This window comes from Chinchilla lanigera, unplaced genomic scaffold (assembly GCF_000276665.1).
Source record: "Chinchilla lanigera isolate Chin_1 unplaced genomic scaffold, ChiLan1.0 scaffold00089, whole genome shotgun sequence".
NCBI classification, from domain to species: domain Eukaryota; kingdom Metazoa; phylum Chordata; class Mammalia; order Rodentia; family Chinchillidae; genus Chinchilla; species Chinchilla lanigera.
Genome location: NW_004955490.1, coordinates 8855448 through 8988943, shown reverse-complemented (window position 1 = coordinate 8988943; position 133496 = coordinate 8855448). Strand labels below are relative to the sequence as shown.

The following is a 133496-nucleotide window of genomic DNA, read 5'->3' as shown; positions in this document are numbered from 1 at the left end:
CTGGCAAGTGCAAGGTCGTGAGTTCGGTTCCCGGTACCAGAGAAAAACAAAAAAAAAAAAAAAAAAAAAAAAAAAAAAAAAAAAAAAAAAAAAAAAGCTTTTGCACAACACAAGAAATCACCAATGATGTGAAAAGACAATCCACATGGTGGGAAAAAATTTTTCCAGCTGTTCTTCTAACAAAAGACTAATATCTAGAACATATAAAGAACAGAAAAGTGGCAGACACTCCAAATTCAAAGACACAGTCCAAAACTGTGCATCTGATATGAATACACACTTCTCAGATGAAGAAATACATATGGTCAATAAATATATGAAAAAATATTCAATAGCATTGGTCATTCAAGATATGCAAATTAAAACAACACTGAGATTTTATCTCACCCCAGAAAGAATGGCTATCATCAAGAAGTCAACAAATAACAGATGCTGGCAAGGCTTTGGGGAAAAAGGAACTCTTTTCTACTGCTAGTGGGAATGTAGACTGGTACAACCACTATGGAAATCAGTGTGGAGATTCCTCAAAAAACTAGGATTACAGGTCCCATTTGACCCAGCTATTCCCCTTCTGGGTATCTTCCCAGAAGAACTGAAAGCATCATACCACATTAATGTATGTGCACCCATGTTTTCAGTAGCACAGTTTGTAGTAGCTAAATCTTGGAGGTAACCCAATTGCCTATAAACCAATGAAAGGATAAAAAAAGATTTTTTAATATATAATGGAGTATTATTCAGCCATAAAGAAGGATAAAATTGAGGCATTTGTATTTAAATGAATGGACCTTGAGACCATAATCATAAGTGAAATAAATCAGACACACATGTGTAAATATCACATTATCTCTCTGGTCTGAGAAACTAAAAATATAAATAAGAACAAAAATATGTAATAGATATTCTGAAACAGGAAGAATCTGTTCAACATCAAAAGGGAAATGGGAAGAGTGGAGGTGGAAAGGAAAAGAGGGAAAGAAAAAGTAAGAAAAGAAGGATAAAATGAAAACAAAGGTTTTTGAAAGGGAAGGGAAAGGAGGTTCGAAGGGAGAGGATGGGATTGGGGAAGGAATCAAGACATACCACGTACAGTTACAACTTTCCTATAATGACTGTGATCATTATATGTACCTAAAATGTATCAATAAACTTAAACAAACAAAAGATATCTGCAGCCAGGTGTGGTGGTATACGCCTGTAATCCCAGCACTTGGGAGGCTGAGGCAGGCGGACTGCTGCGAGTTCAAGGCTAGTCTGGGCTACATAGTTACTTCAAGGCCAGCCTGTACATATTGAGCCCATATCAGAAAAAGGCCAAAAAAAGAGATACATGTGTAAACCAATAAGTATATGTTGATGAGAATACAAATCATGATTTGTATGACAGTAATGGAACAAAAGTGAGGGAAAGAAATGGAGGAATAGAAGAGAAAGGTTTGTGTGAACTATAGAAATCAAACTGGTATTGATCCAAACAAGATTGTTTTAAATTTAAAATGTTATTTTCATTTAGCAAGACCAGGGACATTATTACTAAAATGGAAAGAAACCAAAGAATAGGAAAAATGTTTGGAAAACCATATGTCTGATTAAAATTTAGTATTCAGAATATATAAAGAATTTTTGCACTTTTGCTCTTGTTGTGTTTGGCGTCTTCCACTGCCATGAATGATCACGCGACCATGTCTTGGAACCAGCCAATTATGGACTGAAACTTCTACAAACTATGCTTAGACAAACTGGAGCACCCTGCAGTGTAACAGTATGAGGCAGAGACAAAACCACCCATTTAAGAAGGAATGAGCCTCAGTGGACTAGGTCTAACTTCCACCGTTTGTCATAGACATCTTGTCTATGGAAGGGACAAATAAGTTGGGAGCCTCAGTGAGCCATGGGAGAGGGGAGAAACCCTGCCCACCACCCCTCCACCATCCAGGGAATCTCAATCTGGAGGAACCCTGGTGGCTGGCCCATACTCGTACACTGTAGATCAGGCAACCAGAGTGGGAAGTGCCTGGGGCATGGCAACTGGCTCATCTGGAGGAACCCAGGGTAAATCAATTCTAATGAGGAGAAATACTTTGCATACAAACTCCTAATTTATGATCAGTTTTCTTATATAACTATAGACTTTGTTCCTATGGTCTAAAGTATAAAATCCAGTTACCACAGTTTGTCAGTTTCTAAATTGTGCTTCTTGCTAATTGTACTACTGTAGCTGGATGTCATATCTGTTGTAATCAGGTGTTCTCCCTTGTGTAACAATATTGGGAAGCTCTAGGGTAACAAACTTACCACAGCCCTACACAAAAAGACTAGCCTGAGCCAAACAGAAACAAACATGCCACTCTTAATTAATTGGGAAGGTAGGATCTTGGGACAGACACAAACCAAGAATCTCATACACACAGAAGATAACCCTAAAGTACAGACTATTCCTGGAGAGGCCTTGATACTAGTGATATAGCTACCTGCTACAAAAATCATCACAAAAAAGACCAAAATAAAAATATTTTTGAAATAGAAAATGTCAAAATGAAGGAGCAAAATGCAATCTCAGACCTCTAGCCCACTCAGAACAAGGCCAGGAGACATTGACATAGAAGGGCTTGGAAGTCACACACCTGAAATTTCAGAAATGACAGCAAATCAAGTAAATAAACAACTCCATCAAGCTATAGAGGAAATAAGATCAGAAATAATCTTGCAAGTAAAAAAAAAAATGACAACCATAATGAAAGACTTGCTCAGCATATCTAAAGAAGTCATAGATAAAAACATAGAGGTCCATAGAAAAATGTTGGAAACCTTGAATGAACAATAAAGGAAAGAATTAGAATGCATGAAACAGATTCAAAGACATAGCCAGGAAATTAAAAATTCCATTGAAAGCTGGCAAAACTGCTTGAATGAAACTGAAGATAGACTTTCAGACATTGCATTGATGGTTATAACTGATATGTATTGGCTTATCTTTTTCATGTTATTTTCCTGATGTTGATTTCCTGTCTTTCCCCTCATTTTAATTGCTTGCCCTGCCTGGTGGCTTCTTTCTAATGGTGTTTTTATGCTTGTGCTCTTCATTTTCTCTTTCTAATATATTCTTCAGGGCATTCTGAAGAACTGGTTTGGTGGTCATGAACTTCTTCAGTTGTTCTTCATCATGGAAGTATCTTATTTCTTCACTGATTTTGAAAGATAGTTTTGTGGAGTACATCAACTGGGTCGGAGGTTGTTTTCTTTTAGGGACTGGTAATTCCTTACTCCAACTTCTTGAATTGAAGGTCTGTGTTGAGAAGTCTGCTGTGATTCTGATGGGCCTTCCTTTATAGGTGATTTGTATCTTTTCTCTAGCCACTTTTAACATTCTGTTCCTGTGCCAAATTTCTATAATCTTGATTATTATATCCCTTGATGTAGATTTATTTTTGTCATGGCTAGTTGGAGTTCTCTATGCTTCATTTATTTGTATGTCAAATTCTTTATCTACACTTGGGAAGTTTCCTGCCATTATTTCTGGGAAAGTGTTTTTCTATGACTTTTGTGCTGTCTCCTACTTTCTCATTCACCCCAATTAATCTCACGTTACTGAATTGATTTTTCATAGTCTGTTGGCATTTTTAAGACATTTTCCTTTCCATGGTTGCTAGGTGCAATCCTGCCGTCTAGATCTGATATTCTATCCTCACTTTCATTCAATCTGTTACATATACTTTCAGTGGAGTTTTTAATCTCTTGGATTTCTGTTTAGATCTGTTTCTTGGATTCCATTTCTTTCCTATGTTGAACATTCATGGTTTCCATCATTTTCCTGAGCTCTACTATTTTTTGTTCTATGTCTGATTTAATGTTTTTTTTTATTTTGATGATCATTTCTTTTTGCACCTTAGAGATTATTTTTTCCAAAGCCTCTTCTGTTTGCTTTTTTTTTTTACTTCAGTTGTTAATATTCTAGAAAGTTCCTGTGGGTGGTTGTTTCCATCAGGGTTTTACTAAAGAAACAGATATAACATAAGATATGTAAATGTGTAAAAAATTATAAGATTGGCTTATGATGGTCAGCCACAAAGTTGGATGAGGAAGCGTGCAGAGGGTGTCTGCACAATGGAGACTGAAGGATTCAGTGCAAGGCCTGGAGTTCACAGCAGTGTTCCATGCAAGTCTGTTTCAGGAGGCTATTGGGTCTGCAATGGAAGGCTGATGAGTCTACACCAGAAGGCTGAAGGATCCAAGGCAGAAGCCAAAGCATCTGCACTAGAAGCCAAGAGACAATGTCCAAGCTGAAGGCAAAGACTGGAGCTCCTCTGAATAATGGAAGCTCCTCTGTCCTTCCTCATTTCCCTTTTATATTATCTAGTTGATGAGTCACCCTAGGAGGGGTCCTCTACACCCAAGGTATAGAATTGCTGAACTGATTTAGTTAAGCTTCCAAGTTGGTCCAAAAGTTGTGGGTTACTGTTAAATTGATTTAGTTAAGCTTCTAAACTTCTCAAGATGACATAATAAATCATTCACTACAGTGGCTTTGATTTCCTCTATCTTATTGTGTTCTGGACTTATACTGCATGGGCTGGGGGTCTAGGATTGCATTTTGCTTCTGTGTCTTGTCATTTTTTGTTTTCTATTGTTTATTTTTTTCTGTATTGATGCTTGTAGATTTTTCCTGGCAGATAGCTTTATCCCTAGCATCAAGGCTTCCCTAGGAAATGTCTGTTCCTCAGGGATGTCTTATAGATGTAAGTAGTTCTTGATCTTTGTGACTGTGCCATAAGCTTATCTTCCCAATTTATTAAGGATGAGAACTTGCTATTTGGTCCAGCACCCAGTCCTTTGTTACTGTACTATGGTGATGGTTATGATCCCCTGCAATGGCAGTGTTGCCATATGGGGGAGATAAATTGATTATAACAGGTATGACCTCCTGGCTAAACTAGTACAGTTAGCAATAACAAGTCTCAAGCACAGCCTGGCTACCGACAAACTGTGGTAACTAATAATCTGATACCTTTAACCATAGAAGCAAATTCTGCAGTTATATAACAGATTCCAACATATACCAGGAATTTGCATGCAGTGATTTTCCATTTAATGGAGTGATTTTAACCTGTTGCAAAGAGGGGAGGTGGTTAAGAGGGATAGGGCAGAAGATAGACGAGGAATGATGTCAAAAATAGTAGGAGACAGGCTGGAGGGCAAAGATGATCAGCCAAGTTTTGGGAAACTGGAGGACATAGGAGGGAAAGAATGGAAGACAGGAAAGGAGTATTGAAGTGAACCAGAAAGAGAAGAGACTGTGTTTACTTCCATGTAAGTATCATAAAATCAAGTGAGATAGTTGATGATAGTAAGAAGATGAGTAGAAGAAATCAAGAGGAATGTTGATAAATATAAGCCATGAAAGAAAAGAGAAAAAAAAAGAGAGAGAAAGCAAAACTCAAAAATAATCATAAAAAATAGAACAAGACCAGACCAAAAAACCCAACTGGACAGAAAAAGGAAAACAAATCAAACAGAGAAAAATAAAAGAAGTAAAATTCCTCTGGTGTCTACGTTTCTATGGTAGGTCCAATTGCATCCCAGAAATGTCTTGTGTAATCCAGCAAAGTGTACACTGGGATTTGTGCTGGGCATGGGGCTGATCTCAGCCTCCAGTTGTGGAGGCTGAGCCTGGTCTTCTGTTGCTGGAGTTCTCCCTAAGCTGTTTGATAAAATATAGTGGCCCCAGCACCCCACTTCTGTTGCACCTGTCCATGTACCAAAGCATAAAGTTTTGTTCACCTAGGTTACCAACTGCTGGCTCATATTCTCACTGGTGCTTCAGTGTTTTCCTGTCCACTGGTCCCACCTGCCCATCATGTTCACCCCTGAGAGGGCCTTGCTGGGTCACTACCTTGGTTGTTGTGGTGTGGGCACCTCTGCCAGGGCCTTGATGGGTCACTGGGATGAACAGAATGGTGTTTGAAGGTAGGATTCCTCTGCTATTGATTTTCTTAATTTGGAGATTATTTATTGGTTTAATGAGATTTTTTTTCAAATTGACAAGGATAGGACAATTAACCTTAATTGTGTCAATTTGATTGGCTTAAGAAATGCCTAGAGGATTAATAAAGCAAATATTCTGAGTTGGTCTGCTTTGGTTATGAAGGCATGACCTTTGATACTATATCAGGTCCACGGATCCTTACTCTCTGGCACTATTCCCCTTCTCCGTTCCTGGCTTTCATGAACTAAGCATCTTTGCTTTGTCATGTCCTTCTGACATGATGTTTCTGCCTTGGAGACAGTCAACCATAGACCAAATCCCTTGAAACCATGAGCCAAATTAAGCTTCTCCTCCTTTAAGTTGCAGGTGCTGAGTACTGTGTCTCAGCAATGGGAAAGCTGACTAACACAGGAGAGTAGAAATTAGGTTGTTTATGTAGTGGTCTGTGCAAGATTTGATGGTGTATTAGTCTGTGGTGGTTGGATGAGTGAAGATGGAGAGCAAATTGCTAATCCTTGGTATAGTTTTGGAGATTATAAGTAATGTCAAGAGTTGCTCATGGCTATTTGTGGGAACTGAGAGAATAACAGGAATGAAGAACATAATTTAAACCCTGGATGGAAGTGGCACTTAATAAAGTAGGAAATAATAGAAAAATAATGGGCTGGAGATGGATATTCAACTTGTATTTTTTACTTGTTAAATTTGAGATGCGTTTAGACATTTGAGTGGTCCTTTAAATGCCTGAGCTGGAAATAATGTCTTGGTAGTAATAAGGTCCTAGTAATATAAAGTCATGGGACTAGCTGAGAGATTTTAGAGTAAGAATGAAGTTCTGTGAAGAAGGCAGAGTGGTGAGCAGCAGAGGAAGAGCCTCTCTGAGATTTAGTGTCCATATACTGGAATATAGCAATGTGAGGAAGAGAAGGAGGGAGGTGGGTTACTGGGACCCAAGAAGGATCTGAAATGAGAATGGAAGCCCACAGGGAGAGAGAAAAGAGAGAGTTGAATGACGAAGTGGGAGGTGGCAGGTGGTGCTTTCTCCCTGAACCTGAACTCACTGTGTGGGAGGGGTGGCTCAAATCTGCAGACACATGGGACTACTGGAGAACCCAGAGGCCTCCATGGAGAAATGCACTAGTGGAATGGAGCAGTGGATGCAGCAGACTGCAGTGGCTGGTGAGTTATACAAGTTCAGATGGCCTCCAAGGAGGGCAATTGGCCTAGAGCCATTTTGAAGAGAGGCCAACTGAGCTCTGAACTCAGAGCAGTTGCAAGCTCCATCTAGTGGTTTCCAGTGTTGGGTTAAAGGAGCCAGGTTCAAGTCAGCAGGAAGTCAGGGAGCCAAATTCAAGAAGACAGGGAGCCCAATTCAAGCCAGAGAGGGCACACGGACTGCCCTAGTTAGGAAAATTCTATGAAACCACTGATCGGTACTCTTCAAAGACAGACCAAGAACTGTCACAAATAGAAACAAATGGAGACATAACAAACCGCAATGTGGGAGTCTGGATTTGATGAGAAAAGGATGTTAGTGAGATAACTCGTACAATTCTAGTAAGTTTTTTATTAGTTAACTGTGCTAATCAATACTAGTTTTTTGGTTTTGATAACTGTATGATAGTAAGATGTTAACAGAAAGCTGAGTGAAGGATATACAGGAATTCTTAACATTTTTGCAAATTTTGTATAAATCTGTTCTTTAGATAAAATCTCCTGTTGGGTACAGTGATGCCTGTAATCCTAGCTATTTGGGAGGCTATGGCAGGAGAATCCCAAATTCAAGGCCAGCCTGGATAACTTAATATCTTGTCTCAAAATTTAAAAAATGAAAAGAGATGGGGACATAGCTTATTGGTAGAACACCGGAGTTTGATCCCCAGTAACACACACACACACAGATTTCCCTCATTTGCATTATTGATCTCAATACTTGTGAGTCACTTGTATTTTTTTATATTTTACATACTTCCAAATTTTTCTTTTGATTTTGTAAACAATAGTTCTCTCTTATCTGTGGTTTTACTTTCCACAGTTCGTTACCCATAGTCAATCATGGTTTGAAGATATTAAATGGAAAATCCCAGAAATAAATAATTCATATATACTTTCCCCAATGCTGGGGATTGAACCCAGGACCTTGTAAATGCTAGGCAATTGTGCTACCATGGAACTACATCCCCAGATCAATAATTCATACATTTTAAATTATACACTCTTCTGAGTAATGTGATGAAACTTCACATCACTCTATTCTGTGCTGTGAATGATCCCTTTGCCAAGATATCCATGCTGTATGTTACCTGCCAGTTATTTGCTTAGTACCTCTCTCAGCGATCAGATTGACTTCCACAGTATCACAACACTTATGTTCAAGTAACCCTTATTTTATTTTATTATAGCCCCAAAGGGCAAAAGGAGGCACAAGACCATTAAACGCAAGACAGATTGACTCTAGTATTACGTGGCAATGCTACTGGATACAAGAAAAAACACAGAATATATATAGGGTTTGGTACTACTCATAGTTTCAAGCATCCACTATAGGCCTTGGAATATATCCCCGCAGATAAAGGGCAAGAATTGCACTAAAAAATTTATACATTCTGTAAATTAGCTTCTTGTGACAACAAATGTGTTTTCAGTTTTTATTTTTTATGGTGAGTTTGTGTGTGTATATTGCATAATTTTTAAACTAATAATTTATGCTCACCTTTGGGCAGAAAATAAGGAATAGTAGCAAAGTGGCTTTAACTTTTCAACAGTAATCAAAGACCACAGAATACATGCACTAATTAAAGTAAATGGCTCTCCAAATTTTTCTTTCCTTCATTAAAAAAAATTTATTTAAAAATTTACACAGTGAAATTCATCCTTTTGGTTTATAATTCTGAGTTTTAACAAATATACACACTTAGGTAATTATAACCAATATACAGAAAATTTCCATTACTAAAATGAACTCCTTGTGTTACCACTTTTTAGTCAAGGAGTATGCCAGCTGACAGCATGCCCCTGATAGCCACTGTTTTTCCTCCATCTTTGATTTGATTTTCCAGCAAATATACAAATGAAATGAAACAGTAAGTATCCTTTTAAGTTCTTCTATTTAGCAAAATGCATTTAAGATTCATTGAAGTTGATGCATATATGGTTCATTCATTTTTATTGCTGAATAGAATTTTATTGTCTGGATGTATCACAGTTTCTGTATCTATGCACCAGTTGGAAAGGTATTCTCCATAGAACTGCCCTCTATTTTCTGTGGCATGTAGGTCTAGTAAAAGGCAGAGGTGAGTTTTCCCACGTAACAGGAAACAGTTTCTTCTGGAAAGCCCAGCTGAGATGTATGTTCTTGGGTAACATGTGCAAAAAGCTATACCAGATAATTTACTTTTTATCCCTTAAACTATATTGAAGCTGGGTAGTTAATCCTAACTGAGCAGTATATGAAAGATGTAGGAGTTTGTCCTGAGTATAGTCAGAAGGTATTCTCAAAGTGCATCTGAAAAATATTCTGAAAGCCAAGTCACTGCAAAACTATTTACATAATTTTAAAATTTTAAAAATATTGGAAAAAAGTAAAATTCACTGAATCATATCATCTTACTTTTACAAAGTGAAAGTTCTTTTCAGTCTATCCAATTCTACCTTCAAAATTTACAATTTGGTATATATATTCATCTTTTTCCTAATTTTATTTTGAAGTATCTATATACAAATATTCCATATACTTATACTATACATATATAATACCATATAATCCTAATTTTTAATTTAGTACAAAATCTTGGATATGAGTACAGGTCAGAATATATTCATAGATATAGTCCACTATTTTAATGGCTGCATAGTATTTCACTAAGTGGATGTGCCAGAAGTCATTTATGACTGGGCATTTGAATACCCAACTTTACATTTTTCTGACAGTAATATTGAGATGTAATCCATATATCATACAATTCACTCACTTAAATTATATAACTTATGAGTTTTTAGTATATTCATAATGTTACACAATCAACACTATAACTTTTACAGCATTTTCACCAACTTCTAAGTAACCCCATACACTTCGGCTCTTACCCTCAGTCTTTTCCATTACTTTGCTTCCCACTCCAACCTATAGCAACCGCTAATCCTCTGTCCCTGTATACTTGCCAATTCTGGACATTTCATGTAAGTGGGATCACATTATATGTAGTCATATGTGATGGGTTTCTTTCCCTGAGCACACTCTTAGGGTTTATTCCATGTGATAGTATGTGCCATAAGTGATTCCTGCTCTGCAACATTTTGAAGAATTTGTATTAATTTTTCTTTAAATGTTTGATTCATTTAAGAAGTCATTTGAGCCTAGGCTTTTCATTGTGGGTAGTGTTCACTTAATGTATTTACTCATTATTAGGTCTATTTAGGTTTTCTTTTTGAGTGAGTTATGGTAGTCTGTCGTTCTAGAAATTTGTGCATATTATCTAAGTTAATTCACGGACATACAATTGTTCATATTATTTCTTCCTATCCTCTTTATTTCTACAAGGTCAGTAGTGAGAGTTCCTCCATTTCTGATTCTAATAATTTGAGTCTCCTTTTGTTCCTGGTAATTCTAGCACAAGGACTGTCGGTTTTGTAGATCTTTTTTTATAGAACCAACTTGGGCTGGATTTCACTGGTTTTTCTCTACTGTTTCCTGTTCTGTAAGTCATTTTTTAAAATCTAATTTTTAAATTTCCATCCTTCTCCTTGTTCTAGGTTTACTTTGTTATTCTTTTTCCAGGGAAAAGGGAGTAAAGGGAGGTGTAAAGGGAGGTTATTATTGTGTGCTCTTTCTTCCTTTTTTAAAATTAGTATGTTTGTGATATATAACAATTACATTCATTTTGGGGACTTGGTACATATACATATCACATCTTGATCATTTTACTCTATTTTCCTACGCCGCAGATCTCCTTCCTTTGGGTAGGCTTTTATCTAGGAATTTCCCTGTAAGCATTGCTTTAGTTTCACCCCATCAGTTTTGGTATGCTTTTATTTTCATTCATCTCAAAGGACCTTCTACTTTCCCTTGTAATTTCTTCAACTTAGCAGTCATTTAAAAGTGTGCCCAATTTCTACATATTTGTGAGTTCCCCAATTTTCTGTTACTGATTTTAACTTTATTCCATGCAGTCAGAGAACATACCTTATATGATTTCAGTCTACTTATAAAGGCTTGTTTTATAGCTTAGTTTATGATCTGTTCTGGAGATGTTTAGTGTGCATTTGAGAAGAATACATATTCTAATGCTGTTGGGTGGAATGTTCAACAGACGTCTTTTACATCTATGTGGCTTAGAGTGTTGCTCAAGTCTTCTATTTCCTTGTTTATCATTTGCCCAGTTCTCCTATTATTCAAAATGGAGCATTGAATATTCCGACTGTTTCTGTAGACTTGCCTATTTCTACGTTCATTTACTTTGTTTTTTGCTTCATGTATTCTGGGACTGTTTTGATTATAACTGTTACATTTTCCTGAAAGACTGAACTTTATCATTATAAAATGATTTTTTACCTCTGGTAATATTTTTTGTTTTAAAGTCTATTTTGTTGATATTAAAATAATCACTTCACTTTCTTATGGTTATTGTTTGCATGATACATTTTTCTCCATTCTTTTACCTTCAATCTATTTGTACTTTTTAATCTAAAGTGTGTTTCTGACAAAAAGAATAGTGTTGAATCTTGTTTTCTTTGTTTAGTCTGACAATCTTTGCCTTTCGATTAGTTTAATCCATTCACATTTGTTTTTATTATTGATATGGGTGGACTTAACTGCCATTTTACTTCTTGTTTTCTATTTGAAGTTTTTTTTGCATTAAGTATTTTCTAATGTAACATTTAAACTTTTAAAAATAATATCTTCATTTCAAAAAAGTTATTTCCTTTGTATTTGCTCTATGGCTTACCATACACATCTTAGCTCAGTTGAACTGGCTAAAGGTATACACTAAATCCTAGTGATATGCAGAAATCTTACTCCTACGTAAACACACACCTTTCTCCACATTTTGTAGTATGATAATTACATATATTACTTCTACATATGTTATAAACCCAATATTTCATTATAATTATTAATATAATTCTATGCCTGTCAAAGAAGCTGAGAGAAAAAAGAACAATTATTTATTAACAGCTTTAAAAAATTAACCTTTTTATTTGTCCTGTTTTGTCTTCTTTGTTTGTTCCTATGGATTTGAGCTAACATCTAGAGTCACTGCTTTAGTAAAACACAGCATTATTTCCACCTACCTTCTTTCTTCTATTATTGGCAAATATATTACACTATTATATGTTAAAGGCAAAGCAATGCAACTATATATGTATAGTTTTATAAAATTGTTTTTTAAATTAGTTAATGAAGGAAAAATGAATTTAGATTATCTTTTAGAATTTTATAATTATCTGTCTGTTGTTTTTGTGTGTAGATTCAAATTATTGTCAGAGGTCATTTGCTTTCCACTTGAAGAACTTCCTTTTGTATTTCCTGTGAGGTCTGCTAACAAGAAGTTCTCTCAGCTTCTTATGTGGGAATGTTTTATTTCACTTGAAAAACAGTTTTAGTGTACATAGGACTCTTTTTTTTTTTTTTTTTTGGATTTTCTCCGGTACCGGGAACCGAACTCACGGCCTTGCACGTGCAAGGCAGGCGCTTTTGCCGCTGAGCTAAATCCCCAGCCCTGTACATAGGACTCTTGTCTGACAGTTATTTTATTTGAGCATTTTCAATGTTATCTCACAGCATCATCATAGTTCTGATGAGAAGTGAGTTGTTAATCTTGCTGTAGTTCACTAATAAGTGACAGTTCATTTTTTTTGTCTTGCTGTAAAGATTTTCTGTCTTTGGGTTCCAGTATTTTTATTATGATAGGTCTGTTTGCAGGTTTTTTTTCTTTTCCTACTTGGGATTTGTTGAACTTCTTTAATGTGTAGAGTATTGCTTCTATCAAATTTTAAGCATTCAGTGTGCCTTCCTTCCTCCCTTCCTTTGCTTCCTTCCTTGCTTCTTTCCTCCCTCGCTTGCTTGCTTCCTTCCTTCCTTCCTTCCTTCCTTCCTTCCTTCCTTCCTCCCTTTCTTCTTTCTTTTCTGGGTTGTGACACGGTTTTGCTATGTAGTTCAGGTTGGCCTTGAACTCACTATGTAGCCCAGGCTGGCTTCAAACTTGCAGTAATCCTTGTGCCTCAGGCTCTCAAGTGCTGGGATTACAGGTGTGCACTACCACAACTGGTTCAGACATTATTCCTTGGAATGTTTTTCTGCTCTTTTCTCTTGTCTTTCTTTTGGATTCTCATTACATATACACAAGAACACTTAATAATATCTTACAAATCCTTAATATCTAATTTTATTCATTTTCTTTTCTTTGTTTCTCAACCTGGATAATATCTCATTTAATCCTCCCAACCTAATGAGGTAAGAAGTATTATCCTTATTTTATTGATGAATAAATTGAGGACCAGATTAAATGACTTGTCAAGTTCAGAATGGTTAAGTATGGCTGTGAGGTTCTAAAGTTTGATTCCAAAGATTGTAGCACTTCCTATATACCATATTGTTCTTCTACTTTTTTCAGCAACCAGAAACAAACAACTAGGGAATTTGAGACAGGCTATCTCTCTTCTAGAGAACTCTTTCCTTCTACATCCCTTTGGTATTCTTGTTAATATGTTCTTCTTCTAAAATCCATATAGTTAACATATTATATACCCAATGTTTATTGCTTTGAATTCAATAATTGCTCAATGGCATTTAGCTTATTAAATGGCCATGCAAACACCAATATTTTGATCTAAAAGATTTCATTATAAAAATACACAGATTTTTGAAGACTCTTAAGTTAGTGTTGAAGTATTCATCAAATAGGTTGGCTGACTCATGAAACTACCTCCTGTTACTAGCTTTGACATAACAGCATTTGTTGAGGCTTAGGCCTAGGGGCCTGCTCTTTTACGTACTGGGTATATAAACTTAGGGACAAGTAAGCTCCAGTAAAGAAATATTTCAACATGTAATTAGTTTTAAAGTTTTGTGTACAGGAGACAGGCCTGAAAAGAATCATTTCAAGGGGTAAATTTTATTTTTTTTCTCTTTTTGAGACAGGGTCTCGCTATGCAGTTCAGGCTAGACTTGAGTTCATTTTGTAGCCCAGGCTGCTCTTGAACTTGCAATGATCCTCCTGTCTCAGCCTCCTGAGTGATGAGATTATAGGGATTACAGGCGTGTGCTACCATGCCTGGCCTTCTAGGGGTAAATATTGAAGACACCAGAAATGATAAAAATTTTACAAAATTCTCAAGAATAATCTTATGTAATTTACCTTGAGAAAATAATACTCTTTGTATATTACCTTTAATACTCAGGATATTTTCTGTCCTATAGTGTTTGGTTGTAGAAAAGATGTTCTAATTATGTCCAATAACTGAAAGGCATTGTCCTAATTATTTTTTTCCTCTCTCAGTTAATTTCTGCTCTTTAAACAAATTTATATACAAATCCTAGCTCTGCGATTCGAATATAATACTGATCATCTAGGACTGTGTACATTCATTCTAGCTATCACTGACATCAAGACTACTATTTGTAATAGACGATAGGAGAGAAGCAGCCTGGAGGTCCGACCGTTGGCTTTTGTTTTTTCCAAACTCTATCACCAATATTTTCCCATGCAGTTTATATCCATTTACTAGATGCAAGGCTTCCCATGCTATCTCCTTATCTAGAAAAAGAAAAAGAAAAAAATCAATTTACATAGAGGTTAATAATTCAATTTAATTCCAAGTCTAGTTTAGGTTGTAGTGCATCAGAATTAAATGCAAACAACAAAGTAATACTGTTATTTGATTTTACCATCTTTTCTATAATCTCTAATTTGTACAACTTAGCAAGGTTAAATTAATGGCTAGCAATAATAACAATAAAAACTCGAAATGGATGTTTGAGGATATCTTCTAATTCAAAGATATAGGTAAAGAAATAAGGTCAGGTGCTAAAGAAATCTAAGTTGTATCTAATTATACATGAGCCTCTTAGACACATTATAGGAGAACCAAATCTTTCTCAAAATGGCAACACAAACAAAAGAAATTATCATATTATTGGGGACACTTTGCTTTTATTTTCTTTCAGTGGAAGGGTAGTTGTGGGAATCCTTGTAGGTATAAATAAGTTTAACAATCCTTGTACAAAATCCTTGTAAAAGTGTCAGGCATGAGAATATATATACTGTCACCAAGAATATTCAATTTATGGATCTCAGAGCCTGAATGAAAGAAATTAGGAAAGGGTGAATTATGGGAAAAGTCTGAGGAATCATAAGTAGACAATGTCATTAGACTGAACACATTTTTGTCTCAGAAATGTGCAAATTTTAAAATGTGCAATATAGCTATTGTTATGATTAGCAAAATGGCTATACATTTAAAATACTTAGCTTATAAGACCTTTTTATAGTGTACTTTTCAATTTGTGGATCACATCATGTGGGGATCCTTTTAAATTTAAAAGGAGTGCTCACACTTGAAAACACTGAAAACCATTAGTACAGCGGATTTATAAACCTTCAATGGGATATGAAAGATGACACAAGACCAGCTGGCTTATCACAGAAATCAAGATTCCTATATTATTCCTATACTTCAATTAGAACACTTGAAGCCATATATTAACATCCAAGTGACATTTAGAAGAATGTATCATTATCCATTAATCATAAATTAGTAATGAATTAGTATATTAACTTGCAGTCAGTCATAAAACAAGAACATGTATTCTGATCAGAATACCAACATTTTAGTTAGTGAATAATGTAATTATAACTTGGACTAGAAATACTATTGTTAGCAAAACGAAAAGAAATTTTGGTAGGGTAAGCAGAAAATGCCCACACTGGGGAAACTGAGGACACTGGGGTAACCTTGTCATACATTGTCAACAGAAGGGAGGAAACACCGAAAGGGGACTAAAGGAACACTGAAAACATGTTTTCCTTATTTCACCTCCCTTTTCATGTCAAAGGGCTATATCCGAATCACAGAGGTATAGGTAGTCTCTAGGGAACTGAGGTTACAATTATTATCTACTTGAAGCTACTTACTGGGAAAGGTGATGAAAGCCTGTCCTCTCATTCGTCCAGTCATCATTTGGAACTGAATTGGAGACCCTTTCTTCTCTTGGAATCGAGCGAACAATGACACAAGATCTCTTTCAGTCACCCGAGGGCTAAGGTTCTTCAGGTATAGCACCTAATGTAAGTTGAGGAGTAACAGAAATAACACATGAGGAAAGTAAGACAACTCTTTTATTGATGGTTAGAATGAGGTGATTTCAGGTAAAGATAGTGGATTAAACACATTTAATTTTACACTCTCCAGAGAACTCTCTAAAATTGTAGAGACTAAAAAAAATACCGATCCAAACCAAGAAGGTCAAGAAGGACATGAAAATAATATTCTGGAAGCTGGAAAATGAGTAGAAACAACTCAGCACACTAAGAAAGCTGGAGATTAAACCACCAGTGGGGAAAGCCAAGCATCTACCCAATCTCTACTTTAGAATCCTTAAACAGTTCAGGAATTGATAGCTTCAGGTATCTTTGGAAACGGATGTGAAAGGATGGCTTTAAAATAAGGTTGTTAGGGTGAAGGCTGTTTAAAAACTAGAACTTCAAATAATCTCACAATATGCTACTGGTGAGGGCAGCTCAATGATTCTGGTAGAATACTGGAGAATCATTGTTGGAAGAAGGGTAATGCCACATAATCTTGAGGATCTGAATATCCTTTCTGAAAGCAAGGAGGCTAAGAAAAAGAATGCCTACTAAATGCTGGGCCCTCCAGGGCCTTTTTTATCACTAGGCTCCTAGAAAGCTTATAGTACTCTCTCAAAAAAGCATTTAGAACACTCCTCTGGGGACATTGATGAGCCTAAAGAAGAAAGATGTGAAAATACTGACTTGGGATGGGGAATTTCTCCAACAAAAGGCCGGACCAGATCACCTTAAAGTGAAGTTCAAAGTCCACATGGTCCATTCATGTTCTTAAAACTTCCAAATAGCTTTTTAGTTTATGTTTATTCATAAATATAAACAGGCATCTGAGGAAAACCCCTAATGTGTAAAAAACAGAGAACAGAACATATCAAACAGAAAGTAAATAGGAGAAAACAGAGACCAAGAAGGGAGAAAAATCTGTAACTTATATCTTCAGCAAAATAAGAGAAAGTATTCTATCAATTAGGAATGGGATGCTATTAAAAATTTTAAGAGAAGAAAAAGAGCTCTTGATGTGATTGAACTTAAATTGCTACCAGTTTAAAACAGATTGTTATGTCTATGGTAGCCTCAAATAAAATACCTATAGAAGATACACAGAGGAAATGAGAAAGAAATCAAAGCATATCACTACAAAACCAAACCAAACCAAACCAAAAACAAACAAATGAACAATGAAGGCAGATAACTGAGATGGAAAGACTGACAAAAGAGATAAAAGACAACCAGAAAACAACAAACTGAAATTTGTAAATCCTCCCTTACCAATAATTACTTCAACTATAAATGGATTAAACTCACCACAAGATAGAATAGCTGAATGGATAAAATAAAAATAACCCAATTATATGCTGATTAGACAGAATCATTTTAGATTTCAGGACACATAGACTAAAAGTAAAAATACTGAGACATTCCATGCAATAGTAACAAAAAGAGAACAGGACTGGCCATACTTATGCCAGACAGAATAGACAGTACATCAAAAAACTGTCCCTAACCCAAAGAAGAACATTATATAATGATAAAAATGTCAATTCATGAGGAAGGATGCACTTAAGACCAGACAAACTAAATATATGAAGCAAAGAATGACCAAACTGAAAGGAAAAGTAGCATCGCAATAATAGATCTCAAAACTCACTTTCACTAATGAATAGAATATCCAGATATAAGATAAAGAAAACCATGGGCTGGAGTGTAAACTTGGTGGTAGAGTGCCTAGCATGTGCAAGGCCCTGGGTTTAATTCTCAACATCAACAACAACACACATACAATAAAGAAAAAGAGAACTTGAGCAATACTATAGATCAAATGATCCTAATAGGTACATATGGAACATCTGACAAAACCACAACAGAATATAGATTCTTCAGTGCACATGAAAGATTCTCCTGGATAGGTCACATGTTAGGTCACAAAACAAGCCATGACAAATTTAAAAAGACTGCAATAAAACTGTCTTTTCAGACCACATTGGAATGAAACTAAAAATTGATGGAAAAAAATACTGGAAAATTACAAATATGTGGAAATTAAACAACACACTTAGGTAGATGTGGCCAAAAACATCTGCAGCCCCAGTTACATGGGAGGCTCAGACAAGAGAATCAGTTGAACCCATGAGTTCAAAACTAGTCTGTAAACACAGTGAGATCCCATCTAAAAATAAACTAACAAGTTAAACATACTCTTGAACAACCCATGGTTCAAAGAAATGAAAAAGCGATATTAGGAAGTATCTTGAGACAAATTAAAATGATAAAACAATATACTAAAAGTTATGAGATTCCTCAAAAGCCACACTAAGAGATAATTTTACAGCAAAACACCTACATTTAAAAAAAGGAAAGATATGAAGTAAAGAACCTAATTTTATACCTCAAGGAAGTAGGAAAAAAAAAACTACTAAGACCAAGGTTTCCAGGACAGAAATAATAAAGGTTACACCAGAAATAAATGAAATAGAGAATAAAGAAAAATAAAACAGTTTTGTTTTTGAAAAGATGAACAAAACAGAAAGACTTTTAGCTAGACTAAGAAAAACAGAAGATTCAAATAAAAATCAGAAATGAAAGAGGAGATATTGCAAATAATATTATAGAAATAAAAATATTTACAGGAAACTACTATGAAAAATTATACATCAACAAATTGGACAGCACAGAAGAAAAAGATAAATTCTTAGAAACTTACGACTTAAGAATGAATCATGATGAAACAGAAAATTGGAATATAGCAGTAACAAGTAATGATATTAAATCAGTCATGAAAAACATCCTAACAAAGAAAAGCCCAAGATCAGATGGTTACATTGGTGAATTTTATCAAATACATAAAGAACTAATGCAAATATTTCTTAAAATCTTCAAAAAAAAATGAAGAGAAAGAATATTTCCAAATTCACTTTATGAGGCCAGGATTACCCTTATGCCAATCTAGAAAATAGCAGGATAATAAAAGTATAGGCCAACATCTTTGATATAGGTGCAAAAGTCCTCGACAAAATACCACCAGATTCAAGAGTATATTAAAAAGATCATACACCATTATCAAGTGGGATATATCCTTGGGATGCAAGAACAATGACACAGAAAAAGTGTCAATGTGATACAACACATTAATGGAACAAAAGATTTTTAAAAATTACATGATTGTCTCAATAGATGTAGGCATACCATTTGACAAAATTCAATACCATTTCACAATAAAACACTCAACAAACTAGTAATAGAAGGAAATTACCTCAATAAAAGTGAAAGTCATAAAAAAATTAAAGTCATATGTGAAAACCCCATGACTAACCTCATATTCAACAGTGAGAAGGAAAACACTTTTCCTATAAGAAAAGGAAACTCACCACTTCTATTCAACATAGTACTGGATGTTATAACCAGAGCAACTAGGCAAGACAAATAAATAAATGTATCCAAATCAGAGAGGAAGAAGTAAAATTATCTCTATTTGCAGATGGAATGATCATACACGTAAAAAGACTAAAGGCCCTTTAAAAGAGAATAAACAATTCAATAAAGTTGCAGGATACAAATTAACAGACAAATCAGTTGTGTTTCCTATATACTAAAAATGAACAATAAGATGAAATTAAGAAAACAATCCCATTTACAACCGTATCAAAAAGAATAAAGTACTTAGGAATAAACTTAACAAAGGAGGTGAAAGATTTACACACTGAAAAAGAAATGCTATGGACAGAAATTGCATAAGACACAAATAAATGTAAAGACGTCCTGTGTTCATGGATTGGAAGGCAATATTGTTAAGCTATCCATATTTCCCACCATGATCCACAGTTCCATGCAGTTTCGATCAGTCTCAATGGCATTTTAAAAAGAAATAGAAAAGTTCTTAAGACTCATATAGAATCACTAATGATTCCAAACAGCCAAAAAAGAAAAACGCCTTGAAAATAAAGCTAAAGATTTTATACTTCCTTATTTCAAGACATTACAAAACAACAGTAATTAAAATAGTGTGGTACTAGCATTAACAGACACATAGATCAATGGAACAGAACGGAGAGCCTAGAAATACACCCATTCATCCATCATCTATAGTAAACTTATCTTCTACAAGTGTGTCAAGAACACAAAATAAGGAAAAGATATTTCTTCAAAAAATGTTGAGAAAACTAGATAGTCACATGCAAAATAAAATTAGATCCTTATTTTAAACCATGTATGCACATCAAATCAAAATTGATTAAAGACTTCAGCATAAGATCTGAAATTATAAAATTCCTAGAAGGAAACAAACAGAAAAGCTTCTTGATGTTGGTCTTGGCAATGACTTTGATATCCTAACAAAAGCACATGTAAAAAAATAGGTAGGAGACTACATCAAACTAAAAAGCTCTGCACAACAAAGGAAATAACTGACAGAATGAAAAGACAACCTACGGAACAGGAAAAAAGTATTTGTAAACTACTTATCTGATAAGGAGTTAATATATAAATATGGAACTCATATAACTCAGTAGCAAAAAACAAAACACCAAGTAAGCCAATTAAAATAAGGGCAAAGAACTTGAACAGACATTTCTCCAAACAATGCATACATAGCCGATGCACATATATAAAGATGCGCAATACTACTAATCATCTACAGAATATAAATCAAAACCATAATGAGGTATAACCTTATACCAATTAGGATGACCATTATAAAAAACAACAACAGAAAATAACAAGTGCTGGCAAGAATACAGAGAAATTGCATCCCATGCATACTGCTGGTGGGAATGTAAAAGTGTAGCTGCTGTGGAGGATGGTATGGAAGTTTCCCCTCAAATTAAAAGTACGTCTACTATATAAACCAACCATCCCACTTCTTGGTATATACTCAAAAGAGATGAAATAAATAAAGATCTTGAACAGATATATGTACTTCTACATTCACTGCTGCACTGTTCATAATAACCAAGTGGCAGGAACATGCTAAATGTCTGTTGACAAATGAAAAGATTAAGAAAAGTGTTTATATATATATATATATATATATATATGCTTCAGCCTTAAAAAAGAGAATCCTGTTTGGATGAACCTTGTAGATTATATGCAAAGTGAAATAAGCCACTTATTGAAGGATGACTATTAAAAGATTCTATTTATATGAAATGTCTAAAGTAGTCACCCTCACTGAAACAAAGAATTGCGATTGGCAGGGGTTGAAAATGGGGAAATGGAAAGTTTCTGTTCAATGGGTATAAAGCTTCAGTCATGCAAGATGAAAAAGTTCTATAAATGTGTTGTACAACATTGTATGTATAGTTACAATACTGTATAGAACTTCTATAGAGTTGTCAAGAGGGCAGATTGAAATGTGTTCTTTAAACACAATACAAAAAAGATGGAAGAGAAGAAATAACTTAGACATTAGCTAGCACTATATACTTTTTAAGCTTAAGGGACCAAGGAAAAAATTCCGATGGGAATACCTAAAGTAAACAGCTTAAAATCGAGCCCACTTAAATGACATAATGACTGAAATGTATAAATTAATATTTTAAACACTGTTAATAAGGAGTAGACTCTTTGTCTCAAAAAATTAAAAACCTGGATGTTCATATACTTAGCATTTATGCATGTTTGTATCTTAAAGGCAAGGGCATAGAATATTTGACTTTTGATTCATTTTAGTAATATCAAGTGATCTTGAGTCTAAATTTTCATATATTAATCATGAAAAGCTTCATCCAATTAAATAACTACAGAAAAGAATATGTGAAAACAGACTCAGTTTCTTATTAATTAGGAAAAACCCATACTAAAACTGTTCCCTTGGATGTGCACATTTTGAAAAATGAAAAGAATCTCTAGTAAATGCAACTCAGTTTTTCCTTGGGTGTAAGCTCTCTGCTACAAAAATATATATACACACATACCATTTATAGTTATGCATGCATGTGTGTATCCACAACACATATGCATTTAAATAGATATACACAAAGATACTACTAGGCTCAAAAATAAGATGAACATACATGTGAAACAGAAAAACAACTTTCAAGTGATCATAGAGGATGAAGCAGTTCTAGTATGCCTATGTAATACAATATAGTACAAAGCACTGTTTAGCATGTTTTGAAGTTTATATAAACGATTATACTGAATGTATTCTTGGGGAGTTACCATTTCAAAAACTTAAAATTGACTTTAATTTTTACAGCAGTTTTAGATTTACACACAAATTGTGTAACAGAGAACTTCCATACTCTCTGCTCAGCTTCCCCTTTATTAATATATCAGTATGTTGCATTATAATTAATGAAATAATACTAATAAGTTATTCACAAAACATTATTTAGGTTTCCTTAGTTTTATACCCTTTTCTAGCCTATGATCTCCTCCGGTTATTACATGACATTCCATTGTCATGCATCTTAAAGCTCTTCTTGGCTATGGCAGTTTTTCATATATTCCTTATTTTTAATCATCTTGACAGTTTTAAGTACTGCCAGGTATTCTGTAGGATGCCCCAGCATTAGAATTTTCCTGTTGCCTTTCACATGGTTACACTGCAGTAAGTCTATAGAGAAAAAGTAGTTTTAACCCCATTATCATAAGCATACACTATCAATATTATTATAACTATTATTGTTGGTCTTCATCACCTGGCTGTGGTAGTGTTTATCAGATTTCCCCACTGTAAAGTTACTCTTCTCTTCTGCCTTTCCTTCTTGTACCCTTTGAAAAAAAGTAATTCTAAGCAGCCAAAACTAAGCAGTGCCATTTTATTCTCCCTCTCTGATGGAAAGTATCTACATAAATATGTCACTTTTTTATTGGAGATTTATCTCTTCTCCATTTATTTATTTACTCAATGTGTTTTTATCACTTAGACTCATTGATATTTATTCTGTACTTTGGATTATTGTCTAACATTTTTTATTTAGTTTGTGCCCAAATATTTCTAGCTTTAGTCACTGAAAGGTCTTTCAGCAGATTCCTGTGTTCCTTTGACTTACTCCCAGCAATGCTGGAGCCATTTCTGTTAAGGATCCCTGGCTCCTTTTATTGCAGAATGGTATTAGAAACCAGTATCAATTCTGGGCAAGCTTGTTCCTACTGAGGCATCCTTTCATTTGGGCCTGCCTGGCTCACAGAGCAAAAAATATGTGTTTGTACTAATTTGTGTATATACATTCAAATATTTCTGTGTGCAACCATTTGTATCTACATTAAGTTAAACATAAGTTCAAACAATGTCCTCAACTCTATTACCACATGGATCATTCCAGCTTCCCCCTTTTACTTACATGTGAATTCCAATAGTGAGAAACCTGGCATCTACCATCTACCACCCATTTACTTAATTGTTCCATTCCATTATGCATGTATAGCAGTATTAGCATTGTTAACCTGGACTCCCATGGGACACAACCTTATCAATTAGGGTACAGGGCATAAATGTAGTTCCATTTGCCTTTAGTCTTCCAGATACTAAACATTTCCAAAGATACTTAGGTCAGGACCTCTTCCCCAATTCTTTCAAGAAGGCTGTTTTACATATTTGTAATGTAGTTAGATTCTATTCTCACAGTCTTTCTTTCCTGGAATCCCTTAACCCCCTAAATAATTTTAAATATTTGTAAGTAATAGTCATTCTTCATGCTGCATAATTATATGCACTTTGGCAAATATATGGTTTACCTCCACCTAATGCACAATAATTTTATTCCCCTAAAAATCCCATGACCAATCCATTCCCTTCTGTTTCCCCCTCAAACTCCTGGCAACCAGTTATCATTTTGACATCTCTATGGGTTTACATTTTCCAGAATGTCATATAGTACATTCACATAATATGTATTTTCTGTACTAGCGTCCTTCACTTATTAACACGGATCTAAATTTCCTCTATAACATTATATGACTTGTTATTTTACTTTTTACTGCTGAGTTATATTCCATTGTACAGACCTATCATACGTGAATGCTCATTCACCTATTAGAGGATATCTTGATTGCTTTCGGTTTTAGCAATTATAAATAAAGATGCTATGAACATTCACATGTCAGGTTTTCTGTGAGATAGGTTTTTTTTTCTTAATCAATTGGGTAAATAAGAGTAAAACTGCCAAATTGTATGGTAAAACAAAAATTTCATTTGAAAGAGACTTCCAAATTGTCTTCCGAAGAGTGAACTATCTTTTGCCCACTTGTAAATTGAGTTGCTCATTTTACTACTGTTGAGTTTTAGAATTTCTTTGCTTAGTTCAGATACAAGTCTTTTAACTAAACATGTATTTTGAAAATATTTTCTTCCACTCTGTGTTAGGCCTTTTAATTCTCTTTAAAGTATCTTTCACATAGCAGAAGTCTATAATTTGAATAAAGTATAATTATCAAATTTTTTCTTAAATAAATTGTGCTTTGGATATAACATCTTAAAAATATATTACCAAACACAAGGTTACTTAGATTTGCTCCTGTTTTCCTCCAGAAATGTTATGTTTTGATTTAAGTATATAACCCATTTTGAGTTAATTTTTATGAAGGATGAAATGTTTCTATCTAGATTTTTTTTACATGCAGATATCCAGTTATTACAGCCCCATTTGCTGAAAAGACTATCGTTTCACCATTGTACTATCTTTTGTCAAAGATCAGTTCACTATATTGGGTGGGCCTAATTCTAAGTTCTCTATTCTACTCCAATGATCTATCTTTTCTTTTCCCTCCAATGTCATACCGTAGCACTTGATTTAATTAGTCTTGAAGTTTGGTAGTATTAGTCCTCCAACCTTGTTCTTCTTTAGCATTATGTTGGATGTTCTGTATCTTTTTTTTTTTCTTTCCATATAAACTTAGAATTAGTTGTTAGTATCCACAAAATAGCTTTCAAAGATTTGGGGGGTACTGTCTGCAATCTGCAGATCAATTTGGCAGGAACTGATAACAATATTAGTGAATGTAAAGTATCTCTGTACTTACTTAATTTTCCTTAAGCTGTTCATTAGAGTTTTACATTTTTCTGCATACAGATTAAAAATATATCATGTGAAATATATATTATACTATATTAAATATAATATGTATATTAAACAATGTTGTTTTTAAATTTCAAATTCCTATTGTTCATTTCTGGTATACAGAAAGCAATTTTTTCTCTTTTTTTTTTTTTTTCTGGTACAGGAGATCAAACTCACGACCTTGCGCTTGCCAGGCAGGCACTGTGCCACTGAACTAAATCCCCAGCCCCTACAGAAAGCAATTTACTTTTGCATATTCAATCTTATATCCTCTACTCTATACTTAATTTACTAATCCCAATTTGGTTTTAGTTTGAAATCATAAAATAGTTCTTAGATAATTTTCTATTTTTTTTCTAGTCTTTTTTTTCTCTTTGTATTTCAGTTTATGGAGTTTCTGTTGCCCTATCTACAAGCTTACTGATTCTTTCCTTGCTCCTTTGCAACCTAAGGGCATTCTTTAATTTTATTATAGTTATTATTAAATAGTTATTAAATTATTAAAATAATTATAGTATTATTTTAATTTCTAGCATCCCTTTCTGGTTCATTTATAAAGTTTCTATTTCTCTATAGTAATCATTTGCTCTTGTATGCCATCTACTTTTACTAGTAGACTTCTTAGTACACTGACAGTTTTCCTAAATTCCTATATACATCTGGTAATTCCAAAATTTTCATATCAGTTTGGATCTCAGGTTTGTTTTTTCCTCTTCAAGACTTTTTTAGATTTTTCTTTTAGCATACCTTGTAACTTTTTTTTGGTGAAATCCAGATATGATTTACCAAGTACTGAGCTAAGCAGGTCATTAAGGTAAGGTTGTGTTAATCTGGCCAGGACTTGGACTATAGGGTTCCTTGACTATAGGTTCCATGAAAATGTGGGAGTCATCTAAGTTTTTAGCTGCTATAGGTTTGTCACTCCCATATTAATCTATATCCCACCTCCAGTAATTCATCAAAGTTGCTACTTAAGTGTTCCTAACATTTTATGGTTCCCATGCCTTCTATTCTTATAAGCAGAACTAGGATATATTTCTGTAATTGTGTGTTTCCCTGGATTTACAGGCTAAAGTCTACCCTGTGACTTCAGCTTTCTAATGGGTCCAAGAAAGTCATCCAATTTTAGTTTGTTCAACTGTTTTGTTTCTGCAAGATGGGAGTGACATCTTCTAAGCATGTGACATGCTGGAGCTGAAAACAGAAGTCTGAAACAAGCTCTTGTTCAAAATTATTTCTGAATTTCATACATGTTGATAGCTATAATGTTTTGGCCATTGTCTTTATAGTATGCTATTTTATGAATATACCATGCTTTGTCCACTCTCCTGTTGAACATGTATGAACTCTCATGAAATCTCTGCATGTACTCTCATGAAATGTCCTAGTATGCATGTGTAAGATTTTCTCTAGATCAGCAGAAATAAGACTGCTGACTTATAGTATATGAACACCTTCAATTTAACTAGATATTGCCATGATGTCCTTGCAAATGGTTGTACTCACTTATATCACCTCAACAGTGTATTAGAGTTCTCATTCCATATATTCACCAATATATTTGGTCTTTAAATATATGTCAATATCCTGGGCATTATATAGTATATACCAGTGTGATTTTATTTTACATTTTCTTGATTACTCATTAGGTTTCTTAAGTTTATTGGCCATTCACACTTTTGATTCTGTGAATTGCCTATTTATATCTTCTGCCCATTCATATCAGGTTGTTTGTATTTTCTTATTAATTTGTGGGAAAGATTTCCTTAACATCATGTAGAAAAGTACAAACCACCAAAAATACTGACAATTTGACAACAATGAAATGAAGGTTATCTACTCAATAAAAGACATCAGAAAAAATGTTAAAAAGATGAGCCATTCATCAGAAGATACTATATTCATTAAAAAACAGTATAGATTTGAATCCAGAATATAAAAATAATTTCTATAAGTAAATACAGAAAAACAATCAAATGATGGACAAAAGAATGGAAAAGCTAACCCAAAGCAAATAATACGAAAGACAAATCTTCAGGAAAATGGATAAAATGAATTTATGGTATAATTCTACAATACAATGCTAAATAGTTCTTTGTATCAGAAATAAACTTCAAAAACTTTTAGCATATTGAGTGAAAAATTCAAGCCAGAGAAAGAATATAATATCATCTATATAATTTTAAAATATATAAAACTATATTATTTATGAATACAGATGACTCTTGACTTATGATGGGGTTATATCCCAACAAAACCATTGTAAGTTGAAAATATCCTAAGTTGAAAATGCATTTAATGCCAAGCGTGGTGGCACATGCCTGTAATCCCAGCACTCAGGAGGCTGAGGCTGGAGGAGCACCTTGAGTTTGAGGCCGGCCTGGGCTACACGAGCGAGTTCAAGGCCAGCCTGCACTATATAGCACAACTCTGTCTAAAAAAAAAAAAAAAAAAAAAAGAAAGAAAGAAAAAGAAAACGCACTTAATATACCTAAGCTATGGAAAAGCATAGCGTAGCAACATAGTACACTGTAGGGTATCAGTTGATTCCCCTTGTGATCATATGGCTGACTGGGAATGACAGCTAGCTGTGGCTACTCAGTATCACAAGAGGGTACCATACTACATATCATTATCTTGAGAAAAAAATCAAAATTCAAAGTAAGGTTTCTACTGAAAGCTTACTGCTTTCACACAATCAAAATTAAAAACATGTAACTTTAGCCATTGTAAGTTAGGGACTATCTGTACATAAAGACAAAATGTAAAAGAAAATTAAAATAGCAAATGGTCACATATGGAAAGGAGAAATGGGATTGGTGAAGAATACATGGATGTCTTTAGGTATATCTACAATGATTTATTCTTTTTTACTTAAGCAAGTATAGAGATTATTATGATGATAAATATGGCTGGCTTGGTACACAGGTGATTGCTATATTATTTTCTAAATTTTGGCATACTAGTAATATTTCATAACATAAAGTAAATACAAAAAATCAAGCTATCCTTGATCAAATAGCAAGAACATATCAGAAATTCAACCACTCAAAGGAAAGTGCTTTAATATCCCTTACCCACAACAGCTTTTAAAAAATACACTGATAGAAACTGGCAATACTGTTTTGTTTTTGTTTTTAATTAGATACAATAAATTAACACTCTAGGGCAGTGGTGGCAAACCTATGACACATCTGCTGCAGTGGGGTGTTTGTATCCCTGAAAGCTCTAAAAGGTTTGCCATCACTGCTTTAAGGAGTTGTATTATCTCTTTGGGTAACATGGTAATGAAGCATATCCCATTCTAGATGTAACATATAGCTTGGATGTGAAATAATGAATTGATCAATAAAACAATGACTATATACCATGTTATTTGGTTACAGATTTGCCAATTCTGCAAAGCTTAGAGGACCTATATTTTCACTTTACTGCTTTACAATCAGCCATTTAAGTCATATGTCAAAGCCAGGTGGAGTACTCTGAAGAGCAAACTCACACAGTAACAATTAACCCTACTCAAAGCCAGGTGGTCAATTATTTATTGACTAATTCCACAGGCACCATGGCTACCTGCTATGATGTTTCTATGCATACAACTTGATTACTACCAGACTAGGAAACTGAAGGCTACTTTTCCTTTAATTCAGAAATTGTAATAGGTATGGATTGAGTCTGATCAAGATTTCTTTAAAATTCTAAGAGCAGATTAGGACCTAAGAATAGCACAAAGAGCATCATAAGAAATATGCTACTAATATACCAGTAGTATGCAGAGACTGAATAGTCAAGATCAAGGATAAACACAATCACTATGCTTATATCATGATCTTTGATAAAATCAAAGCTAATTTCAAAGTATTACTGCAGGTAGAGGTAAATAAAAATGGACATATCTCATGTTGTTTTTCTTGGTTTGGCCTATACCTTGTTTGGTTCCCCTGGATTATATGAAGAAAACACAGGAATTTTTCGGATCTCTTCCTCTGACAAACGATTTCTTTGGATCTCATCTTCTGGGACAAATTCTATTGGCTGCGTCAGCTTCTTAGGCTCCGTCCAACACTGCTCAGGTGAAAAATCATTAAATTTTGCCAAATGTAGACTGGGACCTTTACCCTGTGCTGCCTGTTTTCCCTTGTCCTGGAGTAATGATGGTTTCTCAGCTGTGCCACTATCACCCACTGATGTAGCTGAGACCAGTGAGTGGGAAGCAAAGCGTTCACTTCTCATAACTTGGAACTCTTCAAGACGTTTTTTCATTATCATCTCTTGGTAAAAACTTTCCAGGTTGTTCATGGGATCACCTTTGTTCTTCTTTTGGGGTTCATCTGGATCAAGACAAAGAGATAGGAAAGTTCTACAAAGACTGCTAGTTCAAGCTTTGACAAATAAAAATTAAATCCTAGATCTCAGATATCAAAACTCTGCAAGGAAAGATATTTACAACCTGTGACAAATGACAGTCTATAGCTATCTTATTTCAGTGCATCAAGCAAGGCCAGAATGATGGTGAGCAAGTGAGGCACCTAGGAATCTCAGGATCATGCAAGACTGTATGTACTTCTAACTGATAAGGACACTTGAAACATATAACCAATATGGTATTATTACAAATCATGAAAGTAATAATTTGTCATTATCACCAATTTCATATTTAAATTGCCTTATCTCAAAGATATTTTTCACACTTGGTTATTCAGAATCTAAATCAGTCTTTGCCTATTAACGTATCTTAAATCCCTTTTATTCTGAAACAATGCCCTTTTCTTCCTAGCCATCCAGGGTTTTTTTCCTCACCCAATTATTGATTTATTTGCTATACAAACAAATGAATTTGATGGATTATTTCTTGATGGTATTAAATTGTTCTCAGTCCTCTCTATTCCTTTGCAGTTGGAATTATGCTATTTAATATAGCAGTCATTAGCCATATGTGTCTATTTAAATTTTTTGCTTTTTTTTTTTTTTTTTTTTTCCCGGTACCCGGAATGGAACTCATGACCTCACGCTTGCCAGGCAGGCACTGTGCCGCTGAGCTAAATCCCCAGCCCCCTGTCTATTTAAATTTTAATGTCACTTTCTCAGTCAAATAGTACATTTCAAATGTTCAGTATAGCCACATGTGACTAGTGGATGCCATATTGGACAGAACAGATAAAAACCACTTATATAACTGCAGAAAGTTGTATTTATCAGTGCTGATCTAAAGTTCTGATTAGATTCATGTTCAACATTTTTAGGCAAGAATCCTTCATAGATACATGTATACTTCCTGTGTAACATACTGTTATGGTTTAGATCTAAAATGTTCCCCAAAAGACTCATACTTGGAAGTAGGCACTGGTTGAAGGGGATGGATCACTAGGGACTGACACTGAAGGGTGTATTCTTGTCCCCTGCTCCTTGTATCTCTGCTTTGTGGCTGCCATGGGGTGAGCAGCTTTCTTTTGTCATGCCCTATCACAATGCTCTTTTGCCTTGGAACCAGCCAATCATGGACTGAACCCACTGGAAACTGTAAACCAAAATAAATCTCTATTCTTTTAATTTTAGGTTTTGGGTATTTTGTCCTAGGGAAAGGAAACTCACTAATACAGAAAATTGGTAGCAGAGAAGAGTAGCTGTTGCTGTGAATATACCTTACCATGTGATTCAGAAGCCTTTGGAACTGGTTTGCAGGAGTTTGGGGAGGTGTGGAGATACCAGCTAAGGAAGCCTTAGAGTACTATAAACAGAGATTGATGGGAGATCCTGGTGGGAGCAAAGAGGACCAGAATGCTCATAGAAGCAAGGACAGTAATGGCCTCGATCATGATGTTTCAAATGGGAAAGAAGATTCTGTCAGAAACTGTACTTGAAGGCATGCATATCACAGTCTAGGAAAAAACTTTTCTTCTTATAATGCCAAGTGAAATAAATCAGACAAAGAAAATTAAATATCACAAGGCAACCCAAAGGATAAATAAAGAACAAAATAACTGACAGCTTATAAGAAATAGGGAAGTAGATCTTTTGTAGATGGGAAAGGGCCTTGGGATGGAGGGAGAGTGGAAAGTGGAGGGGAAGGGGAAGTAAAAAAGATTAAGATGTGATATGTACCAACTCCCCATTATGAATGTACTAATTATGCATTGCAAATATGTATTAATAAAAAATAAGAATTTGCCTTAATTTGGCCCATTTTCTAAGGCTTTGAGTGAGGCTGAATTTAAAGGTAGTGTACTAATTAATGTGGTGGAGGAAATTTCATGGCAGACCGATGTTCAGGATGTGGCATGTGTACTGCTGGCTGTTTTTATCCAGATCTATAATGAGAGGAGGAAAAAGTAGAGCTAAGGATATGAAAAGTTTACAGTTTTTCTAGAAAGGAAATACCTGCAAAATTGGGGCAAAGGAGATTATGGTTGCTGAAAAGATTAGCACTAAAAAGAAGCCAAGTACTTTATATCAAGCAATAGGAAAGATACCTTGAGGGCATCTCAGGAAATGGCCAGTCCCCACTCCTTGCAAACTTAAGCGTGTAAAGGGTCAACTCTTCAGAAAGACTACTTTTAGAAGACACTCAGGGTGCTCTGCTCATTCGGGGCTACCTAGGGAAGTTTATGCATGAGTTCAGCCACCCAGACACTAAGAGGCCTCTGCAGTTGTGGGCCAAGGGGACTAAGCTACTGCTCAAGGTGGTGGCAGACCTTGGTATCATTCAAGTGGTGCTGGTTTCTCAGTATGTAGAATGCAATAGTTGTGACATCATGAAAGATATTACTCAGACTTCAAAGAAAGCCCTGAAAGGCCAGGCAACATGCCCCTAAGCGGGTGATGCATAAAGCTGTGAGAGTAAAGCCAAAGGTGCAGAAGAGACCCAAAAAGTTGGAGATGTCAGGAAAATGGAATGTCTACTGAGGAAAACAACACATAGTGAGCAGAACTGGCTCAAGATGGAACTGATGTGGGCTACAACCAACAATGCTATAGGGGTAGGGCTGCCCAAGCCCTTTGGAACTTACAGTTCACCACTACCTACCTTGGGTGCTGGACATGGAGCTACAGGATTTAATGTTTGCACTGCCGGGTTTCTGTGTTGCTTTTGTCTGATTCCTTTCCATCCCCTATTACTTTCTTTTGGAATGAAAATGTTTGCCTTGTGCTAGTGTATGTTGGAAGTATTTAACTTTGTTTTTTATTTTTATAAGAGCTCACGGCTAAAAGTTTGCCTTGAGTCTCAAAGACGATATTGGATTTGGACTTTTCAGTAATGCAGGAAATGTTAAACCTTTCACAATCCTTAGAGATTGACTAAATGCATTTTGCATAATGAGAGAGACATGATCCTTTTGGGGGTCAGGGTTGGAATGCTATATTTTAGATCTAAAATGTCCCCCCTATTCTCCTATTCTACAGGGGGCCTGGCCAGAAGAGGTAGGTTACTAGGAGCATGACATGGGGGAATGTATTCTTGTCCCCAGTTCCTCCCTCTCTCTCTGCTTCCTGGCTGCCATGGGATAAACACTATTCTCTGTGATGTCCTTTACCATGCTGTTTCTGCCTTGGAGCCATGCAGCCACAGACTAAACCCACTGGAGGCTATGAGCCCAAAATAAACTCCCTCACCTTTAATTTGCAGGTATCAGGTACTTTGTCCCTGTGATAGGAAATGACTAATGTACATGCCATAAAGCACATTCTGTTTTGTGATCTCATTTTTAGTGACACTGGAATTAATCAGGTTCAGGTAATGGTAGTTTTTATCCCTCCATTATAATGTTTTCCCATTCACTTTTCAACTATGAGTTTCACATCCATTGACGATCATTACCTATATTTATTAATTTATTGAGTTGCAAAATGGGGCTTTCCTAATGTTGTTATTTCAGTTGTATTTATTATCTGGATTTCTACAATGAACTTATCACCATCAACTATTTGGTTTCCCTAAATACCACTTGTTTAGCAAGGGCAAGGTAAATGCTTAATTCTCTCACACTCTTTATTAATCATAAGAGTAATTTCCTAATCCAAACCCAGAAAACTTCTCCAAGGACCCCTGTTTTCTCTTTCTGGAGTAGTAGTATTTAGAAACCACAGTGTTGATAGGTATGTTCACTACTGTTTAGTTGTTCACTCTAGAATTTACAGTGAAAAAAGTTAAGACAGTTTTTAAAAACAGATCGTGAGTTTACAATAATATTTCTAATTCAAATTTAAGACTACAAAGTTTTTACTTAAACTCCTAGTGGAATCTTGATTTTTCATTTGCGTTTTCTTTATGCTTAAAATATTGGATCTAATATTATCAAAATGATTTATGGGCTTCTTCCTACAATATATGTACAGTATAGAACTTTTAAATTTCAAAAACAGTATTATTATTATCAAATTTAGAGCTAGTGAATACAATTTTATATTTTTTTGCAGTTACTTTTCCTTAGAATATACCTTATTAGGAATATATAGTTATTACTTTAAAGGCAGTATAAGTAATTGCCTTCTTTGTGTGGTTAAACTACCAACTTTATCATTAGGTTTATTCATTTCAGGTTGCTTTGCATTTTATGAATTTTCCCTCTTTTTATGATACTGGAGATTAAATTCCGGGTCTTGTACATGCTAAGCAGGCATTCTATGCTACATCCCCCAACATTTTCCCCTTTTGACCATTCAATTATGCAAAACACATGGATCTAAAGTGAAAACTGTTATATGGTACCTTCACAGAAGGTACTTCCATTTTTGTACCCTTCATCTCATTCACTTCCTTCCCCATAAATATTTTTATTGTTTGCCTTGTTTTACTGTTTAATTTTTGAAAATAAAGGCAAATAGGCACAGAGATACATATATACAAATACGTTAGTTATATCCCTCTCCTACATAAAGATAACTTACTATAAACTCTTCTGTAACTTATTTTTTACACTTAATATACCTTAGTGATAATTCCTTATTACTGTAAAGCACTTTTTTCTCCTTATATTTGCATAATACTCAACTGTGTAGATGTACAAGAGTTTATTCTGTGGATGTACAATAGTTGACATTCACCTTATTATATCCAGTCTTATGCTGTTATGAATAATGCCTTGAAAAGTGGCCTTGCATATATAAGGTTTGATATTTTTCCAGAATGTTTTTCAAATAGAGTCTAAGAAGTAAAACTGCTGAGACAAAGGGTAATTTGGTATGTAACCTTTCTACATAGTATTCTTTCATTCTGTAGGGGTTGTAGTATTCTGTATTTCCACCAGCAAGGCACAAGAAAATTTATGGAAATATTTCTTAAAACATGAAAAGCACTAACCATTAATGAAAAGGTTGGTAAGTTAAACTACAATAAAAATAGGGACTTCTCTTCATCAAAAATATCATAAATAAAATGGAAAAGTAAAGTCACAGAGTAAGAAAAGATACTATGCAAATAACAATTACAGGACTTACATCTAGAATATATAAATAGGTGTTACAAACCAGTAAAAAAAAAGATGGAAATCCTTAGGAAAATGAGCAAAAGATTGAAAAGATATCCCACAAAAGAAGAAATACACATCGCTAATAAGTATATGCAAAAGTGCTCAACCACATTAGAATTCAGAGAAATGCAAGTTAAGAGTAGATTCAGATACATACAAAAATTGGCATGCTGGGAAAAATGAAAAAGAATGCCAATGTTAGTAAGGCTGGACAGCAAGTAGAACTGGATGAATATGAGGTATAATCTAAAACTACAGTGAGTATTTACATTTTAAAAACATTTATGACATAAACTGCCATTAATTACCCTCAAAACACTCCCCCTCACTACAAATTTATCTCATCATCCTTGTCTCTTCTGAAGCAGGTCAGGAAGCCCTCTTTTGTGAGTACACTTAACTGCATTGTTGTGGCTGCCTCAATGTCTCAAATCAATCCAAAACGTTTACCTTTTATCATCATGTTTACTTTGGGGAATACCCAGAAGTCCCATGGTTCCAGATTCCAGTGGACAAGGTGGATGAGGGCACACTATAATGTTTTTTTTTAATAAGCTTGCCTTTTGACTGCATGGTACTCAGTAGCAGTGTTCATCATATTTTTTATCACACCTCATAAAGACATGAAAGAGGACTTCAGAACTGTTTCAGAAAGGGGCCAGAATTGCTGGACAAGTGTGTTTGAAATGAGGGGGAGTATTTTGAGGGGGAATAATGGCAATGTGTTTCTTCCCATAATAATTTTTTAATTTAAACATTCATTAGATATTTTGACCATATAATAATGTACATACTCAGATATACTTCTTCAATAACCATTATAAGCTGGGCACCATTCTGGGTTCTTGGTATATATCAATAAAGATCTTGGGAACTAATGAGCAAGATGGTGGCTAAGATATTCTGGTGATGTCTTCCTATGGATACTCCAAGTAGAACAGCTATTTACCTACTAACCCATTAGCACACAAGCTAAGGAAATCAAGTGAGAGAGCCTATGAAAAAACACATTGAGGAGGACATAGAGGAAGGAGTTTCCCTGTCACCCTCACCCTTCTCCAATTCCAAGTAGCCCAACATGGAAAGGTACGCCTTTCACGTGTGTGTGGGGGGGAGAGATAGAGAGAAAGAGAGACAGAGACAGAGACAGAGACAGAGAGAGAGAGAGAGAGAATGAATTAAAATCAGGCCACTGACTTTAAATCTAGTACCAGGCCCATCACATTGATACCCAATACTGAGCAAAGTTCCATGACTCTACCCTGCATGCCAATACCTGCAGACAAGGCTGTGGGAATTGCCATTAGGCTAAACAGTAAAGAGACTGCCTCCATAAACCCTCTTTGAACCTCCAGCAGCAGCACTCTATCCTTTGGGGAGCAGGGCAGGAGAGCTAGTACAGGGGTCTGTCCCATAGCCCACTGCCAGTCCTGCTACAGTGAGACCCCAACACCTGGTAGAAACTGAAGGCCTCTATGGCATAGGCCAGAGCTGAGAGACAACAAGCCCTACCATCAGGAAGAAAGCTTTACAACAGTGGGAGAGACTCAAGTTTCTGCTGCCTCAGTTCTGTCCTTCAAGTCAGCCTGCAATCCAATCCTTCTCTTCCCGTGACCATACTGGTCCCTGTGTCTATGAGACTCAGGCATGACCTAGCATAGGACCAGCCATAGTAGCCAAGGGACTGTCTCTACTACATATCACTCAACCTTGGGCAGCACAGCTATCACCAAGCCAGTGCTCACAGATGGGGCTCTAGAACTGTCCTAACACCTGGGAAAAGCCAGTGTGCAATGGGACAGAATCACTGTTTCAGCCTACACGATCACTGGCTATGGTGTGAGTCTTGGACAGTGTACAAGTCCTTGTAGCTGTAAGACTCATGCATGAGACAGTTTAGCATCAGTTCAGATAGCCAAAGCTGTGCCTTCACCAACACTACCCCATTCTTGGATAACACAGTGTGGTATAAGACTCCACTGACTGGGGTAGGACAGGACAGTACTAAGTGCTGGGCTGATGAAACATAAAACTGGGCAGATCCTAAAGGTCCCACATCTTACTTGCCTATGAGTGGAGCTTCTGGAGCAATTCTGGTGTATGAGAAGACACACAGCCTCAGCTGATTGGATTTCTCTTCTAGTAAGCATCAGCTGTGAGTGGTTGCAGTGGTTTGGGTCCTGAGTCTACCTCAACAGTAGGCAGTCCATAGAAATGTGGGCCTTGGTCATAACTCAGTGTTGTACTGGTCTTGGTGGTCTGTGGGCTCAGGGTATGACAGAACTTGGTCGCTTTTGTGGCCACAGGCATGACAGAAGCCTGGGGCTGGTCAATCTATGGTGACTGCCCACAACCAGGTAGAATCCTCCAGTGCCTGACCATAGGCCAGTAACAGTGGATGGGGCATTAAGGGAAAAGCTCGTGGGGACAGACTACATTCTTTAGGTATTCTTCTGTTTTTTTTTCTGAATGATACACCCACAGAGTATTTGGGACAAACCTGGGTTTGCATTGCCCTCTAGCACTAAAAAAGTTAACACACCAACAGCAGACTCCTAGCAAATCTGGATCTGGGCACCATCTAGTGCTGAAATAGAGGAAATGACTATAGATAGGCTCAGAGAAAATAAGCAACCTGCTTAAGAGTATTTAGAAATACAGGAACAAACAAAGCAAGATTAGGAAGATTGGAATAAATATATGATCCTTTAATGTCCAGACAATATCACACACTAACAAGCATCAAGAGCTTTTAGAAAACCATGACTTTACCTAGTAGTACTCAATATAAGGTACTAGCAATTGACTAGGTGGTAATCTGTATCCAAAAATGCTCAGAGTATTCAAAACAGCTGTTTTTTCTTTTTTGTATTTTAAAGAAAAGAAAAACAAACAATAAAAACAATGGTGTGAAATTTCAAAACAAGAACCAGCTGGACCAGAGTAATGCAGTGCCTGACCTATCTCCCCTGTACTGTGGGAGGGGAAGCCAGTGCAGTAAGCAACCAGGGCTTGGCAACCAGTTTAGCCAGAGAAACCCAGGGCCTGACCCATCCCTGTACACTGTGGGAAGGTCAGCCAGCATGGGAAGTGCCTGGGGCCTGGCACCTGGCTGGGCCAGAGAAACACAGTGCCTGACCCATCTCACCTGCACCGTGGGAAGGGCAGCCAGCATGGTAAGCACCTGGGGCTTGGCCAACAATTTGGCCAGAGGGACCAGGGCCTGACCCATTCCGCTGCACCGCGGGAAGGGTATCTAGTGTGGGAAGTGCCTGGGACTTAGGAAGTACTGTGGCCACAGGAACACAGTGCATGACCCATTCCTCAACACTGCAGGAAGGGCAGCCAGAGGGGAAAGTGCCTGGGAAGTGGCAACCTGCTCCACCAGAGGAACCCAGAAAATGCCAAGACAAAGGAGCAAAATGCAATTCTCAGACTTCTAGCCCATCAAGAACAAGTCGAGGAGACTCCAACGTAGAAGAAATTGGAGAGGCTAGGGATATAGCTCAGTGGTGCAAGCACCTGCCTGGCAAGCACAAGGTTATGAGTTCAATTGCTGGTACCAAAAAAAAAAAAAAAAAAAAAAAAAAAAAAAAGGAAGAAGAAGAAATTGGAAGTCTCACACTTGAAATTTCTGAAATGATAGAAACTGAAGTAAAAAAAAACAACTCCAGGAGGTTATAGAGGAAAGCAGATCAAAAATAATCTCTCAGATAAGAAAGAAATGTCAACCATAATGAAAGAAGTGTTCAGCATATCTAAAGAAGACATAGATAAAAAAATAGAGGAGTATAGAAAGATGATGGAAATCTTGAATGAACAATATAGGAAAAAATTTGAATGCATGAATCATTCAAAGACATAGACAGGAAATTAAAAATTCCATTGAAAGTTGGCAAAACCACTCGAACAAAACTGAAGAGACTGTCAGCCTTGAAGATATTATTGCAGCAGGCCACCATGAAAAGAAAGATCTCTTAAAAATAACAAGGAACCAGGAAATAGCAATTCAACAGCTGCAAGAGGATGCAAAGGAGAACAATATAAGACTGATGGGTGTCAATGAAAAAAACAAGTCAACATAAATGATGCAAAAACACTATTTTCAGAAGTAATAGCAGAAAATTTCCCATGCATGGGAAAAGAATGAGATAAAGAAGGTCACTACGTATTTGTTATGGGAAAGCTTCAAGAGAAAGAGATAATAATCATAAATATATGTGCATCAAATATGTGACCATCCAAGTATATAAGACAAATTTTAGTAGATATGAAAAATCAAATAATCAATAACACAATTGCAACAGGGGACTTTAACAACCGATTGACACAAAGAGATAGATCAACTAGACAAACAATCAGCAAAGAAATAAGAGAACTGAACCAAACTTGTGAACAAATGGACTTAGTAGATATTTACAGAGTGTTCCACACAACAACATCAGAATACACATTCTTCTCAGCTGCACATGGGACATTCTCTAAAGTAGACCACATACTAGCCCACAGAACATGCTGAAGGAAGTGCAAAGGAATTGAAATTAGCCTATGCACATTATCTTACCATTGTGTGATGAAATTGGAAATTAATGATGAAAGGAACCAAAAACACTCCATAAAAACATGGAAATTAAATAACACCCTCTTAAACAATCAATGATTCACAGATGAAATTAAGGAAGAAATTAAACAATATCTACAATCAAATGAAAATGCAAATACAACTTACCAGAATCTGTGCTACGCAATGAAAGCAATCCTCAGAGGGAAATTTATAGCAGTGAAAACACACATCAGGAAAACAGAACAAAAACAAAGAAACAGCCTAATGTTGCACATCAAAGTTCTAGAAAAAGAAGAGCAAGTCAAGTCCAAAGCCCAAAGAAGGGAAGAAATTATAAGGATAAACCAGAAATTAACACAATTGAAATGAAGAAAACAATACAAGAATTAATGAATCAAAGAATTGGTTCTTTGAAAGAATAAAATTGATAAACCCCTAGCCAACCTTATTAAAAAAAGGAAAGAAAAAACTCAAATTCATGGAATAAGGAATGAAAAGGGTGAAATCACTACAGATCCTGTGGAAATTCAGAAGATTATCAATACCTACTTTGAAAATCTTTACTCTCATAGGATGGAAAATACAGAAGAAATGGACAGATTCCTAGATATGTATGAATTACCAAAACTGAATGAAAAAGATATAAAAATCCTAAATAACCCAATATCAGTTAATGAAATTGAAAATGTGATTAAAAACTTACAAGAAAGAAAAGCCCAGGTCCTGATGGATCCACAGCTGAATTTTACAAGAAATTTAGAGAAGACTTAATGTCAATGCTCCTCAAACTCTTCAATGAAATTGAAAGGGAAGCAATTCTCCCTAAGTCATTTCTGGAGGCAAGTATTACCCTGATACCAAATCCAGAGAGAGACCCAACCAAAAAAGAGAATGGCAGGCCAATCTCCCTAATGAATATAGATGCAAAAACAATAAAATACTAGCAAACTATGCAGCAAATCATCAAGAAGATTATATAACATGACCAAGTGGGATTCATCCCAGCAATGCAGGGATGGTTCAATCTATGCAAATCAATAAATGTAATACACCATATCAATAGAGTCAAAGACAAAAACCACATGATCATCTCAACTGATGCAGAAAGAGCTTTTGACAAAGTCCAACACTCATTCATGATAAAAACCCTACAGAAAATCAGAATAGATGGTCTTTATCTCTATCTGATTAAGGTCATCTATGAAAAATCAACAGCCAACATCATACTAAATGGACAAAAACTGAAAGCTTTCACTCTAAAATCAGGAACAAGACAAGGACGTCGACTATCACCACTCTTACTCATAGTCCTGGAAACACAAGCCAGAGCAATTAGACAAGATAGAGAAATAAAAGGAATAGGAAAGGAAGAAGTTATATTATCATCATTTGCAAGTGATATGATATGCTACATGGAAGACCCCCAAAACTCCACCAAAACACTTGTGGAATTAATAAATAAATTCAGTAGCATAGCAGGATACAAAGTGAACACTCAAAAATCAATAGCATTCTACAGGAAAGAACAAATTCACTGAGAGAGAAATTAGGGAAAGCACACCCTTCACAATAGCATCCAAAAAATGAAGTACTTGGAATCAATCTAGTAAGGAAGTAAAAGACCTATGCACTGAAAATTACAATATTCTGAAAAAAGAGATCAAAGAGGATCTCAGAAAATGGAAAAATATTCCTTGCTCATGGATAGGAAGAAACAATATTGTGAAAATGGCCATACTCCCAAAACTGCTATATAAATTTAATGCAATCCTGATCAAAATACCATTAGCATACCTTATACATCTAGAGAAAACATTTCTACAATTCATATGGAACCAGAAAAGACCTAGAATAACAAAGGCAATCCTGGCCAACAAAGTAAGGTAGGAGGAATCACAATCTCTGACTTAAAATTATACTACAAAGCTACTGTGATAAAATCAGCATGGTGCTGGTTAAAAAAAAAACCCAAAACTCAGACCTGAGGACCAGTGGAACAGATTAGAAGATGCAGACACAATTACAAACACACTCAGCCACCCTACCTTTGACAAAGGGGCCAAACATATTCACTGGAAGAAAGATACCCTCTTCAATAAGTGGTGCTGGAAATATTGGCTTTCCACATGCTGGAGACTAAAACTAGACCCGTATCTATCACAGTGCACTAAACTAAAGTCAAACTGGATTAATGATCTTAGATGTTAATACAGAAACACTAAATCTACTGGAAGGGAAAGTAAGTAGAAACCTTGAAGACATAGGCATATGCAGAGCGTTCATGAATGGAAACCAAACTGCACAAGAAATATATCAAAGAATCAATAACTGGATCTCATCCTATTAACAAGATTTTGCACATCAAAAGAAATCACCAACAGAGTGAAAAGAAAACCCACAAATTGGGAATAAATTTTAGCCAACTGTCCCTCAGACAAAGGACTTCTATCTAGAACATATGAAGAATTTTAAAAAGTCACATCCCCCAAATTAAAAACTCCAATAAAAAAATGGGTATCTGAGATGAATACACAGGTGTCAGATGAAGACATACAAATAGAAAATAAATATGTGAAAAAAATGTTCAATATCCTTGGTTATTTGAGAAATGTAAATTAAAAGAACAATAAGATTCCATCTCATACCTGAAAGAATGGCTATCACGAGGAAATCAATGAATAACAAATGCTGGAAGCATTGTGGGTAAAGAGGAATACTTCTCTACTGCTATTGGGTGGTACAACCACTGTGGAAATCAGTGTGGAGATTCCTCAAAAAAGTTGGATAGAAGTCCCATTCAACCCAGCTCTTCCCCTTCTGGGTGTTTTTCCAGAAGAACTGAAAATATCACCACAGCGATACTGTACACCCATGTTTAGAGCAGCACAATTTGTCATAGCTAAACCTTGGAAACACCCCAAATGCCCATCCCTTGAGGAATGGATAAAAAAGATGTGGTATTTTTATACAACGGAGTATTACTCAGGTATAAAGAAAGATAAACTTGAGGCTTTTATAGGTAAATGGATGCAACTTGAGACCATACTCATAAATGAAATAAATCAGACCCACGTGTAAACGTTGTATTGTTTCACTAGTGTGAAAAAATGAGCAAGTAAATAAGATCCAAAGTGTAAAGTAGATATTGCACATAGGGAAGAAATTGTTCAAAAGAAAAGACAAACTGTGATTGGGAAGGGGAAATGAAGAAAGAAATAAAGGAAAAAATATATGTACATACAAGCTAGTCAAGATTGTTATACAGGAAATTTCTCTTAGTTCATGAAAAAAAAAGTCTTGTGCTAATATTTTACAGACAAGATAATATATATATACATATATCTTCTAGTTTGAATAGCTACTAGGAAGATGACAATACACAATGTATCAACTATTGTAACTGTCCTAATAACTTGTTTTGAAACTTAGTTTCATTGTTATATTTATCTTTTTTAAAAGGAAAGAACAACTGGGCTGGGGAAAGAAGGAAGGGAAATATATACACACACAAGACAGCTAATATCACTGTACCACTAATTTCTAGTGATTTACTGAAAGGAACAGTTAATTTTTAATTGTTTGATCAATGTTGCTTTCTTATATCTGCTAATCTGAGCATCTCTGTTGAAGATAACAATATATAACAATTGTTAATTTCCTATCATCTTATTTTCAAATTCTGTATCATTTTTTTTGTTTTTGTGTTGTTTTTGTCTTTGTTGTTGTTATTTTTTCTTTTTTTCTCTCTTTAACATAAAAAATTTCAAAAGAAGATTGTAGGAGAGTAACAATGGTTAGTACATTGTATATTGTTATTTTCAAAGTAGTTGCTCAATAAGGAATGAGCTTGAAGGAAACAGAGACAAGCATTTCAGTACTCTAACAGAGAAACTTTACAAAGAGATGGAAGGAATTAAAAACATTAAACAGAAATTCCTGCATAAGTACCACGTGCTAACCAATTGCACAACTGGAGCTCCCAGAAATTCCTGATCTGAAAAATATTCTCAGTGAAATTTAAAAAGTGATACAAGACATCAACAGCAGGATAGATCAAACAGAAGAAAGAATTAATGAGCTCAAAAACTGGTTATTTGAAAATACCTAGTTGCAGGGCTGGGGATTTAGCTCAGCGGCAAAGCGCCTGCCTGGCAAGCGCAAGGTCGTGAGTTCGGTTCCCGGTACCGGAGAAAAACCAAAAAAAAAATAAAAAAAAAAAAAAGAAAATACCTAGTTGAAAGAGAAAACAAAAAGAATGAAGGGAAATGAAGAAAGTTTATAGGAACTTTGAGAGAGTATTAAAAGAGTAAATATTTGGTTTATTGAGTATTAAGAAGGACTTGTGAATACCGAAGTGGTAGAAAGCTTACTCACACAAATTACAGAAAACTTCTCAAACCCTAGAAAAGGACAGATAGCCAGGCATAGGAAGGTCAAAGGTCACCAGTCAAATCTAACTCTACCAACTGTACTCCAAGACATTTCAGACTGAAGCTTTCATGGGTTAAAGATAAAGAGAAGATTCTCAAGGCAGTAAGAGAAAACAAACAAAGAACACATAGGAGTGTCCCAATCTGACAGTAGAAACCTTACAGGCCAGGAGAGAGTAAGATGAGATTTTCACAGTACTGAGGGGAAAAAAAAGACGTCAACAAGAATACTGGGCTCAGCCAAGCTACCCTTTAGAAATTAAAGAGGGATACAGACTTTCTCAGTCAAACAAAAGCTGAGAGAATATAACTCCACCAGACCAGACCTCTTCTACAGAATATTAAAGAAAGTTCTTCAGATTGAAAGAGACACTAGTGGTTAAGAAGAAAATATAGGAAGGCATAAAACTTACTGGTATATTATACAAATAAATTCAGAATGATCTAAAATTGTAAGCATACTGATAAAACATTTATATCTTTAGTATGAAGACTAAAAATCAAAACAAAAATACTAACTACATTAAAATGTTAAGAGAGAGGTAATATAGAAAGATGTAAAATGGGGTATCAAAGAGTCAAAATGTGGGGAGGAATGAAAAACAACTGGAGTTTTACTATGAGTTTATCTTCTCTTTGTCCTTTGTTTTACTGTTATGATCATGTAAAGTTGCTATCATTCAAAATGGCTTGTTATAAATCAAAAGGCATTTTGTAAGCCTCATGGTAAGTAGAAGATAAAAATCTGTAATAGACAAAACAAAAGTAATAGGCAAGGAATCAAAACACATTACTACAGTAATTCACTTAGCCACCAAAGAAGACTGTAAGAGAGGGAAAAAGAACTGAAAACATCGTATCACAGCGATATATGTGCACCCATGTTCACAGCAGCACAATTTGTAATTGCTAAATTGTGGAAGCAACCCAAATGCCCATCCACTGAGGACTGGATAAAAAAATTGTGGTACTTCTATATAATGGAATATTACTCAGCTATAAAGAAAGAGAAACTCGAGGCTTTTATAGGTAAATGGTCACAACTAGAGATCATACTTATAAATGAAATAAATCAGACCTGCATGTGTAAGCAATGTATTGTCTCACTAGTGTAAGAACCTGAAAGAGTGAATAAAAATTAGGAGGTATGATAAACATTTTGAAATGAAAGGAAAATGCTCAAAAGTAAAGGGCAACTGGGGTATGGGAAAAGAGAAGGGAAAGAAGGGGAAATTATGTATGTATGTATATAGAGGACAGCTAACATAGTTGTACTACTGTCTTTTATTGCTTTATTGACAAGAACAGTTAATGAGTACTTGTTTGATCCATCTTGCATGTCTCTATTTATTTTCCTGAGAAACCACTTTGAAGACATCAATACATCATACAACAACCATTGTTAATGTCCCACAACTTTGTCTGTAACTCTGTATTATTTGTATTGTTCTTATGCTATTTTGTAAATGGATGTCTGTTTCTTAATGTTTTCCTTCCTTTATTTTTAAAATAAATTTAAAAAAAGAAAGGAACTATGAGAAAACTAGAAAATAAATTGCATAATGTTGTAGTATGAGCTTATTTACCAATAATTACCTTGAATGTAAATTAAATTCTCCAATGAAAAGACACAGAGAGACTGAATACATAAAACTAGAAGACCCAACTATATGTTCCTTTGAAGAGACTGACATCTCTAAGGACACATATATTCTGAAAGTAATAGATGGAATGAGATACTTCATGCAAATAGAAGCCAAAAGAAAGGAGGAGGTAGACATACTAATATCAGATAAAATAGATTTTAAATCAAAAGCAGTAAAAGGACAAGGTAATTATATAATAAAGTGATAAATTCAGCAGGAGGCAATAACAATGCTAATTATATATATGCACCTAATATCAGATGACACAAATATATAAAGCAAGTATTATTGACCCAAAAGGAGAGATAGATTTCAATACAATAATAGTTGTGGACTTTAGTACCCTACTTTCAGTGATGGACAGATCATCCAGACAGAAAATCAACAAAGAAACATCAGAGTTAAATTGGGCCCTAAACCAAAGAGACCTAATGGATAGCTAGAGATACTGCAGAAAAGTCCAGTACCAAATGGCTTCCCTACTGAATTCTACCAAATATTTAAAAAACTAATACCAATTCTCCTTAAGTTTTCCAAAAAATAGAAGAGGAAGGGATTCTTCCAAACAAAATCTATGAGACCAGCATTATTCTGATACCTAAACCAGATAAACACACAATAAAATGCAAACTATAAGCCAATATTCTTCATGAACATACACACAAAAGTCCTCAAGATATTTGCAAATTTAATACAACAGCACATTAAAAAGATCATGGTAAACCATGATCAAATGGAATTCATATCAGGGATGCAAAGATGCATACCAATAAACACAATACACCATTATTAACAGAATGGAGGACAAAAAGCATATGGTTGTCTTATTGATGCAGAAAAGGCATTCAATAGGACTCAATATCTCCTCATGATAAAAATGTTGAACAATGTAGGCATATAAGGAATGTACTTCAACATAATAAAGGTTATTTATAATAAGTCAATAATGAAACTTCTTTTCTAAGCTCTGTAAGACAAGGATGTTCACTTACACCACTTTTATTCACCATAATTATGGAAGTCCTATCCAGAGCAGTTAGGCAAAAAAAGGCATCCAAATTAGAAAAGAAAGAGTAAAACTGTCACTGTTTCCAGATGACATGATCTTATATATAGAAAAACCCCAAAAGTCCTCTAAAAAAAATAGAACAAAAAATTCACAAAAGTTGCAGGGTAGAAGAATTGACATGCAAAAATCAGTAGCACTATTATATGCCAACAGCAAATTATCTTAAGTAGAAATCATGAAAGAAATCCCATTTACAGTAGGTACAAAAAAAAAAAAAAAAACACCTAGGAATAAATTTAAAGAAGTAAAAGATCTCCACAGTGAAAATTATAATGTTATGGGGAGATTCAACAGGACAGGCACTCATAAGAGACCAAAAATGCAGGACTGAACAAAGCTTTATTGAAGAGCCAGCTGATGGATAGTCTCCGACAAGGAGGCAGAGAAGATGTCTGTGCCGATCTGGGGTCTGCCTCCAGTTTAAATACCTTTTGGGTTTCCATAGTTACCATACAACCACATTAGCTTATTTTTGGGAATTTAGTAAGAATATCACAGAATTGTCATAAAGTTTACATTTTACAGAAGTGGCTAATCATGTGTTGGTCAAGCAGACCATTGTCTATTGTGGTTTAACATTTAGCCCACTCCTCAATTTGTTTTGTTTGTTCAGTTCCTATTTTATAGCTCTGTTTTCTTCACTGGGTTTTATGACTAACCAAGGGGGAGGGAGTGAGGAGTGAGTTCATCTACAGTTTAAGTGAACATAAGTGACTTCTTGTAAAAATAGATTTACAGAAAAGAAAAATGGAGTCTCTCTTGCCCTACAAATAAAGCCCTGATGAAAGAAATTAGACAGGGCACAAGAAAGTGGAAAGACATCCTGTGTTTGTAGATTAGAAGAATCTATATTAATAAAATGTCCATGCTATCCAAAACAATTTACAGATTCATTACACTTCTATCAAAATACCAATGACAGCACTCCTAGAACTAGAAAAAATAATTTTAAAATTAATATAGAGCCATAAAATCCCCAAATAGTCAAAGCCATTTTGAGCAAAAAGAACAAAGGAGGCATTATAGTGCCTGATATTAAAACATGTTACATAGCTGTAGAAAACAAATTGGTATTTTTTTAAAAAAGATATATAGACCAACGGAACAGAATAAATAGCCTAGGAAGTAAAATGATGCATATATAGCCAACCCATTTTCAACAATGATGGCAAGATCAGGCACTGGAAAAAGATCACTTTTTTTGATAAATGGTGACAGAAAAAATGGAAACTCACATACTGAAGAATCCCAGATCCTTAAAGATTAACTCTAAATAGACTAAAGACTTAAATGTAGGATTTCAAACTATAAAATTACTAGAAGAAAACTTAAGGGAAATGCCACAGGACATTGGAATGGATGAGGATTTTTTGGACAAGACTCCAAAAGCACTGGAAACAAAAACAAAAATAGATACATTTGATTACATAAAGCTAAAAAGCTTCTGCACAGCAAAGGAAACACTTAATGAAGCAAAGAGACTACCTACATAATGGGGAATAATATGCGTAAGGTATATATCTGACAAGTCATTAGGAAGCAGAATATATGAAGAGCCCCCAAAACTTAATACAAAAAAAGGAAAATTGTGACCATTAATTATGATTGTCAACTTTACTGAGCTAAGAGAAGCCTAGCAGGTTAGCAAAGCACACTTGTGGGTATGTCTGGGTGGGTTACGGAGGCATGACCTTGCAAAGTATATCTGGTTCCTAGTTCTTTCCTCTCTGGTGCCGTTCTCCCACTCTGTTTCCCTGTGGCCATGAGTTAAAGAACCTTGCTCTACCACGCACTTATGCCAGGGTATTCCTGCCACGGAGACAGCCAGCTATGACCTTAGCCCTCTGAAACCATGAGACAAATAAATCTCACTTCTTAAGTTGTAGGTGTCAGGTATTTTTCACAACAATAGGGAGACTAATATAGAAAACTTTTATCAAAGGAATATGGTTATTATTGTGAATATAACTGACCATGTTGTTAGAAGCCTTTGGAACCTGTTTGCAGGAGTTTGGAAAGACATGGAGATTCGGGCTAGAGAAAGCCTAGAATGCTGTATTCAGAGCCTGACAGCTGATTTTGGTTAGAAATCAGAACACCAGAATGGTGACATGAATGAAAACAGTAAATGTCAGGCTAATGATGTTTCAACTGGGAATGAGGATTTTATTGGGATTTAGACTAGAGGCCATACATGTTATACTCTGGCAAATAATGTGTCTACAATTTGCCCTTGTCCTGAGACTTTGTAGGAGGCTGAGTTTAAGGGCTGAAGACTAATTTATCTGGTGGAAATTTTAAGGCAGCTTAGTGTTCCAACTGTGGCAAGAATACTGCTGGCTTTTCATCAGATTAATAGAGACTTGGGAGCAAAAAAGCAGGGTAAAATGATTAGAAAAACTTAAATTCTGGCCCAAAAAGAACCATGTATAAAGTTGGGGTCAATGGAGCCATGGGCACTAAAGAAATTAATATCATTAAAAAGAAACCAAAACCAGGCATGGTGGAGCAGGCTTGCAATCCCAGCACTTGGAAGGCTGAGCCACAAGTTTGAGACCACCCTCAGTTACACAGTGAGTTCAAGGCCAGCCTGGACTACACAGCAAGACCCTGTCTCAAAAAATCACTTAAAGTAAATAAAAAGAAGTAAATTCTAGCACTGGACATAGAAAATTATTCATGGGAGGAAACATCATACCAAAAATCTCCTTTTAATCCACAAACTTGCTTCACTTCTCTAGTCCTTAACCTGCAGTAACCCCTCAAAAAAGGAAGGAGACAAGAAGAGGGATACACAGATCTATAGAGAGATATATAGATATATATAGATATGTAGATGATAGATGACAGACAGACAGATAGATATGGGGAAACAAGAAAACAGACAACTTCCAAACTCATCCCCAATTCTCTCAAGGATGAGCAAGGGGTTACAAAGGGAGGAGAAAACAAATTCCAGGTAACAGGTATCTATGAAAAGTTCTTTAAAAGGATGAAGAAAATAGATGAGTTCAAAGAGAAAATGTGTGGAGAAAGACATTCTATAGTTCACCTTTCAATGTGTCACCTATATGGGACTTTCAGCCTGATCAAGCCATATGATTTTTTGATTCTGGAGGAAGTCTAGCAAAAGCATTAGTGTAAAGGAAATGATAGCAGGACCTTAGTCCCTGTGGAAAGCCACTGGGACAACACCAGATGCTTTGCTGAGATATGCCCGAAGGAATGATAACATGATTTGGCTAAGTCAAAGTCTCATTCCTGTGATAATTAAGTTGTACTGTCCTCGCTAATCCTGTTAATGATTCTTTCCATTTGCCCTGTTGCTGCTTTTTGTTTGTATCCTAATAAAAGGCTAAGGAAGATGGTAACTGAGGCTTCAGTGCTAGAGGCTCCAGGTCCCTCATCCCATAACTTTGTTTCTCTTGTTTTTCTTTTCATCTATGGCACCTCATTCTCAGGACCCAGACAGAAATTGACCATACACCAACAGAAATAAACTAAAAGTTCGCAGCAATTACACTTAATATCCCAATGGTGAATATTGGGGAAATAGGTTAAGAAACTAGACATGCTAAGCAAAACAGTTCAAAATTTAAGTAAGAGATTCAACATGTACATGGAATCCTTTAAATGATTTCAGACTGAAATATATGAAATAAAAAACAGCAGATAATTCATATGTTGCAGAAATGACCAGTGTAAAGACAAAATGTCTGATATTGAGGACAAAACAGTGAATTATGATAAAGAACTCAAAGAAGCCAAAAACAAAATAAGAAAACAAGAGAGGACGATCCAGCAGCTACTACATGCCAACAAGACAAATCTAACATTAATCAGAGTAACTAGAAGATAGCACAGTTTGCTTCATTAACATGCTTACAGAAATTATAAAAGTTTCCCAGATAGAGATTAAAATACAATTAAGCAATGAATATAGAATACCAAGCAATTATGATGACAGGAGAAGTTCACCAAGGAATATACTTAGTCAATTCACAGACATCCAGCAAAAAGGAAGGAAGGAAGGAAGGGAGGGAGGGAGGAAGGAAGGAAGGAAGGAAGGAAGGAAGGAAGGAAGGAAGGAAGGAAGGAAGAAAGAAAGAAAGAAAAAGGAAGAAAAAGAAAGAAAGAAAGAAAGAAAGAAAGAAAGAAAGAAAGAAAGAAAGAAAACACAACTAAAAATCAGAACTTTAAAGGCAGCAAGAGAAAAACAAAAAATCACAGCAGAATCACAGCAGACTTCTCAGCACAAACCCTGAAAGCCAGAAGAGTTTAGAGGGAAGTATTTCAAACCCTAAGAGCAAATAACTTCCAGCCCAGATTAACTTACCCAGCAAAGTTATCCTTCAAAATAACTGCAAAAATAAGATATCTCAGCCAGGGATATAGCTCAGTGGTACAAGCGCCTGCCTGGCAAGCACAAGCTCCTGAGTTCGATTCCTGGTACAAAAACAGGTATGTCCATAAAAAAAAAAAGCTCAGATGATGTATGAGTGCTAAGCCAGCTCTAGAGAAAATACTCAAAATACTCTTGACAGAAACAATGAATTGGACACAGCTAAAAACAGAGGAAACTAGGGTGGTCAATGGATAAACAGTAACAAAAAAAATCGGGAAAAAAAAAAAAAGATACACCAACAGATAAAGAAGGCAATGATAGCAAATAACCAACATATTTCAGTAATATCTGTCAATGTAAACAGGTTCAACTCCTCAATCAAAAGACACAGACTGGCAGACTAGATAAAAAAATAAAATTCAATAATGTGTTGCATTCGAAAAACTCATTTGATCCAAAAAGATATTCATACAATAAAAATTAAAAGCTGGAAAACAACTTTCATGCACCAGTACTGCAAAAACAAGCAGGAATAGCAACTCTAATATTAGACATGGTAAACTTCAAGTTAAAACTGATTAGAAGCGTCACAGAAGGTCATTACATTCTAATTAAGGGAACAATCCAATAAGAAGAAATAACATTGATAACCATATGTGCACCAAATATTGGACCCCCTATCTGCATAAAACAAAAACCATTGTAATTAAAAGATCAAATAAACATTAACACAATCACTGTAAAGAACTTTAACAACCTACTTTTGCAATGAGATAGATCATACATCATGATCAAGTAGGTTTTATCCCAAAAATGTAAGGATGGTTCAATATACATAAGTCAATAACTGTAATAAATAACAGCAAGGTCAAAACCACGTGATCATATCAATAGACACAGAAAAAGCTTTCAATCAAATTGAACACCTTTCATGATAAAAGCCCTGAAAAAAAAGATATAGAAGGAGCATACTTGAATATAATAAAGGCTATGTTCAACAAATAGCTAGCATCATACTAAATGGGAAAAACTAAGAGTATTCCCCCTTAAGGAACAAGACAAGGATGTTCACTATAACCTCTTCTCAATATATTACCTGAAACATTAGCCAAAGTAATTAGACAAAAGAAATATAAGAGATATATATAAGAAAGGAAAAACTCAAACCATCATTATTTGCCCATGATACTCTACATAGAAGACCCAAAGAATTCCACCAAAAACTCTCAGAATAACCAACTTAAGCAAGGTCCTGGATACAAGACCAACACATAAAAATCATTAGGATTTTATACACTAACAATGAATGGGATGAAAAGGAAATCAAGAATATAAATCCCTTTCCAGTAGCCTCAAGAAAAATGAGACACCTAGTAAGTAACCTAACCTGGGAAGTGAAAAACCTCTAAAAGTGAAACTATAGAACTCTGAAGAAGGAGATTGAAAAGTACATCAGAAAATGGACGTCCCCTGCTCCTGGATAGGCAGAACCAATATTATCAAAATGGACATATTCCCATAACTGGTATATGGATTCAATGCATTCCTAATCAAAATAACAACAGCATACTTTACATATCTAGTGAAAATAATCCTTAAACTCCTATGGAGGAATAGCAATAGACCCAGAATAGCAAAAGTAATTTTGGGCAAAAAGAGCAAAGTAGGCAGTTTAGCAATACCTGACCTATTTTTATAGTGATAAAAATAGCATGGTACTGGAACAAAAACAGACATGTAGATCACTGGAACATAACAGAGAATATGGAAACTTCCCCAGACATATTCAACCATTTGATCTCTGATAAAGGAGGCATACAGCATATGTTGCAGGAAAGACAGCCTCTTCAAAAGGCTCTCTTTGGAAAATGTTTGGAAAATTGTTTGGTTATCTGCTTGCAGAAAAAATGAAACTGGACCCTTATCTCTCACCATACCCCAAATTAAAATCAAAATGGATCAAAGGTCTAAACATTAAAACAGAAGTATTAAACCTTCTGAAGATAAAATAGGTAAAACACTTAAAAGATAGGTATAGACAGGATTTTCTAAAGGGAAACTCAATCACACAACAAATAGCAGGAATCAACAAATGAGATTATATCAGACTAAAAGGCAAAATAAAAAGAAAAAAAATCAGTGAGTAGAGTGAAGAGATAGCCTACAGAATGGGAAAAATGTTTTGAAAAATCAAAGAAACAAAGTTTTGTCAGTTACTCCTCAGACAGAGGACTAATATCTAGAATATACAAAGAACTCAGAAAATTAAATCACCTAAAATTAAAGACCCAGTCAAGAAATGGGCAAGAGAAATGAACAGATGCTTCACATGGGAAGAGAAATAAGAAATGGTCAACAAATATATGAAAAAATGCTCCACATCTCTGGCCATTAGAGAAATGCAAATTAAAACAAAGCTAAGAGTCCATCTTACTCTGGAAAGACTGGCATTCATTAACAAATTAAATAATAGCAAATGTTATAATGAAAAAGCGGCCCTCCTGCATTGTTGGTGGGAATGTGAATGAGTACAACCAATATGGAAATCATTCTGGAGATTTCTCAAATAACTAAAACCAGAAATTCTATACAACTCAGCTATCTCCCTCCTAGGAATCTTCCCCAAAGAGCTTAAGTCATCATTTTACAGGGATACATGCACACCAATATTTATAGCAGCACAATTTGTAATAGCTAAATCCTGAAAGCAGCCTGGATACCCATCAGCAGATGAATGGGTAAAGAAAACGTGGCCTCTGTACATAATGAAGTACTACTTGGCTACAACGAATGACAACAGATTTGAGACATATGTAAGAAAATGGATGCACCTAGAAAATATAATGTTGAGTGAAATAAATGAGATGCACAAACTTAAATATCATATGATATTTCTCATTTGCGTGAGGCAAAAATGCGAACAAAGAAAATGATAAAGGATAGATAGAAAGGGGTAAAGGCACAGATCTCTTACAATAGGAAAGTGGCCCATGGAAATAAGGGTGACGAGTGAGGAGGAGGGGAAGGAGAAATGAGACAAATAAAAATGTCCCATATACAGGAACCTAATAACCCCTATTTATGTAAACATTATATGCCATAACATGAGTTAAGACAAATATCAACAAGCATGGAAAAGGTGATGGAGGAACTGAGGAGGAAGGAGGAGAGTAAGGGAAGCTGAAGGGGATTAAAGCAAAAAAGAAACAAGTTGTAATATATACATGTAACTACTCCTCAAGATAATTGTAAACTGAATGAAATGTAAGCCTATACTAATGAAATTTTAAAATATAACAAAAAGAAAAATAAATTATGATAGCTTCATATAAAGGAATACTATGATGAAAATCAATGACTCATAGCAATATGAAGCTCACAAATATAATAAGTAGAAAAGGAGGACCCAGTAGAATATATATAGTACAATTTGTTGATATAATGTTTATACACAGGCAAAACTAAACGTGGCCTAGTGCTGAATATATACGTTATAAACAGATAAAGAAAAGCAAGGAAATGATTAACATGAGCCAGGAGAATGATTATACCTATCAGGAGAGTGTTGTGATTTATGAGATATAATAAAAATGTGATAAATGTTTAGACTTTTTTTATATTTATTACAGTAAAAGACATACTGCCATTAGTGTCCCTCAATGGAGACTCCTCCTGATTTCAAATACACTTATCCCATCCTACTTGCCACTCTTTAAGGGATTTCTGGCAGTCCTTTTGTAAGTGTCTTTTAGTTGTTCTGTCATGGCTGCCTCAGTGTGTTGAATGGATTCAAAATGTTTACCTTTCATGATCATTTCGACTTGGAGGAAGAGCCAGAAGTCACATGGTGCCAGACTCTGTGAATAAGGTGAATGAGGACACACAATGTTTTTATTTGACAGAAATCAATATACCAGAAACAATGTGTAACATGGGTGTTGTCATGATGGAGGATGAAACTGTATGCCCACTTCTCAGGCCATTTTATACACACATTGTTTCTTAAATGCTCTGATAAGCCCATATAATATTTACAGTTCGCCATAATGTTCCTGGGTATAAACTGTCTACACCATTTCTTCACGGTCAAAAAGCACAATCAACATCACCTTGATGTTAGGTCTTGATTGATGTGCTTTTTTGCAAGAGGAAAACTCTGAAACTTGGTCTCAGGATCATAATCATAGATCCAAGTTTCACCTCCCATGATGATATTTCTTTAAAAGCTGGGATCTAAAGCAGCATAATTGTACAACTCCAATAAAACTGACAAAATTTCATGTTAATGTGTCTCACACGATCAATGATTGACATTTTAAAACATCCCTGGAAACAAGGCACATTTTAAAACACCCCTTCTCTCAACTGTAGCTAACAATCAACTGACTGCACTGAACAAGCTGCAAATTGTCATACCCTGTTACTAAGATTCGACATGCAACTTCTCATATTGAAGATCTGTGCTGTCCACTCAAAGGCATGCAGCAGAAGTACTAGCCATACTTTTTTTTTTTAACCACAATCTTTGTGAGCCAGATGTAAGGGTTTTATTTATTTTTTGTTTCTATTTTTTATTTTAAAGAGAGTAGTACATGAGAAACAAACAAACAAAGAAACAGAACAGTAGCAGCATACCAGAATCACAAACATAAACAAATCAAAGCAAGAACATTCAAAGTGATACAGGGTCTCAAAACAAAATAATACAATCAACAGTGGTTGTTACATTACATATCTCTATCCTCAACTACATTGCTCAGATTACCAGATGTAATGACAGATTGCTCAAACCATTAAAGAGAATAAGAAAATAATTCTTCGATAAAACATTAGAGATAATACAGAGTTTCACTAGACGAGATGGTAGGAGTTCACCATTGTAATTCCACTGCATGTTGTTACCTTCAGATGTAGGGGTTTTAGAGCATCAGCAATATTCTCTTTCTTATCTAACTGAACCTATATGTTTTAAGCATTCTTCAGTATTACCGATCTTGTTTTTCATTTTCTTTTTTTTTTTTTCTAAGACAGAGTCTCACTACATAGTTCAGGCTAGCTTTGAACTCACGGTGTAGCCCAAGCTGGCCTTGAACTCGCAGCGATCCTCCTGCCTCAGCCTCCCCTGCATGCTAGGCACTGATCTCATTTTTCATAAAATATGGTTTCAAAAACTATGAATGAAAGGTGAGGAACTGGCAAGAAGTAAATGTCCTGGGTTGAGTAATATTCCCCCAACACTCATCTCTGCCTGGAGCCTCAAAATTTGACCTTATAGTCATACCTTGCTACTCAACTGTTTTAACACTCATCAAATTTGGTATTTATTGCTTTTTGATGGAGAAATTTTGTCCTGGTACTCATTGTTTGGTATTTGACATGCAAGCTAAGACATATTGGTGTCATTGCCTGGTGACTTGCTACCTTTTCCAGCCAAAACAATTTGTTATTAATCATTTTTGTAATTTGCTGCAATCTCCAGCAATCAATTAATGATGAGTACTGAGGTTTTGCAGATATCATTGGTTAAGTTATAATTGACTGGAATGGGCTCAAAGTACAATGGTTGACATTCTTATAAGAAAGTCATGAGAAGGCACAGAGACACATTGACACAGAAAAAATGGTATGTGATGGGAATGATGCAATATAAGCCAGGCATTGCCAGAAAAGATCAGAAGATACGAAAGAGGCCTGAAACATTCTCTTTCAGAGCCTCCAGAAAGACCCAACCCTGCCAACTTTTTGGTTTTGTACTTGCAGCCTACATAACTGTGAGAAAATATATTACTGGGTTTTAAGCCACCCAGTTTGTGGTGTTTTGTTATGGCAGCCATAGTAAGCTAATACAGATTTTGGTATGGAGAGGTCGGATGCTGCTGCAACAAACACCTAAATATATGGAAATGACTTTGAATTGAGTAATGAGTAGAGGCTTGAAGAATTCTGAGGTTCTTGATAATAAAAGCTCACATTTTCTTGAGGAGACCATTGGGAGACATATGTATAACTAAAGGCAATTCTGGTTAGAGCTCAGAAGGAAATGGACAGGATAGTAGAAAGAGTTTCTATCACCAAATTAATAACTATTTCCCATCCAGGTACTAACCAGGTTCCTATCACCTTGTCTGAAATTCTGTATTGTTTTATGTTGTTTTGTTTATGTCTGTTAATATGTGTTTGTTAATATGTTTTGGTTCTTTTATCTTTAAAATAAAAAAGCACAACTATATCGAGAGACAGAGAGGGAGAGAGAGAGGGAGAGAGAGAGACAGTGATGCAACTGGTGAGGCTTTAGAAGGAAATCATGAACATACTACTACTGGAAACTAGAGGAAAGACAGTCCTTGTTAAACAGTGGCACAAACTTGGCTGAATTTTCTTTCTGATGTTGGGTAAAAAGTCTAACTTGTAAATGATAAACTTGGATATTTCAGCTGAGAGATTTCCAAGCAAAGTGTGGAAGATGTAGACTAGCTTCTTTTGTATGCTTATAATACAATGAGAGAGGAAAGAGATATATTACAAAAGGAAGTATTAAGAAATAAAAACCCAACATTTGATGATCTGGAAAATCCTAAGCCTATTCAGACAGCATACTTTGGAAAAGAGGTAAGGTTGTGATTGGACAAACTTTTGCTGAAGAGATTAGGGATATGATTCACGGCTCCAAACAACTATTTAGCAGAAGCCAGAAACAGAGATGGAGTCATCTACAAAGGGTCTGTAGAGAACTCTCATGTCTAACGGTATGGAACTTCTTTTTTTGTTTTGAGACAGGGTCCCGCTGTGTAGATCAGGCTGTTCTTGAACTTGAGTGATCCTTCTGCCTCAGCCTCCCAAGTGCTGGGATTATAGTTCTGTACCACCATGCCCGGCCATATGGAACTCTTGACACATGTGAGATTTGACCAGAGTTTTGATAAATTTTTATCAGTATTACTAGTGCCAGCCTGGTGTGAAATAGACATAGTACAAAATAAAGAAAGGATAAGTCTAATAGTAAAGCCACAGACAGAGGCCAGAGAGACTGGGACTGTAGCTACCATGGTGGGCTGAGAGGGTGGGCCCAAAAGCCAAAGCACAGAGCTTAGAGCCCTACTCTTTGGTCTCTGGAATTTTCCCTGCTAGGCCAGGATCTAGGGGATTAGGAGCTAGTAAAGGGATTACTCCTTTACTCCTTCCTTCTTACCTTTTCAGAATGGGAATGTCTATCCTATACCTGTCTTACCATTATAAATTCAAAATGATAACTTATTTCCTAGTTTCACTGGTCTCTGTGTAATAGGGAATTTTATTCCAGGATGGATCATCTTTAGAATCACCCCTACATGATTTAGATAGTGAGACTTGGGACTTTTTGAGTTGATATTTAGGAGCTGAGATTTGGGACTTAAGACTTGATGTCGCAATGGTTTTAAGACTTCTGGAGATATTGTGATGTGGTGAATGTATTTTACATGTGTTGAAAAGATGTGAATTTTTGGAGGCCAGAGGGAAGATTTTACGGGGTTAAACAGTATACCTCCAAAATTGATGTATACCTGGAGAATGAGTGTGACCTTACTTGGAAATAGGTTCTTCACAAATGTAGTTAAGATGAGGTAATACTGGATTACAGTAAGCTCTAAATATAATGACTGTTATAACAGTATGTGAAAGATCTGGGTGTGATGGCCCATACTGGTAATCCCTACACGGCAGAAGCTGAGGCAGGAGGAATAGGCAGACCAGCCTGGTCTACAAAGTGACACTTTGTGTCAAAAAAAAAAAAAAGGCAATGTGAAGACACAGAGACACACGGGGGGAGTGCCACAGGCAGAAATGGGAACAATTATACATATCAAAAGAAAGATGGAAGGGAAAAATATATATGCATATACACATGATAGCTGGGATAATTATACTGCTGATTTCTACTGGTCTATTGAAAGGAACAGTTAATGCTTAAATTTTTTTCTTCTTTTTAATTTTTTGACCAATTTTGCATGCTTATATCTGGTAATATGAACAACTAATTTGAAGACAACAATATGCAATATAACAACCATTGTTGAATTCCTATCATTTTGTTTAGTGAAATTCTGTATGGTTTTTAATGGTTTCTTTTCTTCTCTTTATTCTCTTTAAAAAAAAAAAAAAAAAAAAAAAGAACACCACACATTGCTGGTAGGTACCAGAATCTACAAGATACACTCCCAGAGCCTGCATCAAGGCAACTGCCCTGCTGACTCCCTGATTGCAGACTTCTAGCCTCTAGAACTGTGGAGGAGGTAAATTTCTGTCATTCTAAGCCATCAGATTTGTGTTAATTTATTATAGCAGCCCTGGGAAGCTAATACTGTTATTATAGAAAACTTTCAAGAATTATATTGTTATAAAGAACAAACTACTGATATATACAATATGTATGAATCTCAAAAATGTTATATTGAATTAAAGAAGCATTATACAAAGAATATACACTATATGGTTTCAGTTGTAAGAAATTCTAGGACAGATAAAACTAATCTATACCGGAAAAAAATCAAAACATTAGCTGCCTCTAAGAGGGTAAAATGGGAGCTACTAGAAAGAAATATGATGGAACATTCAGGGACGACAACAACCTTCTGTGTTGATAGGGGTTAGGTTACACACATTCCATGGTATGCTAGGGATGGTCTGATGACTATGCGCAGCTATACTCACCTCCATGTTTAGAAATGACACGTGGTGTTATGGTTTGTGTCTGGATGTCCCCCCAAAGCCTCATGCAGTCATGGGGTGGGCTTCTAGAGTTTATGATTGATCCATGGTCCAATGCTGGGATTATGGGTGTGAGTGCTACACTTGCCCTGCAGTGAGTAGCTTGCATACAATATAAGGGAGGGAAAGAGGCTTGCTCTCTGCCCCTCCTCCCTTTTTGCTCTTGCTGCTTTCGATGTTTTCTGCAGCCATGAACTGTAGCCCTCTGCCATGTGCCATTGTGCCTTGGAGTTAGCCGAGTATGGACTGAAACCTCCACAGACTGTGAGCTAAATAAACCTTTCCTTTCTTAATTCTAGGTGTCAGGTATTTTGTCTCAGCAATGAGAGAAAAGTAATCAAGACACCTGGGTAGCATGAAACTGCTCATGGTAGAAATATGTACACCACAGGAACTAACAAATATACAAATAAGGGCCTTTTATATTTCTGGAGAGCTGCTTATTACACATTTACCAATACATCACCACATAGGTATATTCATAGATCAAAAGTCAGCAAATAGATTTGTGCATTTAGCTGTATGTAAAATTTTACAGCACAAGAAAAAAATGTATGTAAATATTTAAATCTAGCCAAGAATATGTATGGGCAAGTATATGCAAGCATATATTTATATCAGTAATTTTGAGAAAATACATTAATAAAGTAAAAGATATGTAATAAAGTAAAATAATATGAATAGTAAGATCTAGATGTCAATATGTGGGGTTGTGTGATAAAATTCTTTGAAATTTTCTGCATGTTTACAAATTTTCATTGAAAATAAAGAATGGAAATTTTTTCCCACTTGGGTATCAAAAATATTAACATGTATTTAATCCTATATTTTTAGAACTTCAATTTTTATGTTTCATTTTCAAAATTAACTGCCTATTATGGCATATAGTGAAAGGAGAGAATTTAAGTGTGCTCTCTGCTCAAGTAGCTAAACAACTAAAAGACATTCTTCTTTTTCATCATATTCTTAGACAGTTTGTGGTAGGAGTATGTACATCATGATAACAGGGAAATGATACAAAGATCATGTTAAAGTCCCGGAAGGAAAGAAGCAGCACTGACTAACACTAAGATAAGATCCGCTTGAAGTGGTAAGAACTTCTGGAGCTCTGAGTCAACGGGAAGTAAGTGAGAGTTAGGATCCAGAAGTTAGCAGACAGTGACAGAGCATAAATATAAATTCTTGCTTCTTTGAAATTGAACAGAAAGCTATCCATTAAAAATAATGAAATAGCTGAAAATAACGGATACCTAAAATAGTATTGATAAAGAATGAAACAGAGAACTCACTAGGAACTAGAAGTCAGACTGCCAAACAAGAAAAATGGCTCTAGACAATGCCTGAAGTGAAGAACTTATACAGCCATGAATGACCAAAGTTATGCGATTTTACTTCTAGTAGTGCTCACAAGCCATGATGCAGCAATAGGGAAGGCAATTAAGTGACTGATTCAGGGCTGAAGTTTTTCTCGCTGGGTATGACACACAAAGCAGCAAGGAAAATGATTTATTGGCAACAATGTGGTTAAATAATGGATGAAGGAGTCTAAGTGAGAAGCAAAAGGATACAGGCAGGGACTGATAAACTGGAAGAAAGTAAAGTCAAGAAACTGAAGATTTCAACAGCATTGAAAAGATGGTAGAATGGGTATAAGAGAGTTACAAGACCCAGAATGATAAGATAAGATTATGGTCAAAGAATACCATAACCAAGTATTCTTCTGAATACCTTATTTCAGAAGAAGTGTATTTCTAGAAATAATGTGTCTTGTGTTTCTACTAATTTAAGTTAAAAATGGGATATGCAGAATTCCAAAAAATTGGCTCAAGACAGTAAAATCACACTTAAACCAATAAATCTTTTCAAAAATACACATACCAGTGCTGTGGTCAAGGCACAGACTTTTGTATAGGGTCATGGATTTGTGATCCAGGGTGGTCACTCAATAACTATGATTTTGAGGAAGTTACTTGTCCTCCTCTGAAACTCAATTTTGTTATTTATAAAATGGGTATAATACTGACACTATCTCATAGAACTGCAATAAGGTTTAAATGAATTAATTTGCAAAAACGCTTACACAAAGATTAGTACCAAAAAGCCCTCAAAAACTATTAGCTATGAAGACTTCTGTTTTGTGTAAGATAAAATAAACACACTTTATACTGTCTCTTTCACTAAATAGAGTGATAAAACTCAGAGAGAATGTATGGTACATTTAAGGACTGTGAAAAGTAAATGGTAGCAGGTAGAACGGGTAAGAAGCCTAGAAACTGAAATAAAGAACACATTCATGTTCAGACATGGCATAATCAGACTGCTGAAAATAACATTTAAACTTCATTTATGGTAAACTGATTTTCCACAAAAGAGTCACAATAATTCAGTGGGAAAGAATAATCATTTTATACAAAGTGCCAGGGCAATTGTATTTTGTATATGTAAAAAGATGACTACAACCCTAAACCTACATCATATGCAAAAAAAAATTTGAAATGCTTAACAGACCTAAATGTGTGAGTTAAAACTATAATCTTTTATAACACTATGAGAAAATCTGTATAAGATTTAGAAGGAAAATTGGTTTAGAAGGAAATCATTATAGAACCAAAAGAAGTTACAAAAATCAGGTAGATTTCATCAAAATCACAAACTTTAGAACTTCAAAAGATGGCATTAAGAGATATATGAGTGAAAATAGTGGAATATGGATCTCTGAAAAGTCTACTCCTCAAAATAGCAATATAGTAGAAAAAATGTCAGAACCAACTTTCATAACTCTGGAAAAATGAAAGGTTCGAGGCTATTTGGGTGGAGGGTACCTCTTTAGGAAAAACAGAGAAATGAGTTTGTCTGTTTAGACTTGCCCTATTCCCATCCATTTTCCCCCTAGGTCTACAACAACCTTGAAAACCTACGATATGTAGTCAAAGAAAAAGACCAAGAGCATGGCAGCCACTAGAAGGTTGGAGTCTCTTAGCAGCACCATTTTCAGGGAATACTCATGATTTAACTTATCTGGTGGTCTCTGGTGAAATCCCACAAACAATATTCTATTTGACAAGACTCAAAATTCATATGTGTACACACAGTAAGTTAATTAAAATAGCATACTGGAAAAACCAACTTACATAAAAGAAGGAATAAATAGAAGAATATTAAGAAAAAACATATATAAGACATACAGAAAACAAATAGCAAAATGACAGATATAAATCCTAATCTTACCAACAGATTCCAGTTACGTATATTAAAATACATGAACTAAACACTCCATTCAGAAAAGTAGAGTATTGGATGAACACGTTGAAAAAAGAAAACATAATCCATCTATTTGCTATCTGTAAGAAACAAATTTTAGATTAAAAAACACAAATAGGTTGAAAATAAAAGGACAGAAAAAGATGTCCCATGCAAATAGAAAAAAAGAGTAAAGTAGAACTGAGTTTTTATTTTAGCGTTTTAATATTTTATTTTATTTTATTTTAGAGTCAGGGCTTCATTATATAACTAGGCTAAACTTGAACTTGCAATCCTCCTGTCCTAGCCTCCCAAGTGCCTGAATTAAAGGCACACACCACCAAGCCTACTAGAGCTGGGGTTTAGAAATTCAAATTTTCTCTCTGTAAATTGGTTAGTCTAGCTAAAGAATTGTGAATTTTGTTGTTTTTTTAAAAAAGAAATAGTTTTAAATTGTATTGATTTTCTCTATTTTTCTTTGCTCATTTATTTTTATTCTAATCTTTGTTATTTAATTTCTTCAGCTTGATTTAAGTTTAGTTTGCTTTTCTCTTTGTAGTTTCTTACAGTGAAGTTTCACTTATTAATCTGAGACCTTTTTCTTTTTTAATAGAGGCATTTACAACTATAAATATGCCCCCAAACACTATTTTTACTGTATCCCCTAAGTATTGGTGTGTTGTATTTTAATTTCATTCATCTCAAAGTATTTTCTAATGCCACTGTGACTTCCTTTTGATCTACCAATTATTCACTAGAGTTGTTTAATTTCCACATATTAATAAATGTCCTATCTAACCTCAGAATTATTTCATTTCATTTCACTATAAATAGAAGTGGCAACAGTGTCATCTTTGACTTACTTACCCTCTTGGAAAACTTTTAATCTTTTACCACTAATAATGATGATAAATAGCAACACAAATATGGCCACTTAACTACTGACAAGAAATAGAGGAAGGAAACTCTGTAACAGTTGTATACTCCTTAACAGGCAGGAAAAGTTGAATCTTAATCTAGTTCTTATCTCTTATAAAAATATCAAGTCAAAATGAGAAATAGATCTAAATGTGAAATGTACAGCTATGAAACTGTTAGATGACAGGACAGGACAAGATTTTTATGAACAAATATTAGGCAGATTTCTTTCTATACATATACACTACACAGCATGACCAATGAAATAAATTGGTAAGCTACATTTTATAAGAGTTCAAAACTTTTTCTCTGAGGTGGAAGACTTATACAAAATTTTGCTAAAGGAAATAAAACACAATAATAATAGAGACAGCCCATGTTCATGGATTAGAAGACAATACTAGTTAAGACACCCACACTAACTGAAGTATTTATAGATTCAGTGCAATCCATACCAAAATCTCAATGTCATTTTTTGAAGAAACAAAAAAATCTACCCTAAAATTCATATAAAATCTCAAGAGACTCCCAGGTAGCCAAAACAATGCTGAAAAATAAAAGAGAAGTTAGAGGTCTCACACTTCATAATTTTAAAAAAATACTACAAAGCCATAGCAATTAAAACAGTATGGTACTGGCATAAAGACAGACATATATAGCAATGGCATAGAATAGAGAGTATATAAATAAAACCCCTTGAGGGCCAGGTACTCACCAGCTGAACCACAGGACTGAGCCATGCCTTTTGCAAGGGCAATGGAATAGAATAGAAAGCCTAGAAGTAAACTCATGAATCCACAACCAAATCATTTTGGACTAAGATGCTAAGAACAGCATTAGAGAAAAGACAACTGTTTTTCTTGGAAAAATAGATATTCACATAAAGAAGGAAATTAGACCCCTATCTGTCACTAGCTATGAAGATAAACTCAAAATTGATTAAAGACTTAAATGTATGACCTAAAACTAGAAAACTACAAAAAGAAATCAGAGGAAATGCTTCAGGATGTTGAAATGGACAAGGAAATGTTTTGGAAATGCTTCTAAACTCAAAAATAGAGAAAACGAAAGCAAAAATAGATAAATGAAATTACATCAACCTAAAATCTTCATAGAAAAGGAAACAAGGGGCTGGGGATTTAGCTCAGCGGCAAAGAGCCTGCCTGGCAAGCACAAGGTCATGAGTTCGGTTCCCGGTACTGGAGAAAAACAAAAACAAAAACAAAAAAAAAAAAAAGAAAAGGAAACAAGCAGAGTGAGAAGACAATGTACAGTATAGGAGAAGAATTTACAAACTATACATCGCACAAGAGGCTTATACCCTGAATAAATAAGAAATTTCAAAAGTACAATGGCAAAAAAATTTGATAAAAAAACAAGCAATAGATTTAAACTGACATTTCTCAAAGAAAACATATGCATGACCAACAGGTCATGAAAAAATGCTCAGGTTTACAAATCATGAGGGAAATGAAGAACAAAAGCATGAGATATTACCTTACCACACTAGGAATGGGTTACCAAGAAGATGAAGGATTGCAAGTTCCAGCCATGTGAAGATGAAGAAAAGGAAATGCTTTCACACAATGCATGGGAATGTAAATTAATATATTCATTATGGGAAACCATATAGAAGTACCTCAAAAGTAAAAAAATATACTACCATAGGATCCAGCAGAATCCCTACTGAGTATATATGTAAAGGAAATAAAATCAGTATTCCAAAAGTTACTTGCACTCCCATGTCCATTGCAGCACTATTCACAATAGCCAAAAAGGGAAACATAAGTGTCTATCGAGTGAAGAATGGATAAAGAAAGTGCAGAACAACTGAATATTATTGTCATGAAAAAATAACGAAACCCTGTCATTAGTAACAATAGGTGGAATTGGAAGCTGTAATGTGAAGTAAACCCGCCACAAAAAGACAAGTATTACGATCTCACTCATATATGAAATATAAAATAAAAATGATCTCATAACACTTGAGAGCACAATGATGGTTATGAGAGGCTGTACGTATTAGGAAAAAGGAAGGAACAGGGATATATCAATCAATGAATTCTGAATTACATTTGTATAGGAGCAAGAAATCATAGTGTGCTGTTGCATAGTAGGGTAAATGTAGATAACAAATGTCCTGTACATTTCAAAAAGCTATAAGAAATGATTTTGAAAGTTTTCAACATATAAAAGTAATAAATTTTTGAAGAGATAAACATTCTTACTGTTTTAAACACGCAGCACTATATACATATATTGAAACATAACACAGTACCCATATGTACAGTTTTTGTGTGTTTATATATCTTTAAATTTCTAATTAAAAATAAGTAAATTAAATAGAAAAGGAAATGAAAGATAAAAAAAGAATCTAAAAATAAACACTCACACTCACATGATCAAATGAATTTTTAAAAAGGCACCAAGATCATCCAGGATAAAAAGGACAGTCTTTTCAACAAATGTTACTGGGAAAACTGGGTATCACAGGCAAAAAATGAAGTTGGGTCCTTAGCTTATACCATAAATAAAAATTAAGTCAAAGTAGATCAAAGACATAAAGGAAAGAAGAAAACCATAAAAGCTTAGAAGGTAACATGGGGGAAAGCTTCAGAATATTGGCTTTGGCTATGATTTTTTGCATAGGATGGCAAAAGCACAGACAATGGAATGAAAACCAGACAAACTGGACTTCATTAAAATTAGAAACTGTGTGCGCCATAGGATACTATCACATAATGAAAAGGCAACACATGGAACAGGAGAGAAAATATTTATAAATCACATATCTGATAAAGGATTAATACCTGGAATATAGAACCCTTACCATTTAACAAAAATAAACAATTCATTTTAAAAACAAGAGACTTGAACAGACACTGTTCAAGAAGATACAAAAATGTCCAAACGTACATGGAAAAATGCTCTCAGCACTAAGTATTAGGAAAATGCAAATCAAAACCACAATGAAATACTGCTTCATGCACATTAAAGTGGCTATTATCAAAGAAACAATCCCAGAAAACTAAGGGTGCAGAGAAATTGGAACTCTTGTGCATTGCTGGCTGGAATATAAAATGGCATAGTCTCCATGGCAAATAATACCGTACTTCCTCAAAAATTAAATGTACAATCACCACATGATTTCACCATTTCACTTCCGGGTATATACAGAAAGAATTGAAAGCAGATACTCAAATTTGTTTGTACACTCAAGTTCAAAGCAGCATTATTCACAATAGCTAAAACATGGAAATAACCTAAGTGTCTACTGATGAGTGAATGGATTAAAAATGTGTACAAATGTACAATGGAAAATTATTCAGTCTTAAAAAGGAAGGAAATTCTGACATATGCTACAATATGAATAAATCTTGAAGACATTATGCTAGTAAAATAACGCAGGCACAAAAGGACAAATACTGCATGATTATACTTATATGACATACATAAAGTAGCCAAATTCATAGACAGAAAGTGTAATGGAGGTTGTTAGAAGTTGGAGGAGAAAGAAAAGAGAAGGTGATGCTTAATGGGTATAGGGTTAAAAAGTTCTGCAGATGGATAGTGGTGATAGTTGCAGAACAACATGAATATACTTAATGCCACAAAACTATATACTTAAAAATGGTTAAATGGTTAACTTTATGTTACATACATTTTACCATAAGAAAAACAAAAGTTAGTGCTATAAAAGACACTGTTAAGTGAAAGAAAAGATAAGCTACAGACTGGCAGACATTATTTGTAAATCACTTATCCAATGGAAAAGTGTGTTTAGAATATATAAAGACTCAAAAGTCATCAGGAAGAAAAAAACCCAATGATAAAATGGAAGAAGATCTTAACAGACACTTTACCAAACAGGATATAAGGATGGCAAATAAGCACATGAAAAGACGTTCAACACCACTAGCCATTAATGAAATGCAAATTAAAACAATCAGGTATCATTTCACACCTATCAGAACAACCAAAATAAGTACTGAATACCAACTGCTGACAAAGATGTAGAGCAACTGGAACTCTTACACACTGTTCATGGGAGTGCAAAATGATACAACCACTCTGAAAAAGGTTTGGCAGTTTCATATAAAGTTAAATGTACACTTACCACATGACCCAGAAATCCCACTTCTAGATATTTACCTTAGAAAAATAAAAACTTATGTTCACACAGAAACCTGTATAAGAATGTTCATATCAGTATTATTTATAACTACCATAAACTGGAAGCAATTCAAAATCACTTAAATGGGTGAATGGACAAACAAACTTTGGAACATCTGTACAACAAACTATGATTTATTCTGCAAAATGAATGAAATACTGATACACACAATTTGGATGAGTCTCAAAGGCATTATGCTGAATAAAAGAAGCCAGTCTCACAAGGTTACACATTGTATGATTCCATTTATATGACAGTCTCTACAAGAGAAATCTATACTGAAGAAGAACAGGTCAGTGATTGCCAGGGATTATGGATAGGAGTTGGGAATGACTATAAAGGGACTGCATGATGGAGCTGTTCTCTCTCCTGATTGTGATGGTGGTTACATGAATTTATATGATTTACAGTTCATAGAATTCTACACTCAAAAAAGCCCCATGCAATTTTACTATAAGTTCATTTTGAAAAAGAAAATATTAGCTATTATATTATCACTGTCATCATCATCAATAGTTATACCTTACTAATAAAATATTCATAATTATTTGTGAAATGGGATCTAAAAATCAGCAAGGTCAATTGATGCCAGTAACTTAAAGGTACAGAGAGAAAAAACAATGCTAACAATAAAGCTTTACAACTTCTACTAACTCCTCTGATATTTTATATCAGGATAATATGTTGTATCTGGATCATTTCCTATAAACATTATCATATACTGAATATGGAATTAAATAAGTGTTCAACTTAGAAGTCTGGAATCCTGGTTTACATTCCTAAATCTAACACTATAAGAAAACTCTCGACTTGCCTTTTGTGCCTAATTTTATCTTCCTCTTCATTGAGGTCATGTACTTGTCTGCACTTGTCTTTTTGTGGTATGCTGTGAAGGTTTAAAGCAAGGAGTTTCAAAGATAGGAAACAGAACAGATTCACACACACCCCCACCCCCACCCAAATATCAGGTATTGCTCTAAGTGATTTACATGTATTACCTCATTTAATCCTCCTATAACCCTATAACATATCTACCATTAATATTTCAATTTTACAAATGAAGAAATTATGCATACAGAGGTAATTTGCCCAGCATCTAATAGCTAGTAAGTGGGGGAGCCAGGATTAATCTAACAGCTAGTAAATGGGGGAGCTAGTAAGTGGGGGAGCCAAGAGGCAAACTACTCAAGCAGTTTGCCTCCAGAGCCCATATTTAAAATCAGTACGCCATAATGTCTCTCCACAAAAGGCTGTTCATTTGTTCATTCATCCCTCCTTCACTACTGCTCTGCCATGTGTATGGTCTGTTTCTAACAAATTATTCATTCTCATGACTTTAACATATCATCTAATTCTAAGCAGAGATGATTTCCAGTTCTATATACTCAGGTTTGACCTGTCTCCTGAGCTTTAGTGCTTTATTTCTAACTGTATCATCAATATCTGCATGTGATGATCCTGCCATTCTCTCAAACTCAACATGTTTAAAATCAAATTCATCAACCTTCTTCAAAATTTTCCCATGAAATCTTTCTTAATTTTGCCATTGGTTATGTCACACAGCCTTGAAACATATGGGTTATCTTTGACCCATTCTTCTTCATTGATTCTCCTTTCATTCTTACTCAACAAGTTTTACCAATTCTTTTTTAATGTCTCTAGTAACCAAACCTAGCTCTGTCCAATTCTACTGTCACCACTCTAGTCCAGATCTTCACGTTTAAATGACTATAAAACTTCCTGATCATTCTCTCTACATCCAGTTCTTCTTCTAATTCTATTTGTTGGTCATCACATTAATCATTTTCAAATATGTTTCTATCATGTTATTCTTGGTTCAAAAATTTATTAACTTTATTCAACGAAAGAAATAAAATCCAAAATTCTTAGCTACATTTCCAACACTGTTTTTTACAACTTGTCCAGTCAGTAGTACTCATACCAACTACTGCAAGTGACATGCCATTCCCTCTCCTTTCTAAATAGGCAATATTAAAAGAATATTTAAATTTTACCTCCACTGAGAGGCCTTCTTCGACTGATAAACTCTAAAACTCACCAATAAAACTCTAAATTCCATAGCACTTATCAATGGTATTTAGCATTTTTGCTAAATGTTATATACTTATATCTCGAACCAGACTGTATTTGGCCCAAAGTCAGGAACCATTTCTTAAACTTTTGTGGACCTTCCACAGTGCCTAATAAACTGAAGTGTTTAATTCTTTCTGGTTAAAACATACTATTTATGTATATGTTTTGTGCTATTATATAGTTGAGTTTAAAGATCCTTTACAGTCTGGCATCACCTCCCTTTCCTATGTCATCATCACCTGTCATTCCCTGCCATATGTTGTAGCCCTACCACATGGAACTTCTTATTGTTCCTGAGTCACACCAGGTCTTTTCACAGTCCTGCTCCTATTCAAATAACTCACTATCTGTAATGCCCTTTTCCCTTCATCTAGCAAATGGGTGGTGATGCGTTAAGACAGTTTAAATGTTAACTTCTGACTCCCCCAACTAGACTTAGATGCTCTATGTTTTGTGTTCCCTCAGCATTTAATTCACATCTCTATAATAACAATTTCTATGTTGTCATGCAATTAACTATGCATATATATTTCTCTCTCATGGGACTATACATTTCTCAAGAGAAGTAACAATTTCTTTCCCCTGCTCCCTTCACTAATTCTTCATATCTAATGCTCTGATGTTAAGTCTTTCTCTCAGTGAAAAAACACAATAAAGTCAGTGAGGATCACATACCTTGGTAATAAAGAGCCTTAAGGAAGGAGTGACGGTCAGCTCCCTGAAATAAAGACTTTTCTATTTCCATTTCTCGCCGCGTCAGCTGTTTGCTCTTTGAAAATCTCTGTGGCAAGCAAAGGATGCGCTGACGCTCTGAGATTCTTTCTTCAATATCTTGGAGACGATTCTGTATTGCTTCAGGAGTTGCCCTCAGCTTTGTCCTCTGCAATCAGGGAAATAAAACAGCACATATCACAGAAGACACATGCTAAAAGTGATGATCTGTTTTTTTTTTGGTTTTTGTTTTTTCTTCCGGTACCAGGAATCGAACTCACAACCTCACGCTTGCCAGGCAGGCGCTGTGCCGCTGAGCTAAATCCCCAGCCCCAAAAAGTGATGATCTGATGCCTCAGGCAAGAAGGATGATTAGGGCTCAGAAACTGTAAGTGTTTATGGAAAGTGTTAGTTAGGAAGTTAACAGCTTATCTTCTCCCAATGTTCCTGTCCTACAAAACCAAAGAGGATTCATACCCAAAGCTCAGTTCTGTGAGAGCTAAAAATGAAAAGCTTCTCAATGTCAAAATGAAGAGATCCTGCACTTTATTCTCCAGGAAAAAACAAAACAAAACAAAACACTGCCCCACTCACCTTTTCACCTGAAATATGGCTCTTCCAGATCATGATTTCTGTTTCACTGAGTCCTAGTTCCCTGAGAGAAGCAGTCTCTTGGTCCTTTTCATGCAGTGTTTGGAACTGGGACAAAGTCATAGTCCCAGCTGCTTCTTTCCCAAAGGGCTTGTACATAGTACCAGGGGCAAAACTTTCTTTCTTGGAGATACATCTATAAAACAAGAAGATGGGACTAAGAACATCTTGAGGTTACCAAAATGCAAAGGAATGAGAGCTTACCATCATAAGAAGCACAATGAAACTAACTGACAATTTTTCTCTCACATTCGATTTCCAGGCTGAAGCATCACTGCAACAAAATGGAACTCCAAGAGTGTCCCCTCATCCACGACTAACAAACAGCTAAATCAACAAATATTTACTAAATATCTACTATGTATAAGATGGTGTTCTATGTACGGAGGAATGAATATATATACGGAAGAACAGAAAGAGGCAAATTGGCAACGATAATACTGAGTGATAACTGTTATACTAGGGGAAAACAGGGCACTAAAGAAGGACTTAGGAAAGGTAATTGGGGGCTGGGGATATAGCTCAGTGGCACAAGCACCTGCCTGGCAAGCGCAAGGTCCTGAGTTCAATTCCCGGTACCCCTTCTCCCCAAAAAAAAGAAAAAATGGGAAGGTAATTGGTCTAGACTTCATGGGATATGGGAAGCTTCTTAGAGGAAGAAACACAGAAGCAAATCCCTGACTAACACATAGAAGTCTGCCAAAAAAAGTTGAAAAGTGAAAAAGGAGTGTTCTCTTCAGGTTTTAAGAGAGGTCCATCACCTGGAGTTGAGGGTCTATGAGTCTATGATACGCTACCTGTTTACAAAATCAATACCTACTCCTCAATGGTGACAGAAGTATCAAGTTGATGCTGAAGGAGGCTTTTTAGCTGCCTCTCCCCTTCTGTTTCCAGCTCTTCCAGGACATGCTCATCACTCTTCACACAGCTATTAATCCTAGAGTGGATACAGGAAAAGACACAAAAAGTAGTGGATACAGGAAAAGACCTAAAGAGTCTGACACCCAAAGTTAAAGGATGAAAGGTTTATTTAGCTCACAGTTTGTAGAGGTTTCCGTCCATCGCTGGCTACCTCCAAGGCAGGGCAGCCTGGCAGACGGCCATCAGAGAGGAGAACAGTTCATGGTGGCCCACAAGATACCAAAAGCAACAAGAGACCTTAGCAGCACCTTTCTGCCACTTTTATGTTACCTAGTCTACTGAGATTAGGGCAGTGCTAAACCACTCAGTGGACTGATTTAGTAATCACACACCCTTAATCCCACCATTGCACCAGCATTGCACCGTGAATCAATCAAACACTCTAGATCCGGCACCTCTGAAAAAGCCCACCTATGACCACATGAAGCTTTGGGGGAGACAGTTAAACACAAGCTATAACAGTCTGAGAACATATTCCTTATCAATACTACCTGTCCTTAATGATGTTTATTCAAAGACACTTCTTTAATGATCCATTGCCCTTTATCATTCATTCCACCAACACTTACTCAGTATCTCCTAACACAGAAGGCATTATGTTAGGTAATGATCGCAGTGAAAGACACTGAAGACACAGGTTCTATCCTCAAGAAACTTGTAACCTATGTATAGAGAAATGGGTTTGTGATGGGTGGATGTGCCTGGGGAAGAGAGAATGTAAAGAGTAATGATACAGAGAAGTTTATGCCAAATTAGTAAGAGCTCAGGAAAGGGATTTTTTTTTTTTTTTTGGTGGTACTAGGAATTGAACCTACTAATTCCTTTGCACTCAGCTACATCCCCAGCCATCTTTTATTTATTTCAGAGAGAAGGTCTTGGTAAACTACTAAGTTTCCCAGGCTGGGCTTGAATTTACAATCCTTCCTCGGACTCCAAGAGTGCTGAGATCAGGAAGGTATTCTTAAACTGGAATCGAAGGATTGGGTGTGAAAAAGAAAAGGAAAATTGGGAAAGCAGGTATAAAGAGACAAAACTACATACTGGAAGAGAATGGGAAGTTCTGTTTAGGTTCAGACTGTGAACAGCTTTAAATACACTAAAGGGACTGAACTTAAACATACAGGTATAAGAAAGTAGCTTACTAGACAACGTGGTGATACAGTGCTAAATGATGGTTTAAGAAGATGAATATGCCGGTGATATAGCTCAGCAGCACAGAGCCTGCCTGATAAGTGAAAGGTCCTGAGTTCAATTTCCAGTCCCCCAAAAAAGAGAAAAAGATGAATATGTTTACAATGTGCCATATGGATTAGAAATAAAACCAGAAGAACAAGTTATGAAACTATTGAAGTATAAGATGATAAAGTAAGACTGGAGTGACAATAGTGGAAATCGAAAGAGTTAGAAAAGAGAAAGTTTTTGAAGGGACAGAGGACGTAAGCAAGTAATAGATAACACTCAAATTTCAAACTGTAACAAGAGAATGACGGTACCAATAAAGGAAAGGAGAAACTCCAGATAGGATAAATTGTTTGGGAAAGGGAAAATCAGTGTTGTTACAGCCACATTAAGTCAACTACATATTATGATAGAGACACCAGCATACAGTATCAGGAATACTTGAAAGACACTGAGTCTGAGGCAACAAGAAGTGATTGTTAAAATGGAAGTGACAGATGAGAGAACTGTTACAATGAGAAGACTCTGAGACTGAAACAAGGAAATCTCCAGACCTTGTGGGGTCAAGATCTAGAGCTACGAGAGAGGAGGAGATATCTAAAAGGGAGAGAAAGAAAGAAATATGAAGAGTCATAACATTTTATAGCCTAGCCACCACTGTGTAGAAAAATCTAAGTAATGGTTACCATGAACCAGCTAAAATAATGGAAAATTCTTATTAGAGTATGAAGAAATAACAGGACCATTTACACATGCAGTGATAGATTATGAAAAGCAAATACAAAATAAACCAGCTAAGTCTATGAGGAAATATTAAATATCTAATAGCCTCCTTATAAAACAGCCCTTAACCAGTAGGATTGTGACATGGTCTAAAAAAAAAAATCCTGTAAATTTTTATTTATTTATTTAGTCTTTTTGAGACAGGGTTTTGCTATGCATTCAGAGCAGCCCTGAATTCACTTTGTAGCCCAGGCTGGTCTTGAGCTCACCTTGTAGCCCAGACTGGCCTCAAACTTGGAGTGAGTCTCCTGCCTCAGCCTCTAGTGCGTATGCCACCACACCCCTCAAAAAAAAAAAAAAAAAGACCTTTACAAATATAAGCAGAATTCATATGCTCTAGAAAGAGTTGGCCCTATAAGGGGAAATTCTAAAGTATCTTTACATTCTTTTAAGTATCTCAATTTTTATTATTTAGAATTACACAAGTTCTTGCTAAGTTTAAGGGTTATTTTTATTTTTTGTCTTTTTGACACAGGGTTTCTTTTTTTTTTTTTTGGTTTTTGGTTTTTCTCCGGTACCGGGAACCAAACTCACGACCTTGCGCTTGCCAGGCAGGCGCTTTGCTGCTGAGCTAAATCCCCAGCCCAAGAGACAGGGTTTCACTATGCAGTTAAAGCTGGCCTTGAGCTCACTTTGTAGTCCAGGCTGGTCTCAGTGATCCTCCTGCCTCAGCCTCCCCAGTGCTGGTGTTACAGGCCTGAGCTACCAAGACTGGCTTTAAGGGTTACTTTTAAAGTGAATATCCCATAGCCAAATACATCAACACATGTGACTCTCAAAAAGATATGCTGAGTTTTTAAAAAGTCAGAACAATTCATACAATTATGTGTCCACTTGTATAAAGTTGCAAATGGGTAAAAGTAGAAACATTTTCTTCAGGAATAAATTGGTATATGGAAAAATATTTTTAGAAGAAAAAAAGGCAAGGAATAATGCAAAATTCTGGAAAGTGGGAGAAAAGGGAGGGGGAGCAGCAACCAGTGAGAGGACACAAAGGATTTCCAAGGTGCTACAATGTCCCATTTCTTAAGATTGTAATGGATATAAGCCGTTATGACTATTTTTCAACCACATATATTATCCACATTATTTTGCATGTATGAAATACATCGTTAAAAATTTTAAAGGTTCTTTTCAGGCACGAAAATCAGAAACGGTTTTTTTTTTTTTTTTTTTTAAAGATGCAAGGAGCTGAAAGCGCAAAAGAAAATATCAGCAAGTATTTTAAATTCACTGGACTATTCCAGAGTGGTGATTCTCTTGTAGAGTAAATACAAAACTAATTTAAGGAGGACCCTTAAAAGGCTTTCTGTTCTGCCCCTACTTTTTAGGCTCTGGTTCTCAACGAGGACTATCCAGTTTCAAGCAGCTATTTACTACACAACCAGTAGGGGGAACTGCTTGAAGCAATGCCTTTCTTTCATTTAACACAAAGGAGTCGGTTTTGTGCTTTCCATATACATCTGTAAAAACACACCATCACTTTCTTACTTTAAGGTTTCAAAGCACTACCTGGATCTGTGGTCCCTGCAAGTTTTTCAGCCAATGCAAATAAATGCACCCATCCTGAGCCCATCTCTGAGTATGAGGTGGCGGTAGGGCGGGCCCGGGAGGAGCTGGCCACGGTATTCTGGCCCCAGGAATGTGTCAGCCAAGACCTTGTTGGTCTATCTGACAAGGGAGGAAGCCGCGGCACCCAGCAGGCTCCTGCGCCGGTGCCTGGAGGCCATTCTTATCGCAACCGCCCGGGCGCGGCCCTTCTTGAACTTCACCCTTCAGGCCAGTCTAGCCCGCATTCCCTCCTCCCTTCTCCTTTGTCTTCCCGCCCAAAAAAACCCGCCTCCCAAGAACGTGACATACTCCTAACAGAAAGTCATAAAGCCATTTCCAAGGTAAAAGGTAGAACAGAATTCCTTTTCCCACCTGCAACTCAGACAAGCCCTTACCTCTTCATGTCTCCACAGGCCCCTATTCTAACTTGAGTAAATAGGCCGCGGACCGCAAGTCCCACAATTCTGCGCAGCAGCTTCTACGGGCGTCGTGATGAAGCGTGGGACTCTGGGAATTGTAGTAGTATACAGAGACAATATATACAAACGGAAGGAGAAGCTGTATGGAGTGACAGATGTATCGTAGATTATTTAAGTACTTCTCTTTACCTTCTCTTTTAAAGATTAACACTTAAAATGTCCATGTCATCAACCTAGCAGTCACTTTTGACTTCTTGACTCTTATCCAGTATGATTAAACTCTAGCTTTTCTCTAATTTCCCTCAAATTTGTTTCTATCAATTTTCTCTTTCAAGGATTTACTGGGCCAAAGGATTTATTGGGCCAATCTGCTGTTTCCAGTGAAGCCTCTAGTCCATCCTCTGTATTATAGTCCGATGATAACCATCCTTGCACTAATGGTTCTCCTACCTATAATAGAGACTTCTGAGTTCATTCAAAGTCAGAAATCAGTATGTATTCAGGTCTTTGAATGACTTATAGATAACTGAAGTGAATCAAAAGAAAGATATAATATAGTGGTTAAAATTATAAAATATGTCTGGGAGAACAAATACAATTTTAAAAATAGTAGTCAGTGTCTCCAAGCAGGGGAACTAGATGGTTTAGGGTCAGGACAGGAAAAAAATTCATTGTGTATTTTTGTGCCGTGTGAATTTTAGACCACATATCACCTAATCAATGCATTAATTAAAGAGAGCTCTTCTTGTATCATGACTCAAATTTTTAAAACAAAAATTGTGCATTGGGGGTCTACACTACTTGGATTTGAATCTCAGTTCGCAGTTACTGGCAATATTGCAGAGCATTTTGGAGGCAATCTGGATTTAAAGTTGAGCTGTGGTTTCAGTTAAGTTTCTTTAACTGGCCTAGGCCAGCTTCCTTATATGTAAAATGGGGATGATAATTCAGAAGATTGGAGTGATTGTAAAATACTATACAAAATACGATTGAAGGGGCTGGGGATTTAGCTCAGCGGCAAAAGCGCCTGCCTGGCAAGCGCAAGGTCGTGAGTTCGGTTCCCGGTACCGGAGAAAAACCAAAAAAAAAATAAATAAATAAATAAAAAAAAATAAAAAAAAAAAAAACAAAATACGATTGAAAGTCACTTCATGATGGGATGATTATTTATGAATAAATATTCCAGGATGATCCCGTTGGCTCAGACTTACTCAAAGTGCCTTGCTTTGCCATCTTCAGGTTAGAGCAAAAAAGCAGTGACTGAGACAAAACAAAAAACCCCTTGCAACATCATTCCTCTTATCATAAGAACTTTCAGAAGACTAAGGATGTCATATTATTAGAGTTATACAAAATCTACTGAATGCAAATAGCTGTTCTGAAAGCACACAGCTAAATGAATGCACGCATAACGCATACTGATTTGTAGCTTTGACAAGGAATAGGGACTGAATGTAAGCACAAAACATATGAGTAGTGTCATAGCCTATATCAAGTAACCCTATAAGGTTGTGGTGCTGAACTGATCAACCTAACTATTCTAATGACACATTTGTCAGTAAGAAAATGGAAAAATACACCAAGATTGCTAGTATGTTGGCAAGATAGCAGAAAGTTGAAAAAACACTAACCCCACCACCAAACTTGTATATTTCTAATAAAAAACTGCGGCTGCTGAAGTGATACACACTACATTACAAATCCACTAGGTGGGATGAGTGGTGAATGAATGGCTGAAACACAGTAATGGTGGAATTGAAACAGAAAAATAATGCTATTCTCCTGTATATCACTATAACTAGCCCAAAAGGCAGGTGTCAAAGGATATTTAGAAAACTGCAGTAGAAAGCAAACTAGACTATTTCTAGCTCTGCCAGACTTCTCAACTGAATTTAACAGCAGCTATTGTTTCCCAGAGCATCCCTTTCCTCACCTTAAAAGAACATCAGTGTGCAAAAAGCTTTGAGATCTATAAATGTTACACATAGGCACAAAGAGCTTCCCATGAGGTAATTTGCCCCTAGAAAAATTTGTAACAAACTGAAAAATATGCTCCATTTGTCTGACAATTTAACAAGGTTGGTTTAATTAAGCTAGAAGCTCATTAGCATAGACACATATTCAGGATTTGTCCTTTTTAGGCACTTTGTTTGCAGCATACTTTTGATGAACACATTGTGAAGCAACTACAATTTCAAGATATAGAAGATGTTAGCAACAAAAGTCTCTTGAAATCTACTCATTTTCCAATATTAGAATTACACAACTGTCATGTCTTTCCAATTACTGAAATGAGATAGAATAAATGTTGTTATGGAAAGAGTAAGCGTAGCATGTTTTTAAGGTCTAAAAAATGGATAAGCACTGAGAAAATGTTGACATCACAAATTTAAGAATTCTCCTTCAGCTGATATCTTAGCTGGCTAACAATGGTTAGAAGGAGTGCAAGCCTCTTGAGCCTAACAAATATGCTGCCTTAACACTGTAGGCAAAAATGGGTTATTTCTAAACTTTTGTCCAAGATTAAAAATTGTTGAGTAAAGACCACAGCAAAATACAGCCTGTCCAGTATCTGGAATTGAGACACCTGGGAAACACCAACTTAGCAACTAATAAAAGTACAGTTCCAGGGATCAAGAAACAGTCAACAGGAAAACTTCAAACTACATACAGATAATGTGAAGACAATGCAAAGAATAGAATTTACCGGTCTGGAACACTACCTTCGGCTCCTGGGGAGTTCCTATCACTGCTTTGATAAACCTAGCGAGGGTCAGCAGTCCCAGGGAGAAACAATGGACCAGCAGCGGTAACCCCAAGAAAAACCTACGGTATTGTAAGGTGCAGTTACACTGTATTTTTTTTTTATTTACTCTGAAAATAATTCCATCCATATGACAGGCTAGAGTTGGAGAATAAATTTACTGCGGTGTCTACAATACTTTGGAGTAATATAATCCGAAGTCATTTGGGGAACGGGTTTATTATTTAAGACTCAGTTGTTCTGGAATCAGAAGTCACAATACAATTTCACTTCAGAGGCTTTGGGGTCACTCTCACACAATGACTGGGTGGCAGACAGCCACAAGAGACAGCATGGAAGAGTGGGCCAGTCACAGATCCCCTGAGAAGTTTAAGCAGTAGCATGCTCACGTTGTGAATGACACAGCAGCCCTACCCAGGCCAGTTATGTGGTTTTCTGAGAGGCCTGGGTCAGAAAATACTGACGTTAAGTCCAGCAGATGGTTACCCTTCCCCCTGCCACCTACTCCCAGCAGAGCTCAGTGGTCTTTTTGATGTGCCCGTCTGGCAACATGATCAGGAATATATTTCAGCAGGAATAATTGCCACATCCTTAACAATAGGAAATTGCCTAGGATGTGGCAATTATCCCTGCTGAGGTATATTCTTGATCATGTTGTCCAGGCAGAGGGGCCTCTGGAACAAGAGGAGTGTCCAGGCAGAGCGGCCTGTGGAACAAGAGGAGCACCCCACAAACACATAGGCCATGAAGCTAATCAAATGATTTGGCACACACAGAAGAGCACAAACACTAAGAGTCTCTGGAGTGAATATAACCCAAAGGCAGACGCCACACCATTGACTGACCTCACCCAACAGGAAAGGCAGAGCAAGACTCAGCATTTACACAGCAGAAATTAGGTATAAAAACAAAATAGCCCCAAGCTGTGACTCACTATTCTCTCACCCATATCTGATGGATTGCAGTACCACAGGCTTTGGGAAAAACCACTCACTCATACATGCATGCAGAGGGATTTTTTTGGACTCATTTTTCTTTCTGTTTTTGTTTCTTTTTTCTACCTTTGCTCTTTATTTTTATTCTTTTTTCTTAGTTTTCTTTTTTTTATTCTTTTCCCTAATTCTAAACGTTTCTTTTATTCTTTAATCAGATTTTTTCTCACCTCTTTCTTATCTTTTCTTTTTCAAATTTTACTTTTCATTTTTCCTTTCTCCCACACCTCCATTATTATTACTATTAAGCTCTATTAATTTTAGTTATTTAATTGACTTATTATTGCTGAATTCTTTTCCATTGCTACTGGTGATATAGTTTTTGCTTTAGTAGATAATGACTGTATATATTTAATTTATATTATTGCCTACATTATTATTGCAGAGCTCTTTCCTATTGTTAAGGATGATAGAGTTTTACGTATTATTGTTTCTTATGGTATGCCAACAGCTGCTTAGTCTTAGATTCTAATCTCATTGCTGATTTCTTTTTATTGTTAATGATGGCATAGTAGTTATTTTAAACTTGTTTTTAATGTATGCCAATATCTTGTTTGTCTTTGTATTGTCAATATTACTGCAGTTCATTTTCTCCCTTCTGAATGGGCCTGGGTATCAAGCCCCCAGAAGAAGGCTGGACACTAAAAAGACACTCACATATTATGCTGAGTAGATTGAACAGGGGTATAAACACCAAAACATATCCAAACCCAAGGACATACCACAGGGAGACAGAACCTAACTAAAGAGATCTCCACAGTAGTAACAAAGTTTCTCTACCCAACTGGTCTTCAACTGACAGAACAAATATAATAGAAACATGAGAAAGCAAGGCAATGAGGCCCCCCGCAAAATCCCTAACTCCCCCAAAGCTGATCTCACAGGGGACAATGAAGTAGAGTAAGCTGTAGACAAATAACTCAAAAATCCAAGTGGTCAAAATGTTTGAAGAGATAAAAGAAAAAACATATAAGCAAATGCATAAGATGTCTAATAAGCTCAAAGAAGATTTGACTGAATAGGTAAAAAATTTACCAAGAAAATGTTTGACAAGCTAAAAAAATGAAAAAACAAGCAGTAAACTAACTGAGTTAAGTGAAACAGCACAGGACATAAATGACCACTTCAGAAAAGAATTAGAAAACATAAAAAGGAAGCAAGCAGAGACAGATGATACGAGAAAAATAATCAATGGAAAGGATGGGTACCAAATTTACTAATGTGATGACAGAGTGTCAGAAATAGAAGACAAGGTGGATATAGCAGATCATAAACTCAATGATGCCCTAAAAATGACAAGACACCATACAGCCACTAACAGCCACTAGATGAAAACAAAAGCAAAAAAAGAAAACTTCAGAATAATAAAAATAAAGGAAAAATTAGAAGACAACTTAAAAGGTATAAAACATTTATTCACTGAAATCATAACAGAAAATTTTCCAAATCTAGGAAAACAATTCAATATACAAGTACAAGAAGCAGACAGAACTCCAAATAGACATGGGCAGAACATAACCTCATAATCATAATCAAAATTCCAAAAATTCAACAAAAGGAAAGAACAATAAAAGCTGCTCAGAGAAAAAGAGCAAGTAACTTATAAAGGCAAACCCATCAGAATCAGGGTCGATTTCTCTGCATAAAACTTAAAGGCCACAAGGAAGCCTGGAAGTGAAGATTTTCAAGCCCTAAAAGAAAATAATTGTCAACCCACACTTATATATCCTGCAAAATTACCCTTGAGATTGACAGAGAACTAAAAACTTTCCACAACAAAGAAATATATGACCACTAATCAGCACTGCAGAACATACTTCAGGGAGGGGCTGGGGATTTAGCTCAGCGGCACAGCGCCTGCCTAGCAAGCGCAAGGTCATGAGTTCAATTCCTGGTACCGGAAAAAAACTAAAAAAAAAAAAAACTAAAAAAAAAAAGAACATACTTCAGGGAATCCCAGACAGAGATATATCACCAGTACAAAAGAGCCCAAGGAAAAGCATATATCTAACTGGGAGAGTAGTTAAGCAAAAGGAAAAAAATATATAAAGGAATCAACACTGGAAAAATAATGCAATAACAGGATTCAGTAAATACTTTACAATAATAACTCTCCATGTCAATGGTCTCAATTCCCCAGTCAAATGATAAAGACTGGCAGATAGAATAAAAAACCAAGCATGAATATATACTGCCTACAGGAGAAACACCTCATCTAAAAATATGTAGACTGAAAGTGAAAGCATGGAAAGCAATATTCCATTCAGTGGAGCCTGAAAACAAGGAGTAGTAGCTATACTATTTTCAGACACAGCAGACTTCAAAGCAAAACTGGCCAGAAGAGACAATGGCCAGCACATACCGGTAAAGAGAACAATTCAACAGGAAGAAATAACAATTGTAAATATGCATCAAATGTTGGTGCACCCAGTTTCCTAAAATGAACATTATTAAACTTGAAAGGACAGATAGACACCAATGCAAGCATAGTGGAGGATGTCAACATCCTACTCTCACAGGCAGATCGTGCAGACAAAAATATTAAGAGACACATCAGAGTTAAACCACACCATTGGACAAACAGACTTAACAGATATCTACAGTGGTTTGTCCAAGGACAGAATGCACATTTTTCTCAAAAGCAAATGGAACTTTTCCCAAAATAGATCATATCTTAAATCATAAAACATGTGTGAAATAAATGTTATAAATGCAGACACAAAAAGAATACAGCATTCTCAAATAAATGACCCAATGATGCATTTCAAGGTCCTGGAAAGAGAACAATACAAAGCATAAACTAACAGAAGGGAAAAAATTATAAAGATCAAAGTGGAAATTAATGGAATTGAGACATCAATACAAAAGATCAATGACTCAGAGTTGTTTCTTTGAAAGAATGGAAAGGGGATCTGTGCATTGGGCAGACAGATGGGAGGGGAGGGGAAGGAAAGGGGAAGTAAAAGGGATCAAGGTGTGATACACAGCGCGGTGTGGTGGCACACGCCTGTGATTTGTCTTAGGCTGGAGGATCACTGCACTTCTGAGGCCAGCCTGGGCTACAATAGGGAGCTCAGGGCCAGCCTGAAATACATAGCAAGACCTTGTCTCAAAAAAAAAAAAAGATGAGATATATACCAATTTTCCCATGATGAATGTATTTAGTATATATTGCAAAATACACTACTAAAATTGACTAAAAATACTACTAAAATAAAAAAGAAAATTAGTATTTTTTCAGCAATGGCATATCTTTTAAACATGTTAGAACTAGAGTCAGAAAGAATCTTAGGAATGATTTAGTCCAAGGGTCCAGAGTCCATAAAGTACACTGAGGTACGTTAGTAAATCTTAAAGCATTTACTGGATTGATCTGGAATCCACTTACCAGCCTCTGGCATTTTGTAAGCACTAAATAAAAGAATCATTTCCAGGGCAGACTAAACAACAAAAAAGGGCAAGATGTACTTTTACATCCTCTCTATTTTACTTGGGAAATTTACGGTAAGGACAATTAGTACTGAAAAGATACAGGAATTTGAAAATTTTAGGGGAATGAAATCTAGTCTACTCTCACAAAACATTTGTGAAAAATGCAATACAAAAAATGTTCTTGTTTTATAGAAAAAAAATGTACTAACCAAGATAAAATTATTTGTTCAGCTAATGAGGCATACACAAAACAAAAACCAGAATTTGTTTGAAAACACTGTATTTTCTTTATTGAATCCACACAGAGTTTAACTTATATACTAACTACAAGAATTGAACCTTCAAAAAACAATGGGGAAAATATCTTTATCTAAGGTATAATAGTAGTAATATTGAACTAAAGATTACTCAACATTCTAATCAAAAGCAGTGTTTACCTAAAGAAATCATCAACAATATTAAATGGTCTCTGGATTATCTTTACATTCTATAATTTTGAGTGGTAACAAAGACTTACCTGGATAAGAAGCTGCTTCTTGGAAATGTTTTGAAGAAGTATAGCAGAGACCATAAAAGTTCTAAAATTTAGGCTACCAATAAGACTACCACTAATATTTCAAAAATATTTTCTTCCTATAATATCTATCCCTCAACATGATCACCTACAGTTAGCAAAATAGAAATTTAGCTCAGTTATTATAAGAAACAGATCTCCAGTGACTTAAAACATTTTAAGAAGTTTATCTGATAGTATACTTTTATTTTTAAGCATCAGTTTTATTGCTGATTAAGTGGAACACAAGATATTAGAATGCGCTAAAGCTAAGAACAAGGTATTTTCTTGACAAGTGAATATATGAAAGTCAACAAAAATCATACATCATATAATAAAACAAACAAAAATAAGTGAATTCCCTGAACCCTATTCTTTTTAAAATAACCTAATTCTGGGCCAGGGGTATAGTCCAGTGGTAAGGCGTTTGTCCATCATGTGCGAGGCCCTGGGCATGATCCTCAGTATCAAAACACAAACCAAACCAAACTAGTTCAATAAAAAAAAAACTAGTTCAAATTCTAAATTCACCCTGTTCATGCCTCTGAATTTCTATAACATACCTTCTATAGCTCATCACACATTTCCTTGTACTGACTGTATCATTTTTATACAGATAGGAATTAATTATATCTCCAACTAGCAGTAAGTTTCATTGAAGGTAGAAACTTTACAGTATCTAGCACTTTACATTGAATTTAACAAGCACACAGTAAAGACAGGTTCTCATGCACTTTTTGGCAAGCATCTCTCCACAATTCATTTGTAGTGAGAAGGAATACGTGAATTGGTAACAGGATGTGAAATCTAAGTGGGTAAGATATACGTTACACGCATAGAGTAAACACCCAATAGATTGCATGACTAGTAGTAGCTTTTATTTAATTTTGAAAGCAACACTACAGTATAATCAGCAACAGCATAGTATTTAAATGGAAAAATGCATGCATACTTTATTTCAACAAAAGATTAAGTAGTAACTGTAAATACTACTCTATTTAACATCATTGAATATATAGGTTAAAACAATCCCAGAATAACATGCTAGAGATATAGTCATTTAATTAAAGGAAATCTTCATATGGTGTTGCTGCTCCTTGAGATGACAATCTTCAAAAACCTGTACCTCTTCTATCTTCTTTTGTATCATGCCTACAGGGGGACAAGTCACACAATCATTAATATGAAGTAAAAATATTCCAGGAACAGAATAGCACATACTCTCCCCTCCTATGGTTTATAAAACTTTAAATGTCAATGTAATAGCTTTAATTTTTAGAAAATACAAGAAAAAAATTCATCTAGCTGTTGAGAAACTATGAAAACAGTGGACTTTTGAAATTTTGTTTTTTTTTTTCTTTAAAATAAAGAAAAACAGTGGACAAGTCTGTTCAAGTCTGTTCTTTATCTGCTCTGCCTAGCTTTCATGCAAGTAACAGTCTATTTGAAACTCATATTTTGTTGGAGAAAGGCATTAGCTGTTTGTTTTATGCATCACAGCTTAAAAGTACAATATGAAGTAGTTATTAAATTAAGGGCACAGATTTTGGTGGGTCTTAGGTACCTACAAGCAAGATATACACTGAGTATATTTACATTTCTGATCCTTTCTAAGGATTTATTTAACTTAGTGATCTTCAGCTTTGCTCAGGGGCAGTGCATCACAAAATGGCATTGACTTTACCATATAAAACAGATCTTTTCTGTCAGTAAAAATAAACTGTTGAAGTAAACGTGACAATCTGAGTTTTTCAATTAACATACAAAAGTAAAATTGGCAATTTGTTTTAGTATTCGTTAATACTTAAGAGGATAAGCAATAACTGGTGGCAAGAAAAAAGAAAAATTTTCCAAAACAAAACTAAAAAAAAATTAAAATGTACTTTAAAATTTTTCGGCCAGTTGGGACAACTCTGATGTTTATTCAGTGTGTAAAGTGTAATATCTCATCCTATTTACAAGATAGATATTCTGCAAGATCACAGTTTAAGAGAAAGTGATTTAAATGATGGCTGTCTACCAAAAGGCTAGAAAAACAGTATATGCTGAGCCTGGAAAAATACATTTCTCTTTTGCTGTAATAACTAATTCAATGGTGCAATTTTTCCCCTAAATAACATTTTTAATGTGATGGAAGCGCAAACTAACAGTACAACACACCATTAACTTGAGATCATATGTGTCAACATAAGCACAGTCTATTAATTTGCTGATTGATACATATTAAATGCAAAGGAGTATGTTTATAACAATTTTAAAAATCAATAAAATGTCAAGAAACACAAGTTAGTGTTATTAAGAGAACCTTACTATAAACATTTTGGCATACCTTCTAATTACAATTCCAGGAATATTTCTGTATTAACACACTTTAAATTTTTAGAACTTTCATTGTTTAAGGGTAAAAACTGTACCTACACACATACTGCCCAGAATTCTGGTTCAATGATAAATATTAGTTGTTAAATTATATATTACACTAGCAATAAAATGCTAATAGTAGTCAAAACTTGTTAGGGGAAAACATGGCATACACATTTTAAGATTATTAAAAATAATTATATTGAACAATATGAAAACAGGAAAATAATTACATTCACAATTTTTAAAATGTGGTATGTCCATATAATGCAATGCTATACAACAATATGAAGAAATGAAGTACTGATACATGTTACAACATGAAGGAACACTGAAAACATTAAAAGAAGCCAGATATAAAAGGCCACATCCAGTATGGTTCCATTTCTATAAAATCTCCAGAAAAGCAAAATCTATACACACACAGAGTGGGTTAGTGATTGCCTGGAATTTGGGATGGAAATGTAAAATAACTAAAATGTCAAGAAAAAATACTTTACTAGTGAACTGCATATGTTTTCACAACTAGATAGTCTTAGCTAAATGGTTATGATGATTTATTTCTGTGCTTAAAATATTTTAAAAATATGATTTATTTCCTTGGGAAAGTTTTTGTTAAAATTGTTTCCAGCCAGTCCCATTATGATTTGGGGACAGATATTTTATTCAATTTAGCCTACTTACAAATATTTTAGGTAACAGTTTAAAGACTTTTATGAAAGGTTATAAAATGGGAAATTTTGTCATTAAAACCAAAGACAGCTTTCTACTGTAATTAATACATTTATTTGTACATATAAATATTATTGTATAGCATTTCATGCACTATCAAAAAAACCCCTGTACTCTCATGTTGTTATAGTACATCTCTTCTAGAAAAATCATTGGAGCATTAGGAGAAAAATATTTTAGAACAATGGTCAAAAGACAAATAAGTAACATATAAATGATATAAAACTATTTATAAACACTTAAAAGCATTCAATATCACGAGTAACCATAAGAATGCAAATTAAACCAGAGAAATATTATTCTCACCAATAAATCTGGTAAGGGATGATGATGGTGATGGTAGTTACGGTGATGATAGAAGTGTTAATACTAGAAGGAGTGCAGAAAAGTTAGTACTGTAACAAGTTACCAGTGAAAATACAAATTAGTACAACTTACCTAAAAGAAAATATAAATCGAAAGGATAAATCTTTTATTCTTTATTGAGCATTTTAAGTTCTAAAAATTGTATTTATGTGCAGTAATCATGGATGTACCTTAAAATTTACCTATAACTAAGTTTATTGCAGCACAATTTAAAATAAGAAAAAAGTTGGAAACATTAATCAATATTTAACAATGGGCTATTAATTTTAAAAACTATAGCATATCCATGCAATGAAATACATAGAAGCCCTTAAAATGTAGAATACTTAATAACATGGAATGATATTCATGTTCACATTTGGCAGCTTTGTATCTCCACCAAAATCTGAATACACTGTGCTCTGTACATATAAGGAGATAAATAAATTAAAAAGATATACTGGACTTTCATCATGGCTGACTAGAGGAAGAGTTGCATGAAAGGTGCTCAGAGAAGATCACTGAAACCACATGTACCAGAAGTAGAGAAGGAATTAGAATATTCATTGGGAAGACAATATGTGTAGATGAAAACTAAGAACTGGATCACTGGGGGGCGAAACAGCCAATGTAGCTGGTCTGCACCCTGCCAGCCTCTTGTCCCTCCAGGGAGCAGCCATTGTGAGAGCATTTCCAACAGCGTGAGGGAGGAAACAATGAAAGGGTGCTGAAGACCCTAGTCCTGGTTTCGACTCTCTATGTCAGCCCTTTTGCCAATTAGCACTAAAAGATCACCAAGAAAATGCTGCTGCCTGACTATCCTCACCAGCACTCACCAAGGGAAAGAGGACCCCTGTAACCCCAAACCTGGACAGAGGATAAATGGTGAACAAGGACTGGGAATTTCCATGGTTCACACTCTCTTGAGTGTGAATGGCTGATTCCAAGATTTCTGCACCAGCTGCTGTGGAATCCCCAGCCAAAGGGAGAATACATTTGTGGATCCCCAGGGCCCTCCTGAGCATGCCCCAACTCCCTGATCTTTGCCTCGTTAGTGAACCCATCCACAGTCTGCCACTGTATGTTCCTAGGCCAAGATGGGGCAGTGTCAGATTTGGCCCATAAACCAGGAGAGTGAATTCCTGAGATTGGGTTTGCCTGCGCTTGGTACTGGAAAGGACAGAGATGATATTGGTGTGGTTGCATATAATCAATCTGCAACTGAGGCAAGAAAGGAATGCTGTGAATACCTGGGCTTTATGGCAAAGTGGTCGCGAATGACCTGAACACACATATTCTCTGTCTCTTTCTCTGTCTCTGTCTCCGTCTCTCTTCCTCCCTCTCTCTCCCTCTCTCTCTCTCTCTCTCTCTCTCTCTCTCTCTCTCTCTCTCCTCTCTCTCTCTCTCTTTCTCTCTGTCTGAGACAGGGTCTTGCTATGCAATTTAGGCTGGCCTTGAACTCAGTATCTGGCCCTGGCTGGCCTGGAACTCATGGTGATCCTCTTGCTTCAGCCTCCCAAATGCTATATATTCTCTTGTCAGAGTATCTGAACTGAGTTCCTGCTGAGTATTTTCCATTTTGTTTTTTCTTTTGATTTGCTTCTGTTAAATTGTAGTCTGTGTTCTCTTCCTCTTCTCATCTCCTTATGTAGTGTTTGCGACTTAAACTCCCATAGCAATACAATTTTATTTCTTACTTATTTCTTTGACTTTTTAAATTCCTCAAGTCTTTAATTTGCCATATTCTGCTCTCAATCACTCCTACTTTCTTTCTCTCTGTCCCTCTTTCTGTCTCTCTCTCTCTCTCTGTCTTTGTCTCTGTCTCTCTCTTTGAGATAGGATCTCACTATGTAGCCCAGACTGGCCTTGAACTCACAGCGATCCCCCTGCCTCAGCCCCTTGAGTGCTGGGATTACAGGCACTCCTACCTTCTTTTGTATTAACTCTCTGTTCTCTGCATTCTGTTCTCACCACTGTTCCTTAAATTACCTAGCCCCCATCTCCCCTTGCCTCTTTGCCACATTCCAGGTACACAAATTTGTTAACAGGTTCTGGCAGTCTCTTAGCTCTCCTCAATTGCAAAGTACACCTCCCTCCTGTGAAACTAGTCCTGACCCCCTACAAATATCTTCTTAAAACCCTCAACACTAACACTTCAATCAAACTGAAAGTCCTCCAAGAGAATTTGATCAAATACTATTTTTTTTTCACCCACCACTATACCCCCATCTACCTGGTCCTCTACACACTTATGCTCCTTTTTCACCCATTCATCCTTTCCCCTCTTCTCCTGCCACATCATAAAATAACTGCTAATAACAATTGAATGTAGGCTGCAAAGAGTGCTAATAAAGGGTAGAAGTGTAAATACAAGGTCTATCACACATAAGCAAAATATATGATTGGATCTGTACAGTGTCCAAATCACTTAAAGAGCTAAATACTATCTCAAGAAAACTAAAACTGAAGCATTATCACAAGAAAGCAGTATCTTACTAAAAATATCTTCATATCAATTACAAGCTTTCTCCATCTACAGGACCTCAACCCTCAGCACCAAAAAAGGGGAAAAAAAGGAGGAAAAAACCCCAGATATATATACACACAAGATCATGGGAAAACAAGGCAATAAAAGACCTTCAAGGGCCTCCATTTCTCCCAAGGCAGACCCAGTGGGCACAGAGTGCTATGAATTGTTTAAAGAAGAGATAGAGAAACCTAGCAAGCTCAAAGAGGACATAACCTAAAAGTTTATAGGATTATCATACAAAATGACAGTACCGATTTGAGGAAAACAAAAAATTAGTAGAGCTGAATGACAAATTTTCCAAAATAGAGAATAAAAGAAAAAGTATCAGACAGAAATTCCAGATATAAAAAAACTTTAAAATTCAGAAACTGCAGAAATGATAAATGTGAAGACAAGGCTTCTGAAACCAAGGACAAAATGCTAAATTATGACTAAGTTCCCACAGAATCCTCAAAAGAGATAAAAGAACAAGAAAACGTCATCCAAAAGGTACTAGGTGACACTAAGAAGACCATCCTAAGGCTAATTTGAGTTAGAAAGAAAGTGGAAAACAGGAAAGATGGAATAAAAAATTTGTTACCAAAATCATAGAATACTCTCTAAATTTAATAAAAGAGTTCAGCTTACAAGTAAACTAAAAGCTTACAGAACACCAAACAACTCTGATGACAAAAGAAGCTCTCTTTGTCATAATTAAGACACATCATAATTAAAGACACATCATAATTAAAATGCCAGACTCTCAACAACAGTATTTTAAAAGCAGTCAGAGAAAAACAAAAAAAAAAATCACACAATAAAGGAAAATACGTGAGAATTACAGCAGACTTCTCAACACAAACTTTAACAGCCAAAAGGGCTTGGAGCGAAGTGTTTCAAGCCCTAAAGGTAAATATCTTGCAACCCAGAGTAATATACCCACCTAAGTTTTCCTTCAATATAGATGAACAAGGACATTTCATGAAAAGGAACAACTTGAGAGATTATGAATATCAAACCAGCACTCCAGAAAATACTAAAAATTCTCCTAGACAGAAATGCTAAAACCAACAAAGCCAAAACTCTAGATGGAATGAATACATCAAGCATGGTGCATTGATAAATAAGAAAAAATAGGAAAGGCAAAACAAATCTGCCAACAATAGAGAAAGAGCAAAATGTTGGGAATTGATCAATACCTCTCAGTAATAGCTCTCCATGTTAGCGGCCTTAACACTCCAATTAAAAGAACAGATTGGCAGACTGGATCAAAAATACAACCAAATAGTTCGTTGCATTCAAGAAACTCATCTAACCTGCCAAAGCCTGAAAATAGACCCAAGTCTATCACCATGCACCAAACTCAAATCAAAATGGATCAAAGATCTCAATACTAAAACAGAAACACTAAATCTATTGGAAAAGAATGTAGGTAAAAACCTTGAAGACATAGGGGTAAGCAGAGAGTTCATGAGCAAAAACCAGACTGCACAGGAAATACTTCAAAGAATCAACAACTGAGATCTCATCCTACTAAAAAGTTTCTGCACATCTAAAGAAATCACCAGCAGAGTAAAAAGAAAACCCATAAATTGGGAAAAAATTTTAGCTGACTGTCCCTCGGACAAAGGGCTTCTATCTAGAACATAGAAAGAATTAAAAAACACCAGCCCTCCCAAATTCATAGACCCAATCCAAAAATGAGCAGCTGAGATGAACACCCAGTTCTCAGATAAAGAAATACAAATGGCAAATAAATACATGAAAAAATGTTCAACATCATTAGTCATTCCAAAATTGCAAATTAAAACAACACAGACTTCATCTCACCCCAGTAAGAACAGCTAGCATTAAGAAATCAACCAATAACAAATGCTGGCGAGGCTGTGGAGAAATAGGAACTTTTCTCCACTGCTGGTGGGAATGCAGACTGGTGAAGCCATTGTGGAAGTCAGTCTGGAGATTCCTCAGAAAACTAGGTCTAGAGGTCCCATTTAGCCCAGCTGTTCCCTTTCTGGGTATTTTCCCAGAAGATCTGAAAACGTCATATCACAGCAATATATGTGCACCCATGTTCATAGCAGCACAATTTGTGATAGCTAAATTGTGGAAGCAAACCAAATGTCCATCCTCTGAGGATTGAATAAAAAAATTATGATACTTTTATATAGTGGAATATTACTCAGCTATAAAGAAAGATAAACTTGAGGATTTTATAGGTAAATGGTCACAACTAGAGACCATACTCATAAGTGAAATAAATCCGACATGCATGTGTAAGAATCATATTGTCTCACTAATGTAAGACTTGAAAGAGTGAATAAAAACTAGGAGGTATGATAGACATTGTGAAACAAAAGGAACATGCTCAAAAGTAAAGATCAACTGGGGTGTGGGAAAGGCGAAGGGAAAGAAGGGGAAAATATGTAAGTATGTATACACAGGATAGGTACCATAGTTGTACTGCTGTCTTCTATTCCTCTACAGAAAGGAACAGCTAATGATTACTTGGTTGATCAGTCGTGTATGACTCTGTTTTCTTGAGAAACCACTTTGCAGATATCAATAAATAATACAACAACCCTTGTTAATTTCCAACAACTTTGTCTGTAACTCTGTTTTGTTTGTGTTGTTCTTATGCTATTTTGTAGATGGATGTCTGTTTGTTAATATGTGTTCCTTCTTTTATTTCTTAAAATAAAAAGAAGAAACTCATCTAATCCAAAAAGATATTCATAGACTAAAAATCAAACCATGGAAAACAAGATTTCATGCACCAGGACTCAAAAACAAACAGGCTAGCAATTCTAATCATAGACAAAAGTTACTTCATGCTAAAACTTAGCAGAAGAGACAAAGAAGGTGACTATATACTAGTTAAGGGACTAATCCAACAAGAGGAGATATTGCTGGTAAATATATATGTACCAAATATTGGAGCACCTATCTTTATAAAACAAATACTGCTGGATGTAAAATATCAAATAAATACGAACAGTCATAGTGGGTGATCTCAATACGCTACTTTCAAAAAGAAATAGATGAATTAAACAAAATATCAATAAAGAAAGTGAGAGCTGAACCACACCCTTTGCTTAAATACCATATGGTATCTCTCATTTCAAGAGGTAAAGTACAACTAAAAAGCAAAATATAGGATTTGTGTAAGAAATCAAGGAGATAGATCTTTATTTATTAGTTTTATTTTAAAGGAAAAGAACAAAACAAAATAACAAAAACAAAGACGTAAACAAAATAACATAAAAACGGTACAGAATTTTGAACAAGGTGATAGGAAATCAACAATGGTTGTTGTATTACATAATGTTATCTTCAAATTGGTTACTCAGAAAACCAGATATAGGCATGTAAGATTGATCAAACAAACATTATTCCTTTCAATAAGCCACTAGAAATTAGTAGTATAATTATCTTAGCTAGAGTATGTGTGTGTGTATATATATATATATATATATATATATTTCCCTTCCTTCTTTCTTTCTTTTCTCTTTTCCTTCATCCCAGTTGTTCTTTCCTTTTGAGCAGTTTCTTTCTCTTTCACAATATCTATTGTACCTTTCAGATTTTATTTACTCTTTCAGGTTCTTACACTAGGGAGACAATATGATGCTTACACATGTGAGTCTAATTTATTTCACTTGAGTATAGTCTCTAGTTGCATCTATTTACCCATAAAAGCCTAGAGTTTATCTTTTTTATAGCTGAGTAATATTCCATTGTACAAAATACCGCATTTTTTTTAATCAATTCTTCAGTTGATGGGCATTTAGGTTGCTTCCAAGATTTAACTATTACAAACTGTGCTGCTATAACCGTGGATGCACATATATCTCTGTGGTATGTTTTCAGTTCTTCTAGAAAAATACCCAGAAGGAGAATAGCTGGGTTGAATGGGACTTCTAATCTTAGTTTACTGAGGAATTTCCAGACTGATTTTCACAGGGGTTGCACCACTCTACACTCCCACCAATGGTGGAGAAGGGTTCCTTTTTCCCCACAGCCCCTCCAACATTTGTTATTGGTTGATTTCTTGATGACAGCCATTCTTTCTGGGGTGAGATGGAATCTCAGTGTTGTTTTAATTTGCATTTCTCGAATGACTAATGAAGTTGAACATTTTTTCATGTATTTATTTGCCATTTGTATTTCTTTATCTGAGAAGTGTGTAGTCACTTCAGATGCCCATTTTTGTACTAAGTCTTTGAATTTTGGGGCCCTGATTTTTTTTTATTCTTTATATGTTCTAGATAGAAGTCCTTTGTCTGAAGGACAGTTGGCTAAATTCTTTTCCCAATTTGTGGGTTTTCTTTTTACTCTGTTGGTGATTTCGTTTGATGTGCAAAACCTTTTCAATAAGATGAGATCCAGTTGTTGATACTTTGATGTATTTCTTGTGCAGTTTGGTTTTTGTTCATGAACTCTCTGCCTACACCTATATCTTCAAGATTTTTGCCTACTTTCTTTTCTAGTAGATTTAGTGTTAGTGTTTTAATATTTAGATCTTCAATCCATTTTGACTTTAGTTTAGTGCATAATGATAGACAAGGGTCTAGTTCTAGTTTTTGGCATGTGGAGAGCCAGTTTTTCCAGCATCATTTATTAAAAAGGCTATCTTTCTTCCAGTGGACATGTTTGGCCTCTTTGTGAAAGATAAGAATGCTGAGTGTGTTTGTGGTTGTGGATGCATCTTCCAGTCCATTCCATTGATTTTCAGGTCTGATTTTTTTTCCCCAATACCATGCTGATATTATCACAGTAGTTTTATAGTATAATTTAAAGTCAGGGATTGTGATGCCTCCTGCCTTGCCTTTGTTGCCCAGGATTGTTTTTCCTGTCTTGCAAATGGGAAGTGGCTCAGGGGAACAAGGGCAAGAGGAAGGATGGGAAAGGAAAATAAAAAGATTTAAGATGGGTCACTAAAATACCCACAATGAATGTGAACATTACATGTCATAAACAGGCACAAACAATAATAAGAAGAAAATGAAAATGAGGAAAGGTGATTTAAAGATATAGAGGTGGGTGAGATGGGAAGGGGATTAAAAAAGAATAAAGCTGTGTTATATACATTCACCTACTCCCTAAGATGAGTTTTAACTTCATTTACTGCAAATATGTGTTATAAAATTAAATTTAATTTTAAAAAGAAACAATATACTGACCTGAAGGGGACCAAGAGATCATGGAGAGGATTGGAGCATAGAAGTGAGGGAAGATAATTAAGATGTGTTATTTATATGTACCAACTTCTCACAATGAATGTAATATTATGTACTACAAGTATATACTAATAAAAAAGATAAATCAATGTATATTTATCATCTGTCCATCAATCTATCATCTGTCTATCAATCTATCATCTCTCTATTTAGATGGATGGATGGATGGATGAATGGATGAGTAGGTAGATATTGACTAGCCAGGCATAGTTAAATTCTGAAAATAGAGAAATAATTGAGGCATAATCACTATGTAGAAGTTCAAATTCCAGGAAACAGATATGCAAATAAGTACTAACCACAATATCGTACGATTAGTGCTAAAAATATGTACTGTATTGCATAATATGGATGCAAAGAAAAGGATAAAGAACTATTTGAGTGTTAAGGAAGATTTCATAGAAGTGAAGGCTCTTAAACTACATCTTAATGTGGGAGCAGCTACTAGGCAGACAATGATGAATACCTCATTATTTAAGATAAAAAAGTGAACATCTAAAAATATGAAAGAAAAAAATTAGATGCTTGCAAACTCATAAATACTTCTTTAAAAGGTGTGCTGTAAACAAGACATAAGATAGAAGAAGCAGGGGCTATCTTATACTGTGTATGTTTTATCTTATGCAGAGAACCAGAGTTTATCACTGGGGACTCAGAACTAGTGAGGGATTTAATAAATAGATGACTGGAACACACTATCATTTTATCAAGATCACTCTGAGAATAGCATGAAAATGAATTGGAATAAGGTAAGATTGAGGAAGGAGACCATTAAGGTCTCTAAAGATGAAACATATTCATTTACCATTGCTTTGTTCCAAAATGCCTACAAAGTAGCAGCAATGAAATTTTTAAAAAGAGGAAAAAGATAAAAGCATAAAAATGAGAAGGATGAAAACAAGAATGAGGTAACAGCAAAACTTTGAAAACTGCAACTGGATTTATAGTAGGAAACTCTACAAAGGATATGGAATTAGTAGAAATATTTAATTAAATATGCTGTTGAAACTGGAGCTGAAAACAGGATTAAGAAAGATTAAGCAGTAGATCTCTCTTCCCCTCTACATCCTATATCTGGACCATTCTCCTTACTGAAGTTCTGCAGATGATTTTTCTTTGTAGAGGCTGAATCAGATTAGTGTTGGATGAGGGTTACCAGGCAAAACTGAGAACAAAGATTCTGTACCAACAACAAGAATTAAATGAAAATTTACAAGGGATTAATGGAAAGTTTACCAATTGAATCTTGAGCCTCCAGTTGGTTCTCTAACAGTTCCAGGAACACTGGTTTAACTCTAGGCTTGTTAATCTCAAGCCAGGAGCTGGAAGATACTTCTGTAGATAATTTGGCTAGCTGAAAAGAAAAATCTGAAGTTCTGCAGAGAAAATTTCTAGCCAAATTATTCTATGGTAAGTTACCAAGCACAATTACAAAACCTTTCTTGAATATAAATGGGCACTCAAGAATCATCAAGCATTTGAAGAAAGCCTTTAACATGGCATTATGGTTTGTGTTTGCATGGACTGAAACCTCCACAAACTGTAAGCTAAATAAACCTTTCCTTCTCTAATTCTAGGCGTCAGGTATTTTGTCCCAGTAATGAGAGAAAAGTAACCAAGACACATGGGAAAAACAAACACAAAACAAAAAAAGTTGAAAGGAACAATCTAAGAAGTGTAGGGTTTTTGAAAAAATCATTATTAATGGCTTACAGAACATTTGCCAATAGCATGTGGAAAGCCCAGGGTTTGATCTCAAAAAAATATTAATATCCTCAGAGAAGCCATGAGACAAAAACAGAATGTTACTAAAAGTGCACACACATATAAACATAAAAGAAGATAATAAGCTGTTGTGAAGTAAAAATTGTAGCAGAAGTGAAAGATCAATAGAAAAATTGGAATAAAAAATTGAGTATATATCCTAAACATTTTTACAAAAATATAAGGAGAAAATCAAAGGAAAAGAAATGTAGATCAGTTCAGGGTACCAAACATTAGAATGTTAGTATTTTCAGAAAGAACTGAAATAAAATAGGGAAGGAAGCTAGCAGAAAAGTAATTCGAGAAAATAGCCTCAAACTGAAAGAAATTTTCTTGACTCATCAATACAAGCTTCAGTGGATAAAAGACTTACAGCAAAGCCTATCATCTGAAATTTAAGTATTCTGAGAAAGAGAACACAAAAATAAAAAGGTCACTAAAGACTTAGATTCAGAATTATCCTCAAAGTTAGAAGACAATGAAACTACTCCTTTAAAAGTTCAGAGGAAGTTAGGCATGGTGGTGCACACCTGTAATGCCAACACTTGGGAGGCTGATGCAGGAGGATCTATATGAGTTCAAAGACAACCTTAGGGCAGCCTGAACTACATAGGGAGACCCTGTCTGAAAACCAAACAAAATACAAAAACTCCAAAAGCTATAATTTAATACCCAATCTTATCGAGTATACTGGTAGAATAAATACCTTTTCAGACATGCAAGATCTCAGAAAAAACTTACCTTCCCTGAAATCTTTCTAGAAGATGCTGGAATTTGTGGTATACTGGGGAAAAGAGAATAAATTAAAAGACAAGAAATAAAAAAAAGATCCACAAAAACTGGAGCACAAACAAAGAAGAGAGGATACGATAATGCTGTAGAAGGAAGAACCTAGCTGAGTAGTAGACTAAGGTAGAAAGAATTCCAGATGGTACAACAGCGATTAGAGGACTCTGGAAGAGATGGGTCCAAGATGAAACTGGCAGATTTAAATTAAAAGCCAAGAGTTGGGGAATGAATTGCTGATAAGTGTTAGAAAACTAAGCAAATGGGAAGACACCAAGAAGAGGAACAGCTGGTTCAAAGGAACCCGGCACAAAGAAGGATAAATTTGAGTCATTTCTAGATAAATGGATGTATCTTGAGACCACACTCTTAAGTGAAATAAATTGGACACACATGTTTAAATATTTTGTTGTTTTTGTCCTGTGAGAAACCAAAACTATAAATAAGGGCCAAAATGTATATTAGATATTGGGAAATAGAAAGAAAGTGTTCAAATGGGAAGGGAAACAAGGGAGGGGAGCAAAGAATGAAAGGAAGAGAAAAAAAGAGAATAGAAGGAAAAAACAGAAACAAAGCTTTTGTAAATAAGGTTGAAGAGAGGGAGTGCATTGGGGAAAAAGAAGAATCGAGATATATTATGTACAGGTAGAAATTCCCTACGATGAATGTGATTATTATGTACGTTAAAGTGCACCAATAAAATTAACCAAAAAACCTAGAAGAAAGGGAAAAAAGACTCAAGCAAATGGGGACATAAAAATCACAGGAAAATAAAATCATATAAAAGAAAGAAGGCATAATATATTATGCTATATGGCCAGGCTGTGAATAATATTTAAACAATCATTCAAATATTAACACTGATCTATGTGAAATTTATGATACACACACACACACACATATATATAATATATATATATATATATTATATATATATATACACAGAGAGAGAGAGAGACAGACAGACAGAGGGAGAGAGAGGGGTGCACCTAATAAGAGAAAGCTAAAAAGTAACAGTATATATGCTATTTAGGGACACAAAAGTAGTTAAAAATTGAGTGGAAATAATTGAAGAATGATTGCCACTTAAGAGTCAAATATGGGGCCTGGAAAAGGAGCTATATTTTTTTGTAAGCGTTTCAAAATAGAAGATAAAGAAGGCTTGAAATAAGGAAAATATACTACTAAAAAAGAAAGGATTCAAGTGCTAGTTAAGAAATGTAATCATCACTACTGAAAGAGTAGAAATATACTGTTTTAGATTCTTGATTAAAAAACAGTAATCATTAGCTGAGAAAAAGAAAGAGAGTTTTAGATCTGGGCCCAGGTGAGAGCAGAAATAGTGAGTTTAGTTTTAGGCAAGTTTAATTTGAGGTGCCTTTGGCATATCTATATGCAGACATTTATTACCATAGAGCTTTACAATGGATAATAAAATAACTATTATTGAAAGTGATAGTTGCAGATGAAAATGGGATGAAAAATGCTGATTATCAAAAGTGCTTGGAAGAGAATACTGTTAGAAACAAGGAGAGGTCTTGAGTCAATGATCTAAGTTCTTATGTTAAGAAAATAGGAAAAGCAGAACTAACCCAAAGCAAGCAGAAGGAAATAATAAAGACAAGAGCAGATATCGATAGAACTGCAAATAGAAACTTCAGAGAGAAAATCAATGATACAAAAAGCTAATTTTTTTAGAAAACAATAAAATTAATAAACATCAAGCAAGATAAAAAACTTTAAAAAGAGAAAACAAATCACCAATATCAGGGAAAAAAATAGGGTATACCAATATAGATCCTACAGCCATTAAAAGATAAAAAGGAAATTCTATGAACAACTATCTTATGCTTATGAATTAAACAACTTAACAGAAATACTATCTTTTTAAAAAAAAAATCACAAGCAATGAAAATTTAAAATTAAAAAGATCATCTTAAAAGCCCTAGAAACATTAAATAAATTTAATTTGTAATTTACAAGCTCCCAAAAAAGAAATATACAGGCCCGAACAATACTGGAGAACACTAAACATTTAAAGAAAAATTAATACCAATTCTTCAAAAACCTTTCTGAAAAAAGCAGAGAGCAACATTACCCTAATATCCAAACCGGGTAAAGACAGTAAAGAAAAAAACTAAAGAACAATAAATTTGAAGAACACTTAAAAATCTCACATACATTTAAATATCTTCAACAGAATGCTAGAAAACCAAATCCAAGAATGCATAAAAGAAATTATGAACCACGACGAAGCAAAATTTATTCCACAGATGTAAGGCTGACCAACATTTGAAATATATCATAACAATGAATTCAAGAAGAAAAATTATACATCAATTGGTACAGAAAAAGCATTTTGTAAAGTCTAGCACCTATTCATGATCTGAAAAAACAAAAACTCTCTTGGCAAGTTACAAACAGAGGGAGAAATTACCAGAAGTTAATAAAAAGTATCTGCAAGAAACATACAGCTGACATTATACTTAAGATGAAAGACTGAAGGTTTTTCACAGAAGATCAGGAACAAAGAAAGAATGTCTGCCCACATTTTTGTTACTCAACAGAGTACTGGAAATTCTAGCCAGTTCAAAAAGGCAGGAAAAAGAAATAGATGGCATAGAAATTGGAAAGAAAGCAATGATACTGTACTTTTTTCAGATATCATAATTGCTTATGCAAAAAATCCTATAGAATACACACACACACTCCTGGAGCTAAGCAGTAACTTCAGCAAGGTCAAAGTATGTAAGATTAAGCACATAAAACTGGTTTTTTGTATATTAATAATGAACATGTGAAACATAATACCACTTAGAATCACTATAAAGTGATTATAAAGATATGTCTTATGATATATAATATTATAACATCTTATAAAGATACTATATCTTTATATCTTATATCTTATTATGTCTTATAAAGATATAAGTCTAAGAAAACCAAAACAGGTACCTAATGTGGGTGATGAAAATTAGAAAATACTGATGAAACAAGTCAAAGAAGACTTAAATATATTTTAGGACATGCATGTTCATAGATGGAAGTGTTCATCATAGTAAAGATATTAATGCTCCCACAACTGATCCATAGTTTAAATGCAATTCCTACAAAATCCCAGGTAAATTTTGCAAAGGAACTAAATAACTGAAACAATTTTTACAGAGAAGAATAAAGAGGGAACAATTTCTCTACCAAATATTAAGGCTTATCATACAACTACATTGATTAAGACAGTGTGGAACTGGTTGAGGAGAAAGACACACAGATCCACAGAATAGAGACCTCAGAAAAAGATTCACACAAATACGCCAAATCAATTTTTGATAAAGGTATAAACGCAATTCAATTGAGCAAGGAGAGATTTTTCAACAAATGGTGCCGGAACAACTGAATATCCGTAGGCAAAAAAAAAACAACAACAAAAACCCACAAAACAAAACAAAAAAAACCTTTTTTCTAAACATCACATATTAGAATTAAAGTAAGACATCACAGCCTTAGAACATAAATGTAAAATGATCCAACTTGCAAGGCATGTTTTTGGGATGTAGAAGTAAGCACAAAGTTCTAGAGTTGACATGAAAAGCATCTATTAAATTTTTTTTAAAGTAGATTTTATCCAAATTAAAAAAAAAAAAAAAACATGTTCTGTGAATAACCCTGATAAGAAGATGAATACATAAGCCACAGACTGGGCAAAGCACTTACAAACCACATATTTGACAAGGAACTTGCATCTAGAATACATGAAGAACTCATAAAATTCAATACTAAAAAAAAAATTAGAAAATGAGCAAAAGAGATGAACATTTCACTGAAGTGAATACACTAACAGCAAATAAGTACAGGGAAAGATCTTCAACATCATTGGACATAGGGACACACAAATTAAAACTACAATGCTATGACTACATTTCTATCATGGGGTTAACATAGAGAATAGTGAAAACACTAAATACTGATAAAGACATATTACTGGTGGGAGTATATGAGGTGTGATAAAAATACAATGAATGTTTAAATTTTAAGAATTTATTACAGTAAAAGACACACTGCCATTAATCTCCTTCAAAATGCTTCTTGCTCTGAACACATTTATCCAATTGTTTTTGCCACTTCCTGAAGCAGTTCTGGAGTCCTCCTTTGTGAGTGTCATTAGTTGTGCTGTCCTGGTTGCCTAGATGTCTTGAATGGACTCAAAATGTTTGTATTTCATGGTCATTTTGACTTTGGGGAAGAGCCAGAAGTTACACGGCACTAGATCCAATGAGGAAATAATGAGGAAACACCATAAATGTTTTTGACATAAATTGCCATAAACATTTGATCGAGGACAGGTGCTCAAATATATGGTGGATGTTTAAGTAAAAAATTACAGTAAAAGACACACTGTCATTGATCCATTCAGCATACTGTGCCTCACATCAAACACACTTATTCTTTCATTCTTGGCACTACCTCTTTTATTGTAGTAAGCTTTTTAAAAATTTAAACAATCAATACATTTTTCAATCACCCTTTGTAAAATGATACTGTTATTTTGGAAAACAGTGTGACAATTTCTTATAAAACTAAACATGCACCTATCATATGACCTAGTAATTTATGCTCTTGGACACTTGTCCCAGAGAAATGAATATTTATGTTCATATAAGAATCTGAACAAAAATGTTCAAATCAGCTGTGCTCATAATATCCCCAAACTGAAAATGGCCCAGATGTCCTACAGTAGACGAACGTTTAAACAAACTGTAGTACAACCTTACCATGTAATACTACTTAGCAATAAAGAGGAACAGACAATTGATACACAGGACTCAGATGAAACTTTTTTTGGTACTGGGGCTGGAACTCAGAGTTTTGGGCATGCCAGGCAAGGTATCTGTCACTGAGCTACATCCCCAGCCATCAGATGCATGTTTATAAAGAGCTATGCTGAATGAAAAAAATGTCAATCAACAAAGGTGACATTCTGTGTAATTCTATTTATGAGTATGTCAAAAAGTAAAATTTTAGAAACAAAATAAGTAAGTGGTTTCCAAAAACTGGAAACTGTAGTGACAAGAAATGTAATGGGAGAGAGGTGGGCCTAATGATAAAAGGGGAACAAGAGGAAACCACATTATGGTACCAAAGTGTTCTCTATCTTGACTATGGTGATAGATAGGAAAACCTACACACATACACATACAAGGCAAACTGGAGAAGTCTAAATCAACTTGTTGGGTTGAATCCAGGTTAATATCTTGATTATATGACACCAGTTTTGCAAGATCTTAGCACTAGGGAAAACTAGGTTAAAAAAAATAAGCAGGACTTCTATTTCTTACAAGCACATGTGAATCTACAATTACTGCAATAAAAATTACAATTAGAAAAAAGAACAGCACACATAAATAAGGTTTGATTCCCAATCTCTTCTAGAAGTGCTAGCTCAAAAGGCACATAATATGATCACCAATTTATATCAGGCAACATACATGTTTGGCCGTCTTTTCAGCCTTTCAACATATGCTTCCTTTTTGTTGTCTGCCTGCTAGACCAATGTCGCATTTTAAGGTTTTAGCTACTGTACAATCTTCCTTACCTATTCAGTTAACTGTTGTTTGAAAAATAACCTTGAAATCTTAGGAACTTAATATGATTAATTTTATTTCTCATTCAGAAAAGGAAAAAGGGGAAGAGAAAAAGGAGAGAGGGAAGGTGGGGAGAGAGAGGAAGAAAATATTATCCTCCCACTAGTTAAAGCTATTTTAAGAAGATACCCAGTTAACCAAAATTAAAGTAAAAGAATAAATATACAATAGTTCACTACTATTTGATAGAAAGAAATGTTTATAGAGATGTACAAAGCTTTCTCAGCCCTGCCATGAAAATTCACATCCCGGTCTTGCCATTGATGTGTTAAGATGGTGAAAAGACATTCTGCTTCTGTATAGCACTGCCCTACACATAAAACTAAAAAAAAAAAAAAAAAAATGCATTTCCAAGAGAGATGCAAAAAGAAAGATAGTGAAAGTTTCCTGAATTCTTGGTTAGGGGGGGGCAGATGGGAAAGACTGTGGTAAAATTATCGCATTCCTATGTGGTCTTCACTCAGTCATTTTTGAAATATTACTTAATTATTCAAGTCGCATTTCAAATCTTACCTCTCTCAGAAAACCTGCTAAAGTTCTGCTTTTTTTTTGTACTAGGAATCAAACTCAGGACCTTGTACTTGCCAGGCAGCGCTTATGCCACTGAGCTATATCCCCAGCCCTACAGTTGTGCTTTTCATCCTTTACCACGTTCTACCCCTTCACGTTGTGCCTGTTTAAAGTAGAGGTCTTATTGCTGCTCATACCTACTACACTGAACAATATGGTGCCTGGACACATAGACGGTGCTTTGCATTTAGTCTGTGGTTTCAGCCTGCATGTAAAAAAACACCTTCCAATTATTCATTGCTTCAGTTTTTGAAATGTTTATACATATTACTTTATTGATTCTCACAACAGTTTGAAATGGAGCACGTAATTAAAAACTCAAGGTTACCTAATTTCTCAAAGGCTAAAGCTAATGAGAATTGATACTAGGACTTACATCTTGAAACAAGCAACTAACAGTGCTTTTTCTATTTGTCTTTATTACTTTCTTGTTGCTGGAACAAAATACCCGACATCCAAGTTAAGGAGGAAAGCTTTATTTTAGCTCACAGTATTTAGAGATTTCAGTCCACAGTCAGTTGGTTCCAAGGACAGGCAGAGGGCACATCAGAGGAGAAACAGTTCATGGCATATCAGGCAGGAGGCAGCAGCCTTTCTTCTGCTTTCCCTTCTATTCCATACAGGCTACAAGCCCATTGGGTGTTGCCACCCACCAGTAGGTCTTCAGTTTTCAGGAAATCCATTATTCACACCCAGAACTATGCTAAACTAATCAGTGGGTGTGACAGTTAACTGACTGTGCCAATTTGAGTAAGAAATTTCCCACCAAATTGGCTCAGCATAGTTCTAGGCGTGGACGACTCACTGAAGGGAGGACTGTCACCAGAATGGTAGAAGAGGAAAAGAAGAAGGAAGACTTGATTCTGTTTCTTCAGAGGAGCTCGAGTTTTTACTTTCACCTTGGACATTGTTCCCTAGGTTCCACTGCCTACTCTTCAGCCTCTGGCACAGAACCTCTAGCCTTCCATTGCAGACCCTTCGGCCTTCTGATACGCACTGGCATGGGACACTACACTGAGCCCCAGACCTTCCACGGGATCCTTTAGGGCTCCAGGGCGCACCTTTTGCACTCTTCCACAACTTTGTGGGTAGTCACTGTAAGCCAATCTTGTAAATTCTTATATATATGTATACATCTTGCTTGAAATATTTCTCTAGCAAGCACTGACTGATTGAGTGGGCTAATGCAGTACCACACGCGCATGGTCCAGTCACTCCCCAAAACCCACCAGTGAGTGCATGAGGCTTCGGGGGCAAATCTAGATACAATCCATAGCGCTATTACAGTGCACTTTTTTGCCAAGTGTTGTGAAAGTTCTGAACAAAAATCAAACACTATATGCCTGTGTGCACATATTGAACTATCACACTGAGCCTCATTAATATATATAATGAACACATGCTAATCAAAAATAAAATTACTATGCTGAGCTAATAACTGGCATTTTAGCATAACACTGCAGTACTTGTCTTTCCAAACCCTGAAATGTTCAGAATGAGGCTCGCCTACGTGAATCCCATCTGAAGAGGTTTACTTGGTTGTTGGAGATCACTACAAAGTGACTCTGAGCAGGATGTAATAGTAACCAACTGGCTTTCCACGTTTACTTGTGAGTTGTCCGAAGTTTAGGCACCTTGTCTGGGTATGGGCAATGGACTCATAATATGTAAACCTCTGTGAGTCGCTGGTCACCACTGAGGCCTGTAGAGGCCTGTGAAGCTGTGCCGCCTCAAACGACCAGATAAGGCCAAAGCTGAGGATGTCTGGCTCCAACCCCAATCAACTTAAAGGAGACTGTAGCTGCAGGCATCTCACTCCAGCAGTGAAGGCCTTCCTGGAGATAACACAGTTCTCCTAAATTAACATAATGTATTACTTGGAGAAGTCCTTAAAGGGTTTCCCAAGGTCCTGCTCAGATTCCTGCATTTTCTTGAATATCCCCCTCCTTTGTAAACCAAATAAATACGGGCTGCCCTGGGAAGTCTTTGTCTAAACACAGAGAATATCGAGTGCTGTAAGACAGTTAGATCCTTCTGGAGCTCTGAAATCATTTCAGTTGTCTCATTTATTTAAGCCTTTGCTGTCCACTCGCTCGGGACATTGCGGGCCTGATCAGCCGCAATAACTAAGGGTTATTTAACCCGATACTTGGTGAAATAGCATCAGGTCATTTTATCTTTGAGATGGCCATTGAACATGAGCCGCAAACCAGCATTATATTGAGGCTCCAGTGTATTCATGCTTTTTAGTCACTAAAAGGAAGAAAATTGCTTTGGAGGAAAGTCTGTCTTTCTCACAAAAAATATAAATTCTGCAATTTGTGAGTGATTTAAATGGTTACATATAATTCATCTGGGGAGGCTCTCCAAATTGAGGAAATTCACTTGGGCACAAAATGTACATAAGTAGGATTAGTGAGAAATCTAATTTTGAAGATGTATTGAGTGTATTTCAAATCTGGATTTACATATAGTAAAGGAAGTTGGGAAGCAGAGCCCTGAGGATGTTAACCATCACACATGCTTCCCTAACAAAAACTGAACACTTGCTTAACTCTAATCTTTTTGTCCTAATCTAACCTAAAAGAAATTCTTTAGGGTCAAGGAACAAAGGTGTGATGATGAACCTATTTTGTTAGTAAAGGGGAAGAGAGAGGAACAGGTGCTCACTAACAATGGAAAGACAAAATACCTTTCAATTAACTGCTGTGGGCAGAAGCAAGCTTCTCTCTTGATCTTAGGAGACACTATAAGTGAGCCTCACTATAGGAAATGTCTTTGTGCTGCTGCCACATACCTGGCAGATCAAGAGCATTCAATTCTCAAGTATCTGAAGTGGGACATTATACTCCACAATACAAGAGATGACCGGACCAATTAACTAATGTCACAAAGATTTTCAAAGAATTTCAGAAAAAGAGGAGGTAAAAGAAATGACTGTGATCAGTAAATCAGATTTCATTCTAGAACATGAGAAAGGAAGGAGATACTTTAATCAGAATTCAAAGGCATCTTTTGGCATCCCAGTATTTGATGCTCTTTAAGTGAGAGAGCTGAAAGTAATCAATAAAACTATTTTTAAACCATTTCTTGTCTGGACCAAAGCTTCTTAAAAATTATCCAACACCAGAATTTCCACCTTAACAAAAATCCCCTCAAATAATAAATATTAACACCGGGTAAAAATGAAATATAATTATGACACATCACCCAAGGCTAAAGTGTGTGATCTCTAAAATGATCCTAAAGGCATTTTATGCAAGAGCTAATTAGGTCATAGTAGATAACTAAGGTTTTATATGTAAAAAATAAGGTGCACATATGCATCCAGCCCAGTATTAAGGGATTATATTTTAGAAATATGGCATTTTCAGTTACTCTAAGGAGTAACTCTTTGTGCCTTAAATGTTTGTGTCTAAATGTTGTGAGAAGCTATTAAATAATTAGGCAATTCTATTCTATAGGAGACTGCAATGATTATGAATGAAATATACTATAGTCTTAAAGCTTTGGAACACTTTATAAAATAAGGAAAATGCCATGAAAATATTGAACTTTTAAATAATGACAAATATAAGATTTTCTACTTCCTGTTCCTTTGTCGTAGTGTTTGATAATATGAAGAGATGCAAAAATCGTTTGGTATATGAAACAACAGAAAAATGTCTATCTTTACCTCACCTCCCCACTCTGAAAGAAGCAGCTCCATATACTTAAAACAACAAATTGGCTGAGAAGGATTGGCAGCACTGTCGTAAGTGGGCCCAGAAGATAGGGACTTGCCAAGGTTTCAGTGACTGCCAACTCAGAAACAGATGTGTGACTGCAGTATTATTGTCAAGCCAACCTAGAAATAATGCTGTAAATGCTAACAGAGAGAAAGACAAGTGCGGAAACTGGTATTTGACTGTGGCTGCTATTAACTCACTTACCTATACTAATCAGGAGGAAAACTGTGTAGATAATATCAAACAATGGATTAAAGTCAAATTTGAAAATTGATCTATGCCTGCACATGTTCAGACTCTTCTTAATTCAATGATGTATGATTTTTTTTTATCTCAGTCCCATTACTGTTGGTTCTACATAGGTAAGAGGAAGTAGGGGCCTGTTTCTTTATAACTTCCTCATGGATACTGAGAAGTTGACTGGGCACTGCAATATGTTACCATACTTAATGTATAACGCTTAATTTCTAAATCACATTTATTTTTCTTTTAAATGAAATTTATTTTTAGAGAAATATTAATAGAAGGTGCAGATTTTTTCTATATATAGTACTCACTCTTTACCCCACACATATGCAGCTTCTCCTACTACCAACATCCCACACCAAAATGGTACATGTGCTACAATTAATGTGCTTACCTTAAGAAGGTATTATCATCCAAAGACCATAGTTTACACTAAGGTTCATTTTTGGTATTGTACATTCTATAGGTTTTGGTAAATGTATAATGACATGTATGTATCATTATGGTATCATACCAAATGTTCTCCCTGCTCTAAAATTCCTCACAATTCTGCCTTTTCATCCTCTTCACCACACTGATCTTTGTACTATCTCTACGACTTAGTATCCTCTAGAATTTCATGTAGTTGGAATTATGTAGTGTATAGCTGTGGTGGATTAACCAATGGGCAACTTGCAGCACCCAGCTGAACTGAATCAGCCTTGTTCTGGGTGTAGAAGGCCCACCTGAGGCTTGTTGCCAACAGTATAAAAGGAGAACTAGAGGGAAAGATGCAGCACTTTTGACCCTCCTGGGGAAGCTCGTCATGCTGGTTTCCTGATATGAACTGGACTGTTCTCATCATCGGAGGAGCTTGGTTCCTTACTGTGGCTGAGGATGTCTGTGGTTCTTTTCGGGGTGAGCTCTGGTCCTTACCTTGAGCATCACTTCCTCGCTCCAGTGCGGATCCCTTAGCCTGTTGACACAGATCCTTCATCCTGTTGGCACAGCCTTTTTAGCTTCCACCCAGGACCTTTGGGCCTTCTCAGGGAAGATCCTTGATTCAGACTTGCATGAGACGTTGTTGTGGGCTCTAGGCTTCCAGCTGGACTCATAGAGGACATTGCCATGGGCTCTAGGTCTTCAGATGGACTCATGCAGGGCATTTCTGTGGGATCCAAGTCCTCAGCTGGATTCTTTTGGTCTCTAGTGTGTGAACAGATCTCTTGCACTCTTTTGCATTTGACTTTGGGTGATTATAAAATAATCCTATAAATTATGTGTCTTGTATTAAATCTATTCCTTTGAAAACTCTAACCACAACAATAGCCTTTTCATATTAGTTTCTTTGATTCAGTAATATACACCAACATCACTTTTAGAGAACTGATTTTTTCAGTTAAACATGTGATCCTGTTAGTGTAACAGTTGTCATGTTTTAAGATGGAAAAAATTTTGTGCTAACATTAAACAAAGTAAATCATAAAATCATTTCTAAGAAACCTTTTAAAATGAATTCTTGACTTTATAGCCGTTAAAGATTTCTCTTTAGTAAAAAAATATATTTGTGTTGCCAAAATAACATGTTCATTAGTTTTCTTATAACTATTATCTAAATGTGAATAAATGGATTCATTTACTCTTAAAATTTTTAGTCCACAGACCATTTTAGCGGACATGATCCAATTAACTACTGAAAAGCACAATAAAACAAGAAAACTCTCTCTTAGACAGCATAATTAAACCCTGCATGCTTCATTTCTTTATCATGTCATTTTCTGATATGAAAAAAAAAAGGCTCATTGGATGGGAACAGCAAAAAGAAAGGTGCAGTATGAAGAACTGTCAGGCTTTTGCCCATTCTTCAGCCTCCCCTCCCCTCCCTCATCTCAGTTGAGAATTTATGTGAAATCTCACTGCCACTTCAACTCAAATGAATTTTTAACAGAAAATTTATTCCCAGTTGTTGTAGTTTGGGGCTTTGCAAGGGGGACAATACAACATAAGACACATATTTTATAAGATTATATTATAATAGTCACCCAAAGAATCATATACAAAGTGAGGGGCTGGGGATTTAGCTCAGCGGCAAAAAGCGCCTGCCTGGCAAGTGCAAGGTCGTGAGTTCGGTTCCCGGTACCGGAGAAAAACCAAAAAAAAAAAAAAACAAAAAAACAAAGTGAGTGCAGGAAATCTGTCCACACACTAAGACCAAAAGAATCCAGCTGAAGACCTAGAGCCTATCACAACGCCCTCCACAAGTCCAACTGGAGACCAAGGGCCCACAACAATGTCCCACGCCGGGCTGTTTCATGGATTTGAGCTGGGAAGGCCCAAAGGTCAGTGGTGGAATCCAGGAAGTCTGTGCCAGCGGGATGAAGGATCTGTGCTAGCAGGCTGAGGGATCTGCACTGGAGCCAGGATGCGACACTCTAAGACCAAAGCTCACCCGAAAAGTACCACAGCCATCCTCAGCGACAGTGAGGTCCCGAGCTCCTCAAACAATGAAAACAGCCAAGTCTATGTCAGGAAAGCCAGTGTGACAAGGTCCCGAGCTCCCTCAATGATGAGAACATCCAAGTTCATCAGGAAAGCCAGCATGAAAATCTCCCCCAAGAGAACAATAGCTCGCTAACAGCTTCTAAACCTCTTCCTCTCCCATTCTTCTTTTTATTCTGTTGGCAAAAAAAAAAAAAAAGGCTCAGGTGGGCCTCCCACATGTAGCACCATTCTGGTTCAGTTCAGCTGGGTGTTACAAGTTCACCACCAGTTTTCAATTCACTGCACCAGTAATCGTTACTTGCCATTATTTGATTCTTGTTACCCTGTGTTGACTGAGAACTTTGCCCAGCCTACTAAAACACATCATATCCCAAGTACTATCATACTTTTATGTTCATGTACTAACTCCACACAAGTAATGTGAACATTATGGACTACAAACATGTACAAAACAAAAGAAGGGGCTCAAGAGATGGACGGAGTGGGGAGGGAGAGAAGGGAGAAGGGATGAAAACAGGAATTAAGATGTACTACGTTCATGTACCAACTTCCTACAAGGAATGTAAACATTATACACTACAAACATGAACCAATAAAAAATGATCAACAAATCTCATCTTCAGTTAGTAAGTACTGGAATTAAGATTCATTTTACATCCAGGGATGCCTACATTACAATGGTATTAAATGCACACCAGAAGACAAAATACTATTCTCATATTAAGGAAACCTGGATCCTGGTTCTAGCTTTGCCACTTATTAGGCTGTGTTCTCTTTGAGCTACAATTTCTATACTTACATAAAATTAATCCCTTGCAATGCTAACAACCTTAAATTTAAAGAAAACACTACTTGAAAGCCTTGAGATTTCATTTATTTCAAATAAGATGCTCACCAAGAGAAAAATCATTATAATTTCTTTGTAGCCCAAATTACCTGTTGACAAGTCAGAATTATTGTTCACTAGAAAAATGTGCAACACATAGTAGGACTTTGTATCATCTTACTCCTCGGTGTTTTCTAGTTATTGACATTCTCCCACAGCTTAGTTGTTCTTAGGTAAGTACATTTTAATGATAATTTTCCTAGTACCACCTTCTCTAGATCCTATTTAGTAGCTATATTTTGAACTCCATGACCCTTCTCCTTTCTGCCCAATATATACAGTAAATGTTGGTACCTAATAACCAGTACTACCACCATCATTCATTGACCACAGTCATGGGCCAGGTACTGCTCAAAGGTGCTCCTTTTAATCCTTACAAAGCACCTAAAAGGTAGATATTATCCTTCACCTTTAAAATGATGATTCAGACTCAGAGAGACTAATGACAATGAAGACACGTAACCATGAAGTGGCAGTACCATGACTCAAATCCACATATAAATGCCTAAGAAATCTGGCCCCACCAGTAATTTTAACAAATGAATATTAAAGCAATATAAAATTTAACTTCCCTCTGATAATTCTAAACACTTTGAGAAGAGATGGGCTATTTCTTCCTTTAACACAGAAGGGAATGAAGTAAAGATTAATGATGACACAGGTATATTTGAAAGGGAAATAAGATGAAAAAGTTCATTGCTGCTGACCTCTATTAATGCAGAGAATGAGGAATGTAGAATGCCATGTAAGAAAAGATGTATTATTTCAAGGCTGCATCTTGAAAATATTAATTGGTGAAGTAGCTCCCATTTGTCTCAATTCCTGAGAGCTCATTATATTCTATTTTTCATTACATTCTATATTTAGGCAAAGTGTATAAAATGTTCCCCCAAATTTTTATTTCAAGTTTTTAGAAAAGTTAATAGTAAAAATCAGTTGTATACTTTTTACCTAAATTAATCTATATTGCCACAAATTGTTGTAACTTTTTTTCAAAAATGGTTTTGATTGAACAATTTGAAATTAAACCACAGATGAGAAAATTCTCTAAAATTGTAGCTAGCATTTTCTAAGTAAAAATACTTCCTACAAATATAACTATCACCCTATGGAAAATGATGATCCCTTAATATCACTAAAACTATAGAATCCATATTCAATTACCCTAAAATGTGTTTATAGTTTAGGTGCAGTATTTAATTAAGGTTAACGTAGTAGACTTGGCTGTTACATCACTTTTCATCTAAGATAAACCTCTTGTTTTGTTTTGAATGTTTTCTGTTTCCCATGACTGATTTTTTGAAGAGTGCAAACTAACTGTCTTTCAGAATGTCTCACATATAGAATGTCTGACTATTTGCTTGTGACTAGATTCTGGTTACACATTTCTAATAAGAATAGTACATAAGTGATATTGTATACTTCTGATCATGTCAAATCAAAAGGCACATAATATCAACTTACTCCATTGTTGGTAAGGTCAAGTTTGATCACTTCATTAAGGTGATGCATGTCAGATAGCTCTTGAAAAGGCATATTTTCTCTTTTGTAATTTTTATTAAGTAATCTATAGAGTCATATTACTAAAACCACCTGAGTATCCTATACTGTAACAGTCTTAACCTCAACAGATTTAGCATTCATTGATGATCTTTGCCTGAATCAACTGTCATGATGGGGCTGGAGCGGGGAGGGGGAAAGGAAGGAAGGGACAAGAAGAGAAAGAATGGAAAGAAAAAGTGGAAGCAAAGCTTTCGTCAATAAGGAGAGGAAAAAGGATTGAAGGCAGGGGAGGGGAGGGGAATGGGATAAAAAGAAAAGTAAGATATATCATGTACTGGTCCAAATTCCCTATAATGAATGTTATCATTCTGTATACCTAAAACTTACCAATAGGGGCTAGGGATTTAGCTCAGCGGCACAGCGCCTGCCTGGCAAGTGCAAGGTCATGAGTTGGGTTCCCGGTACCGGAAACCCTCCCCCCGAAAAGAAAATAAAGTAAAAAAAAAAAAAATTACCAATAAAAATAAATTAGAGAAAAAGTTGTTTCATGGTATGTAAATTATGCCTCCATAAAGTTGTTTTAATAACTCAGGACCTTGCAGTCTGTATTTGATCCATCTTTTAGCATATTTTTCTGCTAAAAATATCACTAACAATTTAAACATTTTACAAGTAAACCAGAATATTCAAGATCAAGACAAACTTAATAAAAGTGTTCTGCTGAACGTTTTTATCAATGGTGGTTTCCTAATTCTATTATTTCCCCTATATTTTTCATTTCTCTTTTTCTGAGTATCATTGTGAACTCATGGATTCTCGGTGTATTATCATCTACTACTATTATTATTTTTTCAATTCAAACCATCTAAATGTGGCAGTACAATCTTGTATCCTGATATAACCTCATCAGTCATTGAATAATGTTTGCATTCTTGCAGAAAAATTCCCACGCTCACCTTGTACTTTCCCCGCTTAAGACTTGAGATCACACAGTTTTCAGAGGCAATTTGGTTTCTGTCTAGATGTCTCCCAAAGCCTCATGCAGTCATGGGGTGGGCTTCTAGAGTTTTTGAGTGATTCATGATCCAATGCTGGGATTATGGGTATGAGTACTACACCTGCCCTGGGGCGGATAGCTTGCATAGAATATGAGGGAGGGAAAGAGGCTTGCTCTCCGCTGCTCCTCCATTTTTGCTCTTGTTGCTTTTGCTGTCTTCTGCAGTCATGAACTGTTACCCTCTGCCATGTGCCACTCTGCCTAAGAGCCAGCCGAGTATGGACTGCAACCTCCACAAACTGTGAGCTAAATAAACCTTTCCTTCCTTAATTGTGGATGGCAAGTATTTTGTCTCAGCAATGAGAGAAAAGTAACCAAGATGGCTTCTTTCAGAGGAAATGGTGTTTAGAAATTAAGATCTAGGTTCTGGGTGTACTCACTGCTACTAGGGTATCTGTCATTGCTTCTGGCCCTTTCATACACAGAACGAAGGAATAATAATTCCTTACTGGTATCTGCAATTCAAATTTATAAAACAAATATAAAATAATTTGTATCTCTTATTTTGCAATGAAAATCTTGATTTCTATTATTAGTATAATTATGTATATACTTTAATACATATATATGATATAATACATAATATCAGTATTGATATTATAATTCTGAAACTAGCAACAAACCTTCTAAAAATGTTTAAGATTTCTCTGCAGTTCCTTTTATCCTAAGACAACATCCTAGTAAGGGTGCATTATCAAGAACGCTATTCAAAAGTTATCTAAACAGTGTGTTACAAATTATTTACATAGGTTTGTTTGGTTTCAGTATGCCTTCAATTTTAATGTTGCCTTTCTTCCCATTATTTCTGGTTTAATTCTGATTTTTGAGTATATAAAAATTTATATGACCCCTAAATCAAAAATCACATAGAAAAGTATATTCACAGGGCTGGGGATTTAGCTCAGCGGCAAAGCGCCTGCCTGGCAAGCGCAAGGTCGTGAGTTCAGTTCCCGGTACCGGAGAAAAACCAAAAAAAAAAAAAAAAAAAAAAAAAAGTATATTCACAGAAGTCCTCCTTCTGGGGCCTGGCTTGGTGGTGCATGCCTGCAATCCCAGCACTTGGGAAGCTGAGGCAGGAGGATCACTGAGAGTTTGAAGCCAAACTGGGCTACATAGTGAGTTCAAAGCTAGCCGGAGCTACACCTCGAGACCCTGTCTCTCTCTATCACACACACACACACACACACACACAGAGTTTTCCTTCTGTCTATATTCCCTCACTTCATTCTTATCCACCCTCTATTCTCAGAAATTTCTACATATTTCTTCAGAAATAATGTGGCCATGAGTTAAGCAACAACACTAAAAGTAGGCTTTTACATCAGTGTGGTCATGGAGCACCACAACCTGACTTGTGTCACATTACCATGCATACATCTTGGTATAAAAATAAACTCCCACCTGAATTCTGACTAATCCACTGTAGAGAGTCCATTCTAACATTTAAAATTTTGCAGATGTGCCAGGACTAAAAACACACCCAAAACTTTTAGATTATCATTATTCTGACAGGGCAAACCCAAAGTAGGAAAATTGAAATCAGGAAGTGACTAGTAATATTCTTCTGGTAAGCAATAGGCTGCCAATGTAGTAAATATTAATGGCTTTTTTGGTTATTTTATGTTTGCAATGCTCATTATATATTAGTTTAATCTATTTATTTTGTAGCTGTCAGGAATTAGGCATTTACTAATCAACTAATAAATTGACTACCACAGTACAAAAATAAAGAACATTAAGAGATATTTCATAAGAGAAAAAAATTCATGTGAAAACTTAAAATAGCACCATTTATCAAATAAGTAAGTTGTCAAGTACAGGCTGAGTGTCACTTATCTAAAATGCTTGGTACTAGAAGTGTTTCAGGCTTTGGATTTTTAAATTTTGGAATATCTGAATATACAAAATGAGATAATTTGAAGATGGCACTCAAGTCTAAATATGAAATTAATTTGTTTCATATACATCTTACAAACACAGCCTGAAGGTAATTTATACAGTATTTTCATTATGCCTGAAGGGTTTTTGTTTTGTGTTGTTTTTTATGTGCCCTAGACACAAAATAGTTCTGGCCACCAACCCAAGCATTGAGCTAGAATGAACAAAAGACAGTCATGTGCTCTGCCCCTGACTGCTATAAGAACAACACCATCAGTGAGGTGTTTGTTTTCAGTATTGCTTGGGATCAAACACAGCCAAGCCTGTGTTTTGACAGTGACCCATCCTACAAGGTCACATGTAGAATTTTCAATCTGTGGCATCATACCAGTACTCACAAAGTTCTTAATTTTGGAACATTTAAGATTTCAAATTTTCAAATAAGGATGTTCAATTTGTGTGTAAGAAAGATAAGCATATTAATATACTATCAATGGTAATGGAAATTGACCAATTGGCTATCAATGGTAATAGAAATTGACCTATAAATTTACCTTTCAATGACGTAAATTTTTATATATCTAAAGTTTAAATGTTCATACTTTTTGACTCAGAATATTCTACTTCTAGGAGTCTACCCAGAGGAAATAATCAAATTCAAATATAACTGGTCATTATAGAAGTATTTCATATTGGCCAAAATTGGAAATAATATCTCTACCAATTAAAAATGATCAAATGCATTATGGTAAAGTCAACTCTGATTAAATATCACAGCACCAGTAAACCTCAAGCTTTCAAAGAATAGTAAAAATTTTGGGAAGAGTCCATGAAACAGTATTAAATGAAGACAAAAAACAAAAGACTATATACGTATGACTCCGATGTTGTTTAAAAAATGGTATTTTTACCAGCATAATAAAGACTTGGAAGAAATACATCAATACAGTAGCAGGGTACTGGTAATATAGGTGATATGATTCTTTTTATGGATTTTATAAGGAACTGTGGCTGAATAACAAAACAATATGGGCTTGCTTAATAAAAATGTTAAATACTAGGTGGTCTCTCCTACTCCTTCCCCATCCTCACAAAGAAAGAGAAATAAAAACAAGTGACTCCCATCACCATGAACACTGAAATATATACAGCTGCTATTTTTCTATCCTGATACATGACCAATAGTAGCAAAGCTTTATTGATTGTCATAATAAATTATCTACAGGCCTATTATTGCTGAGCAAAGAGATGAATTGTTGATGTCTTGCTTCTTTTGTTCTGTCATCAAACAGTAATTACCCTTTAACTCACTCATCTTAAACATCCTAATCACCCCTGCCAAGAAAAACAAAAATAAAAAGACTCAAACTATTTACTATCCACTACTAAAAGAAAATAAAACAATTCAGGGCTAAGTATAGAAAATGGATAAAGACAGGATTATAGTCTCCTTTTACTTACTCTGCTAAGAACACTCTTCTTATGTTCAACACCGAGGGACTAGACATCAACTCTGCTTTATGTCAAAATCCGCACGTCTTTGTCTATGCATCAAAATTCTATTACAGTAAAACTATTTTGCATTTTGGAATTGTGGTGGCAATCTAATATTTAGTTAAAAGAAACTGTATTTTGTCAGCTTCTGATCATCTCTGTGAACATAGGGAGAGGACAGCATGAATAATCCCAGACTAATTTATATTTGTCTTTGTCCAACTTCACATTCACTCAAAGTAGAGAATGGCAGAATTTTTATAGCTAGAAGGGACTTAAAGATTATTTATTCTATCCTTGACATTTTGCAAAAGAAGGAGCCAAGACTCAGATTAAGTGACTTAAATATAATTGTAATGCTTTTCAAGCAGTAATATCCTGTCCTTTTATAATTAAAAAAAGCTGATGATACATATGTAGATAATGAACTCTCTGTACATAATTGGACAAAGAATTTACCGAGGAACAGTTGCTGCTTATATATGTCATTCATTCTCATCCACCCAGATCCTGGCCCCAATCTACTTAAAATTAACTGACAGAAAGCACAATAGGAGTTCCCACAATGGGAGATTCCTCGTAACATTACTGCCATGGAATGGGAGTGGGGAAAAGAGAACTCAGTTTAGTTGCTAAGACAACAGGAAAGCAGAAGAAATAAACCCTTTAGTTAGAGCATAGAAGGAGGGGTGACGATATTGTCTTATGGTCAAATTAATTAACAGTATCTCAATTTTAGCTGGAGCCTCAGCTGTATTTCCCCATGATATAATAATTTACATCATGGTTAAATAGCATTCTATGGGAGACCTAATGACCACATTTAACAAAATTTCTATGGAAAAATATATGTTAGTCTCTTTAGTTAATTCACCACATTTTACAGATATAACCTACTTATAAATTAAGGATTGCCTGGATAGCCCTAAGGGACACATTTTTATGAGTACATAAATAAATATGTAAAAGGATAGATGAACTAGCTAATGAGGGAGTGAACAGAAAAGTAAGTAAAGGACATATTCAATAACACAAACAAGAAAAAAATCCTGAAAATATCAAAAGGAGTGACTTTTTTCCATCTTCCTGGGAATAACCACAAAAAACTCAGTCATTTCTGTCTGTAAATATTTCCTACCCTATAACCATATCCAATAGCCTTATAATTTAAGGCAGGTAAGGAGCACAGTAAAAGACATGAAAAGGTAACTAAATGACTTATAGAATATTAATTTCATAAAATTTTTGTTTGTCTAAATACATAAAAGAGTAAATGCACTGGGTCAGAAGTCTCAGCAGGACTTCCACATGTATTCAGGTAATCAGTAATGTTATTGAGATCTTAGGACGTTTGTCTCAGCTGAGCATCTATCTTTTATGCTATTTTGTAACTCCAAAGGCAGGTAAAATAATGGAACTAACAAAAACTGTTTTCCCACATCCTTTGTTATTAATGAAGAAGATATTGACAGCTGGATTTGTCCCAATTGACCTATCTTCTCACTGGGTCTCAGTTAAAACTGAGATCACATTTTGATGGGTACAGTGTTCATGATCTTATTATAACCATATTCTAAGAAGACTGAAGGCGAAGGCCTTTATCCACCTTCTCATTTTTACTGAAATCTATTTATCCTCTGTCTAATGCTCTGGTGAACTCTGAAGCAGAGGAACACTTCTTTTATGTAGCAAAATACAGCCATAGAACATTTAAATGTACAAGGGAATTTAGTGTTTAACGAAATTCAATAAATGCTGAGATGTTTTTAATGATAGTGTCTTACTTTTCTTGTTGCTGAGACAAAATACCCGGTACCCAAAGTTAAAGGGGAAAAGGTTTATTTAGTTCACAGTTTGTAAAGGTTTCAGTCCATAATTGGCTGGCTCCAAGGCAGGGTGGCTTCACAGAGGAGAGCAATTCATGCTGGTGGAAGACAGCAAAAGCAACAAGAAAAAAAAAGGGAGAAACAAGCTTTTTCCTCCCCCTTTTATCTTATCCAGACTTCTGGGGCTGGTGTGGTGCCAATCCAATCAATGAATTGACCCAGCAACCACTAACCCTTAATCCCAGCACCCTTAATCCTTGCATGGAACAATGAAACAATCACAAACTCTAGACTCAGCTGCATCTGAAAAAGCCCAGTCTAAAAGTGCATGAAGCTTTGGGGGTAAGTCAAGACACAAACCATAACATTCTGCCACTGGACCCCACAAAGACTCAAGTACCTTCCTTTATGCAAAAATCATTTAGTCCATCTCTTAAGAGTTGCTGAAGTCCTAACAGTTTCAGCGTTGCTGAAAAGTACAAGTCCCAAGTCTCCTCTGAGATTTAAGGCAAACTTTTAGCTGTGAGCCACTGTACAAATGAAAAGAATGTCAAACACTTCCAACACTTAATGGCACAAGGTAAACATTTCCATTACAAAAGTTATGAACATGGAGATACAAATGAATGGGGCAAAAGCAAGTCTAAAATTCAACAAGGCAAACATTAAGTCCTGCAGTTCCATGTCCAACATCTAAAGCGCTCTGTGGCAAGATGTGAATTCCAAAGGGCTTGGCTGGCTCTGCCGTCATTGCATTTCTGGTGATTGCAGCTCCCATGGCTTCTCTCTTGGGCCCACTCTGCTCTCTCTTTGCAGTTTTCCCCGGGTAATCTACCTTTCTGGCTTCTCCAAACTTCTGGGGTCTCCACTACACCTTTGCCTTCACAATCACAGCTTCACGCACTGCCCTCTCTGGGGCACACTGCCTGGCCTCCCAGACCCTCTGAAATTGGGGTCGAAGCTTTCCTAACTCTGCAATTCTTGCATTCTGCATGTGCTTAAAACCAGTACCACATGGATGATGCCAAGGTCTGCTGCCAGGTAGGGTAATAACCAGGCTTCCCTCTCTTTTGGTGTAGGGGACAAGTCCCTGGATCACTGAGCATTCTGCATCCTATTTCAAGCAACAAATTCACTAGGCTTCCAACATTCTGGAAAATGGTACACTGGGGCTTTCTTCTCAAAGCAAAGTCTTTCACTGTTGCAATTTTGAGATTGCAAAGGGTGGAGTCCTGCTGCTTCCTGTGACGCTTGAGGCCATCTTTTCTATTCTCCCGTTCCTGCTTAGCAATCAAAGTCTCTTCTCCTCTATCTTTGCAGTCCATAGCTTTACTGAAGCTTCCTTTTTGGCCAAACTAACAATGTTTTAAATCATTCCGCTGGTCTCTTTGCTATTGATTCTCAACATAAATCAGGCTAAAATCCCCCAACAGTAGCTATGCCATCACCTCCACATTAGACTGCCTTGAAATTTCTTCTGCCAGATTAATTAATCTGCCATCCTAATCTCAGTCTCAAGTAAAGTCTCTGGACACCAGCAAAATGCAGACAAACTTTCAGTTGAGCTATAACACACATCCTCTGGAGTCCCACAGCCAATATAGTCCTTTACATCAGAAACTTTCTGAGCCTGACTTTTACTGGTTTTCTGGTCTTCTGAGCTCTGACCAGAATCTCCCATACAGAACAGCCTAAGGCATTCCAGCTCTACTTTTTCAGCCTGTACCTCCGAATGATTCCAAATGATTCTTCCCACAATCATTCCCAAAAGCTCTGGAACCACATGGTCAGGTATAAGCATAGCAATGGCCCCATTGCTCTGGTAAAAAATTCTGTCATGTTTACTTTTTTCTGAGACAAAGTACTCTACATGCTGGGTTAAAGGAGAAAGGTTTATTTAGCTCACAGTTTGTAGAGGTTTGAGTCTACAATCAGCTGGCTGCAAGGCAGGGTGGCACATGGCAGAGGGACAACAGGTCATAGCGGGGGGCGGGGAATGATGGGACAGCAAAAGCAATGAGAGAAAGAGACAAGCCTCTTTTTGCTTCCTTATATCATATCCAGTCTATTAGAATTAGAACAGGGCCAATCCAATCAGTGGACTGATCCAGCAATCATCCAACCTTAATCCTAGTGCCCCTAATACCAGCACTGCACTACCAATCAATCACACACTCTAGATTTAGCTGCCTCTGAAAAAAGGCCCATCTAAAACTGCATGAGGCTTTGAGGGGATAACTAGACCCAAACCATAACAGATACTGAATACATAAATTTTCAAAGTAAAACTTTATATAAATATACTTGATAAAAGATGTTTTAAGAAATGGGTTTTACCCATCAGAATCACAGCAGATTTCTCAACACAAACCATCAAATCAAGAAGAGCTTGGAGTGAAGTATTTCAGGTCCTGAAAGAAAACAACTTCCAACCCAGATTGATATACCCTGAAAAACTATCCTTCAAGATTGATGGAGAAATAAAATATTTCCACAATAAAGAACAACTGAAGAAATTCATGAGTGCCAAACCAACCCTACAAAGTGTACCAAAAGATATTCTTGAAAGAGATAAAAATGATTACAATTTTTTTTTTTTTTTTTTTTTTTGGTTTTTTTTTTTTGGTTTTTCTCCGGTACCGGGAACCGAACTCACGACCTTAAAAATGATTACAATTTTAAGAACAACAATAGAAAGGAACCACCAAGCAGAGGAAGCAGTTAAACAGAGGGAAAAAGGAGGAACAAACAGCAGGAAAATAATATGACAAAGATAAGCTAATACATATCAGTTATAACCATCAATATAAACAGTTTCAATTCACCAATCAAAAGAAGCAGACTGGCAGAGTGGATTAAGAAACAAAATCCAACAATATGTTGTATACAAGAAACACATTTAACTCAAAAAGAAATTCATAGATTAAAAATCAAAGGATGGAAAACAATACTCCATGTGACAGGAACTCAGAAAAAAAGTGAGTGTAGCTATTCTGTTTGCAGACAATGTGAACTTCAAACCAAGAACCATCAAAAGCACTAAAGACAGTCACCACATACTTCTTAGGGAAAAACTTCAAGAGGAAGAGATAACAATCATAAATATCTATGCACCAAATACAGGAGCATCCGACTATATAAGGCAAATTTTAACAGACATGAAAAATCAAATAAGCAGTAACCCAATTATAACAGGAGACTTTAACATCCCATTGTCACAAAGAGATAGATTAACTACACAAAAAATTAGGAAAGAAATAATAAAACTAAACCAAATGTGTGAACAAATGGACTTAGTAGACTTTTACAGAGTGTTCCACCCAATAACCTGAAAATATACCTTCTTCTCAGCTGCACATGGGATGTTCTCTAAAATAGATAATATACTAGTACATAGAACATGCATAAGTAAATGCAAAGGAGCTGAAACTGTTCCGTGCATACTATCAGACTATAGTGCAATGAAATTAGAAATTAAAGGTAAAGGAAATTGCAAAGACTCCATAAACACATGGAAATTAAATAACACTTTCCTGAACAAATAATGGGTTACAGATGAAATTAAAGAAGAAGCTAAAATATATGTACAATCAAATAAAAATGCAGTCACAACTTATAGGAACCTCTGGGATACAGTGAAAGCAGTCCTCAGAGGGAAATTTATAGTGGTGAATTCCCACATCAGGAAAACAGAATGAGCATAAATAAACAATCTTATGCTGCACCTCAAGCTTCTACAAAAAGAAGATCAAGTCAAGCCCAAAGTCCAAAGAAGGGAAGAAATTATAAAGATCAATGCAGAAATTAATGCAATTGAGACTAAGAAAATGGCACAAAGAATTAATGAGTTAAAGAGCTGGTTCTTTGTACTTTTTTTTTGGTTCTTTTTTCCAGCACCGGAAATCAAACTCATGACCTTGCACTTGCCAGGAAGGCGCTGTGCCACTGAACTAAATCCACAGCCCCAACGAGCTGGTTCTTTGAAAGAATAAATAAAATGGATAATCCCCTAGCCAACCTTATCAAAAAATGGAAAGAAAAAACTGAAATTCATGCAATAAGGAATACAAAGGATGAAATCACTACAGATCCTGTAGAAATTCAGAAGATCATCAATACCTACTTTGAAAATCTTCACTCTCATAGGATGGAAAACACAGAGGAAATGGACAGATTCCTAGATACATATGAATTACCAAAGCTGAATGAAGAACCAAAGCTGAATCAACCACCAAAATTGAAAATGTAATAAAAAAATACCAATGAAGAAAAGCCCAGGTCCTGATGGATTCACTGCTGAATTCCACAAGAAATTAGAAAAGATTTAAAGCCAATTGTTCTCAAGCTCTTTAATGAAATTGAAAGGGAAGGAACTCTCCCTAACTCATTCCTGGAGGCAAGTATTACTCTGATACCAAAACCAGAGAAAGACCCAAGCAAAAAAGAAAACTATAGGCCAATCTCCCTAATGAATATAGATGCAGAAATTCTCAATAAAATACTAGCAAACAGAATGCAACAAATAATCAGGAGGATTATACACCATGACCACGTGGGATTCATCCCAGGAATGCAAGGGTTCAATATACACAAATCAATTAATGTTTAATACACCATATCAATAGAGCCAAAGACAAAAATCACTTGATCATCTCAGTAGATGCAGAAAATGCTTTTGATGAAGTCCAACATTCATTCTTGATAAAAACTCTACAGAAAATAGGAATAGATGGTCTTTACTTCAATTTGATCAAAGCCATCTATGATAAACCAACAGCTAACATCATATTAAATGGTCAAAAATTGAAAACTCTCACTCTGGAAATATGGCCAGAGCAATTAGACAAGAGAGAGAAATAAAAGGAATAAGGATAGGAAAGGAAGAAGTGAAATTATCATTATTCACAGACGACATGATAATCTACATAGAAGATCCTAAAAACTCCACCAAAAGGCTTATAGATTTAATAACCAAATTCAGTAGCACAGCTGGATACAAAGTGAACACTCAAAAATCAATAGCATTCCTGTACACAAACAACAAACAGACTGACAGAAAAATTAGGGAAACCACACCTTTCATAATGTCATCTCCAAAAATGACATACGTAGAAATCAAACTAACAAAGGAAGTAAAATATCTGTACAGTGAAAATTACAGTACTCTGAAAAAAGAGATCAAAAAGGATTTCAGAAAATTGCAAGATATTCCCTGCTCATAGATAGGAAGAATCAACATTGTGAAAATGAACATATTCCCAAAATTGTTGTACAGATTTGATGCAATCCTCATCAAAATATCATTAGCATTCCTCAGAAACCTAGAGAAAACACTCTTAAAATTCCTCTGGAATCAGAAGAAGCCTAGAATAGTGAAAGCAATCCTGGGAAAGAAAGGAAAGGCAGGAGGCACCACAACCCAGGATTTGAAATAATACTGCAAAGCTACTGATAAAATCAACATGATATTGGCAAAAAAAACCAGACCTGAAGATCAATGGAAGAGATTAGAAGATCAAGGGAACAGCTTAGAAGTTGCAGACACAACTACAAACACATTCAGCCACCTTATCTTTGACAAGGGGCCAAATATGTTCAATGGAAGGAAGATAGCTTCTTTAATAAGTGCTGCTGGAAAAATTGACTTTCCACATGGTGAAGACTAAAACTAGATCCATGCCTGTCACCATGCACTAAAGTCAAACTGGATCAAAGATCTAAATATTAAAAGAGAAACACTAAATCTACTGGAAGAAAAAGTAGGCAGAAATCTTGAAGACATAGGAGTAGGCAGAGAGTTCATGACCAAAAACCAAACTGCACAGGAAATGCTTCAAAGAATCAACAATTGGAATCTCATCTTATTGAAAAGTTTTTGCACATCTAAAGAAATCACCAATAAAGTAAAAAGAAATCCCACGAATTGGGAAAAAATTTTAATCAACTGCCCCTCAGACAAAGGACTTCTATCTAGAACATATAAAGAATTAAAAAAAAATCAGGGCCCCAAAATTCAAAGATTCAATCTAAAAATGGGCATCTGAGATAAATACACACTTCTCAGATGAAGAAATACTAATGGTGAATAAATATATGAAAAAATGTTCAACATCATTGGTCATTTGAGAAATGCAAATTAAAACAACACTGAGATTCCATCTCACCCCAGAAAAAATGGCAATCATTAAGAAGCCAACCAATAGGGGCTGGGGATTTAGCTCAGCGGCAAAGCGCCTGCCTGGCAAGCGCAAGGTCGTGAGTTCGGTTCCTGGTACCAGAGAAAAACAAAAAAAAAAAAACAAAAAAAACAAAAACAAACAAACAAAAAAAGAAGCCAACCAATAACAAATGCTGGAGGGGCTGTAGGGAAAAGGAACTTTTCTCCACTGTTGGTGGGAGTGTAGATTGGTGAAACCACTGTGGAAATCAGTGTGCAGATTCCTCACAAAACTAGGATTGGAAGTCCCCTTTAACCCAGCTATTCCCCTTCTGGGTATTTTTCCAGAGGAATGAAAAATGTCATACCACAGAGATATACGTGCACCCATGTTTATAGCAGCACAATTTGTCATAGCTAAATCGTGGAAACAACCCAAATGCCCACCAACTGAGGAATGGATAAAAAAGATGTGGTATTTTTATAGAATGGAATATTACTCAGGTATATGAAATCTAAACTTGAGGCTTCCATGGGTAAATGCAACTAGAGACCATACTCATAAGTGAAATAAATGGGACCCACTTATGTAAACATCATATTGTCTCCCTAGTGTAAGAACCTGAAACAGTAAATAAAATTCACAATGTACAATAAATGTTATGAAAGGGAAAGAAATTGCTGAAAGGAAGGAACAACTAGGATGAGGGAAAGGAGAAAAAGAAAGAAAGAAGGGCATATATATACATATATATATATGTATATGTATATAGAAGGATAGCTGGGATAACTGTACTGCTGATGTCTAATGGTTTATTGAAAGGATCAGTTAATGCCTGTGTTTTTCTTTTTTTTGACCAATTTTGCGTGCTTATATCTGGTAATTGAACAACTAATTTGGAGACAACAATATGCAATATAACAAGCATTGGTGAATTCCTAACATCTTGTCTAGCGAAACTCTGTATCATTTGTAATATTTTTTTGTTTTCATTTTTTATTCTCTTCAATGGCTTGACCAATCTTGTATTCTTACATCTGGTAATCTGAGCAACTTCGCGGAAGATAATAATATGTAATATAACAACCACTGTTAATTCCTATCATTTTGTTCTGAAACCTTGTATCATTTTTGTTTTGGCTTTGTTTTGTTTTTGTCTATGTTGTTGATATTTTGCTATTGTTCTTTTTTATTATTCTCTCTAAAATAAAAATAAAAAAGAAATGGGCTTTATAGTAATAAAAGGGAGATAAATCTAAGTTTACACTAAATTGATTAGTAGCCAAATTATTTAAATACCCAAAGTACTTAATTCACACACCACATGTGCGTACAAATTTCACCTGATCAATGAACATGTTTACAAGAATTAACGCAGCCAGAGGGGCTGGGGATTTAGCTCAGCGGCAAAAGCGCCTGCCTGCCATGTGCAAGGTCGTGAGTTCGGTTCCCGGTACCGGAGGAAAAAAACCAAAAAAAAAAAGAATTAACGCAGCCAGAAGATTTTCACTGTTAATGTCCAGAAAAATTAAAACACTTAATTAGAGTTGTTGGTAACTCTCTACTGCCTTTCTATGCCAAAGTTCTAGTAGGTTGCCTAAATTATTGTTTTTGGTAAAAGTCTTTTTTTTTTGGTTTTTCTCGGGTACCGGGAACCGAACTCACGACCTTGCGCTTGCCAGGCAGCCGCTTTGCCACTGAGCTAAATCCCCAGCCCCAAAAGTCTTATCATAATATAAATTTAACCTCAAAAACATTGGAAAGGAATTAATGTTTGAAAGATTTTGCAATTAATGTTTGAAAGATTACGCTTAGGACCAAAAATGTAAATTCTATGTTTTCAAAACATAATAAAATGCATTAAAGCAATCAAAGAAAGAATAGAGGAAAGAAAAAGATGAATGAAAGAGTGAAAGAAAGAAAATAGATTAACAAAAGCTGAAACACAAAAGCAAAACAGAAGTAGGGTCAGTACTGATTAGTTGCACCTACTACATTTAATATCCCCACAAAAAGTTGATTTATATGCTTAAAAAAAAAAACCTAAACTGAGCCAGGTGCAGTGATGTGTGCCTGTCGTCTCCACTACTCAAGCGGCTGAGGCAAGAGGAAGAGTTGAGCCCAGGAGTTCAGGACCAATCTGGGCAACATAGCAAGACTCATCTCAAAAAAAAAGAAAATTCAGTTTTAGCTCTAGCAAGCCACTGATACAATAAGTTTAACTTAGTCTCCATTTAGACTAAATAATACATGCATACAAAGTTTCCTGGAACTTTTAAAATTGGTATGATTGCCAAATCTTACATCTAATGGGATAAAGTAACTGCAAGAACATTGGCAATAGAGTGATAGAAGGTAAAGACTGAATAATACACAAATAAAGTATATCTAGACTGAGACATTGACAAAATCATCCCACTTTTGAAGGCTGTGTAGTTTACCCCTGGATTAACAAGCTGCCTGTAAAATAGTAAAAATTTTAACACTAAAGCACCTGCATGAGCATTAGGTTTAGAAGAGTCAAATATAAATAAGAGATCATAAATATTCCACAATACTATGACACCACACACATAAAATTTGCATTTCTAATTTAAAAATAGACTTGACAAACATAAAAACTTTACAGCGGACATACATATGCTTGAGATTAATAACAGCATACAGAATACTATAAAACAAAATTGCTGCAATGATTTCTTCATTTTCAGGCATCCACAAAACAGCCGAAGTAGTTAATAAATGTCAACTGTAAGAATTTGCCTTTTCTACTAATATTTATTCTCTGCCTTCTAAGTCAGTGTTTCCCTCCGTTGTTTGGAATACATTCAAAGAAGTTGTTAAGTTCTGGCCATTCCTTAGTGTTTATCAGTTACTTACATCCTTTCCTGCTTCTCATCTGCATGCCACAGATAAACAGGCTCACTCTTGTCGTCCACAGACTCCTCCGCAGGAGTCAACAGATCTTCTAGGACTTTCTTCTGAGACAGGATAAAATTTAATTCTTGTTCCAAACTGAATAAAATAAGTCAACAGAAGTGCTGATGAAAGGAGTTTTAGTAACAAATTAATGTTAATAAACAAGGGGAAAAATTGAATGATAGGCCTTTCATCTTTCAATCAAGGAAATCTTAGGTTCTACCTTCTTTGATCTAGTTTCACTTTTTCCACTTCTCCATGTAAAGCAGTAAACTTTAAAGAGAAATAAGAAAGAAGTAACATAACTATTTTAATTTATCATTTTCTCAAATATACCTCAAATATGAAACATTTCCTAGTTCACAGAGTTTAATATTTCAGAAAAATATTTGGAAGCTATTCTCCAGTGTTGCAATAGAAAAATTATACAATGCAGGTAAATTAATGTTTCTTACCTTCTCACCATTCTCAATCAGTGTATGGTCCCAAGCACTGACCTGGGTGGCCTGGTATGGAAAGAACTTTTCTTGAACTTCTACCTCAAGGTTCCACTTGTTTTTCAGACCATCCAGAAAACTATAAGTCATCACAGGGGTTACCAATGAACTAAAAAATAAAAGGATGCAGTATAATCATATTTTTAAAATAATACAGGAGGACTTGGAGAAGACAGCATGGGAGGAGGCTCTCATACTTGCTTCCCAAAAAACAACAATAACAGGTAATGATAATTTTAAAACAACCATTCAGCTGTCTGGAAATTATCCTAATGGAGGAAATATATCAAATAAAAATTTATTAAGAAATCTATTAAATTACTGTAAGTATAACTAATCTGCTCTCTCTCTCTCTCTCTCTCTCTCTCTCTCTCTCTCTCTCTCTCTCTCTCTCTGTCTCTCTCTCTCTTCCTCTTAACTCAGCATGATGGAAGATACTTAGCTTTTTTCTAGATAAGTATAGCCAAGGAAATAGGCTTCTCTTTTCCTTTCCCCAGCTATTAGTCAAAGTGATCCATTCCCTGCATGAGTAGTATTGGTGAGAAAATACACATCTCCCATCAGGAAGAATCATTGGGAGCTTCAATTCATCTGCCAGGTGGTATCAAAAAGCCTGAGCATCCAATTGATCTTTGATGTACTGGCTCCTCTGCTGGGGCAAGGTTCAGCAGGAAGATAACTAGCAATTTTTTTGCCTGGAATAGTAAGTAGTGTTCCAACTCCCCACAAGGGGATTGTTGTTGAGATCCAGTGGCACACTAAACATAAATCCCCACCCAGCAACAACATGATGTCATGTGAGGAAAGATTAGTTAGCATTGGACTTCACTCTTGATCTGGTGTCAGTGGGACCCAGCAGAGAATCTAACCTCTTGCATCTACTGTGTTTATTAAAGCTAAACAAAGTAATGCAAGTTGAGGACAGTAAAGTCTCCAATTTCCACCATCTTTGGGGTCAGTAAGGCTTAGTGAGTAGTTTGCCCTCCATAGTCATTGGTGAAACCAAGACTAAAAGAGGCATGGAAAAAGCAGGGATAGTCAGCACTTTTCCGTATTATTGAGCCCAGTGAGAGCAGCGCCCTGTTGGGAGCCACAACTCCATGTCAACGTAGCACCAATCAGGTTGAACGAAGTGGCATGTGGCAGAAGTCGATATCCTGCTCCCTCCCTTGCTTCATGTCAGTGAGGTGTGATAAAAAGATGAAATTCTGCCTCTCCCTGCATCAACAAAGCAATATAAGTGAGTACTCCACTTCCCCTTGATCTGAGGTCACTAGAGCTCAGCTGGGAGCTGAGCTTACATCTCCACTAAGAAGCAGTAAAGTGGTGTGATGCGGTGAGTCAGGGGAGTTAAAGGAGGAGCTGAATTTCCACACCACCCATGTGCACAGAGGCAACGTGAGTCAGGGCTTCATTTTTTGATGGGATGGTATAGACAAGGTCCCGCGGGAAACTAAACAAAAACACACCCATCCCTTGCACCATACCTCAACTAAAGAGACTACCTAATGCAAAACAGTAGATATAAATAGGACACAAATGCTCCCAATATAATACATAACATGTCCAGAATACAATAAAACTATGTCATTATGAAGACCAGGAAAAACACAACTTTAAAGAGAAAAGATAATCAACCCAGGTACCAATATTAAGATGTTGGAATTATCTGAAAAGAATTTTTAAACAATGATCAAAAAGGCTTTGACAAGCCCTTTGAATTTTCTTGAAACAAATGAGAAAATAGAAAATCTCTGCAAAGAAACATAAGTCATGAAAAAGAATCAAATGGATAAAATGAAAATAATAAACTTACTTGAATGATTTGATACTAGAGTAGAGTTGACAGAAGATACAATAAGTAAACTCCAGGACAGGTAATTAGAATTTATAGAACAATAAAGAAAAAATAGGCAGAAACAAATTTTTAAAAAGTCTCAGAGACCTGAAGGACAATAATAAAAGAGGTAGCATTTGTAAAATAAGAGTTCTAGAAGGAAAGGAAAGAAAGAATAGGACTGAAAAGGTATTTAGAAAGATAAAAAGGCTAAAAAATTACCAAAATTTGGCAAAAGATACAAACCCACAGATTCAAGAAGCTTAAACAACTCCAAACAGAATACTCAAAGAAACCTTTGCTAAGACACAAAGTAATTAAACTTCTGAAAACTAAAGACAAAAAAATGTTGAAAGCAAGTAGAAAGAAAAAATGCATTACTTAAGAGGACATACTCTCCACACATGGTGGCACACACCTGTAATCCCAGCACTCAGGAGGCTAAGGCAAGAGGATTCTGAATTTGCAGCCAGCCTGAGCTACAAAGAGACCCTACCTCAAACAAACAAACACACAAATAGGACACCAAAGTGAATGACAATAGATTTCTCATCTGAAATCATGGGGGCTGGAAGGAAGTAAAATAACATTTCTCAAGCACTGAAAGAAAAAAATGTGTGAACAATGAGCTCTATATGTTTTGGAGACAGATGAAGAAAAAAAATGGTATTTACATATAAAGTAAAACTGAGATAATTTGTTGATAAAAGACCTACACTTGAATACTAGCTAAACAGAAAGGGAATAAAACAGAATATATGAAGTATCAAATAAAGGAAAAAAGAACATCAAAATAGATGAAAAGAAGGGTAAATATACTACTCTATTTCCCATGTATTTCTTAAATCATATTGAACGGTTGAAACAAATTATGCTGTTATATTCAATGTACAAGAAAGTTTTGAGACAATTATGCTTAAAAGATAAAGACAATAAATTGAACCTTATAAAAATAAGGTTTTATACTTCATCCAAAGGGGTAAAATGTCAGAATGACCAGACTGCTTTGTATTTATGTGTGTATTACTAGACTATGTGTGTATACTGTCATACCTAGAGAACCCAGTAAGAAAATGATGCACAGTAAGATACTCAAAAACAGTATAAGGAGAACATGGGGGATCCCTAAAAATATTCAAACAATCCACAGGGAGGTAAGAAAAAAGAGAAATGGAAGCACAAATATCAAAGGTAAAGAAAAAGTAAAATAGTAGAGCTAAGCCCTAGCACATTTAAAGTAATTACTTTAAATGTAAATGTGTTACATGTACCAATTAAAAGAGATTGACAGAATGGAAAAATAAGCAATCAAAAAATATGCTGTCTACAAAAACTCACTTCAAAAATAAAGGTGTAGGTAGGGTGAAAGTAAAACAATAGCAAATGATACAAGATTAATTCTTAAAAAGGAATGGCTATGGTAATACCAGATAAAGTAGACTACAGAACAAAGAGAATTATCAGAGTTAAAGAGGGTCAATACATAATGAGAGAGGAATCAAGACACCAAGGAAGGCTAATAACTCTAAATGTAAGCAACCAAACAACAGAGCTTCAAGACACATGAAACAAATATTGATATAACTAGAGAGAGAAAGAATAGTTGGGAACTTCATAAAACCACTCTCCACAACTGAAAGAACTACTAGAGAGAAATGCAAAAAAGGTACGTACAGTACAATAAAGCAATAAAGCAGCAGGGTTTCACATATATAGAACAGTTTGCCTAACAAAAGAAAAAAGAATGTTAAAGTGTCAGTGGAATAGTAATCAAGAGAGACCATTTCCTTACCTGTAAAGCAAGATAAACAAATAAAAAACACTGAAATCATATTGGTCATGTTTTGATTATAACAGAATCAAACTAAAAAATGAATCCAGAAAGAAAATCCATACACACTTGAAAATTAAACAGCACACTTCTAAATAAACCATGGCTGAAGGAGTTTTCAAAGGAAATTTTTAAGCATTTAGAAATGAAATGAAGATATAAGAATGAAATATGTGGGAAATAGCTACTGTAGTGCTGTGAAGGATGTGTACTGCATCAAGTGTTTATATCAGAAAAACAGAAAGACATCAAAGTCTAAGTTCATCCTTCAAGAAACTATAAAAAGAACAACACAAACTGATGGACCAGAAGGAAGGCAATAATAGTGTACATATCACTGCAACTGAAAACAGGAAAACTATAGAGAATAATCGATTAAACAAAAGCTGGCTCTTTGGGAAAAGATCAACAAAATTGATACAAAAAACAAACTCAATATTAGAAATGAAACAGGAATATCTCCACGACTATTAAAAGCACAAAAAAGGAGTACTATGGACAATTTTATATTCATAAATTTAAGATAAAAAATGAACCAATTCCTAGAAAACTACACACTACTAAAACTCACTGAAGATGAAATAGATAACCTCAATAATTCTAGAACCAGTGTATAAATTCTAGAACCAGTGTATAAGTTGATCTCTAAGTAAAAGGTCCTATAAGAATTATCTAGGCCCAAAAGGTTTCTCTGAAGAATTTTACCAACATTTAAGAATCAACACCAACCTTACACTATTTCTTCTACAAAACAAGAGTACTTCCTGTAGCATGTTTAAGGTGACTGTTACTCTGATATCAAAAGCAAAGATAGGAAAGAGAAAAAATGACAAATCCGTATCTGTCATGAACTTAGCTACAAAGTCCTCAAAAAAAATACTAGAAAGCCAAGTCAAAATACACACACACACACATATACACAGTCACACATATTATAGCATGTTAATAACAATGTTACAGTACACTATAACAAAATGCACACACACATTATAGCATGATCAAGCAAGTTTTATTCCACATATGGCAGATATGCAAGACTCGGTTGTACATCTGAAAGTCAATCAATATAATCCTCTATGTCCACAAGATAAAGAAAAATATCTCAATCAAGGCTAAAGGAATTTGACACAAATATGCCCAAAGGTGACACAAGTGCAAAAGTGCCAGGTACAGTGGCATACACTTAAACTCCCAGCTACCTGGGAGACTGAAACAGGAGGATCCCTTAAGACTAAGTGTTTGAGGCTATCCTAGGTAACACAGCAATACTTTGTC

General features: G+C 35.6%; 2 protein-coding genes across 5 annotated transcripts in view; both read right to left on the bottom strand.

Moving 5' to 3' along the window:
* Positions 1-14195: 14195 nt before the first annotated feature.
* Rbm41 (RNA binding motif protein 41) lies at positions 14196-76328 on the bottom strand. 2 transcript variants are annotated; one of them, XM_005404705.2, is made up of 8 exons: positions 76170-76328; positions 72161-72277; positions 71284-71476; positions 70654-70858; positions 68699-68770; positions 29214-29617; positions 16117-16264; positions 14196-14739 (listed from the first exon to the last, which is right to left on the bottom strand). In XM_005404705.2, exons 1-8 carry the CDS (start codon positions 76175-76177, stop codon positions 14573-14575), a joined length of 1314 nt encoding a protein of 437 aa, XP_005404762.1. In that variant the 5' UTR covers positions 76178-76328; the 3' UTR covers positions 14196-14572. The 2 variants fall into 2 exon arrangements, with proteins under 2 accessions (XP_005404762.1, XP_005404763.1); XM_005404706.2 differs by lacking the exon at positions 68699-68770.
* An 8462-nt stretch (positions 76329-84790) lies between these two features.
* Positions 84791-133496, bottom strand: part of Nup62cl (nucleoporin 62kDa C-terminal like) — a 96288-nt gene continuing 47582 nt past the window's right edge. For 2 of the 3 annotated variants that reach the window (XM_005404703.2, XM_005404702.2), the window contains exons 5-9: positions 128512-128662; positions 128280-128329; positions 128018-128152; positions 87334-87396; positions 84791-85086 (exon numbers count right to left, since the gene is read on the bottom strand). In XM_005404703.2, coding sequence (XP_005404760.1) covers positions 85047-85086; positions 87334-87396; positions 128018-128152; positions 128280-128329; positions 128512-128662 — 439 coding nt within the window. In that variant the 3' untranslated portion in view covers positions 84791-85046. The remainder of the gene's footprint in view (positions 85087-87333; positions 87397-128017; positions 128153-128279; positions 128330-128511; positions 128663-133496) is intronic. The other variant, XM_005404704.2, reaches the window with a different exon arrangement.

Excerpts from the sequence above, each read along its gene's own strand:
- Rbm41 (XM_005404705.2), bottom strand. Across the intron at positions 71,477-72,160 it reads ACTTCTGTCACCATTGAGGA|ATGTATCTCCAAGAAAGAAA; the intron begins GTAGGTATTGAT and ends CTTGTTTTATAG. Across the intron at positions 68,771-70,653 it reads TAAGGCTCTTTATTACCAAG|CATACCACAAAAAGACAAGT; the intron begins GTATGTGATCCT and ends AAACCTTCACAG.